Source organism: Colossoma macropomum, unplaced genomic scaffold, assembly GCF_904425465.1.
Source record: "Colossoma macropomum unplaced genomic scaffold, Colossoma_macropomum, whole genome shotgun sequence".
Classification (NCBI taxonomy): domain Eukaryota; kingdom Metazoa; phylum Chordata; class Actinopteri; order Characiformes; family Serrasalmidae; genus Colossoma; species Colossoma macropomum.
Window position 1 is genome coordinate 13,118,955 of NW_023494801.1, and position 144,179 is coordinate 13,263,133.

Here is a 144,179-nt window from a genome sequence, read left to right on the forward strand (position 1 = left end):
AGCGCTACCTGCGGTAGCCAGGCTCATGCTCTTCAACTTATTGTCCTTTTTCCATTTCATCCGCCGATTTTGGAACCAGATCTTAATTTGTCGTTCTGAGAGGCATAGAGCGTGGGCTATCTCTATCCTCCTCCTCCGGGTGAGATACCTATTGAAATGGAACTCTTTTTCCAGCTCTAGCGTCTGATAGCGGGTATAGGCAGTTCGGGCCCTTTTGCCGTCTGGTCCAGTCATATCTGAATGGCATGGATAAAATGCAAGAGTGAATAAAACGTTAGCGAGAGTGGCGCAACACAGCATTAGAACAGCAGATTGCCAACAAATTCTTGCAGTGTGGAAAAGAACATACAAATACCAATGTCTTACTCACGATTTATGACTGAATGCAGTGCAATCGCCAAATGGTACACTGCACGTTTGCCTCGCAGTCAGTCTCTCTAACTGTTCTTCAAACTTCATCCAATGAAATATTGTGTTAGATTTATTGAAGCTCGCTTAAAATTTTCTTTCGATTTTCACAAATAGCCCCTTTTCTCCTCTCAACGTTTGATTTCCCCCAACTTCTCCCACCTTTTCTCCTTCTCGCCTTTCTCAGTTTTATTGCCTCTCTTCTCCCCCTAAAGTAATCACATTCCCACACGCCATAAAGCAGAAGTTTTCAAAGAAACAACAACTTCTAAGCCTCACTGCCCTCTCTTCCACCTCGCTCCCTTTCTCTCGTACAGCTTGCGAGGCTCCACATTTGAAAGATTTATGGCACTTTCTCGGAAATGTAAAATAAAGGCTAATTCTAGCAGCACAGTTTAGCTACAAACAGCGCAGAGACTCATATCAACAATGCTATTTCGCTAACAGCAAAGAGGCGTAAGGATAATACAAGAGTACCATGGCTAATATGTAGTTTCCGCATCCAGGGGAATATTTGTGGCGCTTGGCCATCGCTAGCCGCCGAGGTGGTGGAGGTTGCCGTGGTCTCTTGCTTCTGCTGCGTCCGGGGAGCCGGGTTGGCCACTCTGTGGGAACCTTCTTCGGTCTCGGATGAAGCGCTGGCTTCGTCGATTTCTGTGAAATGTGTGCTCTTGGTGAGGTTGTTACCCGCGGTGGAGGCGCTTTGGTCGGAAGGGGGTGAAGAGCCTTTAGGTCCCAGGCTCTCGCTGTTGGAGCATGGCAGCGGCTCCGGGGACGCGAGTGAGCAGCTTGACGGCTGTCGGAATCGCGTCTCCGGGGCTGGAGACTGGAAGCCCCGGGAGTTGTCCCCAACTGCCCCGAAATGGCCCGTGTTGGTTGAACGATTGACGCTTAGGTCCATCCCATTGTAGTTGTAGCCGTAAGAGCCTGAATGCATGGTGCCGGAGTCCCTGTACGAGGCGTTCATAGCGCTGCTGCTAGTTCCATAATTTAGTAACTGATAGTCGGGGCCATTTGGGTAGCGCCCTGAGAACGAGTTTACAAAGTAAGAGCTCATTTAGGTTGTTTTAGAGGGCTTGATTTGTAGATCTTGGTCGTTATAACGCTGTGCTTCACGATTTATGATGTATTAATGAATTATAGCAATGCACTGTACTTCGTTTTTGCTATGTATGCGGCCAAATATGGGGGTGGGGGTGCGTTTGGGAATCACGTGCTTTTGTTGACCAGTCGTAAATTCTCACTGATGACTTCAAGAGGTAATTCATGCTCTATGGTTACAAATGATGACGAGACGGGGAGTCGTTAGGCTCGAGTCAACGTGTGCCTCCCATGGCATGGAAATGCAGCGTGTGAGTAGACAGCGTCACCTACTGGGGAAGTTATTTATAGCACAAGGAAGACATTTTCTAAGTTTCTCTACCCATTTTATTCTCTTTACGGTGAAAATAAAAAGATCATTTTATTGGTCAGTATCTTGCTTATTTCGTGTTGTAAGCATGACGAGGTTTAGAGTATTTCCGTTTTATTCACTAAAATGTCTACAAATCAAAAATGCATTGTTAATAACCAAATAATAATACACAGCACGGTTAAAAACCGTATTAAAAACATATTCTAGACCATACTGTAGCTGGTAATGTTTAAATCACCACTTTGAAAAGGACCTCAAGACTACTACCACTACTACTACTATCACAACTACCACTAATAATAATAATAATAATAATAATAATAATAATAACAATCTACCCCCTCTCAAAAAGGCATATTATTAGATGATAAAAAGTGTCTACTTTCGAGTTAGTTTTATGTCCCTGTATGTCCAGTTGATCTCTGATAATGTTACTTGCACGCCATTTCTATTCTCCGGTTAAGCGAGAGGAACATTTTAGCTCCTCGTCTACGTACACGGACTAAGTAGTGTATCTCACTGCAATATTTATGGACTGTATAGCCCATAAGGAATGTGAGGCTGTGATAGATGGTTCAAGCTGATATATGGTTTGTTGACACAAAGACACGAGTTATTTCATGTATGTGCATCATGATATGCAATCCACCCTTGAGTCATACATTTGTGCTTACATTTAAACCGGAAAACTACAGTTGAAATATTCCAGACAGTGATTACATCAGAGTAAACATTTTACACTGAGCAAGAATAGAAAAGAGGGTTACAAAAGAGGACGGTCGGAGAACTGCAGTGCAATTGCACTAATATTCAAAATGTATCTCTTGCGTCGTTTTAGGTGCTTATTAACTACGAAGACATGTCAAACACTAACAAAGACATGTCTGTTCACATAGGTTTATTTATATGCAAGCACACTTAGTGTTTGCAGATAATAGTCAGATTATTTATATTTTAATATGTCATTGTAGTGTCTGGGCCGTGAGTTCCCGTATGTTGAATTATACGCCTTTACCTGAGAGGACAACTAAGTGGCTCAAGCTCCCAAGCTTTTGACTGGCTCTGGGTGATTGCACGGCGCGGACAGGTCAGCTTTCTCCTTTAACCATCTCCTAAAGAGCACTGACCCCTTCCTTTCACATTGCAAAGGGCATACTGCAATCGAGTTGTCGGTCACTTTGCCTTTCAGTCTTGAAAAGCGAAACCAGTTCTTTGATTGACGGGTTGTTTGAGTGCATGTACCTGTTCCTTGCAAACCGCTGCCTGGCGCTGAGGCAATGAGAACACGTGGCAAGGTGGTTTTCCTGGAAAGTAACGCCTGTTCTAGGATAAATGCGATCTGGTGTTTATAAAAGTTGTGGACAAATCTCTGGACCAGTAAGCTACAAATATTTGATGGGGTTAAATAAGCGCCTTCACGCTTTCCTGTAACGGGACCAGTTGCATATAATAATTGCGCACTTGTTTAATTATTTTCCATGGAAATAGTTTTCACATAGGCTGTGTGCCTCAGTAATGTTCCGGTTACATCTAAAATGACACTGCTGTTTGTAAACAGGACATAGCAGGTGAAATATTTTGTTAGTTTATTTTTTTCCTGATAAAATTAACAACATAATTTACAAACACATACAAAATTCATATAAACCTTCATCTCAGCTGACTAGCCTGAAATATGTACGAGCTCCAGTACTATTATTCGTAAACCCATTATGCACCTTAAACAATGTCTAAATCACGATAGGTTTGGAAAGAAATACGTTATTTCGTACAATGAGAATCTCATTTTATTTTCACATAGCTTAAATATGAACACGAATGTAACATTTCAAATAGCTTCGTTAAACATGGTCGTCTTATCTATGAGACCAAATCCTAAGTCATGATATGCGCGCACAAAAACACATTAATACGACATCATGTAAAAAAAAAGAAACTAAAAAGAAAAAGAAAATAATTATAATAATAAAATGACAATAAGTGGAATGCTACAGTGAATTTACCAACACAATTTCACCGGCGCGAATTTATATACACAGGGGAGAGTCATCCTTTCTGATGATAAGTTGAGGTGTCTTATGCCTTCTAAGCCATTTTCATATTTCTTGCATTTTTTTCTTTACAGTTTCATTCTGTCCTCTTCTCTTCTTCCTCCTCGCCACTGGTTTGTGAAGAGTTGATCAGTTTGTTCTCCTTTTTCCACTTCATGCGCCGGTTTTGGAACCAGATCTTGATCTGGCGCTCCGTCAGGCACAGTGCGTGCGCAATCTCGATACGACGCCTCCGGGTCAGATACCTGTTAAAATGGAACTCTTTCTCCAACTCTAGCGTCTGGTAACGGGTGTACGTCTGACGACCCCTCCGGCCGGGGTTACCGAAGGTCCCTGTCCATAAAAAAGGAAAGAAAGGGGGGAAAGGAAAGTCAAACATTAACACTGAAAGCGTGCATATTACAATGACAAATGTATCCGAGGAAAACAGCTCGAGGGCAACAACATGACTTGCGAGTCTCATGCCTCAGGAGAATTTTTAAGCATTTTAAATGCTATCTACAACATAACTTTGGTGACTGGACATTGTTTTTCACTTTAGACTCTGCTATAACTGCCAGTCAGAGTTGGATATGTCCAGAATCATGTAAAAACACTCTCAGAGGAAAACTGAGGAAGCACCATGTTTTCATTTGTGCTGCATGCTTGTATACTATGTCTATTTTAAGGTATCATATCAAACGTCTTATCTTTATGGAAATACACTGAGATCTTCTGCATGTTTGGACGCTTAGAATTTTTAGAGATGTTGCTGATTTTTAACAGACCAAGGCTGTCAAACCCACGTGAAACTCTTTAGCATTCTATCAGCAAAAACAAACAGTTAAGCTTCTTAAAGGCAGTAAATAAAAATAGGGGGAACATTACACCGTTAAGAATTATGGCGCTCTTAGAAGGGACATTTATCAGAATATTCAACAGCCTGTAAGTGGATCTTACACTATCTACTAAGGTTTCCCTCTGATTTGTTTTTTTTTTTTGGCAACATCAGCTTGACTGTCGCTGGGCTGATACGTAAAGTACTGCGCCACTTTCCTTATTCCTGTCAAACCAATTTCTCCGTGGCTTTTGCGGCAGAGTTTGGTATTATAAAGCGAATTTGCCTTGCGCCTTTTGCTATAGTGTGCAAGAGCGCGCGAACAGAGGGGGACCTTGTCAAAAACAACAATACGAACCATTTTATTCTAAGAGGCACGCGCTGATACAGCAACTGCCATGGTCTTGCAAAGCACTTCACGTTTAATCTTCGGTATAAATATAAGCCTAGCGACAGCCAAACTACATTATTCTTCATCAGTGGTAGAATACGACTATATAAATATGCTATAATGTGCGACCGATAACAAGGGTGGCATGTGCGTGTTCTCTGGTTTCAGTGTGACATTATGGTGGGGACGAACAGAATGGTGAGAGTATTTACACTGTATGGGCTTCCGGCACCACACACTCGGGCAGTAAGTCACGTAGCTCGCTTCAGCTGTGAGTATCAACAATGAGCCAAAAAATAATGGAGAGCAGTGAGGGAAACGTGACAGGGAGACGCTTACCGTTGCATGAGTTCATTCGCTGCATCCACGGATAAACCGGCGCCGTCGGCTTCTGTTCGTCGCCCTCGGTGTAGATGCTTTTCCCCGCCGGCCCTGTGCAGTCTGTTTTACGGTGGTCCTGACTGAGGACGAGGGAGTGTTCCTCTATGCTGGAGAGGGCACAAGTGGGGTCCTTTTCCCTGTAGAAGCTCGCCGTCGCGTAATCGCAGGCACCGGCGGCGCTCGCCCTGCCGTACGCACCGTTCTGGTAAAAGGAGGAGGGGTACGCCTTCTCCTGGACACTGCTAGCTCCATAACCAGCACCGGGATAGTGTCGTAAAGGGTCTGTGTATCCGGAGGAGTATAAGGGTATCTGTCCCAAGAACGACTCCTGTCCTCCGGGCAGAGTCACAGGGAAAGTTGAGTTTACAAAATAGGAACTCATTGGGAGGGCACAGCTCTTTTCCTTGGTTTATGATTTGTTGTGTTTTATAGTCCAAGTGGTTTAGCTATTAGTAGTTTATCGGAGATTGGGTTTTAGTTGAGGGGGGGTGCTGGGTGGCTATGTGCCAGTGCGGGACAGAGGGAAACCGTACCATCTGACCAGCCATTGACCAATCGCAAGCGGCCGTGCCTGCAAAATAGCACCCTTGAGGGGGGCTGTGATTGCATGCGCCGGGGGACCCCAGAGCAAAGCAGAAAGCTGTATTTTTTTCAGCCCTTCTCCCTTCCCTTTCCCTTCCAATGAGATTGCACAATGTGAATCACATAGGAATTTTAAAGCGCTAAATTGAATACAACGCCACTTTTCGCCCTCCTCTGCTTTGACTGAGGTGCGCTCATATACAGTAGATTATGGTCTGATCCACTCGCCAGAGACAAAGGAGGTGCCAACAAATAAGCCAACAAATACATAAAGCAGTCGGATTTCCAAGCACCTATAACTCAAAATTGCACTCGGTGGATTTTTCATCTTTACGTCTTAGTGTTTATGCTTTCAAAGATGTGATTCATTCTGTCTTATCGCAAAGTTGAGGACACAGGGCAAACAGGCGAATTCATATGCCCTATTTCATTTCTTTGTCATCACTGTCATCTATAAATATATATTGTTTAACAATTATCATAAAAAGTTCACTGGAATGAGTGAGTCGGAGATTGAGTAGTCTCTGAAATCGGCGTACTCGCAACAGGTTGCAGAAGCACTATTGCCTTTTTTGATAACTTCATCTGTGCCGTTTATAAATGTTGCGCAATGCGTAATTGTAATGTAACTGCATTTATTCATGCACTGTAGCTTAATTATCCTTTACACATATTTCCTTATTCTAATCTGACCTTTACTGTGGCATAATAAAACTGTTTATTGTTGCATATATCTTTTCTGAACATGACACATGCTTTCTGACCGCATTTCATGCACGAGTTCCACACTGATTGCAAAACATGTATATATGGCCTGTGAATAAAAGCAAAGAAGTCAGTCCTTTTTCTGCATTTGTCGAGTTTTCACCACACTAGTCGAGCGCGCGTGTGTTTTTCATTAACCAGGAGTACAGTTATACTGGCCGGGGTCCTGTCGCTCTACGGCCAATAAACCATTTGTGCCCCAACAAGTGGATATTTTTAAAGGTGGCTCACGGGGGGTTGCGTGCGTTTTACTTTCATTTCTGTTTCCTTTTGGCATGACGAGGATGCTGCGTTTCCTTTCGCATTGCTTGGCTTTCTGTGAACGGGAAGCACCTATTGTGTATCTACTTGTAAGAGAAATCAAGGGGAAACCCTGCTCGGTCAAAGTCTGTGTTTATTATTAATGAGTGGTAACTGTTGTTAGCAATTTTTATAAATTCTTAACCATCTGATTTCTACACTTTGCTACTGGAGTACCAAAGAAAAGAACGTGTGAAATGTTTAAAAGTCTATTTTAAATTAATGCTTTTTAACATTTATTTTTGTCTACAGATATCACTTTAATTGAACCAAGGAGGCAACGGAGCTGACATCAACTCATCGAACAAACTATGATGCAGAGCGCCAGTGGTGGAAGGAGCCCTGAAATAAGCCGTTTCAGAGCTTCAAATCACATCTCTTCTGCGGACAGAGGAAAACACTTCAAATGCGACCTGATAAGGAAGAGAAGTTTCCATTTTTTCACACCAACACGGACAAGGAGCGACACTCGCTGTCATTCGCTTTCTATCAAGTGTGCCGTAACTGCCCACTAATTTGCATTGTCTATATAGTGAGTAAGTTGTGCCTTCATGACTTCTTATGACAGATTTTCTGGAAATTTCTGTACGCTGTTTTATTTTCCTGTATCTGTTTTTATTGCTTTTTTCTGTTCTCTTACAAAAATGTTTTATAAAATGCTGTCCCCGTCATTTTTCAAATAATATTACAAAAAGTGCTTTATGTTATGCATTTTTCTATTGTTGCCACTGATACGTGTTCCTGTTAGCACTGGATGGCACTATTTTATTACTAAAATATTCAGTAGCTAGGAGAGTGTCCTGAGGGCTGGGGGTCACAAACTTAAATCTACAGTTTAACTGCAATGCGGTCATGAATGCTTGAAATTCATGCTACATTAAAATTGTTCAAATAACATATCCATGCGCTCGGCGCGCACTGACTCACCGTTGTGCGACTTGAAGAACATGACTTGCTTGAAAATTTGTGTTTCACCTTTACTTGTGTATCTTGAACAGAATTGGTTTTATGTTTGATTGATAAAACAGTAAAAGGTAGTCCCAAACTCTGTTACGTACCTCTGTGTTTCATAATATTTCAATTAGCTTCTAAGACTATTTAATTTTGCTGTCCAAAGGTTCTTTGGATTCTTTTATATTTATAGTTATGTTTATATTTATATTTATATTTTTAAATAGCGACGACAGTTGCACCGTAAAGTGGTAAATGTAGTGTATATAGTCTGTACTACACGAAATGACACTGTTTAGCGACTTTTGTGCGTTGTATAATTATGTATATTCCTAAATGTTCTTGGAATGTGTTGTTAAATTCTGAAAGAAGTTCAAAAGATAAATTTTAACAATGTACTCTGAATGTGTTAGAGTCAAATAAAAAGAGTGCGCTCTATTACAAAATTACGAAATTAAAAAAAAGCTTCTGCGTGCGCTTCCGAGGCACGGAGTTTCTGGACTGCGTAAGATTAATAGCTTTTAAAATCTATGATGGACCAGACTGCTGCTTCCTTTTAGAAACCAATAATTCAATCACGTTTGTTTGAAAAAAAAATCCCTTCTCACATCTCTCACATTGTACTACTTTCAATATATATATATATGTATAAACTGCTACAAAATAAATGTATAGAACGTTTGGGTCAGATAGACACTGCCATGTGTTTTTATTGTATTTACAGCTGTTATATAGGCTATACATTTTTTTTTTCTTTAAGGTGGTCAAATTATTCTTACCTGTGTTTTGATAACATGTGGTCTGACGTATACCTACTTTAAAACTGTTCATAATACTTTATAGCATAACTGTAAAAAATATATATAAAACCTCGTTCAATGTATGCACTGAAATACTGACTGTATTTGTATTTACCTGGTCTTTACTGAACTCAATAAGTAAACGAAACAAGTAGTGTCAACACTAAGCCTGCATTCAGTGTCCCGCAAACAAAGTTGTCTCTTCGGAAATGGCTACATGTTTGCCAGTGATTACTTTAAGTGTTCAAGTCAAATATATACAGAGCGCTCGGAAGAGAGCAGCACACTGTCCGTATTGACTGCGCGCGGCGCACACTCGGAGCGCCCCTCCTCCCCCTCAGTCTGTCCTTCTAATTCCACTGTCTGTTTTTGCTGTGAATGTGAGACTCAGCCAGAACTCAAAACTGAATACTTTTGCAAGTGTTAAATACAACGGGCGTAGGTGCGCGTGTGCGCGTGTGCATTACAGGGGGATAAGTTCCGGTGAGTGAGCACCCAGGTCAGGCAGCACTTGGGCCTCGACGCGCTTCATTCCCCGCAGAATGCAATAACCTTGGAGCGGTCATCTGCTGACGAGCAGACGGGCTTCAAGAGGTAGGAGAGTGCGTATAAAGGCATATCGGGCCTTAAGGCTCGGCTTTTCTGCACGAGCGCCACAAATCTCCTCCGAATGCAGACACTTCAAAGGGCGGCAACAACAGCCTCGAGAATTTACAGCCTCTGCATTCTTTTACGTTTGACTGCCATCGGGCTGAGCAGGCCTAGACCCCTCCCAACTTCTGCTCTTATCTGCGCCTCCGGTGCCGCGCGCTGTATTACATTTATTTCACAGACATGCTATCATTCAGCATTCAAATATTACATTGATGCGTGGCGAACGTGGAAGAGCTTGAAAGCGGGAGGTAAAAGATTCAGATATGACAGTCAATAACATACAAACGCAGGTTTTTGGTGGATGGAATTAAAAAGAGCATACTCAAAGACGCAAAGCGCACATTCTCACACTGCTATAAAATGTCAGGTCACACTCACTCAAGGAAACACACACACACACTCACAAAGTGCGACAAACAAATGCACACTGCCATAAACCAAGTCTCCCTCTCTCCCTCTCTCTCTCTCTCTCTCTCTCTCTCTCCCTCTCTCTCTCTCTCTCTCTCTTTCTCTCTCTCTCTCTGTCTTTCACACACACATGCACACCCTCACCCTCCCCTTCCAACACACACACAGCTACTATAAAATGTCAGGTCACACTCACTCAAGGAAACAAACACGCATACACACACACAAGCACACACACGCACGGTGCACAAATGCACACTGCCATAAACCAAATCTCTCTCTCTCTCTCTCTCTCTCTCTCTCTCTCTGACATACACAGTGGTGCGCGCGCACACACTGCAATAACAAGCTGTCGCTCCTCTTTCTGAGCTGCGAGCCAGAAGAAGACACGCTGTCACTGTGCTCAACAGAACGCTAGATGGCACCAAACAACGAGGAAACAGGGCGAGCTGCGAAAGCCTGCGTCCATGGCTAATTCTCATCAACAGCTGGTAGATAGATACAGATAGATACAGTAGCTTTGCATAAAACATCTTCCCCGTGCACTGCTTTGTTCAAGTCATATACCTGAAGCACTCTGAATAACTATGCTTCATGACCCAATGAAATACATGTGTGTATGTGTTTGTATTTTATGAAATTTCATATGTCCTGGACCCTCATACATATTGGCTGGTGAGTGATAGATTGGAAACGAATGGACATATTTGGTTATGAAGATGAAAGAAAAACTAATTAGCTTCATTAGCCTAATTTGCTTGGGTTAAAATTGGGTGAAACCGTGCTGTAGGTCAAACTAAATAAGTAAAAAACAAAGGGCGCAGGCCAGTTAGGCGTTGAACCGGATTAAACATCGGCGGACTCGGAAAGGATACATGAGCAAGAAAAGTCTAGAAGAAGAGCCGCCGTTCTCTAAATAAAACCAACAGCAGATGGAATAGTCTGTAAGGTTTGTGTGAAAGTGTGGCCGCTTAAAGAAGCTCCAGGATGCTAAGGTTAAATGGTAAATATGCCCGGCTGTGGAACTTAAGAAAGAATCCACACGGGTATTCGTATTCAGTATAATAGTTACCTGGTGATTTCTATTTGGGGGTTTTGAGCTAACGTCAATTGTATTTTTAACCTTAGCATCCTGTTTTTCACATTGTGTCAGCGCTTTTCGTAGTGCGTAGGAATGTCGCATTGCCTCATGCTACTTGATTAAGCATTCCGCGTAGTGAGTGATCCAGGAAAGTAGAGCCACGATCTGATTGGCAACAAAGCCGGTCCATCAAACCATCTCACAGCATCTCGGACCGCTCTGTCCACACCAAAACTGTATCCTCCAGCAATACATAAGCAAGTCCTTTATTTATACAACACATCGCAACCAAAGCTTCAACAATGCTTAAAACAGCGGTTAAATGTGACTAAAAACCTGCGCTTGTCGCATCCTATTTGAAAATGAGTAATTGGACTTCGAGAAGGCGTTTACTACGAAGCCACGCGGCCACTAAAGCCCGATTTTTGATAACACCGAAGGCGCATATAGCTAGGATTTGGACTTAGGAATTAACTTCTAGCTGGAAAAAACAAGCATTTGTGGGGGAAATGACAGCATGCCTTACCTTTGTTGATAATTCGTCACCCAGCGCCGGGACTGTAAGGAGAGCCCTTCGCCGTTGCGTGCGCTAGGGAAGTCCTGCTGCCCTGCCCGCTCCCGCCATTAGCGCGAAGCCGTGACTATGACAGCAACGCCACCGCTTCAATCCGTTTCTGCCACATTAGTCAACGGGAGTCGGATCCCCGTATGAAAAATTAGATGAGACCCTACTGTGTGTCCAGATCTCAGTCAGACTATCCATCGCAGCGGAAATCCCAATCACAGTCGGCCACATTAGCATAGCAGAGCGCAGAGGAGGCTGGTCTCCCTCTTCAATAGCAGGAGACAGAGGAGCCGGTCTGAACTGCATATGCTCTGTTATTTTCTTTTTTGCCAAAATACGCTATAAAATGGAACAAGAACCTTTAAAGAACCCGGTGAAGCTTCATAAGGTGCAGCGGCCAAAAGAATGCTGCAATATAACCACTTGGGAAATCATAAAAAGTTCATGTTCACGGTTACCCATCCACATGACCATCCTCGGCCAATCCCAGGACCCAGGCACTCATAAAGTTCTATCACAAAGTTGTAAATTTTCATAAAACAACAAGGAATTTATTGCATTTCTTCATGACTGCTTTAGCAGCAGTGCCTCTGCCGTCGCCATCTTTTTCTTTCACAAAAGCTTGAGAAACAGAGTAGACATTTTTTTTTTCTGTGTGTTTCACATACAGGCAGAGATTAGACGTCTCTTGGATGGTTGATATTAAAACGTGAAGCACGTTTCTGCTGCATTTGCCCCCAAAAGCTCAACACTGTTTGATCAGAATATGCACATTCTCGTGTGTATGTTTAGATTTTTTTTCTTTTTTTAAAAGATTCAGGCTATGGGGCACATCGGCACATCAACACTTTGAAATGTTTAGATAAATCTCTTGCCATAAATAGGATCATACACAGTGAGACTAGTCCTTCCTGTAATGCAATGACTTTATTACACCATAAATGTCTGCCGCACAACTTTATAAGCAAATCTATGATTCAGGGTTTGTAAATAACCTGCTAGGCCGTTTTGCAAGGCTGTCCCGGGTTACACGTTACAGACAAATGGTGTAAGATAAAAATATTTGCGGTGTTGTTATGAAAACATACGCAAAGCTGAATCCAAATCAGAATGAGAAAATTTAAACAAACCCAAACAGGTTTATCCTCATGCGCCCCGGGGTTGCTTACTTACGAATGAGATCTAAACTGGCCTATTGAAATATAGACTATAATATAATGTTATTTGCAAGCTTATTACAGTACATATTTTCATTTTCATATAGTGGTAATAGAAAATGAATTTAAATTGTTCAAATGTTATACTGCAGTGATTTATATACAGCTGTTCGTATATATTATTACGTATTATCTTGAAATTGCTGACAATACGTAATAATATATACGAAGCCGCATTGAAGATACAAAATATTGTTTGACACCGTACAAACAGGCAAGACTCCGACACGTTTAACCCAAGTTACAGAAAGTGCCCGAACCACTAGTTTCTTTCTTTCTTTCTTTCTGTCTTTGTTTGTTTCTTTCTTTCTTTTTTTAAACTGAACACACAGTGCTGCCATACGGGCTGACCCCAGAAAAAGGAGAGACCTGTTTCCCATTCTGTTGACTTTTTTGTTCTTTTTATGGCGTTTTCCGGCCTGTTTATTGATGCACTAAACACATTAGTTTACAGCCCCTCATGTAACTGCACTCTTTTGGTCACTTCCTGACATAAGGTTGGTCTACAGCAAGAACTCAAACGATGATGGTCGACTATTAAGGAGCCGGGTTGCTTTTGTGACACAAACTATTTCACATGTGTACAAGCAATGTTGTGCGCAGCTATTTTACTGTTTTACGAAAATGAAAAAAAAAATGAAATAAGGAAGCTCTGAAGATATATGTTGCTTTTACGCATATAGAGAATGAAAATTCGGCAGAAAAATATTTATTTTGCCTGAGAGAAATCTTAGTCGATTAAACCTATAAAATGCGTTTGCAATCATATGAGCTGTTCGATTATATTATTTGTTCCACCGTATGATGCTCAATATGATACACTCTGGATTGACTAAACACATACTGAAAGCCCGGGACAATAATAATATTACTAATACTAATACGAGTAATATTACTACTACTACTACTACTACTACTACTAATAATAATAATAATAATAATAATAATGGATTCAATATATAATAATACATTTTAAATACAATAATAATAATAGATTAGAAATATAATAATAATTATAACAATGATAATAATAATATGCTTTAGCTGCTGCTACTGTGAAGAACACTAACAAAAATTAGAAGAGAAAAAACAAAGAAGAAAAGAGTGAGAAAATGAACGAGAATGTCGTACAGAAGAAAAAAGTGAGCACAGTTTTTACAAATGATGAAATTCAAAAGCTGACATTTAGATTTTTACATTCATTTTCGTTTTATTGACACAATTCCTCGTGACACGAAAATTCATACATCTTATGGTCCACTGTACATAACTCGGAGAATTACAAATAAGTATTTGAAATGCAATTACGCGGCAAACAAGACGAAAATAAAACACATATGACACAAATGTACATTCAAATATATTAAAGGGCACAGTGAGCAGAACCTGCATTTAAAAAATAATGACATTTTTAAAATGTTGCCCAAGGGCTCCCTTTTACATTTTTTAAGTAATAACAACTGGAGGACATTAAATAGCATTTTTTAAATTCTACTGCAATCAAACTAGATGTTGCATAGTTTAAAGAACGAATGCTTACTTGTTTAGCGCTTTAGGGAGTATAAACCCATAAACAGGTAGGTGGGGAAGTTTACATTTAAAGGGCAGTTACTTTTTAGGTAGTACTGTTTGTTTACTCAGTGTATCACGAGATTAAAGAGGCTGCGCCACTCTTTTCGGTCTAACGTCAGTCTGAGATTTCATCTCTCTCTCTTATTCTCCCCTTGCTACTCCTCCTCATCATCATCCTCTTCTTCCTCGTCCCCTCCGGTTGGCTCCGCAGCGGGAGAGCTAGGGTGCGCCGTCTTGTTCTCTTTCTTCCACTTCATCCGTCGGTTCTGGAACCATATTTTGATCTGGCGCTCGGTCAGGCATAGGGCGTGCGCGATTTCTATGCGCCTTCTGCGGGTCAGGTAGCGGTTGAAGTGGAACTCCTTCTCGAGCTCCAGAGTCTGATAGCGGCTGTAGGTCTGGCGGCCTCTCTTTCTGTCGGCACCTGCGAAGGACACGGAGGTGTTAGTGACCGAAAGGAAGATCCACTGAACAAAGGGTTGCGCAGTGGAGAAAGTTAGCATCAGGGAATAGGAAACAGCTAAATATTATATCAGTCTGCCATAATAAACAGCTGATCAAGAAACCAAAACATATCAAACAGGCTTGGATACACAAATACCGAGCTACAATCCCACCGAGCACATAGAAGAAATTCATGAAAGTAAGAAATGTTTTCGCCTACAAATTATTACCTGCTTTATAATTGAAAAAGAGCCCAGCAAAGTCCCCATTGTCGAATGAAAAAATGTGTTGAATTCAGTCTAACACACATCAAGAGTGAAGAGCTGAACTTAAATATAGACACTGTGAGTGTTAATTTATCACTATGAATTCTGTTGCTCGAGTGATTAAAATATTTAAGTTTTTAACCATTTCAAACGTGGATTATTGGTCACCGCTCAATTTTTGTTCTGTGAAAATATTAATATTCATTTTTCCGCGTTAAGGTTTTATTTTCGTATGTTTTGTACACTGCGTTTTTTCTGACACAATAGCCCAAATGTTGCAGCATATTCACTGTAAATATTTCATTTCATTTATTTTAGTCATTTATTGATTTTAAACTGCATAAAGTATACATTGTCGAAAAGAGGAGAGCTGAACATATAAGCAGAGATCAAAGCCTCCTGTTTTAAGGAATACAAGAACAATTAAATAGGTAGTAGCAGAAGCTTCAAGCATTTGAGAAAAAATCTGTGTGCTGGTTACTAGATGAAAATAATTAGCTTTCTGCTGAAATTCTCTTTGAAATTGTCCAGCTTTCCTAATGCACTCTTTTTCCAACACTATTGGTTCCACGCCTGCAATTTAATGTACTCTGACACATGACGAAATTAGGCTTTGTGGCTAGTGCGTGCATTGACTCTTATCTTAAATACAGAGCTAAATCCCAGAAGCAACGTCTACAAATACCCTTGAAGCGAGGGCGCATCATTCTCGCGCACACATGTGAGGCACATTCCCGATTCTGGAGGAAAGCTTGGCGTTCGGACTTCCTCCTAAACGCCACCAAAGTCAACAATACGGTAGTCTCTTTACACAGAGGCGCTGAAGCGTTGCTGTATCCATCTTAGTAAGGCACAGCTTTAAGAGTATTAAAAGAGAGGAGAAATCTTCCTGCTGCGGCTCAGCGCCCCCGCCGATGAGAACCAGACTGCTTTCATCCCGCTTCCGTTTTGAGCAGACCGTCGACAAATGGAGTCTGCTTTACGTTTGTGAGCTTTTTGAACTTTTTTATTGCTCTCTTTAGTCAGTGTGGTTCTTATTTCCGTCTCTGGCGACGTGTCACTTTCTGTGTGATAAGCCTGGCTCCGGACAAGCTAAACGGATTCCTGGAGAAGGAGAGAGAAAACGAAAGAGGAAACAGAAAGAGGACAAGACAGGAAAATAAAGGTCTTCTTATGAGTGAAATTCACTACAGTGGAACTGTTTTTCCCCTTTAAACAGACTGGCATATTTGCTGTGTTGGTGTCTCTGCAGAACACCCTTTTAGACAACTGGAAACAAAGGCGCGCGTTGTACTCAAGAATGCTGCACGAGAAAAGTGGAACGAGAGAGAGAGAGAGAGAGAGAGAGAGAGAGAGAGAGTTTGTATCAGAGAGGAGAGGTAAAATGACCATCATAAAGAAGGGCAGATGCACTTTATAGAAGCAATGTGACTGTATAAGCAAAATTTCTATTTTCTATTTTCTATCTAAGCTCTACCATTGTAAGAGCTATTGTTAAATAGAGTCTTTAGTAATATATATATATATATATATATATATATATATATATATATATATATATATATATATATATATATACACCAAAGACTCTATTTAACAAGAGCTCTTACAATAGTAGACCCCTTTTCCGTGCTATGATCCATTTAAAATATACAGCATATACAACAGGTTGTCAACATAAAGAAGAGCCAGTTAACCATTTAATCATGCCAAGATGTTTTCTGAGTGTTCACTGTCCCGTATGGAACTGTCCCACATAGAACCTTTGAGGAACCATTTTAAAGGCGTATGATCATTAAATATCTAAAAGAACCAAATGATAAAATTGTACTGTAGGTCGTGTATGATAATAGTCCTCATATCTCTCTCTCTCTTTCTCGCTCTCTCTCTCTCTCTTTCTCTCTCTCTCTCTCTCTCTCCCTCTCTCTCTCTTCCTAACGTGCGTAGCTAGCTGTCGGTCAATGGATGCGCCTTTACAGCTTATTGTACAGCGGCATAAACAACATTTGGCTTATCATGAAAAATCTAATTAGCAGAGCCAAAGAGACTATCAAATATTTGTTTGTCTCAGTGTGGAACGGAGCTTAACTCTTCTGATCTTCCATTTTATGAAGCGAGTCTAGACTAAATCATGCTTGAAATTGAAACTCGATTTATGAAGTCAAAGAGTTGCTCATATTAACGCCATAGCAATAGGTAGACCTGTCCGCAAAGCATTCAGTATGCCTAGATTAGAATTTGAGGGACACACAACTTTAAAGGGCAGAGGGAATGTATGTTCAAACAAGGCTATAGGCCTACCTGCTGGTAAATGTCTGGGGACTTGCTAATGAGGTGGTATCTATTTCAAAACTATTTACGCCGTTGTTTTTTTACCCCGCGGCTATCAAACCGAAGAGTGCTTAAGTATGACAATTGACTGATAAGAACTTTGGTGCTAAGGGAGTGCGCGTTGAGTCCTTACAAAAATAATTAGGCATGACAATTATGGTTGTTTTTCACTTAGGCAGCCTAAATATTGTAAACAATATTGACTGTTGGAAACAAGTGAATGGAAAGAACAAGAATTCAGCAAAGGTGAAATGAACACCAGTTTCTGTGGCGCAGAAGTGAGGGACAGATTAGAATAAGATGTCTTGTCAAACACACACACACACACACACACACACGTAATGTAATTTTGCAGGCCTACGCCTTACACTTACACCAAGAGTAATTTTAAGTAATTTATCATACTCATAATTTATCAAAATTTCTGACAGACATAAACCCTCAAGTTCACCGCATCCAGACACAAATTAAAGCTACAAGAGATCCTCTACAACATATATCTGAAAAAGTTATCAAGCAACAAACACAATTCACAGTAATTTAAATCAAAGAAAAATTGAAAAATTGGAATGAACTAATTGACTAGATTTGACGTCACAATAGGATATCAGTTTTACGCGGTGGCTGGAATATTGCTTAGTTCGTCTGGGAATACTTGGATTGTTCCACCGCCCACTCAGACATGCCATTGTAAACAACATGAACAAGTTAATCCTAATAGTCAGCCGTGGTATTTCCGAATACTAAAACAGCAGTGGTAGCCCCATCCTGCACCCTCCCCCCACTAACATCTCCCTTTTTTTCAGCACAACACCGTCTTATGCATATTCAGAAGTCTTAAGTTGTGGTTTTATTGAGGTCGTAGAACCATAAAAGACCCGAGCAGCGTCAGGCAGAGTTCAGGAAGTTTCTCTGGCCACTTCGCCTTGCCACAGTTAAAGAGAGTTCTTTGTAATCATTAGGTCGCCCCCCTCCTGCACCCCACCCCACCCCCCCACCCCCCTTCGCTATAGACACACATAAGCCCTATCCTTTAGAAATGTAAACTCCTACAAACCTGTACTTCTCATCCACGGGTATATCCGGAGGTTGTCCTCGTTGTGTTGATGGCAGCTCCGCTGCTCTGCCTTGCCGCAGCTGGCCGCGTTGGTAGGGTCGGCGACGCACATCATGGACAGGCTCGGGTGCTCAAAGCGCGAGCCGTGCATGCTCAAAGCGCCGGCTCCCAGCCCATACGCTGCGGGGTACATGCCTTGGCTCTGGGTGGAAAGACTTCCACTGTCAGTGCACAAACTCGGCCGAGAGGCGGAGGACGAGGGGGTGGAGGTAGAGGACGGCAAACCGGTAGCGCCCGAGCCATAGGCGCTGGCCCGCTGTGAACTGGACGCAAAGGCGCAAGAAGTTTGTTCAGGAAACACTCCAGTTGGGAAAACCGAACTCGCCGCTTGGTACTGGGAAAAAAACGCGTTGGCATAATACAGTGAACTCATAATTTGGGGGGGTTCGTTTCTGTTTTACGAGGTCCAGTGATATATTATAGAATTACAGTCTAGATTTACACCAAAAAATCAGCCCGTTTCCAAATAGACCACGTGACTATTGGCACGTGACGGCGAGTCCTCCAATGAATGCCAGGCTTCTGTCTGAAGTGAACTAAAAAAAACTGCACACCGCTGACCATCCACGTAAAGCACGTTAAATTATTCACTTCCAGACAAGGATAACCACAGTCAACAGAAAAGCAGAGCAGAACATAAAAATCGAAGGACTACTGAGCAGCCCACGTCTCTGTAATCACCTGACGCCATGTCCAGCGATAAACTACCCAGAAACTGTATAAATGTATGGGATCAAGCAGCCCAGATTTAGGAAGGTGCTCCATGTTTCGGTGGACACCACACAAATAACAAAAAAACCTATTTACTTCAGTATTGATTTTAGACACTGTAGATACCTCACCACACTTCTGAGTGTCCCCGAACGTCATCACTGGAGTCTGTACTGTGTGTACAATCGGGTGAGCCTGTTTAGAAACCCCTATAAGGCATAATGGCTCAGGCCCTTACTTGAAGGAAGTTTCTGCTTCAGAGCATCCCTATAGACGGAGTAATCATCACCAGCAAGCCATTTCCACGGCGACGAATTGGCTTAGTGCATTGCAAGCACATTTTTCCACTGCTTTTACCGTTGTCTGTACCTCAAATGTGTGGGTGTGTTGTGAGAGGGTTGGTGTCTTTCTATCTGTCTCTGTGTAAATAAGAAAAGATCTTATCTTAGAGTTGGTTTCTCAGGGACTAAGCCTAGTCCTGGACTAGGTTGTGCTTTAAATGAAGAATCATCATTCATAACGCTGAATTCAGAACTAACTGTTACAGAGAACAGAATATATCTGTGTCAACAATTCACCTGATAACGGAGCATATCTTTAAAAGCAATGCAAATGCCCTCATTTCTCTGCAAAACCAGAATAGAATGCTGGGTCAATGTGTCTTCTCGATAACGCACGGCCTAATCTGATTCTGCTTGGTCGCATAAAGCGTCGTGTTACAATTGTGGTCGTCAAAATAGGTATGAGGCGTTTGAATTGTGGTTCTACATGCCCACTCCTACTTAGCATGCAACTAATGCTGTAAATCCAAGTTCAAACCACACTATATGACAAGTGCGTGGTGCTCACCTGCGCAGGGCAATTTGTCATGCAGTAGTAATGTTTCTTAGCTTTGCAGCCCAGTACATTTCTATGTTTAAAATGAGGCTGCATAATGACCTATAGAGGCCTAGAAGTACAAATTAGTGTTGGCCTGACGTTGACAGCACACTGTCCCTCATATGCACACCTTAAAGGTAAATGAAGCAGAGAAAACAAGCGTTGTCATGGATTCTCGCTTGTAAACTTTATTGTGCCCACTTTTTTTCGTCTTCTTCCAGGTTTAGACAAGAGAACAAAGTGATGAAGAACAATGAAAGCATATCGTCAAGTTCCCAAGAACCAATTCACGAGTACAGTACAAAAAATCTGTTTCACAGTAAACAATGGGTCACATGACATCTTTTTTTATTTCCTTTTTTATTTATTTTTATCCACTGTGCGCATGCTTAACCCAAGAAAGGAAGACAACAAAATACCATCAATCTGAGAGAAAACTAAAGGGGTGTAAAAAGATATTCTACGGCATAAATAGGCAGTTTCATGTTGTTGGAAGTCATTAATCGCTACGTCATCATCATAACATATAAGTGAGAACAGTTAAAAGTGCACCATTTAACTTAAGAACTATACAGCTGCCAAGGTAATTGTTAATGTCAAAATCCTAACAATAGAAACTGAGTTTTCACAATAATTATTCCACGAAGAAAGGAGGCTAGTTTACAATAGGCCTACTCTCTGAACATTAGAGAAAAACAAAAACAAAACGTAGAAATGCTTCATGTCGTTCGTCATCATAAAGTTCGGTGGTCACACATTAGATTTAGGGTCCTTTTCCGCCACCATCTTTCCCTCCATCGATTGAAACATGTAATGACCCGTCGTAGACTGAAGTGTCTATTCGACAAAACCACTCTCCGCCTTTTCAACGTCTCTCTTTTTTAAATATACTTTTTTTTAATTTCGCGCTCCTGATTGCTGTCTGCCCTCCCTTCACGTCCACTCTATATTTGTTTAGCCTTCTCGCAGTCTTCACTTGCCGACTGGGCTCCAGCCGCCTGCTCCTTCTCCCGCTTCTCCTTCTCAATCGCCTCCTGTTCTGACTTACTGCTGGGGAACTTGTCCTTGTTGTTCTCCTTTTTCCATTTCATGCGGCGGTTTTGGAACCAGATTTTGACCTGCCGCTCGGTCAGTCCTAAGGCGTGCGACACCTCGATGCGCCGCTTGCGAGTCAGGTAGGGGTTGAAGAGGAACTCCTTCTCCAGCTCAAGTGTCTGGTAGCGGCTGTAGGTCTGGCGGCCTCGCCTGCGTCCGGCAGCTACTGACAAAAACAAGGTCAAACACGTTAGAGATGTTCCAGAAAACGTTCGTATAACCAGCATATTGGAGAAAGGCGACATTTTCACACGATTAGCAGTAATAATCCTGCTGCTAAGGCATCCCTAGGTAGTGTTAAAAAGTCTTATTCAAATGTTTTGCTAATCCGCTATTCAAGTGCAAGCACATTATCGGTTTATGAGTGGGCTTATGGTGTACCCCACGGAGATCCCCCAAAGGGTTACGCAGTGATGAAATAGAACAGCCCCACAATTAAATACAGAAGTGTTCCGATATTGTTACATGATTATCCACTAATAGGGACGTCAGAAGCTGTAGCAGAGCTGTCATAAGCCACGCTAACATCTCGTCACATGTGCAGCGCAGTAAAAGACAGAACCTGTGTGAAACGGCCACCCTGTAGTGAAATAAGCCTCGACATCACTGTAAGTCGTAAAAAAGCTGCAGTAAAACTTTGACTGGGGTGAGAAGTGAAAGATCAGCTGTAGGCCAGAGTCTCACACATGGGTAAAGGGGGAAAAAGAATGGAGCTTCTTCTGGCTCACTCTTATTCTCCTTCTCCCCTCGTTCTATAGCAGGGTCATTAAACTGTAAAGTGATTCACAAGTTTTGAACACCATAAAACAATAAAAGCCCGCTATTGTCCCCCCTCTCACGCGCACACAGGAAATGCGGCTCTCAGACCTCTAAATTGCCCTGAGATTTTGCGCGCGGGCAGCTAAGTTTGATCGCACTCCCACCAACACAAACACACGAGAGTTTGCAGTTGAGTGTCTGCCGAGAGCTCACCTTGCGGTCGCATCCAGGGGAACAGCTGTGTGGGGGACGGACTCTGCTCCGTGTTGTCCGTTTCGTCGCCGATGCCTCCCGCGGCTAATTTACAGTCGCTGTACTGGACCAAGTCGGCGTCCTGAGCGCCGAAGAGAGTTTGCCTTTGCAGAGCATCGTAGCCGTAGAAGTTTCCCGGCTCGCCGTGACAAGTCACAGCGCACGGACTTTGCTGGTAAGGAGCAGCGGAGAGCGTGGACGCGCCGTGGTGGTAAAACTCCTGGATCTGTGGCGCATGCTGGAAAGTTGCCCCGGTGCCTGGACCGTACACGACGGTGGGTCTAGTCCCCAGGTCCTGCGCAAACCCACACTCGTAATAATTGGGACGTAACGACTCTCCACTTTTGTATTTGGAGAAGAGTGAGTTGACAAAATAGGAGCTCATCTTTTTTCTGCAGTCGATGTTTTGTTGTTATTGTTGTTGTTGTGCAGGAGGTTGTTTTTGGTTGAACTGTGTCAGTGTGTTAGCCAGGGACAGGTTCTGAAGCAAAAAAAAAACAAAGAATACCAGAATAGGCACTGATTTCCAATCAGTGGATGGCCTGTGTTTGTATACCTTGTTTTAAACTGCCTCAGCTATTCAGCTTCCACTGACAACGCGCCGCTCAGGAGATCCAGCATCACAATCCCGGTGCAGGAAGCCAGTTCCCAAACAGTTTTCTGTGATTTACTCCGCTGCAAATGAGTTGTTTCATATTTTGCTGTGTCCTTTCACGATCATTTGCATCTATTATCGAGTCCTCATTCCATTGGCTTCTTGCGTCCCCACACGGCCACCGCTCTGCGCGCTTCTGATATGGAGAGAGTGAGAGAATGAAAAAGAGAGTAAAAGAGAAAGGGAGAGGGTACGGTGGGGAGCGAGGGAGCAGGGGAGAGAGAAAGGGGGGCTATGGGAGAGAGGAGGGGAGAATATGCCCATTAATATATTCAAGCGGGTAAGTTAATGAGAAATCTGCCGCTTTGCATCAGATCAAATACATAGCCTCCACCCTCCCCTTCCCAACTCAGCCGCTCTAAACCACCCATTCAAAGATTGATTTTTTTGCTGGATGTTGATCACATACAACCTAAAAGGCTACAAATTTAATCATTAATACCAAGTCCCCTAACGAGATAGTGTCCGCTTCATCGAAAATGCCAGGCTCGCCGTGGCGAATAGCAAAAGTACACGATTTAATTGATATCGGTTTAAACAAGTACTATAAACCTAACGAACTTCCTTAAACAACTCTTCAAAGCATCCTCTTGGACAGCTCAGGCGCCTTTCGAAAACAAACGAGGTAGTCACATGTAACGTTTTAATAATCTTGTTTTGTGTGAATATGATATTTGTAAAGATGTTAAGACGGCAAAAATGAAGTGCACAGCAGGCGTAATGGACAACGTGTCTGTAAACGGTTGAACAAACTATACAGCGCAATAAACGCCTCGCCTGTTTATTGTTTACATCGTGCATCAAAAAAGCTGTTAGGATTTTATGAGATCCCACGGCCAGAGCCGTAAATGCTTCGCTCGGTGTAATTTCTCGGGAGTAGAAATGTTAAAGTATTTAATTGTCATTTTGCTCTGTTTCCCATACGCTCGTGCAATGTGCAGCAGAAAATCTCAAATTAACCAATAGTATTGTGCTGGAAAAACTGACGGGTGATAACGTGAGTCTGGACTGATTTACACGTTGATGACTTCATGTAAGGGCAGAAACTGAAAAAATACGATGCCTACCAAAAAAGTGAAAGATTAATGTGGAGAATCGCTTGTTTTAGGAAAAAAGGAATAATTGTGGCGTTTTTATTTTTCAAATCACCGCAATGTGTAATGAGCGGTGTGACCAAAACAGTCAAAGTTTCCTTTAGCCTTGGAGGAATATTGTCACGCTAAGCTATGAATTAACATAATTTATTGTTACCATAATTCATACTTTCTGAAGCAATTTAAAATACGTAATTATATAAAACAAAGAAACAAAGAAAAGAAGTGACAAAAGAAAAGACTCTCCGTTCTCAAAGTCACTGTGGCAGTGAAATGTTTATTTTTTACACGGATTATTCTGTTGTTAAATATTCTACGTGACTGTTGTATGACGGAATGAAGTTCAATGTTCAAAAATGTTCATGTGTCCAATAAAAAATCAGATGCATTCCAATCGTGACTTCTGTAGAAGCAGAATAATTCGTGTTGCTGAAACTATACGTCTTGATTTTAATTGCAATTATGTAGGCTATATTGGTTACGACAGCTTGTTAAAAGCCTAAAGGGAAGAAGAACTCATTTCTCTAATTTCCACAACTGTAAATGAACAAAGGCGATTTCCCAAGAAGGACCTTTGCTGAAATGCTGCTACAGCTAAAGCCTGCTCATTAAGAAGGTATTTATTTGTTGACAATATTTTCTGTCATTTCTTGATTCTTCTACTGTTACCAAAACATTATTTGTATAGTACACTAATAAAAAAATGAAAAATATGTAATAAGTGTTTTGTCTTATTTTACTTTCTGGTTTATGTATTAATTATTCACATTATTATTTTTTTATAATCCTGATGAACGCGCAAATAATATGTACATTTTAACGGTACACTGATGATGATATTCATGAAATCCTTGGAAAGTCCTAAAGCTCTAATATTAATTTCACAAATGAAATGTAGTAGTTAACAGAAACGACATTTTTCGCCCCAAATCAATAAGACGTCTGTCTTCTGTGGTGTAACGCTGTTGTCCTAATTTTAATCAAGTGTAAAACAGGCTCTCTACGGCCTCAGTGATTTCCGGCTGTAAGAAAAAGCGGTTGTCAGGTTGTTTTTTTGGTAGAGCAACATTGCCATCATGTGGCCACTTCGCGTAATGCCATGAGGAAGTGTAGCCTCGGTGGGACGGAAGTCCATGACCTAATGGTTCTATAAACAACAGACATAAACCCGAAATGAGGGTATTAACAGCTCCGTAAGTGCAAATCCAGTCATGTAAGAGGTTAAGTAATTATTTTTAATTCACCATAACAAGCAGTTCAGTTTAAACTGTAGGTTATCTGTCCTGACTCCTGTTCAAACACGGTCAAAGTCGACGAGGAAAAAAACACTCCTTAAAATATATATCTGTATTGTTTTAACTAGCCTAATTTGTTTATTGCCACATGTAGATTTAATGTTTATTACTTTTAGAAGAGTATTTTACTTTTAAAACGTGTCTCAGTTCATGTCGGCATGCCTTCTTAGAAAATAATCTACCATGCGCGCAAAAAAGATCAACCTTTCTCAGAAGTAAAGCGTGGAAAACCTCTGCATCTGCAGCTCTGATCAGATATATGATTTAAATATTTAAATAAATTACTTTCTTTGCAGTACATTGTAACTTATAACTGAAAGGTAATACTTCATGCTTGCATTTGTCATTGTCGAAAGCTATTTTGAACGTATCTATTATCATTTAAAATTTTAGTAAGCTATTGCGGCGAATTCAATCATATATCTGATTTACAGTGTTCAAAAAACCTATATCTATCTACTTATATCTTTCTATCTATCTATCTATCTATCTATCTATCTATCTATATATATATATATATATATATATATATATATATATGGGTTTTTGATATATATATATATATATATATCTCTTTCTATAATATATATATATATATATATATATATATATATATATATATATATATATATATATATATATATATATTATCAGTCGTAGTGGTAGTATATATATATTTATGTGCGGATATATACATACGTATATGTGTATATGTAACACAAAACACGTTTCCTATTTATAGTTTATACGCTAATGTTCTTTACAAAGATTTATTTCATATTTTCAAAATAGTTGTGCAACATTATTAGGCATTATATGTGTATTACATGCACGTCATTCCTGGTCTTTTCACTTCATTTTACGTAGACTAGAACAGTGAGTCTATGTCCTTTTTTATCTTACATATAACAGCTTATAAAGCATAGATGTAAAGTACATCCAGTACAATGTTGCTTTTTAATAACTGTATTCAAGGCAAGCTCAGTTCTCAGTTGAAGGTTTGCTTTGAAATAAATATTGTCCTCTTGTTCTTCTCCATTCTAGCACTCCGGCGCATAAACACCTCTTACAGCAGTGTACTGTCAAGCTGATTATATTTAAATGATCTACATCTACAATTCAGCGTCAGTTTTCTGCTCTGCTACTGTTATAACTGAACCTTTTCAGCGTCTCCAAGGAATGCAACGGTAGATTGAATTGGAGAGGACGCGCATTTTGAGGGAGAGAAAAGCTGTTCTTTAGCAACCGTCCATTGTATCAGGCCCCACCGCGGCCCAATCGGATGTCAGGCCACAAAATGGAGGAGTCGAGCTTGGTCGCAAGGGCTGTAAACAAATTAAGGTTGGTCATCCCAGACGTCTCGCCAGAGATCCTTTTTGTGTCATTTTATGGCCCCCACTATAAGACGGCTGTGGTGCGCTCGGAAATGGAACAAAGGGTGGGCGTCGAGCGAACTGGACTCCGAGCTCTCATCTGGAAGTCCAGATCTCACTGCTCGAGGCCCCCTACTCCGCGAGGAATCTGGCGCTCTGAACAACAAACGCTGCGAACAATAAAACGACAAATGCAAGAAAAGGGTCAAAATGAAACAAATCAACAGGTCTCCCCTGTCCAGAGACCATGCGTCGTCGAATTGCCCTGCCTAACCATTATTGGGGCTTCGAAAGCTTTTGCTCTCTTTTCCAGCGCAGTATTTGCTTTACAGCCATTTAGTTCTTAACCTTCAGAAATGTATACCCTATAAAGTTTTATTGCAGTCATATTATTTTATTGCGGCACACTGAATTGAATTTTCTTTCTCTTTTTTATGACGGTCGACTTCCCATTCCCTCCTCCAAAGTGCGAGTGCACATCCTTTCTAGCAGTTTGTTTCCTTTCAAAACATCCAAAAGAACGCACCAGAATATAGGTGTACAGGCCATCCTCTGAATGTAAATCTATGGCCGCAAAAAGAACAGAATGGATTAGAACGTTATATGGTTATGAATTTTGACACATCTGTGGGCCAGGACTGCTGGCTCTGCCTTCAAAACAAGAATTGTTTAATTGTTACGGTCTGTGGGGGATTTTAGCATCTTCGTTCAATGTCTCTTCATTTGTTTCTTTTGTTTGAAGGAAAATCTACAGCGGCTACTGGTTTAATAAATAGCTAATTTTTCCACTAAGATGTTCATGAATTGTGTGCAAACATGGACAAAAAATGAAAATAGGACCTTTGACCTATAATAGGCTTATTGTGTTTATTTTATTAGGCAGCCATGTTAGCAAAATATTGGTGTATTTTTAATGCGGCTAAGCTAAATACAGTGGTGCCCGGATGAAAGACCGAAGATTGCATTCACATTTATGTCGAATTAACTTATACATAATGAAATATATGAAGACTAGCCTGGTCTAAGAGAGACTCCATTTAGAGTGGGAAATATCAGAGATGGTTTAGTTTGACATCGTTATTAATTACAGCCTGGTGTTAAGCAAAACAAAAGTCGATCCAGAAAGTACTCCTCCAAAATCCCTTCGGTTGTCCACATATGACATGCACGTTCCCCTCATCCTCAATGCGAGACAAATGCTCCGACGCACGATAGCATATTTGCAACACATGCCCCTCGTTACAGCACAAAATAAATGTGGTACTGAAAACTACAGAGCATTTCTCTTCGACATGCAGCGGATGAGGGCACTTAAGGATAAGCGCTGATTTACTTCAGGAGTTACAGGGAGACGTTTACGCTTACGTTGTAAATAAGTTAGCTGCTCGTGTTCGTAAACATGGTTGCTGTTTTTGGTGGTGGTTATGTTTTCTTTCTGTCTTTTTTCATTTTATAACATAAAAGAGCCCCTTTGGAAGACTTCAAAGAAGAACAGTAAGCTACTGCATGCACTGAAAAAAAAGTTTGAACTGACATTATTAAAATGTGTCAATGTGTCAGGTGGTTGCACATGAATGAAATATGTTACATGAACACAATCATTAGCAAAACAAATCAACTTAAAGAAAGCAATTGTGTTGATGTAACAACATATTTTCTGTATGCAACCGCTTGACAATAACCACAGTGTTCAACTACTATAGTATATATATATATATATATATATATATATATATATATATATATATATATATATATTCATATAGACATATTCATGTAGACACAAAAATGACAAGAACCCAGGTAGTAACTCATATAGTGTTCTATGTAAACCTTTAATACAAGTCCAGCATCCGCCGTGCCATCGCACAGAGAGAGAAAAACAGGAGCAGTTGTGTACAAAAAGAGCACTGGGTTACGTGACTGAGAGAGCGTTTCACTAAGGTTTCCAAAATCCAGGGAATTTGTTATTTTCTACAATAAATGATCAAAAAAAATGAAGGAAAAGGGGGAGCGATTTCAGCATGCCAAAGGAAGTGTGTGTGTGTGTGTGTGTGTGTGTGTGAGAGAGAGAGAGAGAGAGAGAGAGAGGGGGGGTGTCATAGTTAGAGAGGAGTCGGTTAATGGTGTCTCACACTCCAATAATACTGTTGAAAGTTGCAGACAGACGTGCACGCGACTCCAGAAAAGTCCAGGCTTTTAGTTGACAGAAGATAGACATATGCAAACATGTTGGGATTTCTGCACAAGCAAAGCAATACAAGGTCGAGCGAACAACATTGGAACATAATAGTTATCTCTGACAACACAAATTGACAACAACATGTAAACATTATCTGAAAGTAGAAAGAACACGTCTACCTGCTTATTCAAGTATAAGAACTCTTCAAAGCTCATCCCTTTTAACACAATGTAAAACGCAATCCACCGAAACCAAGAGAAAAAAACATCGTATTTACAATAAATTAGAATTCTCATACTAAGACTACATATGAAAGAACTTTCAGTTTTACTAGCTAATTCAAAATCACATAAGAGGGTAATTAAACCTATCTACAAGACATGCGCTGATGTATGTAAACATTTATACACGTAAATGCGACTGAATGTGTATTCAGCTGGGTTATCATACTTCATTATGGCCGAATTATTTTATTACTAACACGCTAACTACACGCATAGAAACACATCCAGCAGATATCGTCCATAAGTTAATTCGTTCTTTGATGTCATAATTGGGGCAATATTTAAATACATACTGGAATACGTAAGGGCCTGTACAGTTAATGTCTAATTACAAAACAATGTTGAAGTTGTTACTATATGACATTTAGATTGGTATGTAATCTAAACATAATTTTTATTAAATCTATCAATGTTTTAATGTCTTATTTAAACGTAAAGTAACACAGGATGGTGGAAGTAAATTTTAAACTCAAAAGTATTACATATTACCAAAGCAAAAGGATTTCATCCAATAAGAAGAAATATGTTGCTATAATAGACTTAAAAATGAGCATGGCAAAGCTAAGGAAAAGGCATTCCTATTTTTATTCCAGTATTAAGACCCTCAAATAAAATGAAATGTAAAAAAGAAAAAAAAAGTTAAAGAGCTAGCCTGTTAATGACTGAATACCTGAATATTTGTTCCATAAACGGCGTTGAAAAGAGTTCCCTTGATCTAAGGAAACATCAAATGTAACGAATAATAATAATAATAATAATAATAATAATAATAATAATAATAATGCCGCAATTTTGTTAAAGGCGTAATCACCCCACTGCCAAAATAACGCTTTTACAAATTAGAGAAGAAAAATAACGATGTCTACTCTGCATTTCTTTTAGTAAAAATATAAGTAGCCGTAGGTATATTTACGTTAAGAAGGAATGGTGGAAACGAAATTTAAAATAAAGGACAATTAGTAGGTATGAATTACATAGTTTCATTTTTTTCTAGTTTGAGTTCGTGACTAGTGTTCTGCTTTGCAACCAAGTAGCCTCATGAAAAGAATACCGGTGAAGAATATTTATGTCTAAGTATTCTCTGTTGGTCTGCATCCCAGAATTTTTTTTTTGTTTGTTTTTTTTTGTTTTTGTTTTTTTTTTTTTTAAGTAGGGTAAACACACAGGCTACAAACACTCCTTGTATCACTGTCCAGAGGTATGCATACTTTAGATTAAAGATGGTAGTTAAAGACTGGGCATAGCTTCTTTTTGCCCTCATTCCTTGGGCTGGTCCTTATTCATTTTCTTCATTTTCATCCTTCGGTTTTGGAACCAAATTTTAACTTGCCGCTCCGTCAAGTTCAGCAAGCGCGCTACCTCGTGTCGCCGGTCTCGGGTGAGGTACATGTTGAAGAGAAATTCCTTCTCGAGCTCCAGGGTTTGATATTTCGTGTATGGACATCGCTTCTTCCTGGACGAACGGGCATGTAACCAGTTGGCTGATGGATCATCTGCAAATGACAACTCAGTTAGCGTTTCAAACAAAAACACTCTGTTAATGAGTGAAAGTACAACGTTCAACACCGGCTAAATATATCCTACACACAGGCATTTATAATTGGAGTTTACAGACAGGCAGCACTGCTAAAAATATACCATAAGAGCAAAACATATTGGGGAACCACTAGAGATGTATATGCATTATTACAGGCTAGCATCACTCGAGTTCCATAGAGGCCCTGTCAGCCTTTTTTTATTTTTGTGCATTCGTAATGACTTACAGACACCCTCGTGTTATTATATAAGGCTGGAGAAATTGAGTTAATGATACATTGGGGTGCGGCCCAATTGAGTTAGGCTTGATGACTCCAGAAAAACGACTGGTGTCTACAACCTGTGCAATGACAGCAGTGAATACAGCTTCATATAAGAAACAGATTATGAATTTCATCTTTGCCGCGACGTTCCAATTATGTTTGCCTCACCCTACAACAGCTTAACCATAGTGGAACGCGTTCTAAACCGCGCTCGCTAGTGACATGATATTATCTCCTTTTAGGGAGAAATGTGGAGAGAATTATGACGGAAGAGCTTCTCTAAAGAGGCTTCTTCTCCCTCAGTGGCTTCCTCGGGAATGCAGATGGGAGTTCAAAAATGTTTCCACTAAGTCGCCTTTGGGATGAGACATATAAGGAGACTGCATCTCGAGCACGGTTAGATACAATGTTGCGAGCGCTCATAAGTCTAGAAACATGTTGGATATGCATATACCTTGAAAACGAGCGAGGTAGAAGTGCGTTTTGACCCATGGCCCACTAAAGAGGTTGACATTTTTCCCAAGCTCAGAAACGGTTCCATTATAACGTCTTGTCGTGTCGCGTGAAGCTAGCATACTGGGCACATAACTTGGACCTAGCGCTTGAGGGTCACGAGCACGAACGTTAGTGAATTGGGAACTCCCAGCCCAGCTTCCCTGGATGCAGCCATTCTTCTTCCACCCGTGAAACTCTATCGTCTAACTCCCCGAAACACGCACTCCAGTTCTACATCAACTGGCTCGGATATCCTAAATCTTGTGACTCAATTCTATTTATATCACGAATAGGAAGATTCTTCCTATCAGGAATGATTAATGCATGTGTCAGTCAGGTAGGCCTCGAGGACATGTCTGAGATATGTGTAGTCTACCACATTCTTACTTAGGAGACAGTTCTGAGACATAATCTCTAACAGTAAACACTAAAAGGGCGCATGATGTAATCCATTACAGAAAAAAAGATCAACAACGCAGTCAAAGTTTACAGTCTCATTTATGGCAACGCCTCTTGACAATTCTTTCGTATTGTTTTGGCAGAAATGGGGGTTTTCATATTGGAAAGCATGTTATTACATTTCCTTGCGTTTTGATTGCACCGTTTTTCTTCGGGACCTTTTTGCACTATACGTCCCAGAGAGCCCACATACAACAATTAATGGATATGTTGGCTCCTCTTGTAACTTAATAAACTTGGGGGCGGGGGAGGGGGGCAATATCTTCTCATGGGCAGCCGCGAGCACAAAGAGGGCCATGTAATTCCTAACTTCATTGCTTTTTCCTACAGTTTATACTGGAACGCCGCCCAGGGCAGCACAATGGGGATTTCTATTGCGCACCATTCCATTAGTATTTGTGTTGATCGAGACTACTTCGCGGATTAAAATCAATGTCCGTTCCACGTCAGTCCGCCCAAATCGAAAGCAACCGTTTGTCAAGACACGTGCCCCCGTCGATTAAGGATTAAAGTATATTTTTAGAGTGTTAGGCTTTCAGTAGAACCCAGGCTACGTATTTCTTTTCACTGTCTCTTTAGGGGAGCAACCATGAATACGTGCTGGTAGGGTACATCTTGATGAATCATCCTTGCTTATACTATGCGTCTCTGTTGGTTCCGGGATAGAAAGCCCTCATTCTCTGGACTGGCTGAAGCCCACTCTCGCATGTACCAGAATCACTTGCATCCAGACCCCTACCACAACAAATGCGTCTACTGGTGATTTTTTTCACGTTCAAAAAAAAGGTCATATCAAAGACGGGGCAGTCTATTGGTCCATTGGTTATAGTTGTTATTATTAATAATAAATGCTAATAAAATACAATAACAATAAAAAAATACGTTAATAAATCTTTGATATTAGGGATATTAGGGATGTACTGTAACATGCCACGGAAGCTCGAAATAATGTATGAGCTATGAAGGCTAAACAGAGAAGCTTTGGGGAAAAATCATTCACTGCTGATCTAAAAAAAAACAGGCTGCTTAACCCTAAGGTGCGCTGAAGCGCGAATAACAGGCTTTGTTACACAAATACACACACACACACACACACACACAGAGAGAGAGAGAAAGAGAGAGAGAGAGAGAGAGAGAGAGAGAGAGAGAGAGAGTCCAAAATTCCAATTTTGAGAGCGAGGAAAAACAAAGTCACAATCAGCACCCTTTACTCCCACCTACGTGGCTCAGGTTCGACAGAAAAAAAAACAACAAGAAAAGCAAACATCGTCTGATCATGGGATTGTAAAATCAAAAGCATGCAAAACTTGCAAAGTTCTACAATCGTGTCGCCTACAAACAAACATGCTGTCTCTCGAACTCTGCCTGCCACATGAGCAAACTTGGCTGGGTGGGGAGGCTGTGGGTCTCGGCCGCTTTGTTCGCGTTTTATGACAGCATTAAAAGCTTTACAGACAGTTCACTTCCTCGTTTTATAACTTACTTTGATCTGGTCCTTCTTTGTCCTCGCTACCTTCGCAAATGTCCTTACTGTCTTCAAATCCGGAGCCGTGGCTGGAATTCATCTCCCGAGCCGAGGAGGATTCCAAAACATATTCATGCTGTCCTCCGAGTTTTGGGGGCTCCCCGAGGTGTCCCAGCAGTGGCTCCATTTTGACCTGGCTCTGGCCGGGCAGTGGCTCGGCTCTCGGGGCGCAGTCGAGCCATGTGCGGAGGTACCGGGTGTCCGTCGAAGGCACGGGCTGCGTTGGGATGTAAGGATGGTAGACCGCTGGTAAGCCGTTGGACGTGTGGGGACTGAAAGGACTCCATGTTGAACTGAACACGGGAGGCTTGGGCTGAAAACTACACGACGGGAATTCAGGATGCTCCCCAGTTCCCGCTTGCCTGGAGTTGGAGTACTGTACATTGGAGAATCGGGCAGCACTCGGATCTTCTCCCTCATGACTTATGATGGAATCGACATAGTAGTTGCTTAGAGTTCCAGAAATGGACATTCTCGGACATTATACAACGTACGGTTCATTGAAGGGAAAACGTGTACCATAGAACTGGGCTTTCCCCCCTCACCACAATGCTGCCTCCACTCGTTCGCCTACAAAGTAGAGCCGGGCTGCTATGTTGTGTGCTTCGAGCGAAATGATTGGTCAGTCTTTTTCGCGAGCCTGATAAAGAGTCAATGGGGCGTAAATCAATCCGCCAAGGGGCTGCGCAGAGCTCTCCTCCTCTTGCGCTATCCATATTTTCCCCTCTAAATAAACTGTCTTGTTTATGTAATATGCAAAATGGGAGTGTGTCTATATATCGTAAGATATCTACAACCTGTCGGGGAAATATCCGCTTAAATTATACAACGTTTTGACAATACGAATAAAAATGCATAGGCCTATTCGAGGCAATGGCACACAAAGAAATGAGAGAATTCTGGTTTTCTTTTTCTTCTCCTTCTTCTTCTTCTTCTTCTTCTTCTTCTTCTTCTTCTTCTTAATAAACAGACGCATGTTTAATGTGTCAGAGCATTCACAATGCTAAAGAGTAGTTTTATCATGTTATTCTCAGCTTGCGTATGGAAAATGTATCAAGAGGCCTTCAAGGACATTAAGGTGCCTAAATGAAGACAAAATCATCAGTCTGTCAAGTTCATCCATCTTTTAACAAGAGTTTGCTCTGTTGTAACATTCTTTTGAAACATTTCACAGCCTTTGCCTGTGTTCTTTAGCTGCAGACTGGTCTTATTCAGTGCTCGTGGAGATAATTCTGAGTTTTATTAGGAAATTAACAGTAATTTTTCTTAACGAGTGTGTTAAACAGTACCCAGCGACAATCCTCTTGTATTTATGGAAGAAACTACTTGAACTTTTTGGTCGTTTAATACTATAATAAAATACTACATCAGGCAGCTTTGATTTTTATAGACCTGATATACTGCCTGTGGCGAAGACCGTAAACGAGTGTGCCGTAGCATTCCGTGCACGCGCTCCCGAGAAAAAAGTACGATTTAGACACACTTGCTTTGAAACGTTTTTTTTTTATTTTTTTTGCAATCGACATACAGAGAATTGCTAAAAGCGCTATATGTTGATTGTGACGTCACATTTTGTATATTGCTTGGCACATTAGCCTCTTTTGTCTTCCTAAACGTCCAGCATATAAACAATATTACCTCCTCACACGTCCAGCTAAAACAAGGTGCCTCCCAATGAAGGAAAAGTTCAATAAAGGTAAAAGTATTTAGGGTTTGTGCTTTTTTTATTATTATTTAATGCACAACTGTGACAGATATTTAAAAACTCGTCATCTGAATGTTTAAGAAAACAGTAGTTTAGTTAATACTGCGCTATTACATGTAGCTTTTAAAAAATGCGAATTTTGCATTTGGCACTGAGCTAATTTTATACACACCCTGTAACTATGAGTAAACAGGGCCAATGTCATAATGAGACACATTCGTGCAATAAGCTCTGGGAAAGCCAGAAAACCACAAAAATGTGAAGCACCTAAAGGGTAAATTAAAACCTTACTGCTTTCCTGATCATTTAAGTTAATTAGTAGAAGGCCTAGAAACTAAACACTGTGGGTTGCGTTTGTGTCTTTATCTTCTAGCATTTTGATTATCGTTGCAGTCCAAAAAAAAGCACATAGCTCCATTTTTGTCATTTTTATTTTTTCTATATCATTTGAACCCTACAGCTGTCCTTTACATTGCGTGAAAAAACAATGACAAATGTATCAATAGCAATGCTTCAAAATGCCTTTAAATAAGTTTTTCTTACTTTAACTTACGTTAAAATTTAAGAACATTCTGCCTTCTCCTGTAAAGTTACTATTTGGAGATATATGTTTTCTTTGGACAGCGACGATATGTTCCAAAATAAAAAAAATAAATGTATGGCGAAGACGAATTGCATAGTTTATATATTTTAATAAAATAAAGGCATGCATAATAATTTCAAAATGTAAACAGTTTAGCTTCTCCTCAAACCTGTAGTGGCTATGCATTGCCCACACCGCAATTCCAATGCGGTACTAACTCTTCTACTACTGTGCACATCTCTCATTCATTTTGGAAAGTATTGCCCTTTGCCTGGATCATATTCAGTTCCCGAATACATCACCACTAGTACAGGATCATATCCCTGCTTCGCTAAGCAGCTGTCAACGGTATGAATGGGCAAAGTTAACCACGTCTCAGTCTAAAATCTTTCACTTGATTGTGTACAAAGGTTATTTTTGATCTGCAGCATAGCAGACAAAAGACCACCATCTATCTATCTATCTATCTATCTATCTATCTATCTATCTATCTATCTATCTATCTATCTATTCAAAGGCAAAGACGACTATTCCTGGCTTAAAACAAGGCGATGGCAATTGCTACAGCCGTAATAAACCATACAACTGCTGTTAATACACCCAAGAGCAGCGTGATTTAATATTAAGAGTGTATATACATAAACTTCAACACATTGATCATAATACCTAATGTCACCGCTCAGGCACCATAGGTCTATGTATGTAATGACCCTTCAAGTTTTAATGGGAACTAACAACAATACAAAACACACACAAAAAACAACACCAGAGATAACAATAATTTCCTTAGATGCAAGTTAAGTGGTACGTACACTCCAAGTGTTAACAACATTTAAACTAAGTAGTAGACCTAGAAATCACATACGTTCGGTTGCAGTTGTCGTATTTTAGACTAATTCTGTATATGATGCAAATGAAAAAAGAACTAATAAATGAATGTTTTTTTAACGAAATCTCATGTCTTATATAATCTAACTGGGACATATTTTGAGGTTGCAAAACATCCCTAAACTAAAAAAATTAAATGTGAATATTACCTGCGTATACGCTACTTAGACTGAGTGATTACAGAAAGCACGATTTTCTACTATGCACGTCTGTTCATATCAATAAACGAACATATGTGCTCTGTAAAGTTTAGCAGTACACTAAAAAAATATCACATTTGAATAAAATGTATCATATCAAAACAATTGCTGCCGAGACGGTGTTGATGTAATAGATTCCAACTAATGTGCAATTCATGGAATCAAGTCAATGCATCGCATTTTTTCATGAAGTATGACAAATATGACAGAAGTGTTCATGCTATTATTCACCATGGACCATGTAAACTTTATATGTAAGCACGTAACGTTTATATCTGGGATAGCACGGTGTATTTGCTAATTACTGCATGTAGTTTTAGATTTTTGTAACATTTAGTCACCAAATCTAAAAACGTCTTTGTATTGGGGGATGTGGGGGGGTCCAGTCTGGCAGTTCCAATGACATTGAAGTTGTTTGACAAAACAACACCACTGAGCATTTTAAAAAGTTTATTTTTCAATTAAGCGTACGCCATACTTATCTAACACTTCCATAATCGTTCTTATTCGCACGGCAACCGGAGCCACTGAATGCATGCACTACTCATCCAGACAAGCACATAAACCAAACCACACACACACAAACACACAAGCGCACGCACGCACACATTAATGGACTTCTATGACGAAATAGAGTTAAAAAGTAGCACGCATTTGCGCATTTGCGATTTTTCAAAATACCTTCGTAATTAAGTTGATAGACTGTAAACAATAAGATGAAATCATTTAGAGTGGGTCTTCATTCTAGAGAATGGCACGGAGTCAGAACAGTTCGCAGCAGTGGTGATAGGAACCAGACGTCTGAAGAGTTCAATGCCTACAAAAGGAACATTAAAGAAAGTTATTATATGTTTCTTGATTGCTGATCTATTGCTGTATGACAGTCTTTAGAGTAAGTTTTGGCCTACAACATGTTTTTAAAATCTAGCCATGGCGGAGAAGTACATGCATGGCGTTCTGAGGACAAATAGTTCCCAAAGAACATTTTTGTCAGAGTTACTACTGTTTTATCATAATACGCACTGCATATACAAAACTCAAAACATATGTGTAGGTTCACTGATCGTTTTGGATACTAGATCTGCAGACATTGCGACCCCTGCTTCCTATCACCACCATAAAATCTGAGTCGGTGTGTGTCTCTACAGTGAACCTCTTCGCGTCAAACCAGTCGGAAAGATGTATTTACATTATGCAGGAATTTAGAAAAAAAAACAAAAACAAATCAGTGGAATTCCCTAACGTGTCTAATCAGTGGTGCACAATCAAAGACTAATTTAAATTGCATTTTTTTTGTAAGATTTTATCATTAGGTATGCATTTCGGTGTATTTGACGTGGTAGTTCGTCACATTAGCTGACAATGTCTTTCTAGCCATTTTTAGACTATATCACAGTTTGTTACAGTGATATCATGGCAGTAAATCACACATTAATGTATGAAATATTAATCAAGTATACTATATTTGCTCAAAAGAAGCTTTCTATAAACAATGCCTTCAGACATATATTAGTCAACTCCCCGGCCAAGAGTTAAAACAGGTTCGTGTGAAAATGAAGAAGTCTGATGTGTTCTGGGTGGGAAGATTTACAACTGCTGTGCGCTGAAACATTCATAAAAGGTATTATGTTTGTAAATGAACTGATGATCGCAAAGGAACGGGCTTGAGAAGTCATCCCAGGCCTCCACGCTGCTCTGCGTGCAACAGGTCAGCTAATGTCAGCAAGATGTTTTGGATCTGCTAGAGACAAAAGATAAAACTGTTATAAGCGTAATTTTGCACAAATTGTCTTAGGTTCTTTAGTAGGGACAAATCTTGGTTGCCAATGCTACGGCGGTGCATTGGTGTGTATCAGCTGGAGTAATCCAGGCAGTTTCAGGTTCCTGTGTTATTAAACGTCCAGCCCAACAACGTGAAACTACCTAAATCACACACCAGCTTGACCTTCTGTGCGTTCAAAGGTGAAACTGTGGACGCGCGCCAGCAAACGGTGAGAAACACTGAGCTGGAGTGCTGGAGAGTCCACTCGGATTTTAGCAGGGTTGGACAAATGCAGGGAATCATGTGTCTCTTCAGAGTGTACAACTAACACCACAAGACATATACATTAAAGCAAAAAGAAGATAAAACATAATATATAGAGCCCAGAATGATGCTGTTAACATGCACGTGTTGTGAGGTTAAATTAATTTATGATGCCGAAATTTCAGGCGATTGTTCAAAGCAGTTACCGGGTATAAAGTCATTTAAGTTCACAAGCACATCCGGTCCTTTGACTTCAGCAGCCTGGCTTAGTAATAAAAAGCGACTCGATTGCCCCTGTTAAAAAGGGGGGCCCTGTGTGGCCAATGACGTTGGGAACTGTGGACTCTAAACATGGCGACTCCCAAAAGCACAGACGTAGTCACTGGCTCAAACAAAAGGGCAGCAGCTGTATTTTGTGCGTTGTATCCGCATATGTTCTGAATTATTTTTTAACCCTCCAACCATTCAGAGCGAGCTGCGCAGCCTGGGAAAAATGAAAGGCACACACGATAATAGAGATACATTTTAACTTCGCTTCAAACAGAGATGGAAGGCAAAACCTCTCTGACATTAGAATAACATGAAGGTCACGTCTCCGTTTGATATTGTTAAATTGCCATATCTTTTCATGCATTCCCTGAGAGATATAGACTAGGTTCATTCTCTCCTGCCTTTCCAAGACAAAGATAATCTATTAACGTTTCTTTAAGGCGGAAAGTTCACTGATCTCCAACAAGGGCTCAGGACTAGAAGGCCATGTGGACTTTAAAAGCTGAATTAATAAATCCTTGAACATCCTGTTGTTTGCAACTTGACTTTTGAACTTCGTACGGTTGTATTTTCAAGATTACGAGGCAGAGTTCAACAACTATTCCAGAAAGAGCAAAGACATCTGCTGTGCACGCGCACACTCAGTAACTAAGATTACATTCTCCATTTTATCAGCAGCATTGAGCCATTATTCAAATATAGGAAACGTATTTACAGTTTTTTTTTGTGAATCTCAGTTTAATCTTTCGAATTCCAGTTGTAGATCTACTAGCCTGTCTTCTTTCTGGAATCCGATAGGCATGTTAAAACTCAACGATACGCAGTACTGCTGTGCGTTAAAAAGGAAAAGAGTGGACATCAGTCAGACATTTAATATGTCAGTAATAGATGTACTTTTTTCTAAACCTGCTAAAGTGAATATCTCCTAGAATAATTTCAAAAGATGCTTTTCTGGTTTATAAAAATATAAAAATAAAAGTCAAAAGTCAAAAATAAAACTCAGTCAACTCAGATTCTCCACATAAACAAATGCAATACATGGACCATACATGGGTCGTACACGTATTTAGTGTCCGCAATCTGATCTACTACAGCGGGACTACACCGTCAAAAAAAAGAAATCTAAGTAACCTGGCTGCCTTTTAATTTTTGAGTGTTAATCAACAGAACATTAACCTGTTTTTTTATCCATTCATTTAATTTATAAAAGTTCAATCAAATCTATTTTTAAGTGGCCTGGTATCTTTTTTTTTTATTTTCAGTTAAAACACCACAAAAAAAAATTTGCAGTGCACTAGGCTATTGAGTGCAACCGATCAAAATTCGTGCTAAATCACATCAAAAAATATTGCGAAATGGTCTATTGAGAATTTTGAATACGCCTTATACTTGTATGATCACTTACATTTATTATTAATATTTCAAAATGCCAGATTTTCCACATCAAAAATTACTAATAATCAGAAACAATCAAATGCAACCAGCAGCGGTTGACCAGAAAAAACATCCATGTCATGGAAGCAGACAAACTTTACCTCCACCTAGAATCAAATTTCAGCATCCCAAAAACTAATCTACCTGTGCTTGATGTAGCCATGCTTTATTTTTCTTTTTTAACTTACTGTGTGCCACTTATTGTGCTATTTTTGTTATTGGTTCCCAATTTATTTGCTCGCCCTATCCACAATAAATAAAACCGATAAATAATCTCGTGGTTTTCTGCACATAAACTGTAAACAATAGTCTTCGATGATGGAATGAGAAGAAAAATATTTTCTTTTGAGGAAAGAGGAAATGGCTCAAATGGAACCAATAAAGTGCACGTAAGGTCATGAAAGACTTTAAAAGCCAGCACTGAAGCCAGCTTTATGACAAAGCGTTCTATTGGCAATGCTGAGAAAATGGTCTCGTCTTCATGTGAAATCAGCTGTCTAATCCGTCAGCCTTAACTTAATCCAACAAGTGTGCTGAATATTCAGTCCTTGCTATATTGGCTACAGTCTCGTTGGTAAGCCTTTACAATGACCCACAACAAATCACATGGGTAAATGAGTGCCCGCATCCCTTGTCCTGTGCTCCCGCGTCATTTTCTTTAGTTTCATCCTGCGATTTTGAAACCAGATTTTAACTTGACGGTCAGTGAGATTGACGCTGCGGCTGATCTCCAGGCGGCGCTCTCGAGTCAGGTACATGTTGAAGAGGAATTCTTTTTCAAGTTCCAGGATTTGGTGTTTGCTATAAGGACATCGCTTCTTCCTCCCCGCTTTCGCCGACAACCAGCCTCTCGTAGCGTTATCGAACGTCACGTCTTCAGCTGAAATGAGAGAACAGACGCTTTTTGAACAAAAATAACAGCCGCTGCGGCACTAGCAGGCTAGTTTTATGACAAGAAATAAAGCAGACATTTTATGACAAGAGGTAAACCCATTAGCCTTCTGCTATGGATTGTGTGCCACTGAGCCATGGACTGAAAGAGTTCGTGTGGTAGTGGGAGAAACTGAAACGTACAGAAGATTCCAATTATGTCCACACAGCCTTGAAGTTTCGCACATGAATTAGGGAATCTGCTTTCTTTGTGAAACCAAAACCCTTGTTTTGTTAAAAAGAGCTTGTTCTAGTGCATTTGAAAAAATGAAAACACATCATCCCCCCAAAAGTATTCAAAGAAAAAAAGCACCAAAATGAGTATTATTCTGGGTCTATTTGGGCAGGTCTAACCGTTTTCTTTACTCCAGTGCCTTTGAATTGTACACACATCACCGGATATATTAATCAAGCCTATAACACGAAAGTTAATATTCGAATGAAAATGCTACTTCATGCTCCTAATATCTTACTGAAATATCTCTCACTTTAGATGTGTTTGAACATGATTTCAGCCCAACCTGGATCTGGAGTCGTTGAAACGGCCTTCATACTAATAAAAAGAACGTACGAAAAAGGCATTAAAATATAGCAGTGGATCTTTTCGAAACTGTGGTAAAGTTTACCAAAGAAAAAAAAAATGCCACACTTCGGCTTCTGTGTGTAGATTTCCACTCCCAGATGTGTGTCACATTTGCTTGAAAGTGATAAATTTAAAGTGAAACATGAAAAAATAGTGTGTGAAATGTGTTCTTCTACAACTGAAAGAAGGAAGTGCTTACTGAGAAATAAAAAAAACACAGCTAAAGAGAAACCCACAAATAAATTCAGTTCCACGATTTAACTGCATGTCACGAATTTAGCTGTGGGTTCCATTTTTCGTTTAGTCCTACGCTAAATGCATCTTGCTGTTAATTAGTTTATTTAAACTGAGCGTTATAGTCACCGGCATGAAGAGTAACTAATGCTTCCAGAATTAGACACCGCGTTTTGTTTTATCCTGTGAACTGACTGTGGTCTATTTGCTATGTTCGCGTGCCCTAAAGCAATAACACACCTGGCCCACTCGGCTCCCAGTTGACAATGGAGCCTTCCGCTGTTTTGATGTTCTCTGAAGCGTTGTGTGAAAGAGCAATTCACTCTGTCTGGGGTGGTTTCGTGCAATAAATTAATTTATTAATTTAGCAGTTCGCTAACTTCTTTTGTGCTCCCTCGACTATTACTGTTAACAACGTTCGTAAAAAGAAATAAAACGTGCTTTTGGTCAGCTGGAGACGTGTTATCCCGTGTTATTTCTTACAGTTTTGTATACCCACCTTGTGCCTCGTCTCGGGGAGGTTTGGCGTCCTTGGAAAGGTCTGTAAAAGGTTTGTCTTGCTGTAAACAAGGCGGCTCTGTGGCGTCTGCGTTGCTTTGACATTTGTCTAAAGTGGTGAGTGTAGCGTCCCGACTTCTGCAGCTTTCCCTCCCTTGGCTTGGACATTCTGTGCAGTCGAATGTCAAGTTATGGCTTATAGGTTTGCTGTCAGAGTGCGGATAAGGTTGCCCAGAGAAGCTGATGTTGTACAACTGGTGGGAATGCGGCAGGCTGACCGGGAGAGCGCCGGCAGTGCTATGCGATGTTGGGGTTTTGTGTCCGGGGTAACAGGACGGTTCTGGACGGAAATAGCCCGATACGTGGCCAGTGCTGTTCATGGAGCCCACCTCTGTCATGAGTCTACTGAACACTGGGACATCGAGAGGCTGCTGCGTTGAATTTCTGTCCGAGTCCAGGGTAAGATAAGAGACGGTTTTTCGGCCTAATTCACTAAAAGGACATGCGCTGACCTGTGAAACCCGAGCAGAACTCAAGTGCGAATCTTCCCAGGTCCTAGCTCCATGGTGGATTTGGTGCCGCGAAAGAGCCATAGCTTCCTGTACCGGTGACAGATGATGCTGGTTTATTGTCTGGAATGCTAAAGACTCTGACAGTATTGCCCAGTTAGTCTGCAATTGACAGTCCGTGTCAGGGCGGGCGTCTTGTTGTGCCATGCTCAAGTGTCCCTTTAGACTTTGGCTAGCCAAAGATTTAACCTCGGTGGGCGCGAAAACAGACCTTTCAGAGTATGACATTGCTACGGCATATTTTTTGCCAAGGCGAAAGGATCGCTCACGGTTCGTTTTTCAGCCAGCTAGGCGCTCGCAGGCTTCCTACAGCCCAGAGCACAATAGCGACTGTGGTTCACGGGCAAGCTCCTCCCCTTGCAGGACTGCTTCATTCAAGTGCTTGATCAAGCGATGACTTTCTCTCAGTTATATACGCTTTACCTCAATCCTTAACCCTAAAAAGTCATCTCCAACCTTAAACCTGTATATTAAAAATATATAATAATAATAGAAACACGACAAGGTTGAGTATAATTTGATCAGAACTTTAAGACAATATAACGCCTTTGTAATCGACCAATTGCATATGATGAAAATGATATATCAATATAATATTTTTTTGCTGCCATAAACAACATTATTACAAGAAAAATGGCTCTTAGCTGTGGATATAGACATGCTCGATAGTGAATGTGTGAGTATATTATTATTATTATTATTATATCTACAAAGATAGCTCAAAATGGGTATCTCCGTAGTATATTATGGGGATCCTCTAAACAGTAGACTCACAAATCTGATAAAAATAACATGTTGAAACTCCCCTCAATTCTGCGGGCCTACATGCTTACCAAATATTTCATGCATACTAAATTTTTCTCTTTCTCTCTAACTCAGCATAGATCGAAAATAATATAATATTGTATGAATGTACTTATCAGTAAGTTATTATCTGCGAGCATTTTTTGTGTTATTGATTATTGTTTGCCGAATTAAATCTGCTGCTGTTTTGTATTAGAATAGACACAGTGAGTTGCGTTTAGTTTAAGGAATTTTCATGTCTTAAACTTTGTGCTGTTAAAAACTTCGAAATAGTAAATTTGCATATGTATTATTGATTAAGGAGTGCTAAAATGATTAACATAAATAACCAAAAATACACGAAACATTGTCTTTTAGACACTATATCAAATAAATTCACCTCCAGATGTCGCTCTACGACCGAAATCACAGGAGCCAAGTCCACGTTGAGTCTTCGAGTTCTGTGTTCATTCACATAGACTTAAATGCATGGCCTAAGTGAACTGTTATTTTGGTTCGAAACTCGCTTATTCAACGTGTCTATATCAGCAGGTCCACAATTATTAACTTAATAGACTGTTTTGTTATTCAGTGAAACTTTTATAAAAGAGATTAATTCTGCTTAATGATTCCTTTTGTTGCCTGCTGTATTTTTGCGTCGTGTCCATTTGTCATTGGGCAATATTTAAATTGTGGTTAACCAAATTTAAATTTAACATGATTGGGCTCGTCGTTTAAGGAAAAGAGCTATAGAGATCATGTTGTTACAAGCCAAAAGCAAGCCACAGGATAACGTCCGTGTTGGAGACTTTTACATGAACTTCAAATTCAAAAGCGCGGTTTTACCGAGAATTTCTAAAACAGGAAACACACCAAAACAAAATATAACTTACATTCTAATCCAGCACATTCTAGATATAAGTCGACGATCAGCAGGTGGATAACTTCTAAATCCATCTTTCTTCACATGTTCACTCCGTTCTTAATAACTGCGCCAGACTCTTGTAGGCCTCGCTCTTCAGGTCTTCCACCCCAAAAAGAAATTCTGACGTTGACGACGGAAGGACGTTAAGTAGCGGTTGTTTGGTTTTTGTCTGGCCAGCTGCAGTAAACCCAGAGACGGCAGACTAACGGCGGGATGGGCGTCAAATCCTGGACAACACATTCGTTTTGTTTCCCAGTGAAAGAAAGCAACAAAGAAAGGATAATACAAGGCTCATTTTTGCACAGCATGCTTTCCAGTTTTTAATCATAAACAGAATCGTTAGTCCCACCCAAATGACGAGGCGATCTTTGGCCAAAACGAATGTAGGCTAACTGTAGCCATGACAACTGAACCCCCCATTTGCTGTAAAGTTTTACTGCCAGACACTAAACAGCATGTGCCTGGTGTGGAAAGGAGAAGAGAGCAGTATTATTTAGGGTTTTTTTCCGCGCTAGACCTGTGAGCTACAGCACCATCCTTTCTGATCTTGTTTGAGCAGCAAACGCACGCTGGTGTATCAGACTGGAGAGACACATCAGATAATGAACTTCGAAGTCTTGCGTAGGTAGGCGATTTCCTTGCAGCCTTTAGTCAAGTAGCCGTGTAACTATAGTTGTGTCATGTGAGCTGTAAATAAATGGGGCTTATATGGTCCGTAGTCTAATCTGAGTTGCCAAGCATTTCTCTTTATGTCCCAAGAAAGCACGTAGGTATAAAAATAAGTTAGAAGAATTTTACTCTCAAATCCATTGCTCACAATGTCTCTAGATGAACAGAATGAATGGTATTAAGTAGTTTGATCAGTATTAAATATATCACAAAACTACGAAGTTTTTGACGTTTAATAATATTTTCCTATCTAAAATTATCCTAAATATCCTATTTCAAGAGTAAGATCCAATATGTTCAAAATTTAAGTTATATTCAGAGTTGAATGCGATGTAGATTGTTCTGCGCAAGTCTGTGCGTAATGTGCGTAATGGCTATGCACTAATATAACTGATTAAAAGCTGAAAGTGCTTTGAGCTGATTAAACAGGATCAAGACAATCTCAAAATGCTTATATTCTGAAAATGCTTACAAGTTCACGCTGCCGACTGTTTCTAAATTTTGGATGGACAGTGTCAGCACAGCCCTACCATAATGGTGCTTTTATTGTTTTATACGAGTTTTTGTGTTTTGATGCAATTTATAAACTAGTACAATTGATCATAAATATACCAAAAGTATTGATAAAAAATACCCTTTTCTCCGAAGCAACTCTTGCATATTCATGAGAATTTGGACTTTTAAAATCGATTGACAAAGACCGACAAAAATTTGACTGTGATTAAATATATTTAAAAAACAAATAAAATTGCATACTAAAGAACAACAATACACAGGCCTCAAGAAAAAAGGAAAACGTGTTATCTTTGCATTAAGTGTCGCGTCAGTGTATTTGGCACATTCTCTTTGTGACCTACATATGACCATGTAGATACTGATATTAGGGGTTAAATATATGTTGTGTAAAGTGTTTACAAAACATCCTAAAAACAAATATATTTTTCTCTTTGTTGGACAAATGTAGACCTAACTTTTAACGCAATAATATTTGTTTAAATAAAATGCTATTATTTTGCGACACACATATTTTATACCATAAATATAAAGCTTATTGAAAATGAAACAGTCACTCAATTTGTGAAAAGGTTTGTTTTTGTACTATGTATTTTCACACCAAAAGAATGTTGTTTTAAATTTGCATAATGCAAATATGTGGTAATCATTATCACATAAATAAAAAAATCAACAGAATTGTTGTATTTACCTGTTTGATAAGTGATATAACACATTTTATTAATGTACAGTCATTTTTAGTCATGTAAATTCAAAATAAATATTTTTTATTTGTTTGTTGGTTTGTGTACAATTTCTGTCATTATGTCTATTTTTATTATTAATATGTTTTAAACTTTTTTTTAATTTTACCAAACGCCATTACCCACAGCAATTTACGCGCAGACAACAGCCTAGATGGCGCAGCGATAAAAGAACAGAAATAATTCAAGAACCTCAACAGAACAGATTTTATTTATATGCATATTTCCATATAGGTAACGTTTTATGTTAAACTAAATGTTTACTGGATGAATTTTTGCTCATGTGCGCGTGTGTGTGTGTTTGGAGGGGTTATATATATATATATATATATATATATATATATATATATATATATATATATATATATATATAAGAGCTTGTTGATGGTTTCGTTTGATTCAAATAAAGTTTAATAAATAATAAATAAATAAACAGATGAATAAAAAGAGATGATTTGATATATTCTGTGGGCATGTCCATAAGGTGTACGTGGAAACGTGATGGGAATCATCTTTTAGTCAGATAGGCCAGTCCATTCACACTACTAGGAAAAATGCATGTGAAGTTTCTTTCTGAGTAGGATCTGCACATATATGATTTAAAGCCATACAGAGGACATCCATGTGCCATATGCCAAAGCATAGCTAAACATTTCTCCACATAAGCACCAGCTGTATCCAATGCAGAGAAGCCCCAGGTAGCACCCATAACTCATCCTGACGTCTACTGCAGAGGTAGCCCCCATCTCTTTTCATCTGCATGTGAGGAATTAACTAATGATTTAGCAAGAAGTGAAAAGGGTTCTACAGCTAGTTTGTGTTCCCATTGTGTTTCCAATTCAACTCTGGCTTAGTTAACCTTGGTATGAACATCATCTTCTTGCACATCACATTTGTCTTTTTACTTACTTGTTATTATCAATATTCTGTGCTTATTTAAATGAAAGACACCAAATTAAAGTTTTCAGGACTCTCCTCAGCGTAATACTCAGTAGCAATGAAGGTGGAACATGTCTTGTTTTGAACTAGTAAATTCTGACATTTTCAGGAATTATATAGAACAGCAGCAAAATCCTACAACTGTCATACTGCTCAACGGCCACAAGATGTCGATATTGCACAATCTCTATGGAGAAGTGACGCACGTTAAGAAAGACACAAAGAAAGACACAAAGAACATATTCGACAAATCAGCACATTTGAAAACCCTTCTCTCTTGGTCGACTTGTTTTATTATCTTAAATTGTGTTGAGTAATCACCATCCATACTACTAATCACACACCACCAAAGCCCATAATATAAACTGGAATATGGAAAAGCAGAAAAAAATAATACATTAATTAAATAATTATAATAAAAGAGGTTTAAAAAGAGGTTCAAATTCTATGTTCCATTTTTATGCGAACTGGACAGCCAGCATTTATCACTGGACATGGATGAATTCTTTTATTGTTGTGTATTTCAGTGACTTTTTTACAGCCGCCAACAGACAATTAAGTCAAAGAACACACGCACAATGTCCCGGGTGACTATCAGAGCGAGAACAATTCAATAAAGAGAGTTCCTGTAAAACCTCCAGTCGGTGTCGTCATTGAGAGGCTAACCGTTTTTTTCCCCTTTTTTCAGAATCGTAAAATTCCAAGTCGTGTTCAAATCAGAGCTTCACACAGACCTCTGATGTGACCTTGTTTGCCCGTGAAGGACGAACGCCGAAGAACTCGTCACTCTGGCTGACTGAAGCCTCTTATCACAGAACACCGGTCACTTCAAAGCACATTCCACCACTCCAATCAAAAGAAAACTAAAATCGTGTCCAAGGGCACATTTACTGTCGCGTGAGACTTGTGGTGGCGGCTTTTGGCCGGAAGGTGGCAGAAGAGGAATCAAACTAACTGAATCGATGTGGTCATGCAGTTTTCATTATGAATTCAGATTAAAAAAAATGTATTTAATCAACCGTATCCATGTTTCCATGTTTATATTTACAGAAAGCGAATATTTGCTTCAGGAATACACACCATATTCACGATATACACTCTAGTTTTTAATAGCCTACAACTGTTAGTGTATGAGCTATGCTGTCATACTGCCCAGGGACGGATGTCCTCTTCTATTGGTCAGAAGCGTTGCAAAAATGAAAATATAAACATGTCCACTAAGACCAAGTTGTAATTTTCGGCAGGGCCTTCAAAAAATAAAATACAAACATATATGTTAAAACACAGATCAAACACAGATGGAAATGGACAGAAATAAATTAAGAAACACGTGAAATACTGTACTGTACAAAAGTCAGAGGAGACAAAGGAGAGTTTCCATACACTGTTAGAAATAAAGATACTGTGGAGGTACATTTCATTCATTCATCAAGATACAAACAATGTAAATGTGCCCTCAAAGGTACAACAGTGATTTTGAGGTCCAATTGTGCACCTTAAATAAGTTTTTTCATAGTGGAAAAGTACATATTTGTACCTTTTCATAACCTAATGTTTTAGAACAGAACAATAAAATAAAAAGCCTGGAGACGTGGAGAGTGTGAGGAGTCAATGCAAATTTAATTTCAATAGATTTTGATACAATTATGTGTCCTGACTAAAGGTACTGAGATGTACCCTTGAGGGTGCCACCCCACTGACAAGAGGGGTACTGCACTTTTTTCTGAGAGTGTAATTGGAATAAAAAAAAAAAAACTCAATGATACAGTGAAAATAGATTCCAAACAACCTGCAACATCTGGTAGAGCACCAAAACTGCAAATCTCTTGAAAGAATGGAAGCTGTGATAAAGGCAGAGGATGGACACCCTAAAAACAGAAAATGTCATATTATTGTTACTGCTGGAGTTTATATATTCAAGTTGTAATTGCTGACCACTTTCCCTGGAAATGAAGCACAGTCTCAGACTTTTACATAGTACAGTAGATTAAACCATGATGTACAAAACATCACTAATTAAAAATCTATGGAGCACAATGGACTGGCCATCTGAAAGTGACACAAAGTAAAACATTGTGGGTCATTGCAAATCAGTATAGGGCACTTCAGGAAAAAAAACGGGTTCTTTCTCTAGTATGTCGAGGAACATGGAGTTAACAATAAGAACTATCCTGTGATCAGGTATATTGGTGTGTACTTCTAAAGGCGAGAAAATACATAATACAATATAACAAAGTCTTGGAAATAAAACTTATGTTCTTCTAATGAACAATGACAGCCAGCCCATTTTAAAATAGAGCTTGCAGCGATGGGAAGGTATTCTTCCACTACTGATTAAATACACTGCTCAATGATATAAAACAGGGGTGTCCAATGTTCTTCGCAAAAGGGACTGTGTGGCAGCAGATTTTTTTATTCAAGCAAAGCAGGAGCATGTAGGGGCAGGAACAGGAGCATAAAACCTGCAGCCACACTGGCTATTTGTGAAGACTGGGCACTCCTGTTGTAAAACATTAAAATTTTTCTGAACTGAAGTACGAACATTTATGTACATTACATCTCTATAATCAAGGACTGATAATAGTAGTCTGAGCAACTTCTATTGTTTCTATAATCAAAACGTGCTGTTTTGGAATGGAAGTCCTAGTTTAAGTCTTATGTTTTGCAAACCCATAAGGGCCTTCTGTCATCAGTCCACATGCTTAGATATTTATAAAATGCACTCAGTCATGCAAGTGAGTCATAGATGCACCATTTAAAGAGTGGACAGTCAGACCATAAGGGCCACCAACTTTGCTTGGCTTAGAGAATAGTATATTTTGTCCATACGTTCTTCAACCGACTGAGTTAGGAACACTGAATCGAGCCAAAATCTTTTTTCAGCTCTTGCAAAACCAGTGTTAAAGAGGAGGCCCAAGAATAAATAACATTGTTGTCTGCACAGAAATTCATTTACAGCTTTCAGTCAAACTGATAATCTCAGTGATGCACAATGTGAACAGTAACGGCTCAAGAACAGAACCTTATCAAAGAATATTTGCATTTTCCAGAAACCAAGTAACACACAGATGGAAAGTTTAGCAAATGGTATATAATCTTTGCAAACAAAAGCAACACAGGCTACTCTCTAAACTTTAAGAATAGTACTCTAAAAACAAGGTTAAAATATGGGTTACAAAATCATAAGTGAAGAAATTAGCAAGTTCCAATAAAATGAAATAAGAATGATATTTGCACCAGAACAAATATTCTTGTCAGTCCTATGAGCTATTTAAATGTTTAAAGTCTCCAAAGAGCTTAAACAAGTAAAACCTTTAAACAGTTGGGTCATCAAGACTGCCTTTAAAAAAGGAAGAACTATAACTGTCTGTGCTAGTTCTACCTTTCAAGTTATGAGTGCTGCAAAAAATAAAGCGATGATTAAAAGTTTCAGGAAGCTTTTGTCATCATCATTGATTGAGTCAAAGCCAATTTCATTCCACTGAAATATTCTACCATCTTTCATAAAATTACAGGATTATTAGTACTGTCTTTGTTTTTAAGGAAGAGACGTGTGGTGACTTCTAGCTGGTTATAGAATGACTGGTAGCCCAGCACAATGTCTTTGAACTTTTCAGTACCTCCATGATAAATTTTAGAAAATGTGCTTATATCTGAGACTGACTTCTTAACTTCCTTTAAAACTCACTGCAACACATAATTCTACCACATGTAAATTAAAAAAACTGATGACTTTTAATTATAAATTTCAAGCTAGAACAGTTAGAATGATGCCTCAGTTCAGTGTATTTAATGTTTTATTTAGAGCACAATATGACTTTCAGAAAGACAAACAGAGTTGTCTTACAACATTAAGAAAGATTTAAGCTGAGTTTGATTGGCCAGGCTTCAGGCAAAAAACAAGTAACTTACACAAAGTCATGGATTAAGTAACACTTCCTACAAATTGTTACACACCTTTAGAAGATCAGGTTGTTCATAGATGTAATTATTTACCTTAAATAAATAAATAAATTAGCCAACACTCTCTTAGTTCTCAAAAGATTTAAAACCTGTTTAAAAAAGCATGCTATATGACTCAGGTGTTTGGGATCATGAACCTGCACAATATGGAAACACTTTGTCTTGCTTGAAGGCTACATACCATATAGGCTACAATAACATATTTACAAAATAACAACAAAGCTTAAACTTTCAAATTTATGAAATGAGTATTCGCAAAATGTCAAATGAAGTTTTATTAAGTAAATGACATTGTATTGACATTAGGAGTCTAAATAGCATATGTTTGTTCCATTCAAGACACAGTAACAAAGCATCATTTCAACATAATGGAGTTATAAGTTATTTGTAGTATAATATGTTGTATAATGTCAGTGAACTATTTCTATCAAGGAGACTATCATAAGTTTAATTACTTTGAAATAACAGTATTATTTATGGAACAAATGCTCATAACTTTATATCATGTTACTGCCATAAACTCTTCATGAATACTCAAGTATTGCTTCATAAATATTTTATTCAGCACTAATGTATATGAAGCCTGTTATGATGTCTGTATGTCATTATTGTATGTATTACACTTTCATATTGAGTTTTAGGAAATTGTGTATTATTATATCACCATTTCATTATACCTCTTTGTCTGTGTGGCTAAATCACTCCCAAAATTTTATCATGTTATGAATCACATATCAAATACTGTATTTTGAGAGAAGCTGGACTGATATCAGAATACACTCAACACAGGATTCATCTCAGAAGTTAAATACTTCTCCTGTTGATAATGTAGCAGTAAAGTGCCTTCCCCAGCTGGCTACTGGATGATGGACTGCTTTAACTTGATAGCAAAAAGTTGTCTGGTAGTGGTGTAATCAAATATTTAATGTATACTAACAATAGGGTAAAATAAGGCCATGCTGGATTTCACTGTAAGAGTGATTTAAACACAATACTATGTAGGGCCACAAACCTGCCCATCCTGACGTAATTTGTGGGGTTCAAATGTTGGTTGATGTGGTCGATATATCACATACAAGAGGACATGCATCCACGCAAAAGTATAAATTATAAATACATAACAAATACAATAACACAACAACATTATATCACATTGAACAGGATCAAATAGAGAAACTGGGGAATGTGTGATCCAGTGAACTTCAGTTAAACATGCAATGCAAATACAATTCTCAGTATGTGAGACAGCAATCAGAATTGAATTGGATGTTAATTATCAAAGTTAAATCTTTTACAACAACATGTGCAGTACAAGCTCAATGACAAGTTCATTCCGATATTTTGCTTGTTGTCAAATAATATTAACAATACATTGGAGTGAGTTTTATTAATTTAATGGCCTGCAGCTGCTAAACTTCTGTTGCTTCTGCTTTAAAAACTACAGGAACAAGCATCAAATTCCTGGTTCTAACCTTGCACGACTGTTTAATCCTACTGGCATGTCGCACAGAAACACAGCTTAGATTCTCTGCCCAAAAGTTCATACTAAGCCATAGTAAAGATATCTTTCCAATTTACATCAAGTTCTTTATTAGTGCAGGTTTAATTATCTGTGAAAAAATCAGACCAACAAATCACCCACTGATATAATTGCACGTAATATTAAGCATCAAGGCTAAAAGTACGTCTTAATTACACATCTAACATACAAAGTGCTTTCTGAACTGTGACGATAAGACAGGCAAATTTACCTGAGTTTTGAATCTAATAATCTTCAATATTAAAACGATTTTTTATTTTATATTTTATTTTAAAATTCATATGAACATATATATATATATATATATATATATATATATATATATATATATATATATATATATATATATATAACAATAAGAAGAATACAAGAGTGATTCATTAATGGAGCTTTTACATGACCTTAACTGAATCATTTTACATTTAAATTTGAGTGAAGCCTCTGTATTGGATATTAAGTAATGCATGGCAAAAGGTTAAACTATTCACAACTTTTTGACACACCAAATGCAAAATTCCAGTTATTTATACCTGTTAACCAGAAGATGAAGCTGAAATTTGTTGTCACCTGTTCTGACTTGGCTCTTATCATCATCAACATAATTATCATGATAATTTAAAAAGATTTTACACAAATTTTGTATCAAGAAATGGCACTACGCTCAAGGGGACACCGTGTTTTACCGCGAAAGAATTAAGGAGGGCGGATCTACACTTTAACGTGCATCCAGCAAGCCACATCTGGACCACATCCACAGAGCGCCAGCGGGTTGGAGCAGCTGCTGCCAAACATTTGCGGCGCTCGTTTCGGTGCATGCAGATGTTTCTGAGGAGTGTACCAGCGTTCATGCTTTGACCAGCGTCTCACAAGAAATGAAGGTTATAATTACTTGGTCGATTATAAGTGACGTAAGTCACTTATTTTGATTAAGTTGTTCAAGTTGTTTAAAGAGAGTGTTGATCATTTCAAAACCAGAGTTGAGGAAGGTTGTGTAAAAAAAATTCCACATCCCCCTGCACATGAAGTGCATGTCCATGAAAAACTTTAACACGTCCTTAAAATGCAATTTTACGTTCAGCAATCATTGCGCCCTTCGCCGCGTAAACGATTTCAGTGACACGGGAAATAAAGGAACAAATAAGAGTCATCATACCACAGAACCCCAATTCATTCCAAAAACAACTCGACTTTATAAGGTCAACATAATTGTAACGCCCTGTAAAATTTCACACATGAGTTGCGTGCTGCATGCCAATACATTTGGTTATTTTATTGCATTGCCCTAAAGTTATGTTGATGGTGTTTGAAGCAGGCTGGCATTTAGTCGCTAAGGGAGAAGAGCCATCACGTGATCTCACCACTCACGGGTGGCCTAGAGCTCATTAGCTCGACCTAAAGTATTTTTTGTTTGTTTGTTTGTCAGCACGAGCCACTATCCCTGCTGTTATTTAGTTTTCTTTTTAAGCCATGCGATAAACGTGCTGAACACGTTTAATCCGTCTCATTAGCCCACACCTGCCAAAGGTACTGACCACAAGGATTAAACTAGACTTGAGACTCTCGTTTAGCTTCTGATACTTGTCATATTACAGTGGCTATAAAAAGAGAATGAAAAAGAGAGCGTTGATAGCGCGGAATCAATAGCGTGACTGGTGAATATATAGTCCATATACGACGAACGGAAATTGATAGAACTACTATGACAGAAAGAAAAATAATGCGTAGTCCTTCAATTTTTTTTATATATATTTTTTTTATGCATGATATATTGTAATATGTTTTAAATACTTGTTTTCGGACCTTATATATGTTCACTTGTTATCGAAATATTTGACACAAGTAGTTTGCATGAATGTTTATTTTATTAATGCAGAGATGAGGAGGTCGTAATTTTGATGCTGTCAGAATGAGGGTATAAATAATCTCTACATTAGCACTGAATGCGAAACAAAGACGGGCTAATGAAACGTGTTGCATACCACCCGCTGTCAGGGAGTCCTTGTCATGTTCCTGCCTTTCGTAAATCACAAGAAACACAAATCAGAGGCTCAGCATGACAACAAATTTCACCTCTCACAGTATGCAAAGATCTAGTATTTCCAGTATAAATAATCCAAAATCACTTGCTTGCTACAAATACACTACATTAGCCTGCATTTGTGGCAAGGCAGAATCTGATTAAATTGAAAGGTGAGCTATTCTAAGGCAATATATTTAAAATGCTCTTAACCCTAATTGACTGAACGTGCATTGAGCTACATTAATGCAGAAGGAATATAAAGAGAAGCTTGTAAATAGCTCTCTGTTGACATCACTTCAAGGGAGGAAAAAAAATAGACACATACCCTTAATGGAAAAGTTAACCAGTATAAAAGCTGCAAAACACATTCTGCAGAGCTGTGGGTGTTGGGCACATTTTTAAACTGCTGAAAAGAGAATGAATCAAATTTAAGAAAATAATCGCACATCAAAGTCACTCGATTTGGCAATTAAGTACTTGATCAAAATGAAGATAAAGATCACTACTTTAGCAGTAATGAGATCCTAATTTTCTTCTTGTTGATTTATTTAAACAGGTTTGCAATGATTTAGTCTTTATCTGGCCAATTTCGTTAAACTTAAAATTAGTCTAAAGAAAGTGTGCAGAACTAAAACAAACATTACAGCTGTAACATCTGTCAAATACCATTAGCATTTAATACTTCCAATTTTAGATTGTGAATGGACTATGACGGCCGGCAAAGCCCGCATATATAATGCACAGGACTATTGGTGATTTCTTTAAAAAGCCTGTAATCTAATGTACAGTTTGTGTAACATTTGAGTATTATGCGCTGCTTCAAATTATAGATTGAGGAAGCCCACATTTTTTGATGCGAGCCAGCACAGCTTGTGATTCATATTACGTAGCTCAAACATTAATGCCTGCTTAACTCTTCCAAAGTCCGAATGAGCCTGATATTTACTTTAGTGTTGAGTTTAACCATAATACGTGCACTGTGACAAAACCTACTATATTACCATTTTAACACCAAAATCAATATCATTTCTTTCATTTTCAATATGTTGCCATACACGATGCATTATGTATGTGTAAACTACAATGCGGTTTTAGATGTGTGAGTTCAGGCTTTTTTATTAAGGGAAATAAAATGGCAATTAATACCACCTCTTTCCACTACAAATTGCCTTTAAATATTCCCGAATTCAAAAGAGGCAGGTGTTTACCTCAATATTAAGTGCAAAACTGGTTCGATTCAGCTGTCTGTGTGCTGGGGTGTATTGCCTTTTATTTCTGACTTCGGACCAAATTCATGACAAACGAATTAGCCTCTTGGAGAAGCTTATTTAAATGATTTATTTCTTATTTAAAACGTTGTCGTTACACAGTGTCATCACAATCACCAAGAACGTTAAAGGTTCTCGTCTTTGAAATAGGAAAACGTGGACTAAGGAGTGTGGATATTTCTGTTTAACCTTCAGGCTGCAGTGAAGGACATACGGTGGTTTACAAAAAAGCTGAAAACGTTTGGCGAAACCTCAAAACTCACAGTTGCGATCAATATTTTCCGCAGTACCATCAACGTAACCCAGTCCTAAACTCGTAACTGTCAAGGCAGCGCATTGTTTTTCGCAAAGATCAGTTTTGGCCGTGGACAAACATTTCACCACGCATCGTTGGGGGCCTTTCGTGTGAAGTCATTTCTTCTCTTCCTGCGTCTTTGGACAGAGGTGGCCAGTGGGCCCGGGAAGCAGACAGGGGCCAGACTACTTATTGTTTACAAGATGTCTCAAGTTCAACTGCAAAGTCCGCTGCGTAACAAAAGCCTGTCCGAGGCGCAGACTGGGCTGCAGGGGAGGGTGATCCTTTAGGGTGGGGAGGTTTGGGGGGGTCGTTAGGTGGGGGAGGGGAACTGGACATGAACTTGAGAGAGATGTGTCCAACATTCCTAAAAGCGAACAGTGCTCGTACGACTGCCAACAACTGGAAAGATTTGGAGTGCCAGAAAGTGGCTGGTTAACTGCATCAATCATTATCGTTCTCAAGTTTGTTTGTTTTGTTTTTTTCCCCAGTGAAGACATTTTTACCAATAAAAACATTGTTTTGTGTCTATAGACTCTCACAGATGTTTTTATTTTATAACACTGGCTAAAACTCCAGCAAAGTGAACACAATTATTTTATGCGTTAAATGTTCACAATTCAGAACGTTAACATTAAATATTCTCTAAACATAAAATATTAATTTAAGAAAACAAATGACATGATCGCCAAAAAAAAATGCGTCCAGCTCGATAAGATCCCCGACTCCATATATTTTTTGTTATTGATCCATGAAAACCTGACCAACATTCTACTTAAGCTCTGGTCAGTCATAATGATAATGTAACATTGGCCTAATACATTTTATTTGGCTTCAGTTACAGTCTTATGTTTCCAAGCTTGACTGTGGTTCCATAATTCATTAAATCAAAAGTATCTGAAGCAAGCTCTTATAAAAATCTTAGTGCTTGCTTTACCCAACAGCAGGGATGTATTCATTAGCTCATTAGCTTTTTTGTGTATGGAAGGTTTTAACCAGTTTTATATGTAGAAACTTTTAGAAGAAACTATAGTTTCTTCTAAAAAATACTTGATCGGAAAAATCCAGATAAAGACAACTTGATGATGGCCTTCCAGGACAAGACACGGTAATTAAATAGCCTAAACCCATGATTAAAACAGAAACCCTATGTCCTATGTTTTGAATTACTTTTACCGCAACTTATTTATAGAGGCGGCAGATAAGAAAACCAACAGTTTGGCCAAGGACTAAGCTAAGGCTTCTAAAGTCGCTCAAATAAATGCCGCAGTACTAGCGTCTCAAAAAGAATGCAGTAACACCCTAGTTAGATATACATGGTCGTTGCAGTCACGTTGTAGTATAAGTCAATCATTAGCTAAAGGAAGACTTTCAACGTCAACAAAAGGTCTAACTATAGCTTTCCCTTTAAGTTAATCCATGTAACCAATTTCATCGATGGCAGAAACATATGTAAAACTTGGTCATGCAGCACTGAAAAGCTGTCTGGGAAATCCAGCTTTTCAGTAAAGACGGCTTTACTGCTGCTGTCCGCAGATTTCTGTGGCTGTTTGAGCATCGTGAATTTGCAAAGGGAGAGGAACCACAGTTAAATCACAGTGTAAACATCAAGCAGGCGCACCGTTTGTTAGAATGCTTTTGTCAAGTTCAATGTTAACTAGAAGTGGAAGGAAAGGCCTGAGCACTTTATTGGCCATTCTGTCGCCGGACTGTGAGTGAAATCACGTCGACATTCGTGGCTTTGTGTGGTGAAAACCCTGAGAGTTGCTAGGCCTGAGTATATTGAGGAAAAAGGGAAATTTGACCCAAACAGGCCAGGCAACCAAACAGGCGAACCAAATAGGCCAGGCAAAGTTTCAAAAACACACAAACGATGGTAATGTCGACGTACTTTATTTTATTATTATTATTATCATTATTGTAGTAGGAGTAGGGTTGTTGTTGTTGTTGTTGATGTTACTAGCAGTAGTGGTAGTATTGTTGTTTTCAAATAGTGTTTCTGTTTTGCGAAATATTTCAATGCCTGTAAACAGACGCTTGGTTTAAGACACGAAAGATGAAAGATCCTGTGCCAAACTGATGCATTTTTATCTCAACTTCAGGAAGAATCAGCTCATACTATCAGTGTTCTTTCAGTTTTTCCCTTTCAGCATTCCCAAGTTTGTCAGTACAGTTTACCATTGATGTGACTGGAAGTCAAGGCAACGAAAAGGGAGCTGAAACTGGGATAAAATGGTATAAAAGCCCTGGCGACTGCTTAGGTCTCATGTTGCACAATTTATGAGAAAAATGGCGAAGAATATTGGATACGTTGTTTGGATTAAGCTTAGTCCTGGAATAAACTGTAATGCCAGCGGTGTTTCATTTAGCTTTAATCTGGGTCTGGGATATTGTTTATGTCTGGTTAATTTTCTTTACATACATCCAAACGACCTTATAAGAAGCACAGGCTTTACATTGTTGTTCTTATCTTTTTATCATCTCCAGGATTGCCATCAGGGTCACAATGTCGCTGGACTGCTTGAACAGGCCCAGGTCCCGCCGGCAGGTCCAGGCTTACACCCCTAACTCCTATAGAATGAATCAGACAGCTTGCATCGTTTTCTATATAATTACTGAATGATACGTTTAATATGCAATAAGCCTATGAATTGAAACGGTCTGCTACGCGAGACAGGGATGTTAACATGTGAGAACATGCGTTGGACATAATCAGAGTAAAGATATCAAATATGTGGATCAGGGTGACGAAGGTGATGATGAGTAATGACGGACCTTTTACATCCCCACTAATCCAGGCCGGCGTAAAGAAGAGAGTTGCAAAGGCAGCACGTCGTGACCCTGCTAACTGTCACACAGTTAAACTGCTCGAACTCGGACAGGAACGTAAATTACGCCTGGGGGAGATTATAAAGTGGATCAGTGTGCGTAAATCTGTTTACCTGAATGAGATACGCAAAAGGAGGATATTTATGTCTTTCAGCTCAAGGTTTAAGGCACCATAAAGTGCTCTCGGCAGGCAGGAAGTAGAAGGTGCTTTTTGAATGATAGGACCTGCTGCAACCGCAGAAGGAATTAACAGCATTTCATTTGGCGAAAGAGAAATGAAGGATAATTGCATCCCAACAAGAACAGCCCTCAGGCAAATAACGGACAGTGGAGGTCGAACACAGACCGTAACCTACGCTGAGTTTTAGAGCAATGCTTAGATATTCATGGGCTCCTGAAAGAGAAAAAGCCATTGCTTATCTGAAGAGCACGTGACTTTCAAGGTCAAGGTTAAGGGCTGATTTAGTGGGTCTGTCTACAAGTCGCGCGCTCCTTCCCCCCAACTCAAGAGGAAAATACCCCACGCCCCACCCCCAACAGTCCGACAGGGATGAGGAACATTTCAGATCCTGCGTTTTGAGCATGGGCGCTCATCTTTTATTTTCCCATTGAAAAGCAGTCAGGATACGTTAATACAGTTTTCCAATGAATCGTGTGGTCCAAATGAGCTGAATATATATTCAAAGAAAATGTTTTAAAAAGAAGACTTTCGTAAAGATTGTCATGAGAAAATTGCATAAAAATAAAAAATACTAAAAATAAAAAAATAATAATAGAACACAATTTACGCAAAAGTATAGGAGGCTTCTTTGTTTAGACTTGAAGGATTGTATAGGCACCAATAACATTCTAATTTGATTGAAATTAACATGCATATAAATGCTACATTTACGGACAACACCTGGCGTAACTATTCAGAAATGAATTAAGGCAGTCAGTTATTTCAACAGATTAATAGGATGTAGCCAAACATACACCTGATTTCAATGTATTCAACACAAGCTTGTAGGTCTGGAACAAAACACAAGTCTATCAACGTTGATAGGCTTCAGAGGTCGATGAAAAGGACAAACAAATTTCTCTTGAAAAATGTTAGTTGTATTAACTCAGCATGCGATCACGAAGGAAAAAATCAATATAAATTCACTTATGTAATTTACAAACCCTATAGGTCTGTGAGAGTTAAACATTTATTAAGCATTTCTCTATATAGATTTTTTTTCATACTGTCTTACAAGCGACATAACAGTTATAAGGAATATTGATGGGCATAGTGTAATAAGCTATAACCCTACTGCAGTAACAACACTGGCATGCCTAACAATTAATCTATACGTAAAATGTATATAAAAACACAACTAAAAGGGCTTCAAGCAAACATGACGTTACATTTAGGCAGGCATATTTACATGAATATAGTCCTTATTCACTCTTATTTTTCTTGTTGTTTTATCTTAGTCCATCCATTTATGCGTTCGCAATGCAAATATGCAAGCAAGAGAGCACAAAGAAGCCCAGTTTATAAAAAAAATCAAGTCGACATTTTGTTTTTCTTCAATCTGAAGTCACAGAGCAAAAAAAAAGTCTGGTTGCTCAAATCAGCGCTATGGCGCGCTGCTCTTAACTTTGGCGATAAATTTCTTTTCCTTTACCCTCCTGTTCTGAAACCAAATTGTGATCTGCCTTTCGGACAAGTTGGTTACCGCAGAAATCTTTCTCCTCTTGTCTTTCGTGATGAATTTGTTGGCTGCGTACTCTTTCTCCAGTTCCTTTAGCTGTACTTTGGTGTACGGTATCCTTTTCTTTCTACCTCGGCGGAAAGAGCCCCCGTCATGTTGGTGGGCCACAACATCTGGAACGAATAACAAACAGGGTTATTATTGATTGTCTTGCTAGATGTCTATCAATTCCACAACCCAGGACACATCTTAACAGTCTACGTTAATTGGTGACACATTCGTCGAATCTGTTTTTGCCTTCTAGTGCAAGAAAATAGAAAACTGTTCACTGCTGCTTCACACAAAATGCATACCGAGTCAAGCTCTACTGCCTTATCATTTTGAGATTAAGGTAACTACATGATTTACTGTGATTTTGACAAAATGTTTAATTTAAGCTGGAGCGTACAAGAGGTTGTACATACCTGCTAACGCAGATTTCCACAGATGGCCCGCTTGGCTCTGGTCCTTGGAGCAGTACATCTGACCTCCCCATCCGTTAGCCAGAGCCCAGGGTTGGTAACTGTCCATCGGCAGGAGACTATCGTGCCGAGGCTCCCCCGTTCCCAGCGTCTGGACCACCGACACGTCCAAATAACTGGCCATAGACTGATATGGACTGGGATAGCCGTGGTAGAAGGCGAACTCTTTGGCCCTGCTGGGGTATTCTTCAGACGCGACCGCGGTGTCCATATATTTCTCTGCAGAATAGCTGAGCGCGCTCGCTTGGGTGCAAGACTTGAGCGAACCCCGCCCCATTCTGCAGGGATAGTAGCTGTTGCCAAAGTAGCCATAAGGAATAGCCCCGGTGGATGAGGCTTGGGGAACAGTCGGGCATGGAGTGCACTGCTTGCTTGCTTCGGACGAACTCGAAGTCGATACGTCCACGGTGGAATAGCTGGAGCCATGCACGAGGCTGGACGGGTGAGCACTCAGTGCCGAGTGGGCCATCAGATTCCTGCACTGGTTGGCCGCGAAATTGCCGCTACCAACCAGACCTTCCATGTTCTTGTTCAGCTCATCCAAGTTGTTTTCATACACAAACATTACTGTATCCGCCCAGCGAGGATTCAACACCAGAGAGGTGGTCATAGCACGCTCACCATTCAGACGGAGAATTATCTTGCAAAGACCTGAGCACGGAGCAGGACACACTGTTACATCGACACAGCTGCATTGACGCAATGGAGTAAAGTCTGGATCGGCGAGCGTTCATTGGATGAAAGGCAGGTCACGTGATGCGCAAAACTGACCCCGATGAAGGAACTTCAGTTCAATTTTTTGTCCGGCTGCTGTTCGGTCTCACCGAAATGGAGGTGGAGGTGCGCATCTGCATCTCACCTCTGCTGCACGTCTATCCTTTTGCATATTAAAAGACGGCTGTAGAGTTTTTCTCTGTGTTCTTCAGTGATTTCATTGTCTTAATTGGCGTTCTAATGGAGCGGTGTCCACAAAGAAATATCAATTAAAATATACACATGATCCTTTTTTGCCTATATTATGACGCGAAATGAAAATGATTACCGTAAATGTGCAAATGCTGCCTTATTTTAGGACGCATTAATCAGATATGACCTGCACTCTAACTATGGTATTGTGAAGTATTCTTGCATGAACAGATCATTTAAAAAGGCACGATATGAAGACGTGAATACTGTGAAAACCACGTTTCGCCCTTTTGAAATCTGTATAGATTTGCCAGCGATCAAGTTTTTCTACCAGAACATGCGTCACCTGCATTTTAATGTCCCAAAATGAATATACCACATAAAATGCAGGAGGATATCCTGCAAAATAAGCAGGTCTATAGGGTACCCGTCAGTCCTCAGAAAATACAAATAAAGCAACATCAATAAATCATAGAATATAAAATTCTATGTAATATAAAAATATACCCAAATATATTTAATATGCATATGTTAACGCGCATATTATACATACAATAATATATTTAATACGTTAAGTATGCATTGGACAAAATCTACTCTGAACACCTCACAACTGGTATGATATGTATAAATGGTATGTATAATTGGTAGTGCCAAACGCATAATTGATTTATCATCGCCATAAACATTTTTTTTTAATTTATAACTTGCTATTTCACATATACAGGCTTAAAAATGTCACACTCACTTACATCAAACCACTCTTTAACCAAACCCTTAAAATAAAGCTTAAAATGAAGCTTTATGGAAATTATTTTCTGATGGTCTCCACGGCGCAATGACGCGTAAAAAGCCTTCTTTTTTATACATATTAAAATCGCATATGCACGTCTGAAAGCTCAAGGGCTGGTGTACAGCAGTGGCCAACCTTCGTGCTCAAACCTACCCCAGCGATTGCCACAGATATTTCATACTTGAATGTCTCAAGCGATCAAGACGTATATGCTTAACCTGTTTATATCAAACATTTAAACGAGCGTTCAAACGAGCGCACCATTCCCCCGTACGACTATCATTATTTTTACACGAATATTGTACGACTCCTATTTAGAACAAGAGGTATTTCCAGACTAAATCCGTGTTTTTTTTTCCAAGTGCACTATTTACATTTCGCATGATGTACATTGTTTATGCATAGACAAGTTGCGGTTTCATACACGACCTATGCAAATGTACTGCACCTAAATCCGTTTTCCTTTTTTTTCTCACTCATGACGCGCGGCGATATTTCTGTAGCTTATGCCAAAACATTCGCCGGTGTGAAATAAACTACTGAAAAAAAGAGCTAAAGCTGTTATGTTATGGTCGACAAAATCATGGTTATCCATATTTCTTATGATAGTACAGTCTTAAAAATAAAGGTGCCAAAGGGCTATTTGGAGCAATATCAGGGGAAAAACGCGTTGAGGTGAGTAAAGAACCTTCCTAATTGAAACCACGCACTGAAAGGTTCTTCAGGGAACCAAAACGGGATCTTCTATGGAAAAGCTTCAAAAAACCCATCTTGGGAGCTTCATTTTTAAGACTGCACTATAAGAAAAAAGAGTACTAAACTGTCACTGATGTGGCTCCCCCCGCGTCACTGGGATGGTACCCTCAAGATTACCCTTAATTAGTGAACGTATTGCATAATATTCCATTGCAGTTATATTCAGTCAGAATAAAAGATACCGTGCAGGTACATGCTTTATTCATCAAGGTAAAAACAACGCAAATGTACCCTCAAAGGTGCAACACTGATTTTAAATTCCAAGTGTGTCACTTAAATACGTTATATACATATTTATGCCTTTTCATGACCTAATGTTTTAAAACAGAACACTAAAATAAAAAGGCTAGAGACAGGATTGGTGTGTGGAGTCAATACAACTTAAAATATATAATTGCAGTACAATTATGTTCCCTAACTAAAGCCTTATGAAGACGTACCCTTGAGGGTACCACCCCAGTGACAAGAGTGACAGTACCTTTTCTTCTGAGAGTGTATACACCTTGTCGTGACTATAAGCCTTTTATTTTTCTGTTTTAAACCAGTAGGTTATCAAAAGGTACACATATGCCTCTTTCCCCTGAGGAAACAAAAACATTTAACGTAGGCTGCATAGTTGGACCTTAAGACCAGTGTCGTACCTTTGACGGTACATTTACATTGCTTATACCTTGATGAACAAAAATGTTCCTCTACAGTACCTTTTTCGGCCAGTGAATGTGCTTATGGGAATAATCATCATCTCCATAAGATCACATTATACGCTCTCAGAAATAAAGGTACGAAACTGTCACTGGGGTGGTGCACTCAAGGGTACATCTTGGTACCTTTAGTCAAGGAACATAATTGTACCATAATCCATTGAAATTATATTTTCTGTTGTATTGACTCCATACAACCCATCTCGTCTCTAGGCCTTTAATTTTATTGTTCTGTTTTGAAGCATTAGGTTATGAAAAGGTACAAATATGTACTTTTTTACCTAGAAAAAACTTATATAAGGTACACAATTGGGCCTTAAAACCACTGTTGTACATTTGAGGGTACATTTACATTGTTTGTACCTTGATCAATGAAAAATGTACCTGCACATCACCTTTATTTCTAACAGTGTAAGCATCGCCACCATTGCGCTATAGACGTGTGAATTAAATTAGCGTCAATAATCAGCGTGTTTTAAATGTAAGCTCTCTCTATTTGTTGTTTGTGTATTAAAGGATTTCATCAAAACAGCGGTTTATGTTTAAAACAAGCCTCTACCTTGAGTCAGACTGACGCTTGAAACATTTTTAAAAGGGATGAGCAGGAACCCTCCCCCTCCAATCCTTATTCCTCATAGCACTAGTTTTTCTCTCCCCCCCTCACACATACACGCACAGATCCAGACGGTCGTCTTTTACAGGTCAGGCGGGGCCTTCAAGGTCAAGGCCAAGTTTAAAGTGACGAGCCTGGCCCTCCCTGAAGGGCTTGTTCAGGCGGCAGCGATAGACGCAGTCCCTCCTTAAACAAACCGTCCAAGTTCAAGGCCTCTGGTCTGCTTCTGTCATCACAGCCAAACACAATGAAGAGAGGGATACAGCCTGAGGGCAAAGCAGCCAGCCTGCAACAGACACAAATAAGACCGCTGGATCTCCCTCAATTCAGATGGCAAACGATAAACGGAATCCCTGTTCTCTATATTTCAGACCGTCCTGATTGAAAGTCCATGTGAGTCCACAGAGCGCAGTCGTGCTTCTGCAGCCATTTCCCCTTTGGCGAGCTGCTGCCTCGTGGCAGCTACTGTACCCAGGAAATGCCTTATTGGTCTTATTGTCAAACTTCCTGCCCACTTGTAAAGCTCCATAACGAGTCCACGTTGAGCTAAGCAGCTTACATCTGACTAGCTTCCCGCCTTTCAAGAACGAAATAAATCACCATGCCAACCTCGAAACTAAACATAGGCTACTTCAACAAGTAGAGGTAAGCTTGCTATCTAACATAAGACGTTCTTTCCTCGTTATGTTAGGTGTAAAGTTTATATGAACAGCCACAACTGCATGCTAGAGCTACATTGCTATTCTATTTGCAGTTCTGTTCCGTTAGTAATCTGTAAACAAATACAAATCTGACCTACAACTCCAGCGTCAATATTTCGCAGTTGTAAACACTTTTTCGTTTCTTAAGAGTGAAAACTACTAACTGTCGATGAACGTTTTGCGCACGGTTTGCGCTGAATCTTCTGAAGAAAGACTGAATGCATTTATGCGTCCATTAGATTACGTCGACGTGCTAAAGCGTTAAATATAAAAGGCACAGCCAAAAGCTATTTATTCACCTTCTTTTCTGAGGGAGCTATATGATGCACATGTAGGTGCAAATAAGACTTCAAGACACACTTGGTCTCCATCTTACACGTGAGCGTCGCATAAAGAACACAGTTCAGGAACAAAATGACATTGTTTGCATATAAAACTATATTTGTGATACTGTTAATAATCAGAATAAAAACACTCGAAATTAGTCCAAAAGTTTCAAAAGATTTGCAAATTGAAGTCCAAGAAAGTAAAACAACCTGTTTGATTTTAAAAATCAACTGAATAATGAAATAGCAATATCTTTAATAATAACTGCGGAACATTATATATTAAAAACTAAGACAGTCAAATCAAGTCAAATAATACTTTTTTAAATGTAAAAGCGATCATTTCCCATTTAAAAGTCCTCTGGCAAGAATTTTACCTTTACTAATAAATCAGATCAGGGTACGTCTGTTGCCACCAATATTGAGTTAATGTTCTGAGTTGCGCGGTATAATTGCTGTTAAGACCAAGCGATTTCTTTCTTTTGGACTTAATGTCATCTATGAATGATCAATTGAATTTAATGATAAATTGAATAGCACTGCGAGAGCGAGTGATAGTCAACCACTCAGACACACCGCTCCAACATTATTTTGATAAATATTATAAAATATTGGTGATGAAAACAGGAGCGGAAAAAAGGAGGTACATGCGATCATTTTAGATACCTGAATGAACTGAAAATTAACTGAAGACAAATAGATTATAAGTAGTGATAATAGTCATATCATCGCCAAAATAAATACTGTTTCTGAGTTTTGAGTATTTGAGCATTTGTTCAACACGCAAGTTTTCGACTTTTGCGTCGCCATATTCGTGCGTACGAATATTTAAGGAGCTATGGTGTCATGACTGTCAGGTTGTTAACACAATGGACGCATACTGGACCGCATGAGAGCTAAGCAGGGACGAGAAAATCCAATAATAAATCCAGGCCAAATCAACAGCATGCACTGCACCATGCAGCTCATGTGGCTACTATTTCTATAGTCAAACTTTAAACAATGTAGTAGCAAAACAATCAAATCAAACACCAATAAGTGGTACCATCACTGAGAAATATTTTTAGTCAAAAACAACCTATGGCATGGGCAGCCTGATAACTCCACACATCTTTCAATATTTCCAACATGGTTTATGGCTGGAAACGATAAAGAATAGATCAATACATTCCATCTACCATGATGGACATTACAGCTAAACAGCTAAAAATATGTCAGACAATGTTCAACTTAAATACAGTGAAAAAAGCAATGCACTGAACTCGCTTAATTCAAATGTGAACATAATATGAACATGTATTACATAATTTTGTGTTTCAGTTTACATACATTTGGTCATAACTGTGTTGATATACTTTATACTTGTGTAAATAACACATTTGAATCATGTAAATTCAGTGCATTACTTTTTTCAGTACATTGATCAGTTAAATACAATTGCTGACAAAATGACATGCAGGTAGGTGGAAAAAGATGCACAGTGCAGTGTAAAAAGTGTAGTGTAGTGTGCTAAGCTAAAAATAGATATAAAATCTGTTGGTGGGTGTAGGTGCCATCGAGGGCAAAGGTGAGAAAATGAGGGTGGGGAGGCTTATGTGGAAGGAGCAAGGAACTTTTAAGAACTCATGTGGAGAACTTTGCAACCAGATACACATGGAGTTATAACATAATGGTGAAAATGTAAAAAAAAAGAAAAATCATAGCTTTTTCTCTAGTGGTGTCCCAAAAGCGATATAGTAATATTATGATTATCTTAAAAATTCAAAACCTTCTTAAGTGTGATTATCTGCACAATAATGTAAACATGATTTTGGACAAGTATACCTTAGAAACTGCACATCACATAATTAGCAATGTAAAGTATCATGGAGAGGAAAAACAATCAATCAGCCAAAGAAAACAACTGGTCTGAACTGTGATCCAAACTCTAAAACTACAAGGACCTGAAAATGACTTTCGGGCACAGACAACATACACACTGGATTACACAACTGAATTAAAGCTACACTGTACAATACAAAACTCTGTTCAGTGCTGAAATTTTAAAGATACATTGACCAAAGATGTTGAGGCTGACTGATTAGTATGCATGCACAAAAAAGAAAAGGAATAGAGAGACAGAGGGAGAGAGAGTATGCACAAGCATAATGTCAGTGGTTTGCCGCTCCATGTAGTTACTGCAGGTGAACAGCATACCAATAACTACTATTTCATGTAATAAACACAAACATTTACTCTCAGCTTAAAAAGAGGCAAAAATACTACTGTTCCAAATCTTTACAACAATTTTACCAAAACCAGAAACAGAATGAACCTTGATGAAGTGGCTAGTGTTTCAAATGAGATGCTGCAGTTTACAGATGACTTGCAAGAGCTGACATTGACCAGGTTACTGCAAATAAAAATTTGCAGAACATAATCTCACACTCTCAGAAAGAAAAGGTACCAAACTGTCACTGAAGCTGTACCCCTCTTGTCACTGGGGTGGTACCCTCAAGGGTAAATCTTCAATATCTTTAATTAGGGAACATAATTGTATCATATTCCATTGCAATTATATATTGGAAGTTGTATTAACTCCACACACCCAGTCTCTTCTCTTCAGCTTTTTATTTTATTGTTGTGTTTTTTACATTAGGTTATGAAAAAGTAAAAACATACATTTCCCCTGGAAAAACATATTTAAGCTACACAGTTGGTCTCTGGCTTAAAGTCACTATTGTACCTTTGAAGGTTCATTTAATTTGTTTACATTTACACCGCTAAACAAAAATGCACCTGCACAGACCTTTTTTTTCTGACAGTGCATTTGAACAGGTTTTGCTTGCTCACAGAATGAGTTCTGAACAGTTATGCACAAGTAAAAGTATTGAAGGGGACAAGATGAAATAGAGTGTTGATCTGGGAAACTAGAGAGGGGTGTTGGGAGAGAAAAGGATGCTCTGGCTAGAGTAATGAAGACAAAGCAGATGAAAGAGTGGACGCATAATCAGTATGATGTGAGAAGGTGAACACGTTCTCTACTCCATTCTACAATGACTCCATAACAGAGTCACTATCAGATAAACAGTACTTAAAGCTTTCATCTTTGAGAGATACAAGAAATGAAGTTCCATTCTTAGTTACAATATAAAAATATAAAATCCACAAGTGTTTCTGTCCATCCTTCCAATGTGAGAACACAACACGACACAATGGGTCTGAAAGGTTGAGTAGCTGTCCAGAAGCTGAGAAAAAGCATGAGACAAAAGAACGTATGTAAGTCAAACAAAGTTGTTGGTGATCTCAGAACAATGAACTTCTATGAGTGAACTTTTGAAGTATAAAAAATATCCCTGCAGATTTCTTTAAAAAATAGAAAGCTCATAAAAAGAAAGGAAGCTGTAATAAAGGCAAAAGGTGGACCCAGTAAATTCTGAAAATGTATAAATTATATTTAGTTGTTGAGGTGTCTTAGTAATTTTCCGTTAAATAAATGTTTTGTTTTGTACCCACTTTGATTGGAAATGAAAGAAATGAAGGATAGTATCTGACCTTTGCACAGTATTTTGCATTTCACTGAATTACATGCATACCACATGCAACTCCATTTCCAGCAAGTTGCCAAATAGAAGGTAATCAACTTACTTAAAATTTCTTTGAGAAATCTTTATCTCTTCTTCCAATTCTCTCTTTATTTCCTACTTTCCTAGTCACAAAGCCCTTTCCTAGTCACAAATAAACATGTGTTTAGACACATTTTGCATGCTGAACATTTTTGTCTGAAAGTGGTTCACTCATAAATGCATGCTATAAACAAGAAATAAAACAAAACAGCTTTTAACAAGACTAATAAAAAGGTAATTCCTGAATGTTCAAAAGAAATGCTTTGCTGCAAACAGTTTTTCTGAAGCCAAGACAGAAAACTAAAGCACAGTCCCAACCACCCCCAAAAAATAAATTAATTAATTAAAAAGAAGGTAATCAGTTAATTAAAATGTCCTAATGTAAGACAACTTCACTCATATGCTAAAGCTGTTTAACATACAGATATTGTGTTATTTCTGTGATAGATAATAGGAACAAGAAACAACATCAGTAAGACCCACTTATAATCTCCAAAAAAAAGGATTAAGGATTTCAAAGAACACTTAGTCAGTTCAAATGGGTACAGCTTGAACTCTGATGCACGTTTTAACAAAGCATCAGGAGTTCAATGCCAAGTAAACCATCTCAGTGCTTTGTACTCATGTGTCACTCAAAACATCCGTATAATGTCCTGCAAGAGGCAACCAAAACAAATGTGACATTCATAATAGGTGTGCAAAGTGTGCATCACAGTAAAATACTAAAGGAGGAGGTGTGGGGATGGTGTCAAGTTGTATGCCATGTTGGGCTTTGTGTGGAAAAACTCACAGGCATTTGAGACCGGCAGCCTAAGAAGACATTAATGTGCAAAGCAATCATGTTCATATAGCTTTAAAGTAACATATATGGAACCACTGATTACAAAAACACGTCAAATTTGCTACATACAGTATGTGCGAAAGTCAGAAACCACACTTTCTATTTTTAATTTCCAGAAAAAAAAAATGCCAATTAGAACAAGCTGATCATTTTCTAGGAGATATTTCTAAAGAGGTTAGATATAAGATAATCCCCTCGCATAATGAAGGGAAAAGTCTTAGGAAAATCAGTATAAATAAAAATTCACAAAATTGTTAGTAGATATAGACGGAATGGGACTCCTAACAACCATGCAAGACCTGGTACACCACTAAAATGTGACTACCAGTTAAAGAGCACTTAAAGCTTTGATATTTGAGAGACAGGTGAATCCGTCCTTCCACTGTGAGAAGACAGCTCAACGCTATGGATCTGAAAGGATGTGTTGCTGTCAAGAAGCCATCACTGAAAAAGAGACATTAACAATTACAAGACAACTTGAAAACAAAGAAGCTGCTGGTGTTCTCAGAACAATGAACTGGCCACCCCAGAGTCTCAACATCACTGAAAGTGTTGGATTACTTTGATCATTAGAAGCACAAAATATTTGATATATAAATAAACTGATTTCCAAAAATGATTGGAAGCTATTACAAAGGGTGGACACACTGAAGAGTGAAAAGTTTGATATTATATTTAGTTGTTTAGACTTCTGTGTAATTCTCTGTTAAATACATGTTTTCTGATTTTTTCCTAATGCAGAAAAATTAATAACTTGCACTTAATGGTCATTCTGACTGTAAATTAAATAAATACAGGGTGATCTCTGACTTTTGCATACTCTTAAAAGATGTGCCAAAAAGGGTTCTATGGAGCAATTCCACAAAGAGCTACATTTAGTTCCCTAAAGAACCTTTCATTGATGGTTCTTTAAATAATTGTTTCTGTAAATGAGATGTGAGTGTAGGATCCTTTTCAAAGTTTAAAGAACCACCAGATAATGTAATGATTCTATACTAGGGATCTAACAGTACATTTGGCCAGTATCAGAATGTCATGAAGCATTGTTACACCCTTGTTCAACCCTATCTAAACCTTTATCCTTGAATCATACCAGATAGTAAAATTTGTCTGGCCCACTTGTGGGCCACATCCTTGTATTTGTTCTGGCCAAGTATACAGGTGGGTCCTTGGCCCAAATTTGGCCCACACACTGTAAAGTAGGTAGAACTAATGGATCTGGCCCAGATCTGGTCCCACTGCATTGCTGGTCCACAACATTCATGCAAGAATTGGTCTACAAATATAAACACAAGGCCAAACCATATTAAGTTGTCCAGGATCTGGCCCTATTCTGGCATGCGTACCAAACATCTGCCCGGTAGCCAAGAAACACTCACATATGAAAGCCAGAATCAGCCCAGAACTCACTGCTCTCTGGGATACATCCAGACCAAGAAACATTTAGGAATCTTTATTTTTAAGAGCACATTTACACATATGGCCATGTGATATAAAGTCATCTGGAATTAATCTAATTCTCTAAATTAGTGTTTAGAAGAAGGACAGTGTCTTCTGAATTTTCTGCAGTACATAGTACACATGTTACACCTTGTCAAAAGGATATGATCAATGTCATGATCATTTTTATCTTGAACGGAAACAGTTTGACTAATTCCTGTACAATATATTGAATATGGTTTGATACACTGACTGTGCTGCAGTGGCCGTCATGTGAAAGTCCAAAATGAGATGAATGTTGAAGTAGTCTGAGGGACATATCTGGCTAAAATATCTAAAGAAGCATCTATACTGTTTTTCTGCTGCCTCTGTAAAGGCAATCAGTGATTTATAATGATCTATATTAGCTTTCACTGCTGGCCATTATAACTTTACAAAATCACACAAGCATTTGGAAATAATTTAGTTTTATGACTACATGAGGGCTATGCTATACTCCAGCTTCTTCCCATAGCATGGTGAGCCAGAGAATCGCCATTTGCGCAATGCTTTGACGCTTTGAAAAACAGGGAAATAAAAAAAGAAATGCCTGACAATGAAATCCATATTCAGAACTTTTCTCCGCTTCCAATATTTGTTGAGCAAACAATGAACAAAGACCAGAACAAAGTGGAACTTTTTATTCGTCAACGACAGTCGACCCATAGCGCGCATAAAGTCATTGCTGGAATGTACAGTAGGGTGGAAGCCCGTGATGTTCAAAAGGGGCTGCTAAGGTTTCAGGCAAGGTCTGGATTATTTGCTTTGGCTTTTGGGGAGGGAGGGGCAATTTCGGAAGCAAATTTAAACAATAAATGAAGACGTCATTATAAATGTAAGCAGTGATGAATGAGGGGGGATATGATATTTTAGTCAATGAGACATTAAAATTCAAATTTAGTTTCGTTCTTTATGTCAACAATCACAAGGCTATTAACAGATTATAAGCAGAATACGCTTGTATCTCACCGTGTATAACACTGTTCAAGCTCAGTCACTGTGTACATGTCAGAAATTACATATGCCTCATTATATCTCGCCCATTGTATATCTTATTGATTATTTATTTATTTGTTCGTTGATTTGTTAAAATTTTGAAACGATATTCAGACTAATGACGAAGGTAGTGCTATATATAATTTGCTTAACTGAAATGACTTTCATTTAGTTTAATTTGATTAATTGAAATGAATCAAATTGGAACGTTGCGATACAACTTAATATTTTATGCTAAATGCTAAATTCTGTTGTAAGCGCGCGCCTATGCAAGGTAAGTACATAGAAAAAAAGTTACATTCATTTTCGATGAACGAATGAGATTAACATGATTAACTGTCATAATAAACTCAAGGTTCCAGCAAAATGAAATTCTACAACAGACACATTTGCTTGAAAATAATAAATACAGTGAGATAATTAATGACGTTTAAAGTTACATATAAAGCACTGGGATTTACATTTAGCATATTGGTCTTTAATAATACACTGAAAATGATTTATGATTTCATTGCATTAAATGGTTGCGCACAAAATACAATATATACTACTCAATGTACATAATATATAAAATAATGTATAAACACAATTGCTTTCTTTAAATTGACTTGTTTCGGCGATTATTGTGTTCATATAATACATTTTATTAATTTGCATCCACTTAACACATTTTAATCATGTCAATTCAAAGTGCCTTCTTTTTATTGCTGAGTTAAAGAAATGTTGTACTGTATAAACCGCAGAATGCAATGTCATTTATAACCTGGTTAGCTGGGAAAAAGCAGTGCAACTGCTATAAGTGGTTGCTAAAATTGATTTAGTTTACAATCTTCCACGAGCTACTGGGATATAACTTACAATTTGGCTGTACACTAAATATGTTGTGCAGAAAGGCGGGGAGGGACGCTCACTGGACAGGTGTGAGGGACTCACGGGGGCTTTATTCTAAGTCATTCCTGCTACAGAACCATTTCGACCAGTCTATGCTTTGAGCAATTGATTCATTGTTTTCAGAAGGTGAAGGATGCTTCGTTGTTTTCGAGGCCCTGAATCGTTAAATTTTGATGGGTTAAAGTGATTATTAATGTATAACATAGGGAACTCAACAATTGAAGGTTTTTATTCAGTCATTTGTTTATTAATTTGTTTTGCTCAAACGTTTTGGTCGCTTTTCTACGCGAGTCATTATTTCACAGAAGGACGCGATGCTTTCATTTGAGGATGGTTTTATTCTCCTCTGCTTATCTCTGAAGTGGGACGGTGTGGTGTATATGCGGTGCCACGCCTCTTTGCGTGTTACAAATTAGGCACCTCAAGAAGAAAAAGACAGGCCAGCGCACTGAACACAACACATCTGGTTAAACTTGACCGCCAGGGCCATGGACGTTTGCCAACTGTTATTAAATTAACAAACTTCAGTTTCAGTGAAGGGAGACGGACTGGCACAGGCTCAAAAATCCGCTTCTGCTGCGAATGCGCTCCCCCCCACCCCACCCCCCACGGGCAGCAGGGAGCGCGTTCTTAAGTTTTACCAGCTGAAAAGAGAGATGATGTTGATGATGGAGACGAGATGATAAACAGGAAGGCGGACTGTTTTATCGTAGCCGTGACAAGCAGAGAACAGAAACGCCACGCACGCATAAACCCGCCTTTGATAAAGAGGAACCAAGCGCCGTCCTGAATATTTTTCCTCTTTATATAATTGAAAATCTAGCTCTGAGCTCAAAATTAAGCAGAGCACAAGTGAGCTTCAGCCGAAGGATTAAACATGGTGAATGCGTTCTTGCTGTCCAAATATAAAAAGCTAAATCGAGAAGTGAAAAGCCCTTTGGTTTATTCATATTTTCATACCTTTAAAAATAAGAAGTGCCCATTTTAAATGGCACAAACATTCTATAGCACCGCTATACAGTATTACAGTATTACACCACTATACAGTATACAGTATTATTTACATATAAAGTTCAGAAGGACGGTAGAGTGCTATATATGTATATATATATATATATATATATATATAGACAGATAGATATAGATATGCAGGAATAAATATAATATACATATACACAGAATGAGTGGAGAGAATGCGGATGTAGGTTGTATGTACTGTGAGCAGCATATGTAAAAAGATAAGTATGCAAAGTAAAACATGTACAGTAACTGTGCAAATATGAATAGTGCAGTCAAATGTGTGTAAATATGCAAATATTTGTTTGTTTTGTTTTGTTTGTTTTTTTTGCGTGCATATTGAAAGAATTACACTGTAATTTAACATGATTAAAATGTGTCAAGTGGTTGCCCATGAATAAAACATATTACATATTACATGAACACAATCATTGCCAAAACAAGTAAACTTAAAGGAAGCTACTGTGTTGATGTAACATATCTTTTTATGTACAACCACTTGGCACAATAAAATCATGAACCACTTTTTTCAGGACCCTAGATATATCGGTTTATTACAAGGTCGTAATATAAAGACACAGACCCAATTAATTAATGATCCCGCTACATTTGTAACATTAAGACCAGAACTAATTATTTTAGATGTGGGCACGTTTAGAATTACGAAGCGCTCTCTCTCTCTCTCTCTCTCTCTCTATGTGTGTGTGTGTGTCACGTGTTCAAGGTGCTCTAACTACGTCATATTTCTTATTAACACCGCTGCCATCACGCCACACCCACAGAAGAGTCTGATCTGAGACAAACTTATGCTTTCAGCTTCCACCTGTGCAGAGACCCCTACCTATCCAATACATTTTTTATAGTAGCAGCTGATATTATTTTACCAATGAACATGTATGTATTTATTAAATATGTTATGTATTCTATCACCGTGCACCGTGTGTTGGTTCAAGCCAGCCTTGTGACCCTTTCAGCGCTAAAGCTACTGTATAAACCAACACATATCTGGAAACGCGCACCTGGATTGTTTGATCAAACGACCCAGGTGTGTGTAAGTCTATTGTTCGCCTGTATAAAGCGCCATTCTGCCACCAAGGCGTGAGATTTGCTCCAGTCTTGACGGAGCCACAAGATGACTGCAGACTAAAGTGGAAATACAAACATCGGGCTGGCGTACATTCAGTTATTATGGAACTGAGGCAGTTTAGTTAGCTTTTACAGTTCAATATTTTGCTCGTTTAGGACGAATCTGTGGTAAATGATGTAGACAGTGAAATAAACAACAATTTCCTAAAGAATCCTTAATTCCACTCTTAAAAAAGTGTCACAGAGTTCTTTGGGCGATGCCTCAGAAGAATCATTCTGGTTCCCTAAAAAACTGTGTTTGAAAAACAGATTTGTGAGTGGAAAGAAACGTTTAAATCTATGAAGATAAACGTTCTTCACCAATTTCTGGGTTCCTCCTAGAATCTTTAAATGATTGGAGGCTCTTACAGTTTAAAAACGATCTTTGCACGTCTAATTTACAAAAATGGTTCTCTGATCTTTAGAGAACCAAAGCGGTTCCTTTATGGCATCGCTCAAAGAACTATTTCTGGCTGCTTTATTTTTAAGCGTGTATCTCATCTCCCAGAACAATTGAATCCACCCTACAGAACCTTTGTACTATGTGAAGGTTCCTATAACTTCAAAAAGGTTCTTCGTGGTCGCACATATCAACAAAACTGATTCTTAAAATAATAAAGGTTGTTGAAGGAACCAAAAGCCGTTCTCGTATGGCAAAGCTCCTTTTGGTTAAACTTGGCACATTAATTTTGGCAAATATTTGGCTGGTTTAAATGAGGACTATTTATGTTTCTGTGTTTACTTTCATTTGTTTTTGTGTATATTTGTTTTTGTGTTTAGTTTAATTTCTATCACTGATTGGTTCCCACTCAACAGTGAACGGTTTAGATTTATTTCTCCATGTTGTCTGTTAAAATCAGCTTAATGACTCAAAAGATGGTCGGTTTGTTTGTCGTATTTGCCTCAATCCATAGCATAAAAAAGTAACTGCCAGTCTTGTAGGGATTAGTGAGTTGGATTCCGTAATGAGGGCCTTTTCAGGGCTCACAGATCAGTCAATTGTCACCCCATTAGAAGTGCCCAGTGTGCGTAAGGGGGGCGTAAGAATTGCGCAAGCCAACCAGCACAAAAAATAATGGCGGGTTTATTGATTATCAGACAATTATACTTTTCCTAATTGGCTATAGACCAATCAAATTGCGTTTGGTGTATATTTTAGTGTTCAGATAGCTGTAAGTCGCTTTTGCGTTTCATGTTCATTTCACAGTTATGAATTTATGCTGCATATTAATATAACAATATTCTATTACACTCATCTAATTTATGACAAGGTCTTAATCTAGCAAAACTTAAAAAGCAAACAATGTGTCTGCCTATTAGAACTACGCAATTATGGAGCACAGAAAAGCAATTACATTGAGTAACCACGAGTAGGTACACAATAAAATGATCAGTGTTAATTAACACCTTCTGTCAAGCTGACCTTTGATGAACCGAATTCAACACTATATACAGTATTCTTTCATCTGAGCATTTTGCTGTGTAACTGTCTTAGCCTGTTTGACTTTTATTCCACCTCGGTGCTGCCTGGACAAAGAACTGCAGTGTTAATCATCTTACATTGAATAACATTTCTAACTATGAATTCAATTCAGTTTTATGTATTTAGCGCATTTTACAACATTGTTCTAAACCAGCTTTTCATAAATCCAGGTCCAGACCGCCACACAAGACCCCAAATGGATATATCTTGGGGGCTTTATTCCTCCCATGAGGAATTCACTCATCCTTCTCTGGGCCGCATCGGATAGTGGAAATCTGAACAGGCCTGAGACACACAACCTACCCACGCTCACCGCACCCCCCCCGCCTTCCACTATCTTTCTCATAAATACACTTTCTCTCACTCTACCCACTCTGAACAGGAAAACTCACACTGACACACGTCATCTTTCAACTCTCTTGTAAGCTCAGTAAACTGAAAAAAGTGCTTTGAATTTATATGATCGAAATGCAAACTTGCAAGACAGCAATTGTGTCGACGTAACACATTAACGTGCAACCATCTGACCTGTTTCAATTATACTAAATTCAAAGCACCATCTTTATTCTGCACGCGCTATCTACAGACATTACGGTTCCAATGATCGACTTCCAAAAATACAAACATCAAACAGCGCAAAGCTGCCAGCTCTGGTCCCTCTCTCTCTCTCTCTCTCTCTCTCTCTCTCTCTCCCTCTCTGACAGTAAGCAAAAAGGAGGTCGATCTTAATTCTCCATAACAAAAAAAGTACAAAGGCGGGTCGGAGACCAAAGGCACTTTAACACCTCCCTGTGTCCGCGCGCCCAGGCGGCGCCGCGGCGGATAGCGCGCGCCTCTCATTAGTGGAAGACGGGACGAGTGGAGAGGGAGCGCATACAGGGAGGGGGGGAGGGGGGTGTGGGAAGAGGCTACAAAAACAACTCATCGTTTCCCCCATAAACGAACTTGGCTCAGGTCTACAAAGGTGCCTTCAGCGGCGGGGACGGCAGCGAGCATTGCTTACTTATTTAGGAACTTTTAAAGTCTCCACTTTGGACATATCTGCACTGACATCATCTCGTGTGCTGCTCAGAGGTCAAAGTTCAGTTGAGGAATCAGCCAAGGAAGATGCGTAAGTAAACTACGTGGCCGTTTCACTGTGCTTGATCTGTGATGCTCCAAGACTGAGACACACTTTGCTATGCCGCTAGCTCAGGTTGATACGTTTTACTGTTGTGCTGCAACAATTCAGGTCGTTTCCTTGGTATCAGGGCGCATTCACTGGCGGTCTGTCAAAACCGCCTACTACCATACTAAGGAGTATAAGGCACTACCATGAGACGTATAGCATGTGCTAGTATGCATGTGTTGGAAAGGAAGCCTTTAATGCCAGATATATGCTGGGAGCATTTATTTTCAATGTGTTTTCTGGCCTTGTCGGTATCAGAAATGCTCCCAAGGCCTAGTGGGACTTCAGCCTAATGTAGCTATATTCTGAAATAAAAGTCTAAGACCTTCACAACTGAGTTTGTGCTTTGTTTGTTTGCAGTGGCGGAGGGCAGGGAGGCTCCAGTCTCCTCCGTTGCTCATGCCGACAGTGATAATGGGGAGGAGGATTCCTGCCCGCGTATGGCGCTGCTGGCCGGAGTGGAGCAGAGCCGGAGGCACAGGACCGCGTTTACGCGCGAACAGTTGTCCCGTCTGGAGCAGGAGTACGGCAAGGAGAGCTACGTGTCCCGGGCAAGACGGTGCGAACTAGCGGCAGCACTCAACCTCCCCGAGACCACCATAAAGGTTCCTATACGACTTATTCGTTGAACTCAAAATATTTATCCTGTTAAAAAACAAGGCTCCCTGTGTTGGCCCACTTCAGTCCCTGAATGATTACTGTTACCAACAAATAAGCCATAACTTAGTAACCACAAAACAAGTCAGCAGTTTAGGGGCTTAAATAACTAAACAATAAAATAAAAAAGTGGACAATTAGTTTTCTAGTCAGATTTTTTTAACTTAAACTAAGGCTTATCAGATGCTATACTGAAAGTTTGTACTAAGTACCTCAGTAACAACTGTTCTGTGCTAAATTTAAGATTTGCAGTTTAAGAATTAATCTACAGTCAAGAAGATACAGGTCCCATTCTCAGAAACTGTCACTTGGGGCAGCACTACTCTTGTCCTGGGGTGGTACCCTCAAGGGTACATCTCAGTACCTTTAGTCAGGGAACATAATTGTATCATAATCCATTTAAGTTATATTTTCTAAGTTGTACTGACTCCACACACCCCATCTCATCTCCAGGCTTTTAATTTTATTGTTCTGTTTTAAATCATTAGGTTATGAAAAGGTACAAATACATACTTTTTACCTGAAAAAACTTAATTAAAGTACACAATTAGACCTTAAAACCACTGTTGTAGCTATAAGGGTACATTTACATTGTTTGTACCTTGATGAATGAAAAATGTACCTGCATAGAACCTTTATTTCTAACAATGTACTAGCACTGTTCTACTTGTCTGACTTGGACCCTGCTTCCTCCATATAATTGTAGGTGTGGTTCCAGAACAGACGGATGAAGGATAAACGACAGCGCCACAGTCTGAGCTGGCCTCACCCACTGGACCCCAACCTGTGTGCCTTCATGGTGAGCCAAGCGGCTGCAGGGCTGCCATACCCCCTGCTGCCTCATATTCCACTAAATCTGTACTCTCATCTCAGTATGGGAGGCATGCCACCACTCTCCAGTCTGTCTAGTCCGTATAGCGTTGCTTCTGTGAGACCTCTGGACACTCTGCGCCTTTCACATTCTCCTTATCCTAGGCTTGGTGGGCTTCCCTCTCCAGTACTTTACCCCCCAGTGCACACAATGCAACATCCTCCAACCTGTCCCTGCCCCTATTGCCTCCACTGGGGACCAGACCAGCTGCTCAAGGCCAGAGGGGGACCTGGTCTCGGGCTAAGTTTGACCAGCAGCCCAAAACCTACAGCTGCACTGATAGAATGCAGAGAAGAAGTGCCTTTGCCTCAGTGAAGGAAGGACTTTATTTAACATTAGAAATTACATTTTTGGACATCATTGGTCACCAACCCTCCTCCTGTTTTAGAGTTTAATGGGAACCATAATTTACCAAATGATGTTAATCAAGATCTTCAAAAGCACAAGATGTGAACAATTAGCGCAAGGAGTAAACTCTGCAGCATGGCAGATCTTCACAAGGGTTGGTAGCCACTCATCTATCGTCTAATACAGATTCACACTGCAATGGCACAATCAAAGCTAGAGAAAGGGTACTGCCACATTATGTTCATTTTATGCTAAATTTCTAGTTTTCTGTATGTGGAAATGTTTTAAAGATAAATATTTTTATGGCCTTCCTAAAAAAGGTGGTTTTGTTATCTGCTTGTCATTTACAAAGAATGCTGCTCCTGAACACTGTAAAATTAACGTGTATATATACTTGCTTCTTAAAAAGCTCTATGACAAACAAGTCTATTAAAATATTTATGAAAACATTCTGATTACGTTTTTTGCATTTTGAACTTATGTTGATGTTGCATAAAATCTACACATATTCTACATGGATATGTCTATTATATTTGATCCTGATATTGAACATGATAGAAAAAAAAAATGAAAAAATGAAAAACAGACATTCTGGCAGACATTCACAAGCAATATCCTTGTCAACTAACACATATAAATCTCTACAGTGATGTAAAATCTTCTGCACCTGTTAAGCTGTCTTTTATTCCAGCCTGTCAACCCAGACAGTGGCTAAACTAAGAGACACTTATCAAAATTACAGATACTACACCACACTAATCCTGTCATTATAGCCCACGCTAGACATAACCCACTGCAGCATGGGTCCGACGTGCCTTAAAACAGAGTCCAGCCAGACAAAACAACAGGAGGTGGACAGGGCTGTCTGAGACCACTAATCACCAAAGACAGGTTCAGTGCTTTATCTAATGATGAGCCAAAATCATACACTGAGGGCACTGCTTACTGAAAAGTCTACCTCGATTCATACTGTTCTGCTCTCAGACCCAATAAAGAACAGCAGAAACGATGGCATAGCCATGCCAGGGCTAACTCCAAGTTTATGTTCAGGTAGAACTGCTGTTCAAAAAACAGGGCAGATGCAGTGATTCAGCCTGTATTTAAGCACTAATACAAAACTACTGACGCGTCACAGCAAGGTTGTATGGATTAGGGCACCTGCTGTGATCCAGGTGCGTTAGCTTACTTGAGCCGCACCTGTTACAGGTGATTTAAAATGCAGAGGGCCTGCTTCATCTGTTGCTAAGCTAAAATTAACCCCTTTCATTTTAGTTTGGTGGTGTGCATTGCTAATTCTCACCTTGAGATCATGGCCCTTAAGGGGCACAAATTTCAGCTGCTTTTCAGGGCTTAGTGAGATAAGCTGCCTGATTCAATTCAGGTTCATTGGGCTTCTATATTTACGTTTTTCACATAAAATTATTAACTTTTCATGTTTTCCATATGCCTTTTGTTACCAGCTAAGATGCCTACTACAAGGAAAATGGACATCAAATTTGAACAAGAAACATGAATCAAGCACACAAAATTTTGCATTCTCTTGATAACTGCAAGTCAGCACAGGGCTAGTACTAGCGTTGTTCTAGGACCACTATTCCCAAACTGAGGTATTTGATCCTAGGAAGGATGTCAAAGTTTTCAGAGATTTACGTTACGTTGGATTTCATTAGCTGACTGTCCAATTACAAAGGTATATCCCTCAGATGAAGCACACGAACAACTGTGCTACTTCTTAACTCAAACCTCCTAAGCAAAAGAGAGCCTCATTAAAAGATCTACAAATGTTCCATTTCTTTTTTATTAAAAAGTTACTGTCAGATTTCTGGATAGCACTGCATGCAAAGTATCCTATCTTGGCAACTCATGATAAAATGTTTATGCCTATTGCAGCAACATACCTTCACCAGAGTCAGTTCTCAGCACAAAAAACTAAACACTGACTGTGGAAAACAATTTAAAACCCTAAAACTCTCTTCTATACAGCCTAACACACCATTCGTATTAGTCATTCATGAGTCATGATGTACGAATAAAATGTAGTAAGACAGAGGTTCAACCAGGCTAAATGTCTTATAACACAAGGTGTGTGCATGCATGTGTGGGATATATAGAGCTACAGGGGGTATGCAGCAGGATGTCTAATGTCCAACAGGCTACAAATTTGTAAAAAGTTTTGAGACCACTGCTCTACGACATTCAAACATTCTACTACAATTGTTCTAGGACATTCAAGCTAAAATGCAACTGATCAGTCAGGAATCAACCATTTGCAAATAGGGCACACTTTGATAGATTAACACTGTTTCCTCTTCACCACTGATAACTACCTTTGCTTACCTGGAGCAATATGTAGATGAAAATAGCCCTAATCAGCACCATCCTGGTCTGAGATAGACAATAACTCAACAGGTAATGTCTGCAATAAAACAGCAAATAGGTGGGAACTGACAGTAAAAGAGATGGTCTTCTCCATGTGAATAGTGAGAATTGTGGCTAATTGGGACTGACTGTAAAAAAGATCTTGTTTCTGGTGGCAGTGAGAAATCTCAAAGAACACACAGTAAAAGCTTTCTTTTGTCTAGCGAGCACCATGGTGTGATATTTACAACATCCTGCTGCTAATGCAGCCTTGGCCCTGGGGGAGTCAAGAGATGGACACGATGACATGACCGCTAGTCCTTTGTGCCGCATTTCCTTCAAAAGATCAGTTTCTATACCATGTCTAACACACCACAGTAGATCTGGGAAAAATATCTTCATATTATTCCACAAGGAGTGGATCCAGGATTCAGGATTCCTCATCCTTTTTATAATATCAAATTTAAAATGTTCTCTAATTGCCAAATAACAACCGTCAAGATTTTGGGCAAAAGATGACAAAACAAATGCATATAAATGCTGCTTGGACCTGCCTGGAGCTGGTTTTCTGAAACTGGCTGAACGAGAGAAAAGAAAGACCAAGGAAGATGCATTATTGCACATGAACTTTCCTGTGTGGCTGGAACCAATAAGCACTGTTCCACGGTAACAGTGTTTCGCAGCACTAGGTAACAGGCTTGTCTTTGGTGTTATCATCAGAGACTGTGGTGGAGTATGCTATGACTTTTATACTGATGTGTACTGATGTCATGTGGGTGCCTCAGCAGTGTCTGCTTCATCTGACAGTATGCTGTATTAGTATCCATCATAGTAAAATTATCTGCAGCTTCTTTGCGCACTCTTGGATTTGTGGTGAACCATGTAGACACATCATCTGCAGCAGAATTATCACAGTTAGTGAGCAGAGGATTCCTGGAGACTGCAGGGCTACCAGTCTCTCAAGCAGGTCATAGTCTGGACAACAGCTGCTCCACAGTCTTAACACACAGGCAGAAAAGAGCGGAGGGGAAGATGTTACACGAGTGCTACAGACTGAGTATAAGCTCTGCTATGATAATAGCAGTACACAGATGTCTGGAATGCTATAATGCTAGTCACAAACTGTGCAGGAAGCATTTACAAGGGATCACATACTGCAAAGCTGCCATTACAGCAAATCAAATTACCCAAGAGAATTATGAACGCTCTTTATCACTTTCTGAACCAAATGCAAGCTGATAAAAAGAAAACAGATTCAGGAAAAATGGGAAGCATATCTCTAAGTACAGAACTGGACATGGACATTATAATATAATATATATAAATAATTGCAGCAATTGATCGTGCAAGAAGGCATGTCACTTCACTGACTCAAGCAAAATGAGGTGATTGATGAGATGATTCTTGAGAATGGCGTTCAGGTTACTGCCTCCCCAAACTAAAGTAGATGGTAGCTGAAAAGATATTTTTTTTATTGTCATTGATATCAAAAAAACAATGCAAACAGAATTTTTTTGATGACAATTAAGAAAAGTCCCATAAATTTCTTCACTGCTGTCCACAGAGTCCACACAGTGTTTGAGTATTTCTTCTCCGAACATTTCCAAATGTCGTCCCTCAAGTTTTCAGTGGGATTTAAATTAGCTGATTGTGCCGGCTGTCTTGTTACCTGAATATCCCAAAACCGTTCATATGGCATCTTGCATTGTGTTTGTTGAACATCCAGTCATATTTTATTGTTTTTTCCCCTTTCAGTGAACAGATGAACAGAAGAGACAGATCTCATCAAACAAATCAAAAAGAGCTGCTAAACATCAGTACACAATGTGCACTGAACAATTCTTTTTGACTGCCAGTGTATATTAACATCCAAATCAACATATACATATGAAACTAATAGAGATCACACTTATTTTCAGATGACAACCAAAAGTGATGAGAGCTCAAATAAATCCATAGCATTATAATATTTTAGGTCATTCCAACATGGGTAATTCAAGGGCCACTTGAATTAATAGTAAAACTGAATGTTTTGAAAACATTAACCCACTGTGCCTTTGCCAAAACAAGACTACAAATAATGGAATAACACTGTTAAAAATTGAAAAACCACTTCAGTAGCTAAACAAATATCACTATGAAGTTACATTCTGTGAGCTTTATTTATGTCCTTCTGTGTTAGCTGCTAAACAACTTCACTCGCTCTGCTACTTCAGGTAGTAAAATATCCTCAGAAAAGTTTACACACTGATGTGTAATGAAAAAAAGAGAAAGACACTATAGCAAGTTTAAGTTCACTGCACTTTATAATAGTTTATAAATCTGCTCAAGTTGATTTTTATAACTTATGCATGTTGGACAACAGGAACATATATTAGGGCAACATGACACAACACTTACAACACCTTTAAGACATAAATGATTAAACATTATGTAAAACTGAAGGAGGCAGTTTTGTTTGCTTTTTAATTTTTCGGTATATCCTCAAACATTCCCCATAGCCAGGCGAGAATGATAGAAAAATTCTTCATCATCAGTAATTTTCAACTCCTTAAATATGTAACTGTCTTATGTAAGCATATGACAGACCACCAACTCACCTGAACTCCTCTCTGTCAATATATGAAAATACGTAAGGCTTTAGGGGTTGCCTTTGTGCCACAGGAGCAGGGCCTGAGATTACCTGAAGCTCTGGGTGTGATTGAGGCTTCTCAGGGTAGGGAGGCCTACAGAAGGGAGGCTGCAAAGAGCTGTAGAAATAGCCAAACATCCTCATCTCTGCCAAGGCACAGACAGTGTTTTTGCCATAGAGGCCCAGCTGTCTAACTGAGGCACTAGCTGCAAAAGACAAACAGCAAAATTGAGAGAAATATGGTACAGGAGTAAGAAAAGCATATTGGTGTCAGCCATCAAGTTGCAGTGTCCTTCTCCAGAGTGAAAGATCAAGGTCTGTCCACAGATATGATCTACCGAAAATTAGAAAAAAAGAAACTGACGTTTCAGTTGAGACATTGTCTAGGAACAGGCTTTTTTGTGTATCTTTCACTTACTCTCATTATAAAACTGCAAAGAGGCAAACAATATAAGCATTTCTTTACAATGAATATCATACAATGCAAATATTAGGTAAAAATGTTTTTTTGACTATAAGCCCTTGACATTCACCACAGTAATAAAAAAGGTGTTCAAACAATTAGTACAGAAGTAACAGTTACAAAGGGTGATTAGAATTACATCTAAGATTTCTGATCATCCTCTGCCATCACTACCTTCAATTTGGAAGACTCACCTCCACCAAAAGGCCTTATAATCGCTAACACCTAGCCAAGGAAAATTCCTTTCAGCCTTTGGCTGTAACAGCAAACAAATTTGTCTTGAATTGATCCTAATATAATTAATATAAACCAGTGTTATTTCATTAAGTAGGCTTTGAATGAAAAATTAAGTTATACCAATTGATGATTCCTACTGCCTCCTGAAAAAGATACAACTGAATATCACTTTGCTGAATTTCACAACAGCTGCAAGACAAAGAACCTGGTAACACTCACTTGGAAACAGTGCTTGCCATTCAGGCTTGGAGGCAGAAACTGGTCCGCACTTCACATCATGCAATGCACCCTGCTGTGTGCAGGCTCTCTGCCAGGCTGCCTCCTGGGACAGTGCAGGGTGTGGTACTGGCCACAGCTGCTGTTTGGTATCTGGCGCTGGTTGTGTTAACGCCGCAGTCTTCTTCCCACTATTCACACAGTGGTGCCCCAATGACTCCAGCTGCATGGACAACATTTCACATTCTGGCCTGTCAATTTAGTTAGCCAAGGGACTATGATTTCAATGACTGGCATTAACATTCAAATTTCTAAGAAGATTATTTTTAATTAAACCCCTCTATGCATATCGCTTACACACAATGATTTATTCTGGCACAGAACAAATAAGAAAGAAACTTATCTTAAAAGCAGGTACATAATTTAATTTTCAATTATATATCTTTGGTGTAAAAATGTATATACTCATTTTTGTTATTCCCAATTGAAATGGCATTATGTGATCTACCTAAATTCTAATGTGGAATGCCTAAGAATGGCAAAAAAGTAAACACAGTAATTCTCACTGATTGAAATGAAAAATAAAACTGCACCAATTTAACAAATGGACCGCATCTTCAGCTCAACAGCCTTGTATATGAGCTGACCTTAGCTGGTAAGTGATTTGCTGATCGTTTTTGGTCTTCCTTGACAGTAACTGCTGGTCCCTTTCTTAATGACGGGATGCCACTCAGGAGCTGACAGGCCTGTTCCACTATATCCAAGTTCCTGAGTAAACCGGCTCTATGCTGCAGCCCATGCTGCGTCTCCATCTCCTCTTCAGCATCAAGCCCCTGCTGTTCCTTTGTGGCTGCTGGGCCTCTGGGCATGTGTAGAGTCAAACCTGGGAAGAAGTGCTGAGACACACCACCCACAGTAAAGATAACTGCAGACGATGACACATTTTTGGTAAAGAGTTTCTGTCTTCAACACAAAAATTTAATTCACAAAACTGTGTATTTGTGGCTGTGTAAGACTCACAGAGCGGCAGCTTGTGTCAGAGCGCATGGATTTTGAACAACTGTGATAGGGTTTCCCTTTCTCTCCAGCAGACTCTCCCTGTAGGCCCAGTTTATGTCTCTTTCCCTGTCCCTGCTTCTCCTGCAGTTCCTGCAGCTGCTGCCTGCAAGTACGCTTGCACACCAACACACATATACACACACACACACACACACACACACACACACACACACACACACATATACCAAGCCACAGCAAATGCACCACTCTAGGTAAACAAGCACTTCACATGTTTGAAGATGCAATGTTACCAGCATGTTTTTGAATGGAAGTGTGTACATCTTTCTCTACCTTGTACATTTCTCTCGAGCCCGAGAGGCAGCAGTCTCCTGGAAAAGCGAGCAGCAGTGTTTGAGGTACTTGTCATAGTCCGCACTGTCTTGGCGGGGGAGGATCCTTCGGAAGCCTCCCAGGTGCTCATCTTCATACCTGTAGGCTTGTTCCATTCTGCGCGCTTGTAGTTCCTGCTGGTCTCTGCTCCTGAGGAATTAGAATCTCTACTGCAGACTCGAATACACCCAACTTTCAAATAAATAAAAGTCTATATTGACCTATCTGGGTCTTCAGTATTGGTATTCACATATTTTTATATTCTAATCTGTGTATTTAAAATCTCTGAACTTCCTCTGATTTATCTAATTTTTCCATAGTTAGGCTAAGTAAGTATATTGTTGCTAATTTAGCATGCAGTTGTGTGTATAAGTTTGGAACCTTTTGCAATTATCTAGATTTCTGCATTATCAGCTTCTAAAATGTCATTGCATCTTCATCTTAGTCATTAGAATAATTACAGACAATCTTATTTGACAAATGTCAAAAACGTCAAACAAAAGCTTTTTGTAGTTGCTTATCAGTCCTGCACAGCAGTTAGGGGATATTTCAACCATTATATACACTATATTCACTATACAAAACGCTTTCAGTTTATGTGTAGTTTCTGATGTGTTGCTTGAACGCCCTGCTTCATGTTTCAGATTTTGGCGTTGATTTTTTTTATGGAAGTCAAGCCCACACCCCAACTAACTGGAACGCCTGACTTTAATTACTCTCTTGTCAAGAGTTTATTATCCTGGAGGTTTACATACTTTTTCCATCAATCATTATTCAAATTGTTCAAATTATTTATTCAATAAAGATAAAGGAATCTAAATAGGACATTCAGATTTCATTCGGAAATCAGACAACTTCCGAGTTCATAAACTCTCCCACAGCTGTGTGTACAGGGCTTACATTTCAGCCACTTCAGGTCTAAACAAGACATTTCTAACACTACAACATATCTTATTGTGTGATTTTTTTCTATCAACTGTAAAAACATCTAGCTTCCTAGCATATCAAAACTTATCCTTACTTTTTAACTGGATTCACTTCAGTGGTGCATACTTTAACACATGCCTAAAACAAGCACATGGCTGGGAAGTTGGTTTCTTCTACACTTAGGACTGGAATTATGCTTGTCTGCTAGGACAGTTAGTCCATGCTTCACATAGAGCATGCAAATATGCAAGTGCTTTTCTCTCTGTACCGGTCCTCTTTGGAGGCCTGCTGAAGCCTCTTCTGTATGTGACGTCTCTCCTGTTCACTGGCCTTTTGCCTGTCACAGGCTCCTAGATTGACCAGAACCAGAGTGTCATATAGTAGCTCATCCTTCACCTCCCTGTCGAGCCGCGAGTCTGTGGTGAAGCTGGGTGAGTGGTTCACCTACACACACATACACAAAACTTCTGCAAACATATCCATGCACATCGTCACTCTCAAGACAAAATCGTCATTTTAGTTATATTTTTTTATTCAATTTGAAAAACACCTGCTGCCAAAATTGCTTGAAACAACATTTTTTACATTAACTTCTATTATAAGTTAGCAAGGTTTTTTTCTGCTTTTGTAAACATACGATTTTGGAGATACAAGGTTTTGTCACTAAACATAAAAAAAAAAATCTAGATATACAATCTGGTAAAAATGTGCTATATTGATATGATGGTGGAGATTCAACAGCATCATTAATACCTGATGTACCTGGCTTGTAACTCAAAAAGAGAAATACTTTTCTAATGTAGCATTATATAAAAAGAATGGAGACCACCCAGCACAAATGGTGTGTTGTCGGCGAAGACTAAAGTTTACATACTTAGACATGTTAGTGGCCCATTGCTTTTTCAGTGTGCCGCCCCAGAACAAAGCATAATAATAAAAACCAAGAAAGATACACTGTGAAGGCTAGCTACAGAGAGATGGGGAAAAAATCTCTAAAAAGTGTTTTTGGGGGGTTGCATCATAAAAAAAACAAGTTACTTAAACATGGTGGGGGGAGGCCACTGTGGTTGGAGTCTAGGATTTAATTTAGTTCCCAGTCCAGCCCCGCTTTATAGGTTATATCAAGGTGATTTACAGATTTTTCCCAGAGCTTCACTGCATGCATATACTCAAGGATGTGTTGATGGAACTTAGCTATAATGTACACGCTTTTTTTTAAGGCACCTTGAAAAAATGACAGAAGGCAAGGAAGTGACAATAAAATACATAAGCAAATTATCTATGTGTTGCATGTATGACTAACCACTTCATTAAGTATACCTCCTTATATTTACACTCTTTGTCCATTTGATCAGCTCCCCTTACCATATACGAGCACCTTGTAGATAATTACAAACTGTAGTCCATCTGTTTCTCTGTATACACTGTTAACCCCCTTTTAGCCTGTTCTTCATTGGCGAAGACCACCACAGAAGTATTATTTTGGTTGTGGATCGCACTCAGCACTGACGTAGCAGTGACACATTAGTGTCTGTTGCAGTGGTACATGTGTCAGAAACAGCAGCGTTGCTGGTGTCCAAATTTTTCTCTGATTATGATGCTGTCTGTGTGACTTTTAGATGTCCACAGCTCATAAAAATATCATTTGACATTACAAGAATGTCACGTTCTCACTTTACTCTACACCAACCTACATAATTCAGCAGGGTTATGGTAATGTCCACTGGCAAAAATAAACAAACACACCAAACAAAACAAAAAGCTTATCTTAGGGAGAACAGTAGTTTGAATTCTATGGTCAGGATTTAAAACAAAAAGCTTGGTTTATTGCTTTTATTGTGTATGCTACACTTCTGTGTGAATAGTTTCTCAAGTCATACTTGTGTACTCTAATTTTGAATCATCCCGAAATAATCAGACTGTAAATAATAAGTAAATAATATGACTGTAAGCTATTTTGGATTCTAGAAATTATGTTTACATCAATCAGACCAGGAAAACCTTTTTAGTGACTGGAAGATAAAGCGTCAGGTTTTCAGGTCTAAAAAGGAGGAGGTTTGAACTAAGAAAGGTGCCCCTTCAGATGAGTTAATGCTAAAGCTAACACTGGAAGTAGTCTGGGCGTCTGAGGAGAGGCTGAGGAGAACTTAAATGCACGCAAGTTTAGCAAACTTTCATGAAACCATAGAAACAAGTGTGCAGTAATATTTACACAGAATGTTTTTAATCCCAAATGCATCATCCTGACCAATACATTCTGCTTTTAATATGACTGTTTTATCAAGCCTCTGTCAACAGCTAACTCAGCTGATCTTAACATTGTTCTGTACCATTGTTACAAATCACATTAAAATAGGTGATGTCAAATACAGTAATCCAGATAAAGTTTATCTTACTTTAATGCTAGAGTAAGTCTGTCTGTTATTAGTTTTGATACTGATCTTGCAAAGAGTTTATCCCAAAAAAAATTCAGCTTCAAGAATGAAATAAAAAAATAAAAATGTCACATCTTTTTCCCTCTCTTGGTCTAATAATTTTGACTAATTAACTGCCACAGTCATTGTCATTACAGGTTTGTTCTGGGGAGCACTGTTGTTGTTTTTTCTTTGCTTGACAGAGAAAGCAGCCCTTAGAGACTACTTTGAATGGCTGAATGGTGTGATAATCTTTAATTTGCAAACGGTTAATTGTTACCTAAAGGATTTGAATAGTGAGGTCAGAGATTCATTGTGAGGTCAGAGATTTCCACCACTAAAACACCCAATGAGGACATATCACCCACAGACACACCCTCAGCCCACCTCCAATAGCCATGGTTTAAGGCGATGGTCCAGCATTACGTCGAAGCCCAGCAGCTCAAAGCAGGCCCCAGCTGGGTTAGCTGCATGCCGGGGGAAGCAGGTGTGGTAGTTGTGACGAAGTAGGGACTGCGCTGAGATCAGTGCTTTAATCACCACATCTTCAATATCTGCCCATAGCTTCACTGTGTCACAGTTCATCTCTTCCAGCAGGCGCCTCAGTGTAGACAGTTTCCTGTAAAGAAAACAGACATCAGACTGAAAAAAGTCACCTGCTACTGCTGATCAGGCACCATCAGCTGTATATAAGGGGCATGGGAGTGTGGCCTTGCCTTCAGTAAACAACCTTTTAGGATGACTATGCTAATTAATGACTGCATGGAAAGGGAAGAGCTAATCCTAGAGCTTAGCAGGTCTTAACAGAATAACAGATAAGCATACCGCTTGAGTGTCTTAGCTGAACATGGATGTTCAAAGACTTTTATTCCAAATCCCGGTAAGTCCACCCAGGCAAATGGATAGGTTACATGTTTTGTTCATTGTTATACATTATAGTAATTAAACCACAGGGTTATGCCAGGTTGAAATAAAGGCCTACTTCATTCTGTCACCCAATGACAATTAGATCAACAAAACTGAACTTACCTTTTGCTACCTGCATTGTCATCTCGCACAAAGTTCTCACTGTTTTTGTTGATTGCATAGTTAGTCAAGTGCATGCAAACATCATGCTGAAAGAGAGAAAAAAGAGAGAGAAAGAGACAGAAAGAGATGAATGCGTATGATGAACCTATATGGTAGCTAATATTATGCTTTATGGGGGGCAGTAAAACCTATAATTGTGGTCCGTGTAAACTGTAGCTTTTAAAAAACTGCAAAGTACAGAGATAGACACTGACAGACAGTGTGTTGAAACCTGATTGTCTCACAGCTGCTGTCTCTGAACCTCTCATAAATAAGTGCATAAAAAGTTCTGGCATTCTTTACTGCTGATTAGTCATTGTTCTTCTTCATACATCTTCCTTTATCTACTTGGAAATTTGGGCTTTGGCCATTTCCAGAAGTCACCCAAGATCCTCTGCTATTATTAGATTGCCTTCAAAATAAACAGCAACCCTTGATTTTTCTATTATTCCAGGTACCTACAATAAACAGTCCAATGTATAATGTACTAGGTAACATATTAAAGCACAGTTTGTAAATTTTGTAAAAGTGTAACAAAAAAAATAACAAGTTACAACATTACAGCAAAACTTGAGTGAAATAAATAAACTGGCAAGTGCTCCACCTATTTGAGAAAAAAACAAATAGGGCCTAAATTTATGACCTTTTCAAAATGTCTGCAATGTACATGCCTTTAAAACAATAACCTTTTAGGTTCCACTTAATTTATTAGTTTATTTATTTGGTTTTTAAATCAAAATAGCATAGTAATAAGCATCCATATTTTATGTTTATATTTGATTTTTAATATGCTCTTCTTTTACACTACCTAAACGAAATCTTAATATTGGAACACTGTTGTTCATCTTCTTCTAGCTGCCTTTTTCTTCATAGGCCGGTGTATATTCTATGTCTCACCATGTTGCTGTGGTTGGGGTAGCAGTACTGGCTGGTGCAGAAGCGAGCTAGGCCTTCCTCATAAAGAAATACCCGCAAAGGGTCAATCGATGTCACCAGGACATAGATACGCAGGTCAAACTTGAAGCCATCAATGAGAAATGGCTGTAGAGAAACTTTGGAAAGTTAGTATGGAAATATCTTAAACACAGACAGAGTTAAAAATCACTGAATATCTTAATGGAATGAAAAAAATGTTTAACTGAGGACTAAATTTATGAAACAGATTTCAATTTAAATCAGAAGGTGTTCTGGAGTTTTCAAGCTGTACTTACATACTGCATGTTTTGTTACTCCAATGAACTTCTTAACTTAACTTAGAAGAATCAGAACAGCCTTTTTATTAGGCGCCCATAGTACCAGTTTGTATAAGTCTTTTGTTTACATGCCAGAATGCTACAATCTGTTTTTAGTAACTTATCTGAGATGACTCATATGTGATTCATTCTTCATGCATTACAAGCATTCGTGACATTTCTTAAAAATACACAAATCGCTCTTTTCCTACAAGTGCTTAATAGAAATGAAGAACATAGTTGAAACACCAGGCTTTGCTACCATCAGGATTTAATGATTTGTAAAACATTGAAGTATTTCAAGCATAAATGCTTCACTTGAGTTTGTGTTCTTATCTTGATTTTGGTTTATTAATGTAGGTTGTGTGCTATAATATTACACTGACACATGCTTTATAAACAAAGTTCCTGTCTGATATAGAAAAATGTTACATTGGTATTGATTACAGATAGAGTTTCAATTTCAGCTTTTATTCTGAATAAAATTTAATTCAAATTGGCCTCAAATCATTTCCTCTGTGCCAATTATGGCTACATAAAGGTCTTTTATTTGGAATCCATTTAGAATTGTTGTTAGATAACATTAATACTATTAGATATTAGACTATTAATGTCAAATTACATGTAAGTATATATTCACTAAATATATTTGACTGTTGCTTAAGATATGTCATCATCAGTATTTTTTCATATGGTGCTATATGAATATCAGAGCTCTGGCCATAAAGATCAGAGTATACAGAGAGCTCACTTCCCATCCACTGACCATGAGAATGACCTTACCCTGGAAATGTAGACCTGGCAGATCATGTGCTGTCCAGGGGCAATATCCCTCCTGCATTTGGTGAGAAAAATCCCACGGCCTTGGCAACCTGTGTCAGGTTTGCAGATGTATGTCTTTTGCTTTTTGGCCCTACTGTAGGCTTGAAAGTCACTGTAACTGCAGAAGAAGAAGATGTTTCCTCAATTGCCCCCAAAAACATAGAATGCAGATCATTCCATACTCAGTAGTTGAGTGAAAATTTAAATGACAGCAAAATATATCCAACAAAAATATACAACTAAAACAAACTGACACAAACAAACTCATCACTTATACAATGTGAACAGTTTAAGAAAGAAAGAACAGCCACACACACATGCAGACCCAGGGCACATAAACCAGCTCACATACTCACTCGGCTGGTAAGCACCAGGTCTTTGGAAAGATGCTGTACTCTTTGGGAAAATGCTTCAACATTCGATTCATATTGCGTGCCAACATGTCTTTCCTACAGATCTCACTCATGCCAGGAAAGTGGTTGATCTTCTGTTGATGTAAAAGTAATTCTATGCTTTACAGAAAAAAAATTCTGTAGCACATGATAATGGACCATTTTATCGCTTTCTATATTAACTCTGAAATTGAAGTTAAGTATAGCACCACGCTTAAGAATGACCTAAAAACAACTGATATTTTAATCTAATGCACCACTGTCCACTGAGACCAAATCTATTAGATCATCGAAGTCTGACTCCTGTTGGTGCTCTGCATGGAACTGGCTCTTGTGCCTGGAGCTGTGTGAACACTGACTATAGTTCAGTGTAGAATACATTGACACATGACATACCTGATAAATTTTCATGTCCATAAGGCGCTCCAGAGAGACTGATAGGTCTGTCCAGTATAGAGTCCAGTCCTCGCCATCAAGCACTTCTTTCAGACCATACCTACGCGCTGCACGTCGAACTGATAAAAATATAGAAATGACCAATAAAAAATATATTGATGAGTCTTCTAAACCAAAAGACAATCCCTATTGTTAGCCAGGTGCGAGTGCTGCAACTACAAAGGTCTTCAAACAAAAATACTGCAGGATCACATTCACTAACACTCAGTAAGAGCTTTAAATAAAGAGTTTTTTTAAAAGTCAGAGCTACAGCGGCCCTAAAAAGTATTTGGATCTTTGTGCCATACTTTAAAATGTCTTAGGTTAACTGTGTTGGGAAACAAAACAACAAAGTGGCCTTTGCTTTAAACAGGCCATTACAAGACCGCAATTCCGTTCAAGTATTCTTTCAAAACGTAGGTGATGTGTTTAAGATTGTTATCATTTGAGCAGTTTATTTGCAGATTTCTGCAGATTTGCATCCAAAATGTGAGTTCATAATCCCATCACTGAACACAAGCTAACCAGCACCAATATAAGAAAAACGGCCCCCAGAATTCGACATCTTGACCGCTGTGCTTTACAGTTCTCTTGCTATGCAGTCTGGTTAGAATTCTTCTGCAGGCTTTCTTTACACAAAAAGTCTACCATCAGTTTGATGTTGTGATAAAAGCATTTCACTGAGACAAATCTCATTTTGGCAAACATTTTATTAAGCACCTGAAATAACTTCATTATAGTTTGCCAATGTTTAAGTGGTTCAAAATGTCCTAATATTTTTAGAGTCCCTGTACTCTAGGTGTTGGTAACACATTTTTCATTAATAAATTTTAAACATATCCCAAGTCTGTCAGTTCCATTCGACAAATATAAGACAGTGCAACCTCCTCCTCTCCTTCATCATTACACTTTGTAATTCAAACAATGGAAGACAGCACCATCAGAGTTCATTAAGCATACCAAATGTTTATACAGATACAGTTTGTGTGGTTTATTTGAAGGCTATAGGTAAAATCTGGCCTGTGTTTTTTGTTAAGTTCTGCTGACTGCTAGAATCAAAACACTATGACGTAATTTATGTACTTTTACAACGTGACATCAGCATTCTGAAACCTGACATGCAAAAGTAATGTTTAATAGGTGCAATGCAGCTAAGCAGCCACAGGGAACAGTTCCACAGGCACAAGGAATGGTCTGGACTATGTACATAGGAAAATGACAGCTTCATTTCAAGTTGAGGTTTTCGGAAATTACCACTTCATTATGGAATTCAGCATATGAAAGATGCCTCAGTGAAGGCTACATGGCACTAGTCAGCAAGCGTCTTAGGAGCGTCACTGATGTAACAGTAGAAATAGATTAAATTGATACATTTACAAAATGCACAAGTGGATTATGGAAACAGACACACGATTAGGATTAATAAATCCTAGTTGAAAAAAACAGATTTTTTGTGGTCCTTAGGTGAAGTGAGTTTCATTTTACCATTTCTAAGATTTAAGCTATGTCATATCATCAGCATAAAGCACACAATGCTACAGTCAGTTTTTTATAACCTGCTATGTCATTTCACCCCAAAAGTACATGACACAACCCAATGTTAGAAAAAAAACAATAGTTCCAGGTTGACAAAAGCAGCCTTTACAAAAGACGCTTTTAATAAATGTTCACGTAGTAGCCTTATGAACACTGTCCTACAGTAAAGTGATATCCAAAATTCTAATATGGTGGCTGACATGTTTTACATGTTGTGTTTATAGACATAGGTATGTATAATGGGGCCTGGTGGTTTCTGAAAGAAATTAGTTTTTCTACGACTGTCTAAATGCAAATGAACATCAGTGTATTTTATGTGTGTGCATGCTCTTTTTATCCTCTGTAAATGTATGGGTTCATGTCCATATAGACTTGTGGTTGCTTGTGTTCAGAAGGATGTGTCTGTGCTAGTACCTCAGTTACAGTCAAGCTGTAACATTAGTGTAGTCTAGGTATTGTTTCATCTACATCTGTGGACATGTTACATTTAGCACTCTTTTAGTTGTACAGGTTACGTGTTTAATTTTGACTTGATTAAATACCTATTTTATCCATGGAATACCTATTTCACCTCTACATCCATCAGTATATCTTTCTCTCTATTATTATTATAATCCTGCTCTAAATAAAAACACAAATTATAGCTTCAAACGCCACCACGTGTGTGTGTGCGTTGTGTATATGCCTGTGGGTACTGTGTCATTCAGAATGCACCGAGTGTTTTCTGTGGCTGTGTACTGTCGTTGCCCATGTGTGTTAAAATGCAAGGGTTTCCATGTTATCGGCATATGCTGTGAAATGGCAGGGGAGCTGAAGTGTGTAGGAGACACAGTAAGTTAAACACACCACTGGCTCTGAATACAGAGCAGTCAGTCTGCGCACACAGCCTGCCAATGAGACATGCCACACTTTTATTGGCCTCCACAGACACCGAGTCTGCCCAGGGTCCTAAAGGCTATTGATTTACCTTTGGCTCATTTTCTATTCACTGTTGGTGCAGTGAGAATGTTAATATGAGTACATTATGTTTGATTAAATATGACTCGCTGTGACAGCAGAATCAACAATTCACTGTAATCAAACCTATGTGAAATATATTTTAAATCGGGGGGAGGGGTGGGGGGGCACAATCAGAATCTGATTGAATCTGAATCAGCCAATTTTTGCTACAACCAGTCAGCAATGTATGATTTTGATTTTGGACCAATTGTTGTTTTGCAATTTTATGAGTTATGTAATGTGAGCCAAGCAAGTGCACTAGCACTGTACCTGTATACTTATGTATAAGTCATTGTGCTAAACAGTTTTTAATACAGAAATAATTTCTCTTTCATTCATGCTACCAAAATCACTCCATTTCAAATGACTGTTCTTTCTCTCCTAGATTATGGTGACTGTCATGCAAAGATGCACTTCAAAAACCTGATGTTCTTTATCATTCTGCTATCCATTTTGTCACAAATGCCCCTTCTAGAACACATCATTGCTCTGTTTACTCTCTTGTTAATTGACCCTCCTTATACACTCTTCACAATATATCAGATGGTCAGATGCTACCCTATTTACAAACCCTAATACAACAGTATCTGCTAAGTATAATACCAGGTCTTCCCTTCACATTTAACCTAAAACCCCTAAAACAAATACTTCTTATGGCTCCTCATCACTTCAGTCTGCTGCAGCACACGATTGGAATACACTACAAAAAACATTTAAAATTTTGATTTCTAATTTTAACAATTTGAGTTTTTTTTTTTAACAATTAAGTTTCTCCGTTCCACGATTATTTTAGGCCCATCGTATGTCCATTGCAGGTGTGTTCATTTTTGGTGTTTGTCCTTTTATGTTGTCATTTTGTCAGCTTGTGTGCTGCTTTGCCACTGTAACTTTATCCCACTTTTGTATTTCCCTTTTCCTTAAGTGGCTTCTGCTGCTTGCCAGACCACCACTGTAACTAAAAATATGTTCTTAAAGACCTGCCTGATTAAATTAAAGGTTAAATTTAAAAAAATGGCCAGCTGCCATTTACATTTGATGTAGGACTTTATTTGATTCATGTTTTGTTTAAGAATTTAAAACATCAATTTAAAACAAAACAGTAGCTAAATGTGGAAATAGCAGTAACACTCTTCTCCACCTAAAAACTGTGCATGAACAGGAATATGAAGAAGCTAACAGACCGTGTGTGTCTAAAAGCACTGAAGTTGAAAACTGACTCTCACTGTGAAAACTGACTCTCACTTAAACAGGTTATTTATATATTTGAAATGGCTTTCAAAATTAATTTATTCATTCCTTCATTTATTTGTTTGTTTAAATTAATTTGATTGATTGATGTATTTACTGTGTTTTGTCTGTCATGATAACATATTGTCATTGTCCAGATATTAGAGAACATAGCCATATGAGCTGATATAAATTTCAGCTCATATGGCCGACCCCACAGTATAAGTAGCTCAGATGCGATCCAGGTCGCAATATTCCCTGTGCTAAATTCTGTAATTCTGTGTCATTATTGGAGCCATATTCAGTGGTTTTGTGTAGTATTTACACCACATATACGGCGAATACACAGCCCCACATTTATACAGGACAACTACATGCTTAGAGGAGCTTCCTTACCTCCCTAAAATCCAAAATATGATGGATTTGATTCCACTCTGTGCAAACAATGAAGTATAAACAAGCGTCTTCTATGAATTGGTATGAGGTAAAAAAAATCCCCTCAACTGTAATGCAAATCAGTACACTAGGCCACCATTTTGGTGTTCTGAAACCATAGTCTCTTTAAAAATGTTAGCTTGCTTAATGAAAACCCGAATGAACTCTGATCTCTCTGAGTCATAGGAGAAACTTAATACTACAAGGGTACAGTTAACACATTATAAATGCAACCATATAAATGTATTTATTGATTGCAGATAATAAAAAAAACAGACTGATTCTGACCCCTAGATCTATGTAACATAAACCTTTACAACATTCATTTGACAGTTAATTATCTTACTACGGTGTACTGTTAATTACAAGATACTTACCGCTCTCATATTTGCAGTTCATGAGGTTGATTGACAGTCATCTGAAAAACAGACAAGACATGGACAGATGCGTGCCCTCAACTCTATAAAACAGTAGGTTAAGCGCCTGAACAACATCCTAAACAAAATAAAATTGCAGTAGTCACAGTGTTAGTACAAAGTCACAATGTAGAGTGAGTATAACTAGAATCAATATAACTGTGCTAATGATTAAATACATGCTATGAACCTATTCAAGTTAAAGTCTATCATGGCTTCCATACAGCTTCCGCTCTTGCTAGCTCAGACAGTAATAATTAGTGACTGTGTGCTAGTAGTAGTTGAAAATCCAGACTGTCTGAAAGCATGATTAAAATAATAAAATGCAGCCTTACATAGTGAGCACTAACCAGTGTCAGACATACAATGACTTACAATGTAGAATTAAAATCCCCCCAGAAAATGTTATTTTCAATTGCCATTTTTGTCTTGCATGGTTGACACTAACATGAAAACTGGAGCAGAGGAAAGTTTGTCTTACTGTGTGATGCCCATTCACACTGTCTCTCATGCCACCTACTGGCCAACTTAATACACTTCCACAAGCTTAGCAGCTACAGCCCAGTGCAGAATTATATCTGTTTCTGGGTCAACTGATAAGGGCTTCATAAATGCTCAAACATACCTTTTTTGTAGCTTTAAAAGACAAACCACCGACTCCTGACACCAGGAGAAAATGACATTTATGAAGCAGAATGACTGAACAAACAAAGAAAGTAAACAAATAAAAACACTGGGCAGCATGGAGAGAAACTGAACGTGTAAAGGTTATTTTTCTTAAAACTGAGTGAGGAAAGGTGAAGAATGGCAACTCAGCAAAGGAACAAAGAAATCAATCTGCATAGAATAAAGATATTCTATACTCATCCCAACATAAAACTGTTGAGCGTATCACATTGTGATCAGGCCTCTGTAAAAATCATACACCCTGACAATAATTAAGCAGAGGGCAATTTGACTTTCCGTGGTTGGGGAAGAGACTCTTAAAAAGGGCCGGCTCTTGTAAACAGCATCAGAGGGAGCTCATTCAGACGGACCTGCATCGTTCACATGGCGCTTATTACTCGTTCCCCAACTGTTAAGCCCTCTCTCTGCGCAGTAAAAAAAGGTGTGCGCCACACAGCGCAGTAAAGAAATCTGCAATAAACAGCCTTTGTCGGAGCTACATAAGAGACTGGGCTTTAACTCCACTTCCTAAGAGTCCTTCAGCAAGGCCTGAATGTCATGGGGAATGTCAGATATTTTAATAGGGAGATGCTATTCAGTGGGCACCAAAAGATGCTCTTCAGCCTTATAAGACACCACTATACAACTTGCTCTAACCATCATACAACTTGCATAGATGCAACAGATGCACTTATAATCCGCTGATTTTTGGTTACAATCTACAGTTTAAGCATTACACCACAGCATTTGGGTAACTACTGTACTGCACTATTAATACACAGTGCACACCAATAAAATATGTCTATCAAACTGATCACTGCACATGTTTTTGTCCCTCCTCGAGTTGATGCCTCCCAAGGCGAAACCCCAGATGCCACCCCATAGCTGCCTAGTCTTATTTAGGCAAGCGAGGCCTTAACTAGGTGCAGACATCAAAAGTGGACTAATAAACAAGGTAGGTTTGTGGGACTGCTACCCCAGATGTAGCTTTCATCATTCGTGCGGTTCTGGGGACCCCAGGGGGGTCAGGAGAGAGAAGGATGCTTGACGCTGGAGCAGTTTTTATAGACAGGTACTGTAACCGGAGAGGCGCGCTCCTGCCTGCCACATCGTCGCCCACTGTCTTTACACACACGCAGCTGCCCATAACCCATGTCTGCCTCCAGGCTTGAGACCCCAACCACCCTCTGCTCACGACCTCCCTCACTCTCCATTCTACAGACTGGACGAATCAGCAACAGACTTGACAGATTTGATATAATAACACATCTGTGGGTGAGTGTCTTGCAAGAACAGTTGCATTAATTTAATAATGCATTAATCGCATAGTGTATTTTGAATTTTGTTTTAGTCAGAGGCAAATATCCCACTCACTGGAGAATATGGATCACAAGTGTGTACTGTCTCAAGACAGTCCCTCCCAGTACCTCTTTTTCTTTTTCTTTCTCTTGGAGCTTCCCTTCTCCAGTGGTTTGGTTGGACAAACAATGTTCTGGTCCTGCCCACTATCCTGCTCCCCCACTGCTGTGGGCCCAGAGTCAGACAACCTCAGCAAGTCTGATTGCTCACTTAGACATTCCTTAGTAGAATTCATCCTGAACAAGACAAAAACCAAAGAAAATGAAATAGTGGACATGTAGAGACACATCAACATCTTCCCAAGGTGAATATGAGGCATTTATTGCATGTTTTGGCACTTCTTACACTTCTCACATCTAGTGCGACACAGTCTACTGTACATTCTAAGCATTATTATACATTTATTCCACACCATACAGTTATTTCAGTTCAGTGTTTGTTACATGGTCAGATGACAATGAGAATGTGCTCAAGTTCTGGTGTCCAATTCATATGCCTACATATTTTTAACGGATGTATGTTAATTTAATGACCCCCCCCTTTAATGTTAACAATATAAGCATATTTAATATTCAACATGCTCCCATTATTTAAGTCTTTCACAGTGTAGTGGAAAAAGATGCACTATACATCATTAATACTTTATTACACAAACAAGAGAGAGAAGCATAGGTTACATAGCCCTTGCCTAATGCTGACACAATAGCAGAGTTTTTTAATAAAAAGAATTCAGTGGTATTGGACATAGCAATCAGTCTGTAGGAGGGTAACAATGAAGACAAACAGGATATACCTTCTAATAATCTTACAAATTATCAAGTCTATTTGCATACTTCCAAAAACATGACATTTTCTGTTTCAGTTTCCAAAGATTTTTGTTGGCAAAAACAGCTGCCTTTATTAGGTCACAAAAAGCAACCTCAACTTGTCAGCACGACCTGAAATGCAAAAAGCAATGAAATTTCTTTGTCGATCTTTGTCATGGTTGACGATGTTGAAAATATTATGAACATTACCCAAGTCAATCAAAACCATCACCAGATCTTATCTACAATTTCAAACGGAGAGCTGACAGAGAAGACATCAGCCACATTTTATGACATGACTGGTGCCACAGCGGTTTATTCTTTAACTCACACACCTCACAAAGCCAGCGATGACCAAAACAATCACTTATTACATCACATTATTGTGAAGAATATTTAAGCTACGGCAAAGGCAAGACTTTATATAGTACTAGCTAAAAGTTTAGATACATCTACTCATAGTGAAAAAAAAACATTTTCAACATTTTAGAGTAATTATGAAGACATTAAAAATATGACATACAGAATTATGCAATGACCAAAAAAACTGAGATGCTTTTCCAACAGGAGTGAAAGAAGCATATGCTGAGACACTTTTGTTGCTGAAAACCACTTGTTGGAGGGTGCTTTGGAAATAATTTCAAACAGAGGTATATGAGTGAGCAATATGACAATTTAAAGCTATAGTGAAAAATTATGTCACAGTTTGGTTGTCTGAGCGTATAATTGGTAAGGTCAGTACTTAAAGAACACTGACTAACTAGATGTTTTATTACAGAGTGAACAAAATTAGGCTTTTAATTGAGTTTAGCACAATGCAGTATTACAAATCAATGTAGCTGTAGATTTATTATTATTATTATTATTATTATTATTATTATTATTATAGTGTTCTTAGATGTGTCAGTACAGGTTCTATTTTTGTCGGTTCCAACTTATTAAATCTCAGAAAAACTAAATACCACAATACATATTGTGTATCATTAAAATGTTTTGACTTTCATGATATAATTTTTTGCCTTATTGCCCACTCCTACATAGGCATCAACTTCACTAGTTGAATTTATCTTAGTAACAAATTTCATTTGCCTTTGCCTAGGCATAACTGCATTGCTGAGAGATTTAGAGTCATTTGACAGTAATTCATTCCACAGCCTGAAGGTTATTGCTTAATGACGATAGCATTTTAATAAAACCAACTAACATAAATTCATATTCTAATCTACCTACACGCCGTAAGCTACGTTGACAGGCCAGTTGAGTTTACCTACCTGTTAAGCTAAAACAACATAACCTATAAAACTGTATTTTTCACTGAAGCCCTTTTCAGAGGGTAAAAAAAAGACTAAAATTTTCTTCTGTAAAATGTATTACCTTTACCAGCTGAACAGGGTTTATGGCTCTACAGTTTCTTGAACTTTGCTCTTATTCAGTTCTTAACAAAGCAGTGAAGGGTTAGCTGGTATGCTAGCACTTTAGCTCTGACAGCTGAATGTTGGTATTAGCATTATAGAGCACGTACCCTAAACACTACGAAGACAAGACTAATCCAGAGTGTCTGTCACAATCTTTAAACTTACCCTAAACAGCAGTCAGATATTCTTTTTGTCTTCCCTCTACAAGATGGATTTACATTTACCTCAGACGGGTTGGTGCTAATTATCAGCGTTGTTTGCTACACCGGCTGGAACCGGAGCGCTGACACGCGTTTCGGCGCCAATAATTTAAGTGTTCCACTAGACGTCGTCGTCGCTATGGATGATTCAGCATCCTCAAGGGACGAAAGACAATCAAGCCAAGACCCGGAAAGGAGAATGTCTTTTGTTTCATCACTTCTCTCGTTACCCACACTTGAGACTGCACCGTATCAAATGTGCATATCATTAGATTTAGGCCTAAATACCGTCCCACTCGTTGTCCTGGCGACTGTTAGCCTACACTTCAGAGAGCCAGTCAGTGGGAATACTAGTCACTGTTTCGTTGACTGTTGGTGGCCCTATTAATCCCAAAAGAACTCAAATCCTACTCTCATAATTATTCTCAATTAAAGACAATAATAAATTCTTTTTTTTTTCTTTAAGGCCACCACATTTCAGCACTTTAAGGCTTTCTAAAAATTAGTCATTTAATCCATTTCATTAATCCTTTCATTTTGTATCAGAGTCAAATTTATTGGCCAAGTATGTTGATACACACAAGGAATTTGGTTCCAGTCTCTCTAGTATTAAATGCAAGCAACAAATAATTTACAGACAATACACAGTATACAATATACACAGTATACAACAATGTGCAGACTGTGGACAAGTAGTATACAGATAATGTACATACTATTTACAGACAATGCACAAAATTTAAGCAACATACAGATTATATAGGGACAAGCAATGTACATAAAAGTGCAAACAACAGTAATCTATATCATATATGGCAATGTAATTACGGTGCACAATGGTATGAGCCTGAAGCAGGGTGTTATAACTTTCTGGAGAAAAAGCAGGAGTAGCTAAGGCCCAGCAGATGATTTTACTGGTCAGCTATTTATGAGGGTGATGGCATGAGGAAAGACACTGCTCCTGTGTCTGGCAGTAGTATACTGGGTTCTGTAGCGCCTGCCGGAAGGGAGGAGTTGAAAAAGGTTTTGTCCAGGGTGTGAGGAATCTATAATGATTTTCCCTTCCCATTTCCTGGTTCTTAAAGAGTACACGTCCTGGAGGGTGGGCAGGGGAGCACCAATGATTTTTTTCAGCGGACTTTACTGCTCATTGCAGTCTGTTCCTATCCTAATCTGTGGCTGCTCTGAACCAGACTGTGATGGATGTGCGCAGGATGGGTTCGATGACTGCAGTGTAAAACTGGCTCAACAGCTGCTGTGGCAGACCCAACTTCATCATCTGCTGCAGAAAATACATCCTCTACTGGGCCTTTTTGAGGATAGAGTTGATGTTGGTCTCCCACTTCAGGTCTTGGGAAATGGTAGTTCCCACAAACTTGAAGGTCTCCACGGTTGACATAGGGCTGTTGGAAATTGTGAGGGGGGGCAGTGCTGAGGGGTTTCTCCCAGATTCCACAGTCATCACCACAGTCTTGAGCGTGTAAAGCTACAAGTTGTTCTGACTGCACAAACACTAGCTGTTCAACCTCCTTCCAGTATGCAGACTCGCCACCATCCTGGATGAGTCCAATGACCATAGTGTCATCTGCAAACTAAGGAACCTAAGAAATTTAAGATGCAGACATAGATAGGTTATGCAAGATAGAGTTGAGTACTTTTACTACACTTTATCTCCACTCTTTTCTTTGTATCTCAAAAATGCGAGTCAGTCTTTCCCCTCATACATGCCCTGAAATGTGATATCAAGCTGATGGAGAGAGATGGTACCTACCAGAAGACTTTGTAGACAATAGTGAAACAATAGCTCTCCAACAGCTGATCCTCTTTATAACCATATGGACACTATAGGAGGCAGTGTTGAGGAAATCTTTTTTACTTGTCATTTTGGCATTTGAACACATCACAACCTTTAGAGGCCATGATTACTGGATGAAATAGATGCCATTTGTGGGTATGGCCAGCTAAATATTGAGGTCACTTTAAGCTAGGAGTGGTATCTGTGAAACATATATATATTATAAATGTATATAAATTATATACATTATAAATACATTTGTGTGTACTTTGTTTATTAACATTCAAAATGAACTAGTCAAACAACACATTTATTTTTGAAAAATTGATAGGCTATAAGAATCCTTTCATTTTGACTAACTAAATGTATTGTCCCTCGTAGGGGAAATTAGATTTGCAGTTTAGAAATCTTTGCAATCTACACAATATCTACACATAACATAACACATCGCAACACAGCATAACCTCATGCCCCATACCTCCCCAACCTATTCTGCAAACCAAGTAGAAAAAGGTCAGTGTGCAAGTGAGCAACTGCTTTGATTCAATACGCTGATGGCTGTACAGACCAAATGCTATATTATGGTTGGTTCCTCCAGCAGGTACTGTAAAATGTGGACCTGATGGAAATGATGTATATATCTAATATATATCAGAAAGCTAGGCCTGCTGTAGCCCAATGATTTTAGCTGCTACCTTGACAAGGTTGTTGAGTCTATTCCTGGTAGTTGGGGTTGCCATACCAAGCCATAATACCTAAGATTAAAACAGAGTCAATAAAACTTTGATATGAAGAGTCAACATATAAGTACAAACAGGAAGAAAGGGCACTGCTGGATTTTATTACAACAAAAATCTACATGCGATTCAAAGAGTTTGTTATTGATAAATGTACTAAGATATTCATAACTATCCACAAGTTCTTTTGTGGAGCCTTTAATGGCTGTAGGTATGGAGCTAGGCAAAGACTTCCTAAAATCAATAACCATATCATCAAATCATCAAACAACAACCATTTTCATAACATGCAGATGAAGAAATGATTCATCAGACCATGAAACAACGTCATGAACTGCACTCTGTGAGCGTGGTCCTGTCCCCCTACAGGATAACAATGCAAACTTTATGTTTCCATGACTGCTCTGACACTCATTTGTATACATAAGGGACGCGGGCAGGACCCCAGAAGAGAAATCTCAGACAGCACCCCTGACTAGAAAAACCATGAGGTTATTGTGTAAAAAGAGACCTTTGAGCAGCTTTTTGATTTTCTTCTCACATAAATTTAATTTGCACATAGCTTCCTTTTCGCGCAGTCTTACTAGTTTGTGTCGGCTCATCAATATATCACTCTCTGATTCAATGATAGTTTATTTGACAGTTCGGTTTAATCAGTTATCAAAGATAACACAATAAAGCCAAAAAGCTTATTTTGATTGTTGCGCTTATATTGTTCCTTCCATAACAGTCATTATTTGGGTGACTTATTTTTGCCCAATGCCCTTTTTTCCCCAATGGCCATGAATATGTCTGTCTGTCAATACTAACCATGAGGGCAATATGTATGGGTGAATGACATTCAGGGTGGGGCCTGCCTCCTCATGTCTCTAGCTGTAAGGCAGCCATTTTCTCTTCCTCTCTGTGCAGGGCCTATAAATCACAGTGCTCCCCGTTTCCCTCCTCCCCTCTCTCTCTCTCTCTCCTCCCCGTGCTTTCAATTAATCCAAATGATTTCTACGGGAAATCCGATGGGCCAATCAATTCACCTGCACATTTCAATACAACGCCTGATCCGTCGACCGCTTCTGTGTGCCTCCATTGCTCTTGTAAAAACATTATTAATTGCAGCTCCAGCGAGCCATCCATCTTTGCCGGCCTCGGCGCTGGGCCGAGCAGGCGGTGTGTAACCCAGGAGTGTAATAACACTGTAACTGACTGACTGCTCGCACTCTGCACATCTTTTCCAGCCTATTAAAAAGCAGCAGCTTCTTGAGTAGACGCTAGCTCACAAAACTGACACTGGAGTTGGGGGTGGGGGGTTTGAGTTGGAGCGGTGGGTGCTGATGAGTTTGGAGAGGGTTTGTTGGAGCTTGGTGACAAAGGGGGTGGGCAGCATTGTGTCCATTCATTGATTGCTCTTGTTGGAGCTGCTGAAAATCTGTTGAATGCTGAAGAGGCTGGAGGCCAATGCGTAAACACTGGTATACACTTCCAGGGAACAACAATTATATGGAAAATATGTGAACAAATGCGTGTTGAACAAATTATGTGGTACAGTAATACAATTACTAATAGTACTTTCTCAAGCTAAAGTGATATAAATGCATGGCTTGACACCGTGGGTCCACCACCATCTAATGAGCCATCCCTCTGTCTCATCAACTTTAGTGGAATGAGCCTTATTTATAGAGAGCTATAACTAAGACCCCCCACCCATCAGTCTCCCTCTCTTTCATTTAGAGCTGAGAAATGAGCAGCTGGTCTGCATACTCATTTTGTGAACCCAGCTCCCCACACCCATCTTATAGCATGCAGCAGCGATAATGAGCCATAACATTTATCACCTCTGGCCTTTAATTAGTAGCACCTAAACATCAGTAGCTTAGGTTAATGACAGGTGATGAGAAGGGTTGTTGTTTACCCTGGAGGACAGGCCTAAAAATGGGAAATGATTATGGATAAAACTAAATATCCACCTCTGAGCTTCTCATGTACACAGCTAAAATACACCTATTACAAAGACAGATCAAACACCTGATCCTTGTTAAACGAGTGCATGTTATTGTTTATCAAAGTACCAAACCATGTGTCAATCATGAAAATGCCATGATGTAAATTTTAAGAATCAGAATCATTTTATTTTACCAAGCATGTTTTACAAAGAATGAATTTGTCTTGGTGGGTGCAAACATGGCATACAACATATTGAAAAGTCCAGACAAGCACACAGACTGTTAACAAATACTCAACTGAGGCACAAATACAAAAAAAAAAATGCAATGAATAGAATAAAGAATAGTAAAGAGCCACGTAAAAGGAGCTAAAGAGATGTGTGAATATCTGTACATATGCAGATTTAAAATATCTATACATATGCAAACCGTAGTAGACATACAGTATATTACCTATTACATACAGAATATCACAGAATGATGTAAACAGTTGTAAAAATTAACATTTGTACAGTAGTGCAAATAAGCATTACATTACAAAGAGTTGTACTGTAATACAGTTTAACATTAGAATTTTGATTTCTTTTCATTCCCCTGAAATCCACATATTGTTTCCACATATTGTTTTTGGAGGTTTATGTACCAAAACCAGTCATAATTCATTTTCAAATGACATTTTCCAGTGTGTCTTTATCTCTCTGATTTAAGCAGGCTATTTTGGGACCATGGCTTTAAGACTAATATATATATTAAGGACCTGCCATGTATTGCCTTCAAAGAGCTGGCCAGACTGAAACACTTCTTACAATGCTAACGTGAATGGGTGGAGCTAAACTGCTGTAGGCTGAATAGGTAGTAATGTATGTAATGTGCTGTTTTTCACAAAAACAATGAACTGAAAAAACACGCTGTTTTTGTAGCTTAGGTTTTATATATGGACTGTACGGACTAGGAAGTAAACAACATCTTCTGAAACTTTAACAATGTTTTCATAGCATATCAAACTCTTTTATTTAAATAAAAGTTAGGATAGTTGATTGTCAATGATATGTGACCATTAATTATTATTGCCATTTTTGATTGATTTGAGAATAGCAGCAGATCAAAAGGCCTGTGTTGCAGAACAGTTAGCACATGCACTTTACCCAAAGGTAGTAAGTTAGTTGGCTGTTTCACTTGGCGTTATATTAAAAGGGTTAGACTGTGTGCTAGCTAAAACAAACCATTTACTAACTTCATCATTAGTTAAAAGAGGAGCTAGCATATTTGCCCTCTCAGACTGACCTCAACAGTGTCTGTTGAAAGGCACACAGTAGCTAAGAGGGAGTCTTGGTGGCCTATTTGAAATCTTTAATTAGCCCTAAATTAACATAAAAAAGGCTGCTTCTATAAGAAACTTGTACAGTCATCAGAAGGCAAGTATGTGACTCTGTAACTGACACCTGCTCCCTGGCCCCCACGCACACACATACAGCACCAACACCCCACCAACCTCCTTGTCTTTTGAGTCCCCATTATACAATTTATTGGCGACTTCGTCCCACTCGCAAAGGCCCTTTGACACAGGCAACTGTAGGCAATTTACAAGGTCCAGTCTGGTTCCCCTTTTGCCGCTGGCCCTTGCAAGGGAAATGGAGAACTCTTTAATGCGTCACAAGTTAAGACCTTACCATCACATTTCACAACGATCAAGTACAAACCTATTATCTGCTTGACCACTGGTCAAAGAATATGGAGGTAAGAATATGGATGTCAATTGTGCTCTCATGCAAATAGTTTGTTGATGCAGTTTAACAGCTGTGTGCAGATAATTAACAGGCATGTATGTGATCCTACATTTATCAATTCCAAAAATATCTACAAAACTTGCATCTTGGTTTCACACCAATTACTATAGCAAGTCTATGGAGGTTACTTAAAAATAGGTTGTTTTGTTGTTGTTGTTTTGGTTGTTTTATAAATCAGTTGTAATTTCTTTTTATAAATCAGTTGTAACTTTTTATTTTATTTTTGCAATATGCAATAATGACACAATATATTAAGCAAAAAACAAAAAACAAACAACAAAACAAGTAAACCATAACTTAGCATTAAAAGTCAACAAGCAACAAGACCAAAACCAGAACAATAACAGGAAACTATAAACATACATTGTACACTACATTGTTCACAAAGACTTCACAAAGAACACAGGTAGACAGAATACTGATTATCCATAAATGAGGAACAGCTGTGTGGTCCTGAGTAGGAAGTGACAGGGTGGAGCTGGATCAGTGTGAACCAATCAAATATAGAGGGGCTGGTGAAGTGTTTTCATATATTTACCTGAACAATACAAACAAAATCCAAGTGTGAGATTAGTTTTATTAACCCCCTAAATGGCCAGGACCTGCTGGCGTGCCCAATGTTTATTACACATTTCTATAACCCGAGAATAGCTCAGCCAGTTTACATTAAAGTCCCTGTAGTTACTGAACACTAAGACTTAGTATGTAATAAGCCTGGGATTTTAATGGGTTAAAAGGAGAATCCCACCGATGTTTCAAAATGTTTGTATAATTATGTGGTGAAGACAAAAATAAGACATATTTATGTTGTACACATTGTGACCCATGGTTTCTATCACCGCCACTGTGAAGAAATGCAAGTCAGTAAGATTTTCTACAATTAACAATTTCACAATAAAACCTCCCTGAATAATTTTGTTCTCATCTCCACCACTTTTATGTTTGTAATCTTACATTTGTACTGTTGCTTCTGTTCGACCTGTATGAAGACTGGAACATTCCATGAAAAAAAAAAATAGCCTAATATTAATTTGGTAATGTAGAAATCCCTGCACACCATGTTGCTCAGCAATTCCACAGAGAATCAGTCACATGACCAGGACACATCATGTGCTCAGTGTGAGTCGTATTAAACACATCTCACTTATGATTACATACATTGCAGATTTCTAAATGAATGTCAATTTTGACACCACAGTTCACTTAGGAGCATATCTGAACAAAGATCATATCTGAACATTCATAGAAACATGGTATGATATGACCTCTCTGTATATCCACCCTCACATGTGAAGGCCACATTCGCTGGAACACCATTTGAACATAATCATTACATCACTGAAAAGCTCCCTTGAGGGAAGAGAGCGAGGGAAGAGGATATTCTTCAGTCTGAATGAGATGCGGCCCATCTGTGCATTCCACACGCCAGGTGTGATTTATGAAAAAAATGCCCTTTGACCCCGTGGCATGACTGTCTCACTCCCCAAATGTCCTGGTGAGGCAACAAAGATCTAGCCTACACAGCACTTTTGGTTCACTAATGAATAGAAGGATGATCACACAGTGTTAAGGCTCTGATATATCTGATTTATTTTGAATGGTCACTTGTTCATAAAAGCGGTACCGCCAGAGAAATATTCCCTCTTAAAAATAAAGGATTTTCAGAGAGGTGCCATAGAAGAACCATTTTTAGTTTCCCAAAGAGCATTTCAATTGATTTTTGTAAAGAATCATTTTTAAACATTAAAGAACCTCCATATAATGTAAAGGTTCTATACCAATTAAAGGTTTTTCCCAGATCTGCATGATCAGGCTGAGAACCATACATTAGATCAGATCAGTCAACAAATAAAGCACAAATCTATTCTGTTGTTTCTATAGTCCAATGACAGCTAATGCTGACTGTACATTTCAGATTCCATTAAGCCAAGAGAGGAGAAAGAGGTCCAGACTAATCCAGAGATATTAGGTTTCTTACTAGCCCACCACAGCGGTGACTCATTTAACTGCTGGGCTAAAGAGACAGGCTTCAGACTGGAGTAAACAGTTTTCTTTTGACAGCTGCCTCAATGTGCCCGCTCACGTTCCATCACTGACAAACTGCCATGTACTGTCTGGATTCAAATAGCATAAGTAGGCCACACAACTAAAGCAAGAGAAATCTTTTACAACAGTGAGCGGTCAATTCTATTATTACTGCTAGTTATTTTAACACTTCTATTATTTGTTGAATTTATTGTTGTAATTGCATTAAGATAGCAGTATACCATATAGCTGCAAAAAGAAACATCATTCAAACCATCATTGCACTGCAAAGGCCAAGAGAACTCTGTGCCCAAAAAATGTTGTGTAGCAGTGTCAGAGGAGGACTATTTTTGGGTCCCTAAAGAGCCTTTAAATGAATGATTCTTTAAAGAAACAGTTTTTAAGAAGATATGAATATGAAGAAACCTTTTAAGGTTCAAAGAACTGCTTTAATATTTATTTTCTTAGTTAAATATATTGGAGGGGGCATGTCAAATGTGTCACAACCTTTGCACTGGCTGCATTTTATGTTCGTTTGTCTCCAAAATATTAAATTCAGCAAATAACCAGCAATTAAAATATGCAGAAGTGTGTTCTCTGTAGCGGATGTGTTGATGAAAGAGAAAGTCAAAGGAAAATTAGCGAACATGTCCATAACTGGAGTTCAAAAAATAATTAAAAGCTACAGTGAAAATGGGACTCCTAACAGCCATGCAAGACCTGGTAGACAACCAAAACTGTCACCATCAGACAGAACTTACAGCTTTCATCTTTGAGAGAGAGGAGAAAATCAAGCTCCACTTTTGCTTCAGATCTGAAAAAAATCCACAGCTGTTTCTGTCTATCCTTCTACTGTGAGAAGACAACTCAGCTCTATGGGTCTGAAAGGATGTGTAGCTACTAAGAAGCTGTTATTGAGAAACAACAAAAAAGAAAGAAATTGCTGCTGTTCTCAGAGCAACTGACTGACCACCCCAGAGTCCAGACTTCAACATCACTGAATGTGATTACTTCATGAGTTTACTTGGACCATGAGTAGCAGATCATGCAACTGACTTCTAAGACTGAACTTTGAAGGTGTGGAAAATAATCCAGCAGATTTCTTTGTAAAACAGAAAGAATGGAAGCTGTACTAAAGGCAAAGGGTGGATATCTTACATACTCAAATTATAAATCATATTTCGTTGTTGGGGCTTCTGTGTAATTTTCTGTTAAATATGTTTTCAGCTGTTTTTCCAAAACTGAAAAATGAACTTAATGAAGTACTTAATGGCCATTTTGATGGGAAATTAAATAAATAAACAGTGGTCTCTGACTTTTGCACAGGACTGAATATCCAAGGCAAGAAACATTTAGGAAGGAATTTTTAAGAATGAGATTGGTTTTCCTAAATTCTTGGTCTGTGCAGTTACTGAAACAGCTATTGTGTTGAAAGAACATGATAGGTGATTCTTAAAATTCCTAAAGTTATGATATTTATCAACCACTGACAGGCTTGTTAATGTTGAAGAACTTCTGGTTATGTATGGACTAGTAAAATTTGGTGCATTAGCCTACTGGCCCTTATTCCAGCTGAGAGAGAATCTTGCCTGTTTCAGCTCTTTAAAGCTTTGTAATTTATTGCCCCTGTCAACTGTAAAACTTATCAAATCTACCTCCTGCCGAGAGAGAGCAGTTGCACACTGCGTAACTCTAAAGAGCTTCAATTCAGCATTATACTAAAAAATGGAAATTTTAGACCCAAAATGCAGACCTATTTACGGTGAGGTTTTCTTCACTGGTCATTTTTTTTCTAATTGTATTTATACATTAATCACAGTGTGTTTGCCACAGTGGCTGCTTTTTGCACCACAATGACACTTTTTCTGTTATGGATGTAATATATTGCTTGCTATGGACATTCTATGCCTATTGGACTATATTTCACTGTAGATTATTTTAAAGGATGAAGATATAGAGCAGCATTTCTTTTCCTACATTAGACTTTAGTGACCGTCCAAATTTAACGTGCTCCTTTTTTAATAACTGTATCATCATTAAATAAACATAGCCTCAGAGCCCACAGGAAATCATTTCACATTTGCTCACATAGGGAAGCAGTTCTCCATCGCAGCAGAAGGTTCTCTGCAGTTCCTTTTCTCCTCTGCTTTGGTCCACATGGGACCTAAAGCAGTTTGCCGCTGGCTGGACACCTTTGATGAATGGTTAACTGTAGCTAATGACTTCAAAGCATAACCTGGCCCAGTAAGGATAAATCATGTTTATTTGTCCAGCTTGTGTGAGTAAAAAGACATTTACTTGAGTGATGTGTTCTAACTCATTTTGTATCAAAGTCCATGACAGGTAGTCTACATTATGCTTTGCTCATTATGTCCTGATGGTATTTTTGCTGTGAAAAGCCCTCTTTACATATCAGAGAGTGCTTTTGAAAGCATGAGCAGATGGATATGATGTATCAAATAATTAGTGATTATAGTGATCAATTCATTTTTAGTTTCGAAATGAAATGGTTTTCCCTTCCACCAAAAGTAGTCGATCAGTTGATTGCTTGTCACAAACTGCATTGAACTGTTAACCTAACAATTACTTATATTGTTTCCCACACTATGATATATACTGTTATCTATAAAAATGGAGAAAAGTATGGACAACATTCAGAATTGAAGATGGCTACAACTGTTTTTTAGCTGTACAATGCATTTGTCCATTTTTATAGATGTCATACAGTGTAAGACACCACATAAGTAAGGACAATTTTATGCAGTTTTAGGTTAGTATGTGATGATTTAGGCATGCACTTCGTGCAATGCTAACTGTTGTCTATAATCGTCCATTATATTGTCACTGGCCAAAAAAACCACAAGTATTTCCATTTTTCTGCCTCACCAGCTGCCTTTAAGTTGTGTAAAAATCTCATGATGAATGGACCAATAGCAATGCTCCAACCACATAAATCTGTTTTATATTACTTAACAACTCAATGTGGTTTGAGGAAAGCATATGATGATTTAGGTGTACATAGCTCTTTATATTAAACTACAAAAGTTAAGAACGTTTTTTTGCCATCTCCTGCAAAGTTGCCATTTTTGGACGTTTTTCTTTGGACAGTGACAATATGCTAGCTATATTAGCTTCATAGTTTGGCAGCAAACAATTTTTTTGCCAATTAAGGGGAAAATTGCGCAAGTTAGATTTTTTGGCCAAACTACTGACGTAAACATCCAAATACAGTGGTATGAGAATGTTTTGTTTATTTCAAAGTGTAAATAAGTCAACACATCCTCTACAGTGAAGAAACATAAACATGGCATTTTTCTGCTGAATTTAGAGCATAAGTTTAACACATTGAGAAAAAAATAAATGTGCCATAACTTTTGCACAGGGCACTTTTTTATGTTTTATTTCTTGTTTTCTGATATGTTAAATTCAGCAAAAAAACAGTAATTGTGCACTAAAATACAGAAGTGTTTTCTCTCTAGAGGATGCGTTAACTTATTTTCATCTTATTCAGAATATCAGCAAAAAATATAGGGGTGCCCAAACTTTTGCATACAACTATACTCTAGAACGTAGGCATCCTGGCAACAATGTTATTGATCATACAGAAAACTTTACTGTCCAAGATAGGCTACTGAAATGTTCTTAAAATAAATTTGACGCATGTAGTTCAATAAAATATTAAATTTAATGTGCTTATTACACAGTGGGCCCCAATTGGTATTTGGACTTTGTGCCATACTTGTATTAAATTCATTCTGATAGGAAACAAAATGTGGCATTTATTTTAAACAGACCAGTCCTTTCAAAAGGTGGCTAATGTATTTCAGATCAATATCCTACTGATCCACTTACACTTCTGTTGTTTGAATCGTTTCTCTGCAGACTTATGCAGGTTTGCATCCAATATACCTTTATACGCGTCTAAGTTCATGATACCATCAATAAACACAAGCTCATCGACACCACTGTAAGAAAAACAGCCGCAGGCTTTGATGTTTCCACCTCTGAGCTTTACAGTACTCTCTGTGCAGTCTGGTTACTATGTTTTCACTGATATATTATTCAAAATATATGCCAAGCATGTAATATATTTCCATATGTGTTTGACATATATGTAAATATAAAAAATGTACACTACTACACAATGTTTTCATCTACATGTGTGCATATATTTCAATATACTGAAACATATTTTCAAACATCAATTAAAATGAGCAAATATATCTATTTATGTTTCTTCCATATGGGACATTTATGAAGCAACCCACAGAGCTTCATTGAAGTTTACCAGTAGCTGCGAGCATATACATATATATGGTTTTCTACTTTTATTTTCCTATATTATTTGAGCAGAGCAGCTGCCCTTTACACTGTGTCAAAATTTAATGATGAATGCACAAATAGAAATGCTCCAAAAAAAAACCTTTTCAAAAATACATTAAAAGTAAGCAATGTATTTGCCTTCTCCTGTAAAGTTACTATTTTGGAGATGCGTGTGTGTCACCTTTACCCAGGAGACATTACACACAGAAAAACTGTCTTTTTTCCTTTTTGCCCTTTTAAACTGGAACAGGAGCTCAAAGAGGAAATATTTTCAGATGATTTATTTAGGCTTAGAAAGGCCTGTGTTTGGACAGGCAGTTAAAATGATATACAGTATGACGTAGTCAGAGAGTGGCAGGGAAATCCCGACAGCAACATACACTTATAAAGAGAGGGAGAGTTCATAATAGACAAAGGCATGCACATATAATATGAAAAGTGTGTTATGGGTGTGTCGTACAAGACAGATATGGGGGCACACTCACACACAATACTGAAAGACAGTCTGGCTCTGTATGATACAGGGATGATGTAAATGAAAGAGGATGTAAGGAAATTCTGCCCCAGACTATGTTGAAAATTTGACTTATGTCAAAAAGATGATCAATATTTTCAACTATTTTGTGGTTGTGAGACAATATAATATTCATGAATCTGGCGGAAAAAATGTACTCTTGAATTATTTACTTTTGAGAGAATTTTTATCTGCAAAATACTTTGTGTGGGTTTGCTAGGCGTACTTAACCTTTGTCCCTGTGTTGCAGTCCTGTAGAGTGAGTGTAAAACATTTCCTACAACTAGAATACAGGTAACCGAAGCTAGTATGGCTGGAAAAGATCTTTATCAATCCTTAAGTAAACTGTTTATGCCTCAGTAAAGTACATAAGTATTTAAGTTCAGGATCAAAAGTCATTATTTCTAATCAATATTTGCTAGAAATCGGCTATTTAGTTACATTTCGTTTTCTGAAAACTTTGATTATTTGAGTAAAATCAGTTACTTTAATAGGAAATTTATAAGAAAACATATTATTGTAATTTCCAATGTATGTATACATTTGTGCATTTACAAATCTCTGAAAATGGGAAAAATGTGTTGTGGACTATTCCATTATGGCCCCCTGCTACTCTTAACTACTCATTCAAGTGCTGTGATTTTCTAAGAGAACATAGGCTTTTCTCAGACCATATAGCTACCTTTGAAATGTTAACAGCTCAAAGTCATGTACTCACATGTTTAAGACAGTAGAAGCAGATTACTATGTATTAGAGATTTGTAGATCCATATGTATTTACCTCAGTTCCTCTCTTTGTGTACAGGGTATCCACTGTCATTTTATAAGATATTATACGGCCTTGTTTTTTCCCTCCAGATAGCTTTAAAGTAAATACCTCTAACTATTGCAAGATCATGAAGGGGCTCCACAATGGTTTAGGTTTAGAAAGCAGAAGCAGACCAAGATGTATTATATTGGACAGGTTCGAGTTAATTTCCGTCATTTTCTCTCTGGTGTACAACGACCAAACCGCCCTTGGTAGAATGTCGCCATCTACAGCAACGAACCGTGTATTACATGCAATCCCTCCGTGTTTTCCAAAGGGCAGAACTTCCGCCAGCACATCCAATGGAGGCAGGGGACACGGGATGCGCTTCTAAAACTTTCTCAGCCGTATCATCCAATTAGACTGGGCGTTTCGAAAAATCCCGCCTCACTGAATGTTTTAAACCAATCAGCATGCGTGTAGGCTCTTATCAGACATCTCATAGGCTACAGCTCGGGGTTTGACATCGCGCACAGCCAATCACAGAAGGAGACCGGGTGCTTCCACCCAATGGCTGCTGAGGACGTAGTTCATAAGCTTATAAATGACAAGGTGACAGTTTTACACGGTGTTCATTGACTGTACCGCCAAACCTGTCCCCAGTTCCCCGGGCCCTTCTGTATCAAATAGGTGAGTGAAACGTGTGTCTACCGGTTGCATGTTCCACAGTAAAGTCCTCGTGTACGTTTTGCCACTGACGTTTTAACAGCCCCGAGTGGGTGCAGCTTTCTGTCTGCAGCTGGCAGTGCGGGGAGGTGAAGGACTGCGTTAGGCGGCCATTCCCTGAGGCTAGCAGACTAGCCGGTCATTTGCTAAAGTAAATGACCAACTCAGCGGACAAGTTTCACAGCTTGCGTGTCGCCTGGGTAGATAAACATGTTTGCACATAAAATCATTACTGCTCAGCTCATGTGCGGAAGCGGTTTAGTAGTGACCGGTTAGCTAGTTACATTCTCATTTGACACTTGCAAAATGTCTGACTTATCGTTGAGCTTCCAAGGCCTAGTTAGACAGGCTGGCCGCTTCAGGAGGTACAAGGCAAAAGTGCTGTGATTGTCAAGGACACGCTAGCTACTACATCATGCTTTGTGCCTTCATTGGTTATTTTATGAAAGCGTTTAGATGTCGTTTTGGATTCTTAATGAAAAATAATAAGTAGCTATTGGTGACCTTCACTCGTGGAGCCAGCGGAGTCTTTGGTCTTTGGGTGCCTTCATAGCTGTGTTATCTTGCAAGTGCAGCCTATCTGTTAACTATGGTACCGCTGTAGATAACTAGGTTAGCTGTGCTGCCTCCGTTTTAATATGCGATGTTACTGTGATTTTGATTTTGATCTTATTCATTCGTTGCAGCTCATTCTTCGAACTGCAGCAGGTCATTGGTTGCACGTCAGCTGCTCGAAAGGTTGTGCAAATAACTATCATTGAACACTGAGGTCGTTCGCTGACATTAGCATTAGACCTGCTTAAGTTAAGTGTTGCGGCTTTTTATGTTTTCTAGCCATTTTCGCAATAATAATTTTGAACGGTTGACTCTTGTCTTCTATTCTCCGAGGACGCGTCGAGTTCACGGGCTTCAATGACCGCTTAATTGGATCAGGCTCACCAGGCATCGAGAATACTTAGTACTGACTGATGTGGCAGTACTCCTCTAATCATTTTATTCTAATTTATAGGTCGTGAGTTCTCTTTTGCCAGCCGTTAAACACATGCTGAAAGCTTCACTTCACCTCTAATCGGTTTGGCCACAACCTGTAGGCCCATTTCATTGGACATAATACTGTTAACTGTCCCCTGTATTTGGCATTTAAGCCTTTTGGGCATGCCAGACTGCTGCCATCATGTTTTATCCACCTGCATTGGAGAGAGAGAGGGGGGGGTTGATAAAAGGTTACTTAATTTACATGATTAAAATGTGCACATTGGCTCAACATGAATGAAATGTTGCATCAACATAATTACCATAGGCGTAAGTAACTTAAGTTACTGCAGCATTTCATTTTTGTGAATTCAGTGTACACATTCAAATCATGTAAATTCAACAACCGTTTCTTCTTATCATTTTTTCCATAAGGGTTTGATGTGTAAACAAGGTTAATTTGTAAAATATATATTGTTCACTCCACAGTACATACAGTCCATATTTACAGTAGCTAAGCTGCAAAAGTGGCCAATTTTGAATTTACTGTTTTTGAGATTTCATGAAAACCATTGCCTTTTACATATGTCTACACTAGTTTAGCTCCACCCATTCACGCTGGAGTTACAAGGAGTGTTTCAGACCGGACTGCTTTTTGGAATGGCCTCAATGGAGGGTGGCCAATCAGAACAGAAGCAACCAAAACAGCATGTTTAAATTCTAAGAGTTAAAGAGAAGTTGGAAAGTGCTCATGTAAAATGAGTAACTACTGATTTTGGTGCACGTCACAAATGTTAAATACAAAAGAATTGGAGGATATGGCTCCTTTAAAGGAACACATGCATGCAATTTGTCAGGTGTGCATGATCACAGATTTGGGGAACAGCTTTCGGATCAAACAAACACCATGCCTGATGGCTAAATCTTTGTTTAGCATAATTACAGGATATATAATCACAGCCTTATCATTCAAAACTACTCCAACTTCCTGATTTCCAGAAATATTACAAAGGTCAAGAAAGGTGAATGGCCCCATGGCCACACTTTTGCATTGGCAAGACTTATGCAGAGTCTTAATGCTGAGACTCAGTTTATCTTAACCACAGTGTTAAGAACTCCTGTATCTATCAACAGTCAATGTCTGTCTGTGTGTTACTGAATTAACTGGTGCAAATAAGTGTAGGGTTTGCTTACAACACTGTAACCTTGTCTTGTACTGAGCTCCCTTTTGCCACACATTTTGACATGACTAGTGTTACTGATTTCAGTGCTTCTCAGTTATACCATATTCCAATCAAGTGATGCACACACACACACTGTGGTTGTCTTCCATTGTACTCGGTTATAGACCAGTTTGAGACATCAAGTTTAAGAATGTATGGTTGACATTCTTTGACCTTTTTAACCTTTTTTTCCACCTGCAGGCTTCAGACATGTATGCCTGTGCTAAGTTTGTCACCTCTCCCTCTGTGGTATGTATTGTTTCTGGTAGTCAGTTACTAATTTAAACAGATTATATGATGTTACTTAAGCCTTAAAAGGGAAAAGGTCAGATTTTAAGTTAAACTGAATTTGCTTTGAGACTTGTCTTGGGATAGAGGGGGGTGAGGATATGAGATGTCCAGAAATTAAGCTAATCTCTCTCAATGCCCAATAATGATCTTAGTCACCACTATAACGTACATGTGTGGTATGTTTGAGAATTGGGTGGCTGTTTTCTTTAACACAGCTTTTTTTGGTACTTGTCTGTTTTCACTCTCAGCTGCGTGGAGGCTCCAGGGTCTTGGCCCGGCCTGTATCTGTGTGCGTCTTCAACAGACCTGAAGCCAGAACTGAGCAGGTAAGTTTTTGTAGTCCTGGGGTGGGGTGCACAACTCTGGGCCTGGATGGCTAGTGTCCAGCACAGTTTGGGTTCAGACACACCTGATTATATTTACCTGTTAATTGCCAGGTTTAGTCAATGTGTTGAGTAAGGAAACCTCCAAATTGTACTGGACACTGGCCTTCCAGTACCAGAGTTGTGCACCTCTGTAGAGAATTTGATCAAGGTTAAGTGAGATCAGGGGTCATGTCCAGGGCTTAACATACTTGCATAATTTGGTTAACCTAAAATGGAAATGGGCTTTTTACCTTGTTGGTTTATGTTCCTTGTCATATTGGGTATGTTTCAGCGCAATTGGATGGCATATCAGGATTGATGGTTATTGATATTCCTCCAATATCAGAAATGGCTACACACTTGCGCTCTGTAATATGATGTCAGCTGAATACTTCATTTTGTGGGGTACTAGAGTGTTTGAGCATGAAGGCATACTTGTAGATGCTCATTTTAAAGCTTAGTTGATTTAAAAGAAAATATTGGATCAGTGTCATATAAAAATGTATAAAAATAAATGGCATCCCTTAATTTTGGGTAACCAGGACATGCATAAAAGAATCTGTAGAAAGTCTGTACGTATTGTGATTAGGTCTAGATGACCATTTTTCACTTGAATTATAGGTGGGGTTGGGGGCTTAATGTCAACTTTTGAACCTCAGTCTCTTTCTCATAAGTTTGGTATTTCAGAATTTGTCATGAAATTCATTTAAAACAGCTGATGTAATTTTTGAACCACCTTTCATCACTTAGGCAGCCCTGTTGCCTGTGAGTGAAGCATCCCTCCTGAATGTGAGCCGAAGCTTCCAGACCAGCGCTGTGTCCAGAGACATCGACACTGCAGCCAAGTTCATTGGTGCTGGTGCTGCCACAGTCGGTGTGGCTGGATCAGGAGCTGGAATTGGAACAGTGTTCGGCAGTCTCATCATTGGTTATGCCAGGTATGTTCTTCAGGATTGGACATTTGACAAAGCCAGTTGATGGGAAGAAATCTTGTATCAGTAATAAATCCCAATGTAAGAATGCATCTTGGTTAATTTACATACTGTTTGCCCTTAATCACAGACCTGTCAGCATTTACGCATTTTGCATAGCAAGTATGCATTTTGACATCAAAGTATGTTGATACGATATGTCACTCTAAACTATGCTAAAAGCTGGTGATGCCTGTGAGTTCAGTTGTGCACATGCAGTACACAAATCTAACAGCAAGAGGCCGCAGTGCTGAAAAATAAGAGTTTGATCAGTCATAGCACGGGGTTCATTCTCCAGGATGACAAATGTGTAACGTCAGTCATTTAGAGATTGTAAATCGATAGCAACACAATGTTTATAGACAGTGACTCCTTTGCAAAGGTAAACGGGCTGGGATAGATGTAGAAAGTTGAAATCATGAATTGGGTTAACTTAACGCAGACCTGCCAACCTTGGAAAAATATTTCATGTTAATGAGATTAGCCTAATGTTATGTAATTTGCAAGCTTGCTTATTTACCAGGCTTTTCAGATGTGTTGCAGATTATAGCAGGTTGAAAAGCGAGTGCAAAAGCTGCAGAAATTTACCTAGAAAGTTACCGGGAGGTAGGTGTGTGTGTGTGTGTGTGTGTGTGTGTGTGTGTGTGCGCGCGCGCGCCTTACATGTCAGATGAGGAGAACACAAACACAGAGAGAGAGGGGGGCAAACCCTGTTGAATAAACAAACTTGATATGGCAAGTGGGGAAATGCCTGCATGGTTTTTTGAAGCATTACACCGTTTTGCTATGCTGAATAATACCCAAGGTTGGCAGGTCTGGAATCATGTCGTGTGCAACTAGCTGTACAAGCTTTCTCCTTCTGCCAAGTACTTTTACTCATTATAATGCATTTGGAGTAGGTAATGTTGAATGTGTATATCAGTGCTAAGGATGGCTAGTACAGTGATGCCTAAAAACTTGTTGTTTTGCTGGTTCTCAAGTTCTACATGCGTAAACTTTATAGAAAGTGTTTTTCCACAAAAAAAGATGCATACCACCCACTGACCTGTTGAGTTGCACTGTACAAATTTTTGTTTAAACTTCCATGTACAGCATTGTGTGTCACAATTAATGTTGCTGAAACAAAAATTGCAAGATAAACATTTTTAAATTACTAACATGTCTTGTTTGTATAACTTATCAAGTAAACAAATACCATGAGTGATGCTGATGTTCTTTGTCAAGTTAATTGTTGGAGACAATTGGTGACGATGCAAAAGTAGTGATATGTTAAATTATGTACAGTGGTGTCCAAAGGTCTGGGATTATATATATATTTTTTTTTTTTTATTTGGATCTGGAAATAAACAGTGATTAAATTAAAACAAAGGAAAGTACAGTGATGTTCAAGATGCTGCACTGGTTCTTCTTTATAAAAATACAAGCAAATTTATGACATTACCAATGTTAAGATTTTTGTACAAAGAGGTTGGATTTTTCATTACCCCTTTCATTTGAAACACTTGTTCAGATGATTGTCAGATGGATTTGATTTATTCATGGGAGCCTTGTTTAAGTTAATTAACTAGCAGTCATTGTTTGTGACTTGCATACTGTTAACACAAAAGGGGGACACACCAAATAGTAAAAGTGTGAAATTTGTGTAAATATTCTACTTTCCACTCAAATTGTTATACTTATTTCATGTGTGTATAATCACATATAATCACATTGAATTCCTTTGTATTTAAAATAAATGCATCCTCACTAGTGGTCTCAGACTTTTGGACCCCACATTGTGTGTAACCAGCTCTTCCTAACCCGCAAATTGACAATTTTCTCTGCTTCTTTTTACTATATCCCCCCTACAGGAATCCCTCCTTGAAGCAACAGCTTTTCTCTTATGCCATTTTGGGTTTTGCACTATCTGAGGCCATGGGGCTCTTCTGTCTGATGGTGGCATTCCTGATCCTGTTTGCCATGTAATTTAGACACCTGTCCTTTTCCCTTCCCTTTTCCGTCACCTCCCTCCATCCAGGGAGCAAAATCTGAGGTGCAGCTCAGGAGGCCGTGGCATTGCCATTCCAACAAACTACTAGATCTACCTTTTTATGTTCCTGTGTAACTTTTCCCTCCCCCGTGAAGTTTTATGTAAGATCTCACTGCAGTTTGGACAGTCTGTCTGAATAAATGGTTGGGATAACTTTATCTGCCTCTTACCTTCTCTTCATACATCAAGTCTTGGAGGTTGTAACTGGGGTTTTAAGAAGAGGGGGTTTAGTTTGGGGGGAAAAAAAAAAAATTCATTCAAAAAAGCAGTGTGACAAAGTATACATCATTAGTTTAGAAGCCTGCGTTTACATTAATGTCTTGGTATGCTGGAGTTTTAACAAGTTTCTCCATGATAACTGTACAAAGTTAAACATGAGTAATATAATCAACTAGTGACATTATGTGGGGGGAAAAGTTCATATCAAACATCAGCAGTTTGCATTTTTGTCCTTAATCCATTTTTTAACCTTTTGGGGGGTTTATCAGTAATGTGAATTTCCCCAATTGTAGCATTAATAAAGGAGTATCTTGTCTTTTTAATTATTCTTGTCACAAAGCAGAAGTTATAGTCCCCCTAATTAAAACACATTTAAAACACAAATTATGTTGAATGTTGAATAATGAATTATATCTTTATATTGTGCCCACAAAAATAGTTAAAAGCCCAAAACCTCAACATTCATTAAGAATGCTAAGATCTATGAATATGCACAACACCCCTTTGCTGCCCTGTTTCCAAACCCCACCCTTTCACCCCATTACCTGGCACACATTCTCTGTTTGAACAGATGATATGATGAGCAGAAATAAAGCTCCCACTTGATCATTAATAATCAGAAAGTCACTTAATTTCACTCATTTAGATTTGAATATTGATCCTCTAAACCTGCATCAGTGAGCTGTAATTGCTGGTTTTGCTTTCTCACTAAGCTAACATTAGCCTCTGAATTAAAAGTAGAGGACTCTTAAACAGGTTTACCTGCACATCATTCTCTAAACTTGTGTCAGTGAAGCTTCAATGAGCTGGAATGAACTTGTGTGTTTGGGTGTAAAATTGTTTAGGCCTTCTCACTAAGCTAAGGTTCGCTTCTAGTACTAACAGGGATATTAAAACAAATGTAGCTTAAGCTAACAACTCCAAACACAAATACACCACAAATTACCTGCCAGATCTTAGTCTTTATTCTCAAAACTTGTCTGTGAAGCTTTGGTGAGCCAGAATGAACCTGTGCTGTGGTGAAGCTGTAGCATGTTAAGCTTCTACAATAGAATGCTACCTGCTACCTGAACGGCTGTACACACTGTTAGATGGTTTTTGTATATTAGAGACATGTGAAATATAAATTTGATATGTAATTTTAAATACCAGTGTCATTTATGTATTTTAGCTATCAGCTATTGCACAGTCCAAACATCTTTTGAGTGCAGGGGCTCTTTAAAAATAGTATCCCAATGAATAATAATGCTAAGATACCCTTCACATGGTGTCAGGCAGCCCCACATTGTGGCACATCAAACAATGTTCCTTGTGAAAATCCATCAGTGTTACTCAGCTTGGTGTGAACGACATGCACCATGATGGTATAATTTGCCAAGTCATTATTGTTCACAGCAGTGGTGAAGGGAAGCAGACATTCAAAGGGTTCAATGCCTCCAAAAGCAACCTCACAGGAAGCAATTGCATATGTTTACATTACCTTGCCCAATACTTTAGACATTGTTTTATGATAGTTTTTCATTAAGGTTTTGGATGACCATGTTTTTATTTTTTTATTATTTTTTTATTTTTTGGCTTCTTTACTGCTGCTACAATACCACAGAGTCATTATAAGCTTAAGAGCTTTATGTGCATCAACATTACGTGATTATTTAGTAAGTCTACCAAAAAAGCTGTTGTTTGTATCATTTATGGTTAGCATATACACAGGCTTAGGCTTCAGCTTAGGTAAGCCTATTGAAAAAGTAATAAGCCTTCAAATCTGCTTAGGAAACAAATATAAGACTTAGCAATAATTGTTCAATATTGTACCAAAAAAAGGTTCCTTGACTTGTACAATAGCATAACCCTTTTTGGTGCTATATAGAACCATACACAACAGGTTTTCCATCATAGGCAAGGACCATGTAACCAAAGAAACATTTAAGCATTGAAATGGTGATCTGTACTGAACCATTGCCTTTATTAAAGAACTCTCGAGGAACCATTTTAAGGGCATACAAATATAGATAAGACATAATTAAGTGCAAAAATAGTACTGTACACAATGTTCCCTTCACCCCAATGTCGCTGATCAGCCAATGATATGTTTGGTGTCTGAAGGCTTCTTTACTTTTGCACAGGAGCTAACAAACAAAGGAAGTCTACGTTATCCAAAACCCATAGACTTCCATTCTTTTAGCTCCATTAGCCTTGTAGCTACAGTGCAAAGATGCCAAAATCAGACACCAAACATGTCTTTGCTAGCTAATTGAGTTCCTTTGGAGTAATGGCTCTTTAGTTCTTTAGTAATGGCTATTCATTTGTTTGTTTGTTTTTGTAAACCATTTCTTTAACATGTGTCCAGACCTAACTTTTTAAATGAATAAACAAGTATTTTAAATACTGCAGACATTGAACAGAAAATGAAATCCACGTGACTTGGCTGAAACGTTGTTTTTAGGCCCATGCAGTCCTTAAAGTGAAATACTCTGCGTTCATTTTACAGCGCAGGACTTTTGTATTCTTTTAAAATAGAACAGGAAATGTCCGCAGTCTGTTTTCATGAATTTTGGTGTCCCAGTGAACAGGAATACCCTCTACATGGCAGACTGCACATAGTTCCAACATGACTCGCACTTTCCAAGCCTCAAAGGAGTTTACTGGCCATTTTAGCTTCACTTTTCAGTTTCGTTTTAGGAGTGCATCGCTAGATGGCGTCCTGTTTTTCTTCCTTACACTAGAAGGAAGTAGCTGAGAGAAATAACACGGTAATGAAAAGACCAATCGAAGCGGAGGTAAGAACGACGTTGGAGTGTGTGGTTGAAAAGGTGTGGTTTTTCAGCTGTATATGGTGTATATGTTTTTACGGTAATTACTTGGTCAGTTAGCGTCAAGTATTTTTTTTCGGGGAGAAATCGCCGACACGGTATGTTTCAGGGTGGAAAAGAAACTAGGGACGATGGAGTCATCTCTCTTCGTCCCGCTGCACTGTAACGTTTAATAGATCAGGTTCCTGAGCGGAGAGAAACAGAAACTGCGGGGAGAAACTGGTCGAAGTGACAACTCAAAATTGCAGTCAGATCACTGGGGCCATTATCAAAGTGAGCGACGATGGCGGACAGCGTCGGAGAGGGATCCAACGGCGCCGTTGGAACGAGTCAGGGGAATGGAGCCCAGCTGTCCGCGAGTTTAGGTCATTCTTTGCCGGGGCACTCGACCAGCGGAGCTAACCCGGCCTCGCCGCCTCCTGCCGCGGCCGCAGAGACTGGCCTGGCCGCGGTGTCTCCTGCAGTTGCGCACAACATCACTTCGGTCATGGAGAGCGTTGGCGTGCTCAGCCATGCAGTGAGCTCCAACATCTCGGCGCCAGCGGCCGTGCCTCCCTCGCTACCGCCCAGCATCGGCTTGGGGGTCACCGGGGCTCCTGCGAGTCTAGCCGGAGCGGGCCTCCTGTCCCAGATTCACGCCACGTCCTGGGACCCCACACTGAGCACCGACTGGGACAACGAAAAGGCGTCGCAGCAGTGCATTCTCCGGATAAAAAGGTAACCTGCTGTCAACTGACTAATCCGGTGGGTTTTGAGATTCTTTGTAACTTAGTAAGTTAAGTGCTGTAATGTTAGCTCGGCTGAGGTAAACTCAACTCTTGCTCTCTCGCTACGTTAGCCAAACGGCTAGCCAGCCAGCTAGCTCACTGGGAAGTTGTTTCGCTAGCCGTGTTTGTCCAACCATATGCTGACAGTTTGTTTTATCTTGGCTAGTTAGCTACCCAAGTAATTAACTTATCTTAACAAACTATACTTTAGGTTGTATGACGTCCATATTCGACTACCTCGGATAGCCGTGTTGACTCTTTGTGTCTAGAATCAAACTAAGCAGCGACAAAATAAACACGCATTTATCACAGCTAGTGCTAGTTTAGCTCTTCAAGGCATTAAGCGGTTATGGCGCACAAGTTCTGGGAAGATTTCGCAACTCTCACAAGTGGGACATCTAAACTGGCAACATCCAGCCCATTTTTATTCACTAGTACGTTTCACCTGCATAGAATTTGTCTCGACATTGTTTGCTATTGCCTGTCTGCCAAAGACCATAACACACAGTAAACCTGCCAGAATTAAACAGCCCTAAGAACTGCTGCAGGGTTCCAGTCCAATCTGGCCAGAGTGGGCTCAGATAAGGTCTCCAGGGATGAATTAAATACTTGAGTAGGTTATATAGTGGAAAACATACAAATGCAGCGACACACTAGGACTGTAGGTAACACGTTGGGTGAAATGTAGTTCACAGTTACAGCTTACAGAACATGCAGTACACGGACAATAGTGCGACATGCAGCCTGAAAGGGGATTTCACCGGTAATTCAGAGTGGTTTGGTGTGAAATGCACCATTCTAGAGAAATTTACTGGGCGTGATGGGAATCAGATGTCTTAAGTGTTTAAAATCAGCATGAATTAGCATTTATCTTTGTCTCTATTTCTAAATAAAGCACAGTATCAAGGACGTTTTGCTAAGTGATAGGTGAGGGTGGTCATGGGTGGGGGGGGGGCATGATATTGGTTAATATAATTTTTTCTCTACTTGTTGGTGCATCTTGATGTAGCCAAAATCAAAGTTTTAGAGACAGGAAAAAGTCATTACAATGTGATGGAAGATTACAAGAAAGGAAGAATTTTGTGGTAATTACATTATGATGAATCATACTTAATATGACCAGGGACATAAGCTAACAAGGTTAAAACAGTTTTGATTTCAGGTTGATTTAAATGCCTCTAAACTTATTTTGTAGAAAGCTGTAGCTTCCTACAAAAGCTAACAATAGTTTTCAGAAAAGGTTTTGGCCTAAAACATATTTTTTTTTTTTTTAAATCCATTCATGGCAGAGAGGTAAATGAAGTGCACTGTAAATAGGACCTAAAGAAAACTTTTTTGCCCCCACATCTGTCACTGTTATCAACATTACATATAGAGACGAAATAAAAATACTGGCAAGTAGATATGTAGAAAGTATAATTTAGCTTGTAAAGTTGATTGCCGTTGGTTAAGTTGGGGAACAGGTGAGTATACAGTGTTCTCATTTCTGATTTTCTCTGTTGCTGCCTGTTTGTCACAGTTATTGCTTTTAGATTTCTAAACGACATGTAATGTTAGACAAAGTGTAAACGTATTTTTACTTTATTATATATACTATATTTAGTTACTCAAGCGACTAAATTAACCAAATTTAATTTAAGATACAGAACTGGGGATAAAAGCTACTCAGGTGCTTGTTGTTCTGGATTTGATATAATTAAATTAAATAGTTTTTAAGGACGAGGTTGTGGAAGTAGCAGGGGTTAGGAGTGTGTTGGAGCGCTTGAGGCTGCATTCGTTCACTGACTGTGAAGACCTTTATTAGCAGACTTGGCAAGATCACAGATCCTTTGAATTAAAACGGAGTTGGCTGGATGATGTACAGTTTTGGCACAGAACTATACACTATATATTTGTGTCTTTTCCTTAATAGAGAGATGTGGATCTCGGACGAGGCGTGATGCAACCCAGTATCCTGTTTCCTGCGTGAATTGTGCAAACCCTTTGTTTGAAAATAGTGTAAACATTGCATGACATTATGACAGTGTGAATCTGTTTTGTGTGTATATGAAAACCTTGGGTCAAGGGAACTAACATATTGACTGAACTATTGAGCTTAGTCATTTTGAAATGTTCCAGAGATTGTTGACAGGATTTCATTATTGATTGCAGTACTGTAGGCTTTATGGATAAATAGCTTTTGTAATATTCCCAACACTTACACAAATTGCAGTGCTGAGAAGTTAAGTCATCAAATCTTAAATTGATACAACTGAGTGCTGAGTATTTCCAAGATGTGTAAAACGGGGGCTCCGCTGCATAGCCAGGATCCTTTTTTAAAGCAGGTAACATGCCAACAGTAATGGGGGTAAATAGATGTAATAAATACTATTTCATGCAATTTACACAACTTTGCCTTTCATGGTGCTTACCTGTTGGTAATAATTCATTCATTATGGTAAGTGAGTCGCTTAAAATAATTGTTCGACTGCAGTTTATTTATTTATTTAGACTTTTCCCTGTTACCCCACAGTATCAGCAGTAGGGAAGGGGAGACAAACACCTGTAGACATCTCCTCCGGTACATTTGAAGCCAATCACATAATCTGCCAGAGCAGCTAACACATTGTTGGCCACTTCAAAAGGCACAAAGCTTCCCTGCTATAAGGCTCAGCTTGGACTGGGTGCTTCTGAAGGGGTGTTGGGATGCAGTTATTGAAGCCTTTTATTTTTATATCTTGGCAGAGAGGAGAGTAAGGAGAGATCTCTTCCTTGTTTTTCTCCTGTACCCTCTCTCTTCACCCTTATTGTGTTTAATCTCTATCTGTTTTTCTTCCCACACAGAGACATTATGTCGATCTATAAGGAGCCTCCCCCTGGAATGTTTGTAGTTCCTGATCCTCATGATATGACCAAGGTAAGATTTGCGTAGGAGTTGCTGTAGTTAAAACCTCCAGTTGTATGTTAAAATATGTTTTAAATTAATTATATTAACAATGTACTACAGGCTGTGACAAATTTTGCTTTTCTAACTTATTGTGTGATGAACTGTCTGTACAATAAGAATTGTTCATAAATATTTAACATTTGCTATTAATATACAGTAGGGATAACTGAAAACATGTTAGGCTAGTGAAGGCTGTCACTGCCTTACCTGTCCATTACCTATTTTTGTGATGAAATTAAAGCTTGTGGAAAAACATTTGCTTGCATTTGTTCTTCCTAAAGACTGTCAGCCTAAGCACTGTCCCCTATATCCGTGCAACACTATGTAAATTTATACTGTAGGTATAATCTTTCAGGAGCTTCAGCTGACAGGCTGATATTGGCCCAAAATCAGATTTCTTCATAAACACACAGAATAAGCCATACCGTCTATAAAAAGTGCAAGACAGCTACCTTCAAAACATGTGAAAAACTTTATTTTGTTATTATATTCTATAGTCTGGTGGATTTACAGGCTCAAATGAATTGTTAAAACTTAACATATGAGCTTTACCCACCTGGCAAGTGTGTGGAGGGGGGCCCTTAAGTAAAATATAATCTGGAAACACAGTGAGGTTTTTTTCAAGCTACCCTGAAAATCGTAATCTTATAAATGCTTGCCCTCTGAGGGGAGCTAAATAATGGTAGTGTATCGGGTTGAGAATGAGCCTAAAATGAGGTTTTAATCTGGACATCATGAATTTCTACTGTAATCTACTTAATATTAGCTTATCTGAACTTGGAAAACACACAGCTTTGTTCATGCCTTTGTTCTCCACATTAAATACATTCCTGAAACAAGCATTTGTGGAATAGGGATGGAGGGTATAAATATTTCCTATCAGTATGTCAGTGATTAAAATGATGCTTTTTAGTTTTATTAAAGTATTAATTCATACTATACACTGAAGTCAGTTTGACCACACATTATATTGATAGATTCTTTATTAAACCCCAAAAATCAACTACTGTTTTAAATAAATGATTTTTTAAATTGCTGTGTACCAGTGGTGTAACGGTTCTGAATACAGAGCATGCATGTTGCTGGCGGCACAGCCAACACTTTCAGCAACGGTTGGTGCCAAACTTTCGTCTGATTGTAACAAAGGCAATAAGTTAATTAATAGTTTTAGATAATAATAATAATAATAATAATGATAATAATGATAATAATGATGATTAATAATATGGTGTTGTATTTATATAGCATCCTTCAGTTTCAGTTTCACAGCCTTTCAGTTTTACTTATATGCAGCCATTTCAAATTGTAGAAAATGAGAGATTCCTATCACTGTTGAATATGCTAGAGCCACAATAGCTGAATATCTCATGTTCTATCAGATTACTCTCTTGATAAAAGGAAAACTTAAAACCGAATGATGGTTAGATTTATTTCACTTGAGGTTTTGATTTTATTTGCTTCCTTTTTACGTGTTTTTTTTTTTACATACACCGTTTGCTACAATTGCTCTACCACTTGATGTTCACATGTTTATTCCAGTTGATGTTTTATTCTGCTTGCTGATGTCAATATTCATTTTTGTTTTTTTGCTTTTTGTTTTCCAAAAGTTTTCTAAAGTTGCATTTTTCCATACTGAACCATTAACAATTTCAACAATTTAAACGTAGCGAAATATCTCAAAAAGTTACCAAGCTGACATTCCTGTGTCTTCCTCCGCAGATCCATGCCCTCATCACAGGTCCCTTTGACACACCGTATGAGGGAGGATTCTTTCTCTTCTTGATTCGTTGTCCACCTGACTACCCCATCCATCCCCCACGTGTCAAACTCATCACCACCGGGCACAACACAGTGCGCTTCAATCCCAACTTCTACCGTAATGGCAAAGTCTGCCTCAGCATTCTCGGGTGAGTGTCTGTTCTCCAGCCCAAAAACTGGTCTGGCTACTTTAACATAAGTGTGTTGAAGTTTGTTTTTGATGATGTTTCTGCAATCATTTGCTGGTTGCATTTAGTGAATGAAAGTCGTTTAAATCATATTTAAAAGATCTGGGCTGTCTTCGATAAACAAAAATTTTATGACCATGTTGTTTATGATGACTTGGAACAGCCTGTCAGGCACATTTGTTGGCTATGTCAAGGTAATTACAAGCAAGTGAATATATTTTGTGTTCTGTGTTAACAAATGTGAAGAAAATCTGAAAAATGCAACGCTTGATGCTTAGTTTCTGCTTTGATTGAAGATAGTAAATTTATTTGAGCTTTATTTAACTAAATTAGCTAAATTTGGCAGCTTACACAATATTATATTTATTGGCAAAAGTGCTTGATACAGTATATTAAAGAGAGACATCTATTGTGACTATAAAATGTCCAGCACAATTCCATGTATTCCATTAGCTGTAAAAAATTACACACAGGTGGTTTAATTTCTGCAACATGATGCATTAAAGCACTGTTGACAAATTGGTTGGGGCTGTTCCATTACAACTGGTTTTGTGTGATTTATTTTTTTTGTATATATGAAACCCATTTAAATACCCATCTGTTACAGTTGAAAAGTTTCTAATTTGTTATTTGTCTTTTTTATATTTCTTAATTTTACTTAAACAAAAATAATTCAGATTGTCATTCTATTACAATATTTCTAGTGTAATAGAATGACAAGTGTATGAAAAGTGAATGTGTCAGAAATCTAGTTCAAAATCTCACCTCTTAAAACTAGTAAAACTAGTATGTTCATGGACTTGGTGTATGTGAAGGAGTATGTCTTAATTTTGGCCTAATTCTTTGAGTATGTTATTAAACATTTGTGAAATTATTTAGTATGTCTTGGAATGGGACCGCACCTCACACTGTGGTTTACCAAGGTTAGGCATCCAAGTAAAATAAACAAATGTGCGTGACATTTTGGCCTATGATTAATGAAAAGTATATCTGCAACTCGTTGTTATGTAACATGAGTCAGGAACTACAGTGGTTGAGGAAACATGCAAAAAATCTTTTGTTGTGTTTTTAAATGTGTTTGTTCTTTAGGCCAGAGGCTTATGCTCAATTTGGATGGGCTTGTTTTCTAACTTTTTAAATGCCAGAAAATGTATTTAATGTAATTTCAGTGTGACTCGTCCATGTCATGTTTGTCGTCTTTAGCACATGGACAGGTCCAGCATGGAGCCCTGCTCAGAGCATCTCTTCAGTCCTTATCTCCATCCAGTCCCTGATGACAGAGAACCCTTACCACAATGAGCCAGGCTTTGAGCAGGTATTCATGTTTGAGACGTAGTGCAGAGTACATGATTACTTCTCTTAGGTTTGCACTACCAGCTCTCAGATGGAAAAAGTTAAACAAATGTTGACACTTTTCCAAAGTGGGTTATTTGGTACATTATATGTCCAAAATTTGTAGACTGCTGCTCATTCTGTGTTTCTTATGAAATCAGAGGTATTAATAGGGAATTTGTCCTACTTTTGCTGCAGTGTCAGCCTCTACTCTTCTGGGAAAGCTTTGCACTAGATGTTAGAACATTGCTGTGAGGATGTGATTGCATTCAGCCACAAGAGTATTTACTGAGGTCAGGAACTGATATTGGATGATTAAATCTGGATCACAAACACCACTCCAGCTCATCCCAAAGGTACTGGGTGGAGCTCCATCACTCCAGAGAATGCCATTTCAGTGCTCCACAGCCCAATGCTGCAGGGCTTTATACCTTTCTGGCCCATGTTTGGCACTGGGCATGGTGACCTTAGGCTCATTTATACCTGCTTTAGGCCATTCCATTCTGTTAACAGTGCTTTTCTATGGAGATTACAAAGCTGTGTGTGAGCAGCTAGTTGACTGTGTCAGCAATGGCTGCGCTTTTAAGTAGCTGGATTCATTCGTTAGAAGGAAATAGTTTTGCACATAGAGTGGGTGTTTTCAAAATGGTATACTACTGTACAACATACTGCATACTGCACTAGTATATGTAATAGTATATAATGTACAATACATCCTGCTCTTCATAGTAGTACATGGTACAATACTGGATATACAACAAAAGCCGTGTGCCATACTATAGGAAAGGTGTGTGACTAGACTGCCAACATGAGTCAGTCAGACCCATCCCAAAACCAGACTTGTTTCTCTCAGCTCTCCAATTGCTGCTTTGCAACCATTGCTAGCTGCTTTTCAGGTCTTTGTCAGGTCAGGTCTTTAACAACATGTGTGGATAGGTTTTAGTCGAGAGATGTGCTCTCGACTAAAACTGTTTTTTTTTTTTTACAGAGTGACCTGCCAGAGTAGAGGATTTTGTTTTCTTCCCATCTCCAAATCCACAAATAAACATGTTAAATAATAAAAATTAGCTTTGGATTTGTCTGTGAGGTAAACCTGTATGGTTTCCATACACACCTATTTTCCTCCATTTGCTAGTCATTCCTTTTTATTACACTTGTAGTTAGTAATACAAAGTTTTACTCAATAACACAGCGTCACTCTACAAGTAAACTTGAAAAGCCAACGTCAAGGGGATTGATTGGTTGAGACCAGCTTTATTATTTATTAAGTTACTCTTTTAACCACGTTATCTATGTTGGTCACATACTGCATACTACATACTTTTGGGCACAATCAGTGCATAAGCAGTATATAGTAGGCTATTTCGAACACAGCCAGAGTATATTTGGACCTCATTATTGCTTACCGTGGCATACTCTTATCCCACCCATTAGATTGAATTTCATTATGCACAGAGGCAGGCTGAATGAAACCGTTTCAGGCTGATAGGCACAACATAAGAGAATGTAATGGTATAATCTGACACCCAGGTAAATAGATTACTTGGTAGCTTTGATATGTTATTTTTCCCCCCATCTCTCCCAGTACAGTCTTTTTTATTAAATGTTCAGAGACTGTTGGATTTGAGTGCCCCTTTGTTTGGATTTGAAGGTTAAACTTGACAGACTTATTGTTTCTCTGTTCATTAGGAGAGGCACCCAGGCGACAGCAAAAACTATAATGAGTGCATTCGCCATGAGACCATGCGTGTGGCTGTCTGTGACATGCTAGAAGGGAAGGTGCCATGCCCAGAGGCCTTGTGGTGAGTAACACGGCATGTCACTAAGACAATTAAGATTGGGTGGTGTGTGTGTGATGTGTGTTTTGTTGTTATTGTTGTTGTTGTTGTTTTAAATATGCCAATAGATTGTACAGTTAACTATTTGAGTATTTGATGTATGTGTGTATATATATATATATATATATATATATATATATATATATATATATATATATATATACATAATGTATGTGTGTGTGTGTGTGTGTGTGTGTGTGTGTGTGTTAGATTGCATTTGTGTGTTCTTTTCTACCTCGAAGTCTTATGATTGTACTTTGCTTTTCAAACCCTTCAGTTAGGGGTGGGAAATATGGCAAAAATATAACTTCATGAAACTTCAAGACATTTTCAGTACACACAATAAGCATCATGATATTTAGTTTTGATAAGGTGTGGTAGGGTGTTTTAGGTTTGAGAATTTGGAACAGACAAAAGCAGTGCCACATTAAAAAATTTGAATACAGTGATTTTTATTCACTGTTTCACATACTGTGCTGCACTAAATTCAGTGAAACCAATGTAATTATGCTCATTGTGGCAAAACACTAAGTTGTTTAGTATTCTTTTAAGTCCTGACAAAATCCACAATATGTGCAGAAAAGTATATTGTGACAATGTGATGTAATTTATCATGATAATAAATATATACTGCTCATCCCTATCTTGAGTAGTGGTTGGTTGTATTTGAGTCAGACTCGTAGCTGGCTTCTTTTGCACTGTTGAATATGCAAACACAAATAAGTGGCAATGTTACTGGTCACAAATTCCATGTATAAGTAGTATCACTGGACTAAAATTAAGCCACAAACGTATTAGTACAAGCTTATAATGCTGTTACATAAGCATGCATTGTGTTACCAAAGATCATTTCCCATTATGTTGTCTATGCTAATAAGATGTGTGATATTGTATAATCATTACTATACATGTATAACCAATGGTTTTGGTGTTCTGGAACAAATCGGATAATGGTTATTAATAAGGTAAAGAGAATTGAGCAGGAGTGATGTTACCGTTCTGTATAAAATGGCTATTTTCACAAGACCAATAAAGGACTCGTTTTTCTGTATTTCAGGAGTGTGATGGAAAAGTCCTTCTTGGAGTACTATGACTTCTATGAAGGAGTTTGCAAAGAACGGCTGCATCTACAGGGACAAAACATGCAGGTATTCTATGTGTTTAAGTGACTACAAGAACCACGCCTGTTCAGAAATAAGGACATTTTAATATACATTCTTGTTACCAGCCACACAACAAAACACAAAAATAGAAATGAATGGAATGCTAAATCCACCCCTTTGGGGTGAAGTACAATAAAGAAGCTATTTGACACTGCATCTGTTGACAGAGACCTAAACACAATCATACTGAATGCATTTCTCTAATTACACACTATTCTGTTTTCAGCAGTCATTGTGGGACTTAGTGCAAAGCCTTCTGTTTAAATTGGCATAACACAGCTGATACATGTGTACCTGTATTTACTCTTTAGTTTTTTCTTTAATTGCACAGAAATTTGACTCTGGCACATGTGGGGGAAAAAAAGTGCATGCCAGAAAAACCCAGTTCCTTCTCGAATTGGTAAGAAGTGAATGACTATTGTGTGTACACACACACCACTTAAGTACACCTCCTTGTATCTACACTCGTTGTCCATTTTATCAGCTCCACTTACCATTATTTTGTACTATGTAGTTCTACAATGACTTTGTAAGCCCCCTTTTACCTTGTTCTTTAATAGTCAGGAACCCCACAGGGCCACACAGAACAGGTATTATTTGGGTGGTGGATCATTCTCAGCACTGCAGTGACACTGACATGGTGCTGGCATGTTTGTGTGTTGTGCTGGTATGAGTGGATCAGACACTAGTGTTTTTAAACATCTTCATGTCCTTCATCAGTGGTCACAGGACACTGTTGGCTGGATATTTTTGGTTGGTGGACTGTTCAGCAGTGACAGTGAGGTGTTTAAAAGCTCCAGCAGCACTGCTGCATCTGATCCACCAGCACAACACACACTAACACACCACAAGCACGTCAGTGTCACTGCAGTGCTGAAAATGATCCGCCACCTAAATCCTAAATAATACCTGCTCTGTGGTGGTCCTGACCATGGAAGAACAAGGTAAAAAGGGGACTAACAGTACAACGCCACTAGACTCTGGAGCAGTGGAAATCTATTCTGTAAAGTGATGAATCACGCTTCTCTATCTGGCAGTCTGATGGATGGGTCTGGGTTTGACGAATGCCAGGAGAACAATACCTGCCTGACTGCAATGCACCAACTGTAAAGTTTGGTGGAGGAGGGAAATCTTAAGGCTTAGCAGACCAAGACATTTGGACGATTGAATGCTTCCAGCTTTGTGGGAAGAGTTTTGGAAGGCCCTTTCTGTTCCAGCATGACTGTGCCCCAGTGCACAAAGCAAGATCTATAAAGGTGTGGTTGGGTGAGTTTGTGTGGAAGAACTTGACTTGGCCACACAGAGTCCTGACCTCAACTCCATTAAACACCTTTGGGATGAACTTGAACAGAGATTGTGAGCCAGGCCCTCTTGTCCAACATCAGTGGCTAACATCACAAATGCTCTTCTGGATGAATGGACAAAAAATCCCCACAGACACACTCCAAAATCTTGTAGAAAGCTTCCCAGAAGGGGGTTATAGCTGCAAAAGGGAGGCCAACTCCATATTATTGCATATGGATTTAGAATGTGATGTCATAAAAGCTCCTGTGGCTGTAATGTGTAGGTTCCCAATTCTTTTGTCCATATAGTCTGTATGTACAAATGAGTGCAATTTGTATGGAAATCAAGGCTCACCTTGACCCCCTTCTAGGCAGTTTGTGCCCTGGTGCTCTAACACATGGTTTTGCACAAGGTAAATATTTAGCTTGGGATTTACCCATATTGTTTTCTGTTCTCTACAGGATCCCTTCGGGGAAAAGAGAGGCCGCTTTGACTACCAGGGTCTTCTCGCCCGTCTCGGTGCCACTCAGAAACGTTTGCGAGAGAAGTGTCCACCAGAGGACAATGACGGTGACTCGGACTCTGACACAAGCTCATCTGGAACAGACCCAGACAGCCAGGGCAGCTCCCAGCCATAGGTTGCTCACTAGGGGCACACAGCAGGAGTCCGAGAAAGCATTTCTCTTTACTTGTTGCTCTGGACGCTTTTAAGTAAGCAACATGCACAGAGCATTGAGAGAAGTTGTAGATCTGGTTGTGAAGCACAGGGGTTAGTCTGTCCCCTGTTTCTTTTGATTGGTCCTTTTTTTTCCTCTCCTTCTCTGCTAGCCAATGGCTGCCTTTCATTTTGTTTTTGTTTTCTTCTCTGAGAGAGAGAAGTCCAGTCAGTAGTGGGAATGGGACTAGAAGATTGGCGTATGAGTGTTTGTGTGTATGTGTGTTGATGTACATGCAAGCTCCTCAGCAGGTCAGCACACACTCTGCCTTCTAGAGCACATGTTTCTGTGCCCCCCTGCTCCTCACTTTGTTCTTCTGGTGGTCAGCCACACAATGCAGAGGTAGGTTAAGAGTTACTGACACCTCACCCCAGACCAGGTCGTCATACACTTAGTGCACCTATGCCACTCCTGGAAACGGTTTGTTAGTCTCTTCTGTTTCACTTATGTCTTGATAGTAATCTCAACATTTATTTCTCCACGTTAATTGAATCATTAAAAAAATATTTTGAATATTATGAACGGACTCATAATTTCAACATGAATTCATAATGAATTGCTTTACATGATCTAAGAAAAAGAAAACTGATGCAACTATAAAATAAATGTATATACTGAAATATTGTGCATAGAAAAGTTTTATTTTAATGTTATGTGCATTAAATGCTTTTGAATGGGTCTGGTGTGATCAATATCTTCAGCCAGTAAACTGATCAGTGGTTTCGCGCTTATGGGAACAGTTGTCCTATGAGTGTTTTTGTTTGTACAGTCAAAGGACATTGTCCATGATGTTTCAGCCTGATTAAATATGCTGGTTGAATGAGAACACAAGGGCTCTCCTTTCTTTTGAGATGGATATGAGGAGACAAAAAAAGTTTGAACTGACCTCTTTTTATGAGACAGACTTGTCCATCTGTTCCATCATTATTGCCCTAAAATGTGTGCTTTAATGAGAAATGTCTGGCACTGTTCTTTCCTTTTTTAATTAAGGAGGTAACAGTGGTCTCTTGTTTTGCACTGCACAACATGATCTCCTGCAGATCTCCAGTGAACTGAAATTGACTCCCTCGGGACATGCCACTAATATTTACGATCAAACTGTAAACTACTCATCCCCTCTTTACCACTGAAAAAACTATGTACAATCTATAACTATAGGGGTTTTTAGAGCAAAGCTATAGGAGAACCACTTTATATTCCCTAAAGAACTTGTCAGTGGATGTGACTGTAAAGAACCTTTTTTCCTGTAAGTGGAGAACATTAATATTGATATGAAGGTTTTCCAAGTCAAGAACCATACAGAATTTTTTTTTTTGTAAGAGTAGTCTTTTTTTCCATTCAAAGCAAGAAATTATGGTTACAGAAGTAAAACATCTCAGTACTGTACATGTTAATCGCTAAAAAAAAATCTATACGGTTTTCTCTTTTGGAGGCACTGTTAAACTCTAATAGAGATTCAACATAAGCAAGGGCAAACTTGCAGTAGCTGAAATGAGATGGTGCACAAGTCCAGATATACTGCATCAACAAGAAGCACCTCTCTCACACAATCAAAATAGAGACACACTAAATACAGGCATTTAAAGACAACTTTTTAAAATCCCCAACAGATGGTGCTAGTGAGCAACTGTAGCCCAGAGTGAGGGAGCCAGAAAAGTGCCTGAGAACAGAAAGAACAATCTCTCCCTTTTTGAAAAAACAGGCATCCTCAGCCAATCTGTTGTAATTTCTGCGCGATTATAGGGTTTGATCTTATGAGTCATGGCATACATCAAGAAGAACATGAACAAATAACATTTCTGATCTTAAGATGGACCATGGTACTGGTAGCCCTGTGGTTTTGCATGTGCTGTAGTTTTAATGCGGTTGTTTACTTAAAAAAAATGGCATCCAGTTATAACTAGGCGACTATTTTTTCCCTAAATGGGTTTTTTTTTCTCTTTGTAAGGACAGACTTGAAAGCCATGGGTCTCCTAAACACTTCCTGTAACAGGAGACAATTGTCTAATTGTGGGTTTGATCTTGTGTGATGTACTAATGCTTTCCCTTGTTTGCAAATTGAGAACAAATTGTGTAAATAGTCCAATGTATGAATCCATTGCAAAATATAAATATAGTATAAATTCTAACTACACTGATTTTTTCTTCCATTGGTTCAAAAGCAGGTTTTGTTTATGGATTTTTCTTATTAAACATGTTTCAATTCCATGACTTTTATATTTTCTTTGATTGATAGATTTTATATAATGCCAACATTGCAGAAAAATATAAAACTTTAGTGGTAAGAAGGCTTTAAAAGATGTTTTAATTTCAGATTTAAAAAAATGGTTGGTCCTCCAATTACAAAAGCCATTTGGTTTAGTGTAAAATTTTATTAAACACATAATTACACATCTATATGTTATTCGTTTGGAAGTATCTAGAAATAAATGTTAATGCAAATTAAATGTAAGCACTTTTCGTAAGTTTGACTTGCCTTTTTATTCTGTGAATTAAAGATTTCTTTCATTGGAGATCTTAAAACATATTCAATAGGTTTGGCTAGACATTTTAAATGAGTCAACATTTTTATTTTTGAAATGAAATATTCTGATTTTGTTACCTGTTATAAATACACAAATGCATACAAAGCCTTTAAAGTTTAAGTCAAATCAGGATTATTCATCTAGAAAATAAAGGCCAGTATGAGAAATTTTTTAAGAGAGTGTATTTTTGTGTTCATTTCAGTGTATAAGGGTTAACTGTATTTCTATATTGGTGATCCATTAATTTATTTGTAATCCATTAATGCAATATTGTGTGGTCAGATTATCCATTCACGGTTTTTGTTTGATTTTGTTTGATGTTTGAGAATCTTGACCCACAGTGCCATTTAGTCCTGGAATAAGCTTACATGATCATTGAATGAGTTCATCCTCAGATGTGTTTCTAAAATATTCAGCAGACACTGGACTTATTGGGGTGTTCTGAAACTTTCAAAGGACAAGTAATATACAAGTATAATGATTATTTAAATCAAACTCAAATAGTATACTTCAGGGAAACTCACCCTGATTAGTTAGTGTCAACCTTGAGAAATCCAACTGAAATGTTACTATACAGTCTTCACTAGCTTCAGTAGAACATTTAAACTAAGAACATTATTTCTCTTTTAAGAATGCCGTTATAACATACAGGATCCAAATTGCTCAAAACGTCAGTTGTGTGTTTGTGCAATACATAGAATATATATTAATTCTGCATTCAGCAACCAGCTGCTTTAGGGCAGAAATTAATTTGTTTTCAGGCTTCTGCAGTAAAAAACATACATTAACAGTGTATGCACACCTAATTATTTCAGAAATATTTAAGAAAATATTATACAGAGAGACTTTCGATCACTGTAAAAGCAGTCATTCTTACTGTTCTGCTTGCTAGATGGTTAACAGGCTGTGCCATTAAAATGAGACAAAGCTCTTCATTAAGCTGCCCAAACAGCCCTTAACAGTTGTTATGATGAATTCTCCAAAAAAAGAAAGGAATACTGACATAATTTAAAAATAAAAATAAAAAAAAACAGTAAAATCTACGTTAAAACATGCTCATTAAAATTCAGTGTAACTTAATATCACTGCTAAGTGAAATGAACAGTTTTCTGTTCAAGTCCACTGAATAAAAATGGGAAGTCACTAGATGGCAGTAGAACATCTGTACCCAGTAGCAAATATCAGTTTGGTGATTTACAAAAACATTCCTGCTTTCTGTTTAGAACACGGCTGCTCCCTCATCCACTGAGAGAACAGACTTTATACTAAATATAACATTCAATTCTGTATTTTTTTTTTTAAACTGTATTTCT

General features: G+C 38.7%; 11 protein-coding genes across 14 annotated transcripts in view; 3 read left to right on the top strand and 8 right to left on the bottom strand.

The window, feature by feature from the left end:
* hoxb5a (homeobox B5a) overlaps positions 1–2,278 on the bottom strand; it is a 3,183-nt gene extending 905 nt beyond the window's left edge. Inside the window, exons 1-2 of the mRNA XM_036590175.1 lie at positions 886–2,278; positions 1–236 (exon numbers count right to left, since the gene is read on the bottom strand). The exon at positions 1–236 is cut by the window's left edge and continues 905 nt beyond it. Coding sequence (XP_036446068.1) covers positions 1–236; positions 886–1,465 — 816 coding nt within the window. The 5' untranslated portion in view covers positions 1,466–2,278. The remainder of the gene's footprint in view (positions 237–885) is intronic.
* Positions 2,279–3,607: 1,329 nt separating this feature from the next.
* hoxb6a (homeobox B6a) lies at positions 3,608–5,963 on the bottom strand. Its single transcript, XM_036590178.1, has 2 exons — positions 5,421–5,963; positions 3,608–4,206 (listed from the first exon to the last, which is right to left on the bottom strand). The coding sequence occupies exons 1-2, from the start codon at positions 5,842–5,844 to the stop codon at positions 3,950–3,952; spliced, it is 681 nt and encodes a 226-aa protein (XP_036446071.1). The 5' UTR covers positions 5,845–5,963; the 3' UTR covers positions 3,608–3,949.
* An 8,015-nt stretch (positions 5,964–13,978) lies between these two features.
* Positions 13,979–18,995, bottom strand: hoxb7a (homeobox B7a). The gene is made up of 2 exons (XM_036590545.1): positions 18,456–18,995; positions 13,979–14,781 (listed from the first exon to the last, which is right to left on the bottom strand). The coding sequence occupies exons 1-2, from the start codon at positions 18,886–18,888 to the stop codon at positions 14,513–14,515; spliced, it is 702 nt and encodes a 233-aa protein (XP_036446438.1). The 5' UTR covers positions 18,889–18,995; the 3' UTR covers positions 13,979–14,512.
* A 1,282-nt stretch (positions 18,996–20,277) lies between these two features.
* On the bottom strand, positions 20,278–22,603 carry hoxb8a (homeobox B8a). 2 transcript variants are annotated; one of them, XM_036590544.1, is made up of 2 exons: positions 22,173–22,603; positions 20,278–21,363 (listed from the first exon to the last, which is right to left on the bottom strand). In XM_036590544.1, the coding sequence occupies exons 1-2, from the start codon at positions 22,594–22,596 to the stop codon at positions 21,050–21,052; spliced, it is 738 nt and encodes a 245-aa protein (XP_036446437.1). In that variant the 5' UTR covers positions 22,597–22,603; the 3' UTR covers positions 20,278–21,049. The 2 variants fall into 2 exon arrangements, with proteins under 2 accessions (XP_036446437.1, XP_036446436.1); XM_036590543.1 differs by having other exon boundaries at positions 20,278–21,366.
* Positions 22,604–30,243: 7,640 nt separating this feature from the next.
* hoxb9a (homeobox B9a) lies at positions 30,244–34,142 on the bottom strand. Its single transcript, XM_036590541.1, has 2 exons — positions 33,331–34,142; positions 30,244–30,587 (listed from the first exon to the last, which is right to left on the bottom strand). The coding sequence occupies exons 1-2, from the start codon at positions 33,842–33,844 to the stop codon at positions 30,352–30,354; spliced, it is 750 nt and encodes a 249-aa protein (XP_036446434.1). The 5' UTR covers positions 33,845–34,142; the 3' UTR covers positions 30,244–30,351.
* Positions 34,143–39,476: 5,334 nt separating this feature from the next.
* hoxb10a (homeobox B10a) lies at positions 39,477–43,387 on the bottom strand. The gene is made up of 2 exons (XM_036590540.1): positions 42,725–43,387; positions 39,477–41,358 (listed from the first exon to the last, which is right to left on the bottom strand). Exons 1-2 carry the CDS (start codon positions 43,314–43,316, stop codon positions 41,081–41,083), a joined length of 870 nt encoding a protein of 289 aa, XP_036446433.1. The 5' UTR covers positions 43,317–43,387; the 3' UTR covers positions 39,477–41,080.
* A 16,983-nt stretch (positions 43,388–60,370) lies between these two features.
* hoxb13a (homeobox B13a) lies at positions 60,371–62,675 on the bottom strand. Its single transcript, XM_036589678.1, has 2 exons — positions 61,923–62,675; positions 60,371–61,631 (listed from the first exon to the last, which is right to left on the bottom strand). The coding sequence occupies exons 1-2, from the start codon at positions 62,587–62,589 to the stop codon at positions 61,384–61,386; spliced, it is 915 nt and encodes a 304-aa protein (XP_036445571.1). The 5' UTR covers positions 62,590–62,675; the 3' UTR covers positions 60,371–61,383.
* A 3,612-nt stretch (positions 62,676–66,287) lies between these two features.
* Positions 66,288–81,575, top strand: eve1 (even-skipped-like1). 3 transcript variants are annotated; one of them, XM_036590593.1, is made up of 4 exons: positions 79,103–79,323; positions 79,741–79,985; positions 80,744–80,836; positions 81,013–81,575. In XM_036590593.1, the coding sequence occupies exons 1-4, from the start codon at positions 79,320–79,322 to the stop codon at positions 81,301–81,303; spliced, it is 633 nt and encodes a 210-aa protein (XP_036446486.1). In that variant the 5' UTR covers positions 79,103–79,319; the 3' UTR covers positions 81,304–81,575. The 3 variants fall into 3 exon arrangements, with proteins under 3 accessions (XP_036446485.1, XP_036446486.1, XP_036446484.1); XM_036590592.1 differs by lacking the exon at positions 79,103–79,323 and adding an exon at positions 66,288–66,393 and having other exon boundaries at positions 80,744–81,311; XM_036590591.1 differs by having other exon boundaries at positions 80,744–81,311.
* Positions 81,576–84,582: 3,007 nt separating this feature from the next.
* LOC118821757 (tubulin polyglutamylase ttll6-like) lies at positions 84,583–100,489 on the bottom strand. Its single transcript, XM_036590485.1, has 14 exons — positions 100,416–100,489; positions 95,803–95,921; positions 95,371–95,501; positions 94,976–95,132; positions 93,858–94,001; positions 92,922–93,007; positions 92,280–92,511; positions 89,747–89,922; positions 88,513–88,701; positions 88,183–88,324; positions 87,810–88,058; positions 87,166–87,385; positions 86,298–86,452; positions 84,583–84,612 (listed from the first exon to the last, which is right to left on the bottom strand). Exons 1-14 carry the CDS (start codon positions 100,435–100,437, stop codon positions 84,583–84,585), a joined length of 2,052 nt encoding a protein of 683 aa, XP_036446378.1. The 5' UTR covers positions 100,438–100,489.
* An 18,851-nt stretch (positions 100,490–119,340) lies between these two features.
* atp5mc1 (ATP synthase membrane subunit c locus 1) lies at positions 119,341–125,420 on the top strand. Its single transcript, XM_036590040.1, has 5 exons — positions 119,341–119,453; positions 121,886–121,933; positions 122,224–122,301; positions 123,091–123,278; positions 125,162–125,420. Exons 2-5 carry the CDS (start codon positions 121,895–121,897, stop codon positions 125,274–125,276), a joined length of 420 nt encoding a protein of 139 aa, XP_036445933.1. The 5' UTR covers positions 119,341–119,453; positions 121,886–121,894; the 3' UTR covers positions 125,277–125,420.
* Positions 125,421–128,317: 2,897 nt separating this feature from the next.
* ube2z (ubiquitin-conjugating enzyme E2Z) lies at positions 128,318–142,288 on the top strand. Its single transcript, XM_036589605.1, has 7 exons — positions 128,318–129,086; positions 131,960–132,032; positions 133,782–133,969; positions 135,212–135,323; positions 137,030–137,142; positions 138,236–138,326; positions 140,087–142,288. Exons 1-7 carry the CDS (start codon positions 128,653–128,655, stop codon positions 140,261–140,263), a joined length of 1,188 nt encoding a protein of 395 aa, XP_036445498.1. The 5' UTR covers positions 128,318–128,652; the 3' UTR covers positions 140,264–142,288.
* Positions 142,289–144,179: the final 1,891 nt, after the last annotated feature.

Excerpts from the sequence above, each read along its gene's own strand:
- LOC118821757 (XM_036590485.1), bottom strand. The coding sequence starts at position 100,437 with ATGAACTGCAAATATGAGAGCG. Across the intron at positions 95,502-95,802 it reads TGGACATGAAAATTTATCAG|AAGATCAACCACTTTCCTGG; the intron begins GTATGTCATGTG and ends TTACATCAACAG. Across the intron at positions 88,325-88,512 it reads GCTCGAGAGAAATGTACAAG|GCAGCAGCTGCAGGAACTGC; the intron begins GTAGAGAAAGAT and ends GCGTACTTGCAG.
- eve1 (XM_036590591.1), top strand. Across the intron at positions 79,986-80,743 it reads TCCCCGAGACCACCATAAAG|GTGTGGTTCCAGAACAGACG; the intron begins GTTCCTATACGA and ends ATATAATTGTAG.
- hoxb6a (XM_036590178.1), bottom strand. The coding sequence starts at position 5,844 with ATGAGTTCCTATTTTGTAAACTCAACTTTCCCTGTGACTCTGCCCGGA. Across the intron at positions 4,207-5,420 it reads GCGAATGAACTCATGCAACG|GGACCTTCGGTAACCCCGGC; the intron begins GTAAGCGTCTCC and ends TTTTATGGACAG.
- ube2z (XM_036589605.1), top strand. The coding sequence starts at position 128,653 with ATGGCGGACAGCGTCGGAGAGGGATCCAACGGCGCCGTTGGAACGAGT. Across the intron at positions 133,970-135,211 it reads GTCTGCCTCAGCATTCTCGG|CACATGGACAGGTCCAGCAT; the intron begins GTGAGTGTCTGT and ends TGTCGTCTTTAG. Across the intron at positions 137,143-138,235 it reads CCATGCCCAGAGGCCTTGTG|GAGTGTGATGGAAAAGTCCT; the intron begins GTGAGTAACACG and ends TCTGTATTTCAG.
- atp5mc1 (XM_036590040.1), top strand. The coding sequence starts at position 121,895 with ATGTATGCCTGTGCTAAGTTTGTCACCTCTCCCTCTGTG. Across the intron at positions 121,934-122,223 it reads TTGTCACCTCTCCCTCTGTG|CTGCGTGGAGGCTCCAGGGT; the intron begins GTATGTATTGTT and ends TTTCACTCTCAG. Across the intron at positions 123,279-125,161 it reads CTCATCATTGGTTATGCCAG|GAATCCCTCCTTGAAGCAAC; the intron begins GTATGTTCTTCA and ends TCCCCCCTACAG.
- hoxb9a (XM_036590541.1), bottom strand. The coding sequence starts at position 33,844 with ATGTCCATTTCTGGAACTCTAAGCAACTACTATGTCGATTCCATCATA. Across the intron at positions 30,588-33,330 it reads CAAAGAAGGACCAGATCAAA|ATGATCCATCAGCCAACTGG; the intron begins GTAAGTTATAAA and ends TGTCATTTGCAG.
- hoxb10a (XM_036590540.1), bottom strand. The coding sequence starts at position 43,316 with ATGGCTCTTTCGCGGCACCAAATCCACCATGGAGCTAGGACCTGGGAA. Across the intron at positions 41,359-42,724 it reads TCCCCGAGACGAGGCACAAG|CTGAAGACGTGACGTTCGAT; the intron begins GTGGGTATACAA and ends CTCTCATTTCAG.
- hoxb8a (XM_036590543.1), bottom strand. The coding sequence starts at position 22,596 with ATGAGCTCCTATTTTGTCAACTCACTCTTCTCCAAATACAAAAGTGGA. Across the intron at positions 21,367-22,172 it reads CCCCTGGATGCGACCGCAAG|TAGCTGCCGGACGCAGGCGA; the intron begins GTGAGCTCTCGG and ends TGTTTTTGTCAG.
- hoxb7a (XM_036590545.1), bottom strand. The coding sequence starts at position 18,888 with ATGAGTTCACTGTATTATGCCAACGCGTTTTTTTCCCAGTACCAAGCG. Across the intron at positions 14,782-18,455 it reads CCCGTGGATGAGAAGTACAG|GTGCCGACAGAAAGAGAGGC; the intron begins GTTTGTAGGAGT and ends TGTCCTTCGCAG.
- hoxb13a (XM_036589678.1), bottom strand. The coding sequence starts at position 62,589 with ATGACCACCTCTCTGGTGTTGAATCCTCGCTGGGCGGATACAGTAATG. Across the intron at positions 61,632-61,922 it reads GTGGAAATCTGCGTTAGCAG|ATGTTGTGGCCCACCAACAT; the intron begins GTATGTACAACC and ends TATTCGTTCCAG.